Source organism: Xenopus laevis, chromosome 1L (genome assembly GCF_017654675.1).
Source record: "Xenopus laevis strain J_2021 chromosome 1L, Xenopus_laevis_v10.1, whole genome shotgun sequence".
Taxonomy (NCBI): Eukaryota; Metazoa; Chordata; class Amphibia; order Anura; family Pipidae; genus Xenopus; species Xenopus laevis.
This window is the reverse complement of record NC_054371.1, coordinates 30,118,579-30,262,757: the sequence shown is the minus strand read 5'-3', so window position 1 is coordinate 30,262,757 and position 144,179 is coordinate 30,118,579. Positions and strand designations below refer to the sequence as shown.

Genomic DNA, 144,179 nt, shown 5'->3' with positions numbered 1-144,179 from the left:
CGGTAAAAAAAACATAGTACCATACAACACCATTGTACTTGTGATATCAATCACATCCCTCCCCCCTCCAAGCAGAACTTTAGCAGAAAAATGGGAAGGTAACTATGTTAGATATGAGAATAGCACTCAATAGTAAAAATCCCATTACAACTCCTTCAGTTACATGGAGTTGGAAAAAAAATAGCTGATCTGAAAGCAGTTCCATCCTAAAGTGCTGGCTCTTTCTGAAAGCACATGGCCAGGCAAAATGACCTGAGATGCACCTACACACCAATATTACAGTTACCAAAATACACTTATTGGTTCAGGAATTAAATTTTACATGGTAGAGTAAATTATTTGCAGTGTAAATAATGTAATTTAGAAATAAAAACTACACCATAAAAATCATGACAGAATCCCATTAAAATTAATTTTTAGTATGACCCAGAGAGTGATATTGTAAGACAATTTGAAATTGGTCTTCATTTTTTATTGTATGTTTTTTTTTAATTACAGTACTTAGCATTTTGTTCAACTCTCCAGTTTGGAATTTCAGCACTGATCTGATTGCTAGGGTCTGAATTCCCTTAACAACCAGGTATTGGTGTGAGTCAGAAGAAGGCAAATCATTTAAAAATTATACAAAATAAAAGACCAATTGAAACATTGCTAAGAATTTGTCCGTTACGAGGGCTTGCTCATCATACCACCACGGGTTTTGTCACTTCTGCAACTAGCAGCATGCCCGAATAGAGCAGCCCTCGTTATACAGCCATAATTTCAGCTTTTAACATCATCTCTATCCCTCCGAGCCAGAGAGTGTAATAACATATTTCAGTATAAAAACAAATGTGTTAGAGCTAGGGCAGGCGCATTTAGAGTGGTTAGAATTATCCCAGATCCATGTAAAACTACAACTTCCATTGTTCTGTTAGGAGCTGGATTGAGATAAGAACTCTGGGTGATGTAGTTCAGAAACATCTGGAGGCCAAAGGGTATCAAGTGCAAATCACTCGGCACTATCAGCTAAGGGATCTGGATTTTTACAATTGATATATGATCCAGCAACCAGTGACAGCTCCTAAACACAAACCAGAGCTCAAAGCAAACCCCTCCCCTATGCCAGTGCCGGGGGAAGCACAGACACTTGTACGGAGTAAATAGAATACAAATTGTTACATTATATCCGTGTCCCCTTGCACAGTGCAGAAAGGCTCAGTTTGCTGTTCCTCGCTCCCCTCCACTGTCGCCATCTTCCAGCTGCTGAGAACTGAGTGTAAGGCAAGAAAATATACGAGAGGCCAGCCCCCATCAATAAGCCCACACTTAAAGGGCAAAAAATAAAATCCAATTTTTTACTTTCTTTAATGAAAAAGAAACCTATCTCCAATATAATTTAATTAAAAAATGTGTACCGTTTTTATAAGAAACCTGACTGTATGCAGTGAAATTCTCCCTTCATTTACTGCTGTGGATAGGAATTGTCTCTTCTTACATCACCAATCGTTCCTTCAGTGTCTCCTACAATGGAGTATCATCTTCTCCCTACCTCTTTCTGTTGGAGTTCCTCAAGGCTCTGTCCTGGGACCATTACTATTCTCCCTCTATACTTCCTCCCTTGGCAAATTAATAAATTCATATGGTTTCCACTACCACCTCTATGCTGACGATACTCAGATCTATCTCTCATCTCCTGATCTCAACCCAGAACTCCTAACTCGCGTCTCCTCCTGCCTGTCCGCTATCTCTACCTGGATGTCGCAACGCTACCTTAAATTAAACCTCTCTAAAACTGAAATGGTTCTCTTTCCTCCAATTAACACCAGTAGCATCCCCACTATCACCCCCTCTCCCCAGGCCCGGTGCCTTGGAGTTATCCTAGATTCTGCCCTGTCATTCACTCCTCATATCCAGTCACTTATTAAATCATGTCACTTCCACCTAAGGAACATATCCAAAATACAATCATTTATCACCCAAGACGCTGCCAAAATTCTTATCCACTCTCTCATCATATCGCGTCTAGACTACTGCAACTCTCTTTTAATTGGCCTCCCCCTCCAGAGACTGTCACCTCTCCAGTCCATAATGAACACTGCTGCGAGGCTCATACACCTCAGCAACCGCTCCTCCTCTGCCTCGCCATTCTGTCAATCCCTGCACTGGCTTCCGTTACCTTTCAGAATCAAATTCAAATTAATGACACTGACTTTCAAAGCACTTCACAACTCTGCTCCACCCTACATCTCTGAACTCATCTCTATATACTCACCCACTCGCTTACTACGCTCCTCTACCGACCTACTACTCAACTCTTCTCTCATTACCTCCTCACATGCTCGCATTCAAGACTTTGGAAGGGCTGCACCCCTCCTCTGGAACGCTCTCCCACGGTCTGTCCGACTTTCTCCCAACCTTTCTGCTTTCAAAAAATCTCTGAAAACGCACTTCTTTCGAGAAGCCTACCCTCACTCTGCTTAACTACCAAACGCAACACCACATACAATACCACATTTCTCACTCACTTAATTCGATCTTGCCCACTCCCACACCTTGTGTATTACTCCCTTCCCTTTAGACTGTATGCCTATGCATAGGGCCTTCCTCCCCTCTTTGTACCTGTATTGATTGTGATGTTTGTTACTCCATATATTCTATATATGTAATTTATGTGATGTAGTTGTATAACCACATTTACTTTACAGTGCTACGCAATATGTTGGCGCTATATAAATACATGTTAATAATAAATTGTCAGACGGTCCCTAACTGCTGAGCAGGGAAACAGTCATACTTATGAACAGCAGCGGCAGCTTTGTTTATGACGATCCCTAAGCAGCCCAGACCACACTGAGCATGTGCACAGTCTTAGTCTTGCAAAGATGTTTATCAAAGTTACAAGATGGTGACCCCCTGTAGCCAACTTTGAAAGCATAAATTATTTGATTTATTAGGCTTGTGGTGCAGTAAGTTCATGTTTATATTTAGGCCAAGGTACTGGCAGCAGGCAGCTAACTTGGTGGAAGCAAGTTGACGGACATGGTCAGTGGGAGGAGGTAGGCCCACTGCCAATACCGATAGAATTCTGATTTTATTGAGGCCCACACCACGTGCATATGTGTTTCCACAGACCTCACTGTACAAAATAAATTATTTATTGAGCCATCGCAAGTCACAAATTAAATAAAGCAAGGGACGAGGGGCCCACCAAGGCTGGGGCCCACCGGGTTTTTTCCCGGCACCCCAGCATGCCAGTCCGACCCTGTCCGACGCGCTGCGCAGCAAATGTATATCCAAAGTGGGAAGGAGCACACCAGAATAAGCAGGCAATGCCTTAGGTCATTTGCAGATTTATTGAGTACACAAGCTTTCGGGGACACAACCCCTTCCTCAGGTGCAATCATGCAGGCATCAAGTCAGATACTACGGAAATAAGGTAAGCAACAGGAATGTCGGATGGTGTAGCAGCGTTCATCCGACACGAGACAACTGTCGGATGCAGAGGATGACCGCTGCGACTTCATCAGACATTTCCATCTCTTACCTTATTTCCATTGCATCCGACTTGAAGCCTGCGTTTTTGCACATGGCGTTGGATCGCGCTGAAATCGCCAGTGGAGTTCCTCCCTGAGATGCCGAATTTTCAGATTCATCTTTTTGCAGCATACTTACTTTAGTGAAAACTCCCAGCATACTTACTTGAGTGAATGAATGAGTGCATGAAGTACTGGGACAGTGATGGAAGTTTTAGTTTGATCATAAGAAGAACTAAAAGGAATTCTTTTTTTTACCAGTAAATTCTATCAGTGCAGGACGAGGTTAAGCTGCTCCTCATTGAAGGCGGAATATTCTCAAGATGAACTTCAGCAGACTCCAAAATCTCTAGCCTGTGTCTCCCCACCCTCCTCCATTGGTTTTGTAGCAAAGCCTGCTAGACAGAAAAATCAACCATAATTAGCCTAATCGAACTGCAGCTGCTGTAGCAACCCAGCCCCCAACACCCAAAAGAGCAGGATGTTCCCCTGAAAGTACTGACCTATGAGAAAATAAATATATAAATAATAAAATATCATTTTCTATGTATGTTGCCCTACCAGTCAGTGCAGGACTACTTGTGATGTGCAACAACTATTCAAAAAATAAAGCGCAGAACAAAAAAATTAAGATCTGAAAATAAAAAAATCTGAACGACTGAAGCTTCAGTTGACTTGCACTGTCAGGTAAAAGCCATTGACAGAAAAGCTACCTAGCACCGCTTTATGTCAAGTTCTGAAAGGAATTGATATGTGATACTAAAACACCTGCTGATCTCAAACCTCGAGCTGACACTTAGGTTCTATTCCTTGGTGCTTCTTTGGTACTCCTCTTGTGTGTGGGTCTTGAATAACACAGCCGCCCGGTTCTAGGAAACAACTGCATATCTATGGGGAAAAAATAGAAATTGCTCAGATTTTAGCTTACAAATTGTAATTTAAATTAATGATCCATATTTCCCAAAAAGCTTCCTGGTTATTAGCTCTGCATTATTAGTGAGCACTAAATACACATTAGCAGCCTTTATACTAGGATACGTTGTGCTCACACTAGCTAATACAAGACCCTATCAGTTATTCGGTGGTGTAAGTGGGTGTCAGATAGTCATTGATAGATCCAATATCTCTTATAGGGGAGCTCCTTTTGTCTGTATTAGATATCACTCAAAAACTTGATTCCAGAACAAACAAAATCTAACATATGAACTGTCTTTTGCACAAATTCTGCATGTAGAGAGACATGATGTCTGGTGATGTAAAAGAGTGAGCTCTAAAACATCTTCTAGGCAAAATGAGCCCCCCCCTATAAGATATATTGGATCTAACTGTCAATGAATATCTGACACCCAACTGCTGCATGAAGGGAGAATGAAAAGAAGCAGATGCTGAAAGTGGGATAGTGAAGATAAATTTGATTATTTCAGAAATGGTACCAAATTTTTAATTGATTGTATACAGAAAGTTTCTTATTTCAGTATGCAGAAGCTTATATTGAATTTTAATTTTTGCGATATTTCCCCTTTAAACTATTACCTTTTTCCTCTGTAATAATAAAGCAGCAGATTGTTCTTGATCCCAACTAAGATACAATAAATTCTTATTGGAGGCAAAACAATCCTATTGGGTTTATTTGAAGTTTAAATGATTGTTTAATATATGTAACAAATGGAGATACAAGTTATAGAAAGACCCGTTATCCGGAAAACCCCAGGTCCCCAGCATTCAGGATAAAAGGGAATTGTTTTTTTTCTCTGTTATAAACACATTGTACAACAAGGAAACGTGAATAGTAGAGAACCAATGTAACAAGTACAACTATAAGCAATATATTTAGCACCTTCATGTCTGTACCAGTACTAATCGGCTCATGATTAGCAGCTTGTTCTGTGGGGTCTTCTCTTTTTAATGGAGAACCAGTGCCTGTGCCCCCCCTGCAATGAAAGAGAAAATGGCTTTTATTATATGTGTTTCTTGAATTATTTAGCTCTTTATTCAACAGCGCTCCAGTCTGCAATTACAGCAATCTGGTTGCTAGGGTCCAAATTACCCTAGCAACCATGTACTGATTTGAGACTGGGATATGAATAGGAGAGGACTGAATAGAAGGATGAGTAATAAAAATCAATAACAATACATCTGTAGCCTTACAGAGAATTTGTTTTTTCGATGGGGTCAGTGACACCCATTTGAAAGCTGGAAAGAGTCAGAAAAAAAAAAACTACAAAAACAAATAATGATCAAATGAAAAGTTGCTTGAATTAAGACATTTTATAGCATACTAAAAGTTAACTTAAAGGTGAACCACCCCTTTAATTCCTTCTGTAAAGGATTCCTTCTTTCATAAAATGCATGTAACTTAAAGGGCACCTTTTGAATAGAAATTTTATCCCCAACCAAAGGTAATGGGTAATGGGTAATGCCCCCACCAGCACCGGGAGGGAGCGCCCGCTGCGAGCAGCCATGTCCGGTCACTCACATACACGTAACACGCATGTGACATCACGTGCATAATGAGCAATTCGGGGCAGCTTTTCATTATGCGCATGCGAGTGACCAGACATGGCTGATCGCAGTGGGGGCATTATTTAAAAAAAAAAAAAAACTACTGTTATCCCCAACCGGAATGCTTGCTCTAGTAGCCCGCACCTTTGGTTGGGCATAACATTTTTACCCAACAGGTGCCCTTTAAGGAGCCTATAAGAGAATGGACCTGTATGTGTAAAGTCCACAATGATGAAAATAAAATCATTTACAATTTACAAGTGGCATCAATGTCCTTGATAACTTGTACCTACTGGTCAGTGTAAAAGTTTGCAGCATCTAAAACTAGTGTTTTTGCCACTTCCAGAGAAGGAATCATCTAAATGTAAATAGAAAGAAGAGCTCAACAGAAAGGTCCAGCCACCACAAGAGATGGTCCAGATACTATACAAAGAGCAGTAATAATGAAAACTTACAATAGAATAGAGTCAGACAGTTCTGTGAGATAAAAATACATAGTATTAAAAATAAATGGGAGACATTGCACAAGCAGCTGTGACATGGTAAAACAGCCTGACCCTAGTACCTGTGCTCTCTGATTCAATAGGCAACCAGATCAACCCTTTATCAGTTATAAAAATAAAATCTTCCTGCAGAATAGCCATGGTGTGATGGAACACCTACCAATGGCATAGGTGTTCCAAGCCAAAGAAATTATCTGGACGGCCTATCAAATAAGTGCTTACAGTGGATCCAGTGCCCCCCGTTAAAGGCATAACTTGGGTGACCAATCAAACAGACTCAGGGGGAGCAATGTCGCAGGTTCACGGGATGATCTGGGCACTTACAGATGCCGCAGTGTGGCCAAATATAAGGGGTAGTCTGGGAAGATTATCAATTTACAATTTTAAATATTTTGCAATTGACCTCTGCACTGTCCATTACATTTAGAAGTGAATACCACCACCACCACCATCATTCCCACAGAATTCTTGTCCCCCCAAAATAACCTTGATGTTAGTAAGCTACCTGACTGGGCCAATGGGATACCACGAAAGAAACCCAGTGGGTCCAGGCCCTCAGGCAACAACTTGTAAACAAAACATATGTGCAATAGGATGCTACATGTTACAAGAGACCTAATGACATATCCAGATTATCTCTAAGGAGTGTCATTCCAGACCCCTGTGTAAAATCCAGAACATCACATTTGAAACTCTTTATATTATTTCCCAGCCTCATCCAGCAACAGACTAGAAAACTCCTATTATTATGCAACTGATTTGGTTCTGTACAATTTAAGGTGCTGCTGCTGATTTGCTTACAACTCCTTGTTAAAGTATTACTGACTTGTAAACAATCCTACAATACAACTTTGTTTATATTGCTTAATGGCAAAATACATTGTTATAAAACAAATGAACAAAACTAAACTAAGTATTCCATCCCTGCACTCCTAATAGCGGCGTTTGCAGCTAAAAAAAAGTGAGTTTTGGGACGCAGAGTCAATATTAACAGTCAGCAATGTTTTGATGCTACTGCTTCATATATCAAATGCTACCACTAGAGGCCAGCAAAGCATTGGGATCCAGTGAGATAGTAAGATCGTTTCCAGTTTGGAAGGCAATGGTGTGAAGTGCAAGTAATAAAAGCAAATGCAGCTTGCCTTGCACACTAGTTGGATTTAATTTAATATCTGTGTTCTGTTTTCTAATACAGGGTCCTGTGCCCCCCCCCCATACACTGCTGTCTGCATGTTTATAAGAGGCAGCTGTAGAGAGACACATAGGTTTTCCCCTTACTGCTACCTAAAATGATGGAGTGTCAGCAGTCACAACATCCACTGTACTTGTATAAAGATCTCTCTCTCTTGTGGGGATTGCGGAACTACAGATTCCCAGCAGGATGGCTCTGGACATTCTGCCAAATACAAGAGGTGCAGTTAAAAGCTGCCACAGTCCAGTGCTTTAAAATGACCTGTGTGGGCACCTTTGAACCAGAAACTCCATGACCAATTTTGGATCTCAGTGTGGACATGGTTTGCTACCTAGCTTCCTAAGCACCCCCATTTGCTGATTATAGAGCCCTTAAAGAAATTGAACTTGAGTACTATGATATCATTCTTATACTGTGGGAAAAAGTGATTTTCCTCAAGGATAAAAATAGGTGTTACGGCATATGTGCTGGCAGGCAGGGGCTTTAAATGCAAAGGGCCTACTACAGTTTGTATGTCCTTGCAGAAATCAGGGCTGTACTCTGCATCGGCGGCTTTAGCCCCCCAGCCTCTGGGCAACGAGGCTGGGGGGCTGTCATGTCGGTCCTACAAAAGGATTGTCGCAGGGCCAACTTAATAGAAGCAGAAGCAGCAGCAAATCGGCAGCGGAGAAAATTCTTTTACACTGTTTTTATTTGGAGACTGCACATGCCATCTGCTTTACTATATCTATGCATATTGGGCATCGAACTGTTCAGTAGACCCTTGGTGTCAATATTTTGGGTGTTCTACAATTGTATGTAAGAAATTGGGGGGAGATAAATGTGGCCAATTGCAATATTTTAAGGCGATTTTAAGAAACAGCTGCCTTACCCAATATGGATTTGGGGGAATGTGTACTTTCCTAAATTATATGGTTTTCTGGGGTGAACGTACCTTTTTCAACCTTTGCTCCCTCCCAAAAAACTATGTAACTGTATTGATTTTGCAGTACCTGAAATGACAGACCATATGGGGGGGGGTCTTCATTGTGGGGCCCCTATATGCCACGTGCTTGGGTACACCTATATATAATTGGGGATAAAACTGTTCATATTTGGGGTGATTTATCTTGATACCTAATAGTATGTGGAAAATAAGATGCTTCAGGGAGGAAGTTTTGGGGTGATTTTTGGAAATGTCACCAAAATCACCAAATTTAGGAATGGTTTGTCAGCTGGATACTTTGGAGTACAAAGACATGCTTACCCAATTTGGATTTGGGGGATTGTGTACTTTCCGCAAATATTTGGTTTTCTGGGTTGAACGTACTTTTTTCTACATTTGCCCCCCCCCCAAACTATGTAAATGTGTTGATTTTGCAGTACCAGAAATTACAGGCCATATGGGGGGGGGTCTTCATTTTGGGGCCCCTATATGCCACCGGCTTGGGTACACCTATACATATTGGATAGCCTATTATATGAGCACTTACAGTAACAGTAATATCCCAAGTTAAAGGAATAATCTGGGTAGTCTATGATATTAGCACTTACAGTAGCAGCAGTGTTCAAAGTTAAAGGCATGATCTGGGCCACCTGCCACAAAGGAACAGCATTGCCCCCCAGGTTGATCTGGGCAGCCTATCATTTGGGCTTTTACAGAGACAGTAGTGTGCAATAAAAGGGGTCATCTGGGCAGCCAATCAGGGCATATTTCAGAATCTTTTTCCCTTCAAGGTCTAGCTCTTGAACAACAGCATCTTTCCTGGACCACACAATACCACTGTCTGGTTTGCAAACACCACTATTCCCATGTCCCTTTGTCAGACATTAGGGGGGGGAACAGTAGGTTTAACATTTTGGAACATATTTATTAACATTAGAGACAGACATCACCGGAGATGTTGACCATAGCAACCAATCAGCAATTAGATTTGGAAAGTCACCTACCCTTAGAAAACTAAAGAAAATATCTGATTGGTTGCTATGGGCAAAATCACCAGTGATGCTTGTCTCCAATGTTAATAAATATGCCCCTCAATGCGAGTGCCTTACAGATGCCCTTTAAAGGGCATGTAAAGGCAAAAAAATAAAATCCAATTTTTACTTTCTTTAATGAAAAAGAAACCTATCTCCAATATACTTTAATTTAAAAAATATGTACCATTTTTATAAGAAACCTGATTGTATGCAATTAAACTCTCCCTTCATTTACTGCTGTGGATAGGAATTGTCAGATGGTCCCTAACTGGTGAGCAGGAAAACAATCATACTTATGAACAGCAGGGGGGAGCCCCTGCCTTACTTCCCAGCCGTGCAGAACTCAAGCAACTTTGTTTATGACGATCCCTAAGCAGCCCAGACCACACTGAGCATGTGTCTTAGTCTTGCAAAGATGTTTAACAAAGTTACAAGATGGTGACCCCCTGTAGCCAACTTTGAAAGCATAAATTATGTTTGATTAGGCTTGTGTCATGGCCGGCACCCAATACCAGAACAGGTGCCAAGTACCCTGGTCTCGGCTCGGCTTCACCAGTAGTGTGACCACCGTTGGGCTTCGGGAGGAGCCCTCAGCTTACTTGGGTGCCACCTGGACTTAACGAGAGGTACAAGGCAAGATGTTCTGGCTAGCAAAGGGGCACGGCAGGTAGATAGTCTTTTGGGCCGAAGGTCACGGTACAAATGGAGCAGGCAAGAGAATCGTCAGACAGGCTGGGTCGAGGCAGGCAGATATCAAGAATTGTCAGGCAGGCAAGGGTCAAACCGGGTTGTCAATCAAAGGGTTAATCAAAAGAGGTACCGTATATACTCGTGTATAAGCCGACCCGCGTATAAGCCGAGGTACCTAATTTTACCCATGAAAACCAGAAAAACTTATTGACTCGCGTATAAGCCTAGCAGCCAGAATGGAAGGGAGGGCAGAGGGTGGTACACATCTGTTCTGACATGGTCCCCTGTAGCTGTTCTGACAGACAGAAGAGCAGAAAGCTATTACTTTGCATCTAACGTGGCTGCTATAACATGGATGAAAGGCAGGACACCTGCCCCACAGCCAAAAGTTTATGTCCCTCTACATAAAAAGTGCCAGGCACAGCAAAGAAGCCAGAGTGGCACAATGACTTCATATTGTGCCCAACTACAACTCCAAACTGGACCAGTGCCCATCAGTGATACCCACAGATATCCAGAAGCACCAGGGGCCATTAGAGCTGCGCCAGAAACCCTTATCAAAGCAATGAATGCAGCCATGACACATCGAGGCAACCCAGAGCCCAACAGAGTAGAAATTGTACAAAGTGGCATCACAGCAAATAGATGAGCAGTCCCATTACGGCCCCCAGACCCCAACAGTTATATGGGCTGAAGCTGACCCCCCTACCTGGGAAAATAATTACCGCTGATGGTCCTGCTCTGGCACGTCCACACTGCCCGTTAACACCATGGCACGACTGCTCTGCGGTCACTGCGCAATAAATACTACATCTCCCAGCAGCAGCGCGCGTCATTTCCGCTCAGGGAGAGACAAAAGAACAGAGAGAGGCAGCGAGTGAAAGTGGCGCCATGTCGGCCTGGGAGTATCTCATCCGGGCCTTAAACTACATTTCCCAGCAGCGCCCGGACTTTCCCGTCATGCCCCGCGCAGTTTCCGGTGTGGCTGCCGGATGTCGGGCCTGACAGACTCGGGATGTGTGCGTTTCGAGAGCGGTGAGAGGGCGGAGCGGCGATGCAGGAGGAAGATGAGGAGAACATGGAGCAGGATCCCAACCACAACCACTGGCCCGAGCTGCCCAGTCCCCCGGCCGCTTCCTCCGGATACGGAACCTGCACCAAGCGCTGTGACAGCGGCCCCGGGAAAGCCCTGCTCGGTCTGAGGACGTATGACCCGCGTATAAGCCGAGGTAGGATTTTCAAGCACATTTTGGATGCTGAAAATCTCGGCTTATACGCGAGTATATACGGTTGTTGGTAATCAGGCAAGGGTCAGGATCCAGAAGTCAGAATAGTCAAAAGCCAGACAGGGGTCACAACAAGAATCACAAACAGGTTCCGAAAATAGCTTAAGCTCGGTAGCACCAGGAACAAATCCTATCACGGGCAATTTACAAGCAGCAACCCTGGGCTTTAAATACTATTTGAATTTCGCGCCTTAGCACGCTGATGTATGACGTCAGCGTGCCTGCGCCTTTAAATCCCCAGGAGGCGCGCCGAGCGCACCCTAGAGAGAAGCCGGCGCCAGCGAAGACACGCTGGCGTGGCTAGAGAGGAGAACGGTGCGGCGGACAACCCCGCCACACAGGTACCCTGACAGCTTGTGGTGCAGTAAGTTCATGTTTGTATTTAGTATACAAAATACAGCATTTCTAGCCTTATTCTATTTTAGACTTTACATGCCCTTTAAGCAATTCAGCTCGATATCAGGAAATGTTTCTGTTAAATAAAAAACTTGAATCAGAAACCTACTGAAATATAAAGATTATCTATGGGAACAGTGGTGAAAAAAATCAGCCCATCAGAGCTGAATTTTTTCATCACCTCAATTTCCCACACACATTTTCTTACAATATTTCCTATTCTGGCCTCATAGCAAATACTACAATAAAACGTAGTTTTCTGTGAAACAGACATCACTCGTTGAACGAAGCCATTTGCATAAGTATTTAAACCCCACACTCTTTAGTGCCAAGTTTTTTAAGATAAAAATTTGAATATTGGGATATAAATGAAATATTATATATAACAGGCAACTAGTGATGGGCGAATTTGTCCCGAAAATTTCTCGAAATGCATTGAAGTCAATAGGCATCAAAATAATTTTGATGCGCTTTAATTTTGACGCCCGCGACAAATTTTTTTTTACGCTTAAAGTCAATGGCTGTCCGAATAACTTTGACGTGCAGCAATTTGACTATTCTGGTACGCGCCAATTTTTTTTTTGATGTATCGGATTTGCACCAGCCGAATTTATTTGCCCATCAGTAGTTAGAAAGTGTTTGCCGCACTGCTTCAGGAGACATTCCATTTACCAAATGCTACCACTAGAGGCCAGCAAAGAATGGATTAAGGATTATTTAACCATATTTAGCTTTTTATCCATCAAATCTCTAGGTTGCAATTTCAGCAATCTGGTTGCTAGGGTCCAAATTACCCTAGCAACTGGGCGGCAGCAAGTTTGGAATTATAAAGATATTGGAAGCGACTGAGGGGTTGAGTAACAACATAGTAGCAAAATGGCTGCAGGCTGAGTTATACAAGGACCTCTGGGTATCAATCATGTATTACAAGGGATCATGTGCCTCCTACTGAAAATTAAAAGGATATTAGAAGTCACTGAGGTGTTCTGTGACCACATAAAGGCACAAGGCTGCAGGCTGAGTCACACAGGAAACTCGGAGTATCATTCACATATTATAAGGGATAATATACCCACTATTCTAAATTATAAGGAAATTAGAAGTCACAAAGGGGTTCTTTAACCACACAGAGGCAAAAAGGCTTTAAGTTGATTTATACATGGAAATCGTAGCATCACTCATGTATTTTAAGGGTATAATGTACCCCCTACTGTAAATTATAAGAATATTCAAAGTCACTGCGGTGTTCTTTAAACACGCATGAGGCAAATAGGCTGAAGGCTGAAAAAATTCAGGGAAATCTGGGTATGACTCACTCATGTATTATAATGGATAATGTACCCGCTGCAGTAAATTATAAGTATATTGGAAGTCACTGAGGAGTTTTGTGACCATATAAAGGCACAAGGTTGCAGGTTGATGTATACAGGGAACTTGTAGTATCACTCATGTATCAAAATGGATAATGTGCCCCCTACTGTAAACTATAAGGATATTGCTGAGGAGTTTTGTGATCATATCAAGAGTTATACAGGGAACTCGGGATATCACCCATGTATTTTAAGGGATACTATTATAAGGATATTGGCAGTCACTGAGGGGTTATTTAACCATGGAGAGTTAATAAGGCTGCAGGCTGAGTCATACAGGGAACTCGTAGTATCACTCATACATTAAAAGGCATAATGTGCTCAGTACTGGAAATTAATAAGGAATATAAGGATATTAGAAGTAACTGACTGGTTCTTAATCAACAGACAAGCAAAAAGGCTGCAGGCTGAGAAATTCAGAGAACTCAGGGTATCACACACTCGTGCATTATAAGGGATAATATACCCACTTATGTAAATTATGAGGATATTAGAAGCCACTAAGGGGTTCATTAACCAAACAAAGGCAAAAAAAAACTGAAGGCTGAGTTATACAAGGATCTCGAAGTATCAATCATGTATTATTAAGGGATAATGTATCCACTACGGTAAATTATAAGGATATTACAAGAAACTAAAGGTTGCTCTAACCACACAGAGAAAAAAAGGCTGCAGGCTGAGGTATACAGGGAATTCGTTGTATCATTCATGTATTTTAAGGTATAATGTGCCCCCTACTGAAAATTAGAAGGATATTAGAAGTCACTGAGGAGTACAAAAAGGCTTTAGGCTGTTATTCTGGGTACTTGGGGTATCACTTACTCATGTATTATATGGTTTAGTGTACCCACTACTGTAAATTATAAGAATGTTAGGAATCACTGAGGGATTCTTTAACCACACAGATGCAAAATGGCTGCAGGTTGAGTTATACAAGGACCTCGTAGCATCACTCATTTTATATTGTAAAGTACTGTATAAGGATATTAGAAGTCACTGAGGAGTATTGTGACCATATAAAAGAACAAAGCTGCTGGGTGAATTCTACGGGGAATTTGGGGAATCGCTATATGGGAGAATATACCCACTACTATAAATTTTAAGGATATTGGAAGTCATTGAGGGATTCTTTAACCACATAATGGCAAAAAGGCTGCAGGCTGAGTTATTCAGGCAACTCAGGGTATCACTCCCTCATATATGATAAGGGATAATGTACCCACTATTGTAAATGTTAAGGATATTAGAAGTCACTGAGGAGTTCTTTTATATGACCATATAAAGAGACAAGACTGCAGGCTAAGTTATACAGAGAACACACTCATGTATTATAAGGGATAAAGTACCCACTACTGTAAATTATAATGGTAACATAGTTTTAACTGAGGAGTTCTTTAACCACATGGTGGCAAACAAGCTACAGGGTGTGTTATACACGGAACTCACAATATCACTCATGCATTCTGAGGATAATGTACCCCTTGCTGTAAAGGCACAAGGCTACAGAGTTATAGAGGTCAAGGGACTAGTATAAAAGGAGATTTTGTTACTTACCGTTAAATCTTTTTCTCTTCAGTCACTTGGGGGACACAGGGACCATGGGTATAGCTAGTACCACTAGGAGGCAGGACACAACCCTAAAACAGAACTGACTCCTCCTTCACTGGCTATACCCCCAGTAGGCGGAGCTTAAGTCAGTTTGTACCAAAGTTAACAGGAGTAATAAAACTAAGAGTAAGAAACAACCATAACACTTAATAACCATAAAATGTCTGACAGAAGTGAAGGCCTCAGTCCAGGGAGGGAAGCCCTGTGTCCCCCAAGTGACTGAAGAGAAAAAGATTTAACGGTAAGTAACAAAATCTCCTTTTCTCATAGTCAGCTTGGGGGACACAGGGACCATGGGACGTACCAAAGCTGTCCCCAGAGCCGGGTGGGACAAGAGGCCTAGGAAGACACCACCGCAGCCTGCAGCACCCGTCTGCCGAAGCGAGTGTCAGATGCCGCAAAGGTATCAAAGTGGTAAAATTTGGAAAATGAATGGACTGAAGTCCATGTAGCTGCCTTGCACAGCTGTTCAGCCGAAACCTGGTTACGGAACGCCCAGGAAGTACTCACACCCCTGGTGGAATGAGCCGTGACTCTGTGTGGGGGATCCTTCCCCTTCGCTGTATAAGCTCTTTGGATAGCTTGTTTGATCCACCTGGAAATGTTCTGCTTGGTAGCCGGAGTACCCTGGCGAGGACCCGACGGAATCACCAACAGCGCATCACACTTGCGGAAGTCCTGAACCCTATGCAGATAAAACTTCAGGGCTCTCACAGGATCAAGGGAGTGCAAGGCTTGTTCCTTAGGGTTTGCAGGAGCAGGACAAAATGATGGCACAACAATTTCCTGGTTAAGGTGAAATTCCGAGACGACCTTCGGTAGGAAGGAAGGAATAGTGCGAAGAACAGCCCTGTCGTGATGGAAGATGAGGTAAGGAGCTCGACAGGAGAGTGCACTGAGTTCAGAGACACGTCTCGCAGAGGCGATAGCTAGCAGAAAAACGATCTTCCAGGTGAGCCACTGGAGAGGCACAGAAGCTAGTGGTTCGAATGGAGGCAGTTGAAGAGCATGTAAAACCAAGGTAAGATCCCACACAGGAACTGGTGTGCGAACTGGCGGAGCTACATGCGCCACTCCCTGCATGAACGTCTTGACGTCTGGAAGTAGAGCGAGCCGTTTCTGGAAGAGAACCGAAAGGGCAGAGATCTGGGACTTCAGAGACCCCAAGGACAGGCCCATGGAGAGACCGTCTTGCAGGAACTCCAGGATGTGCGGTATGGATAAGGTCCGGAACGTCACCTTGGATTTAGAGCACCACTGGCGGTAGGTGGACCAAACTCTATAGTACGCCTTGGCTGATGTCGGTTTCCGTGCTGCACACATAGTGCGTGCAACCGCTGTAGAAAAACCCTTTTGGGTTAGGATCTTGGTCTCAAGAGCCATGCCGTTAAGGAGAGGTTGCTTAGGTTTGGGTGTCGGATCGGTCCCTGGGTGAGAAGGTCGGGAATTGACGGTAAGGTCCATGGTTCTGCCACGGATAGGTTGAGGAGATCTGAGAACCAAGCCCGTCTGGGCCACCGTGGAGCAATCAGAATGAGGGTGGTCCTTTCTCTTTGAAGCCTTCTGATGGTTCTGGGAATGAGTGGCAGAGGTGGAAAGGCGTACGCCAGCCGAAAGGGCCAGGGAGCCGTTATGGCATCGACGTCGTGAGCGAGGGGATCTCTGTAGCGAGCCAGGAACTGTGGAACCTTCCTGTTGTGCCTGGTTGCCATGAGGTCTACTTCTGGGACGCCCCACTTTAGCGTTAACTCCTGGAAGATGTCGTCGTTTAGGGACCACTCGCCCGGGTCCAGGGACTGCCGGCTGAGAAAATCCGCTTCCCAATTCAGCAACCCCGGGATGTAGATGGCCGACAAGTGAACTTGTTGAGCTTCGGCCCACCGAAAGATAAGCTTTATCTCGTTGAGCGCTCCCCTGCTTCTTGTACCGCCTTGGTGGTTGAGGTAGGCCACCGCCGTGGAGTTGTCGGACTGAACCTTCACCGCTTGTCCCTTGAGGACGTGTTGCCAGTGGAGGAGACCCAGCCGTATGGCCCGAATCTCGAGCAGGTTGATCTGCAACCGGCGTTCGGATTGCAACCACTGTCCCTGGGCAGACTGGCCCTCGAGAACAGCTCCCCAGCCAAAGAGACTCGCATCCGTTGTCAGAATTCGCCAGCACGGGTCCCCTAGACGTTTCCCCTTGGTGAGATGTGGGGTCTGTAACCACCAGAGGAGAGAGGATCTCGTCAGCTGAGAAAGTTGAATCTCCTGTAGAAGGGATTTTCGTTTCCAGGAGGAGAGAATGTTCCACTGAAGTTCCCTGAGGTGGAATTGAGCAAATGGCACTGCTTCGATCGAGGATACCATGACTCCCAGAACCTTCATGCAGAATCTCGCTGTGTGACGTGGCTTTTGAAGTAGTGTCGTCACCAACTGCTGCAGGCAGACTACTTTCTCCATTGGAAGAGATATCGTTTGTGATTGAGTGTCGAACGTCATACCCAGAAAAATCATGGAGTGGCTGGGTACTAGAGAAGACTTGGTGAGGTTTAGAACCCAGCCCAGGTCCTGTAGCTTGATGATGGAGGTCCGAAGAGATTGTTGAGCCTCTTGAAGGGAAGGTGCCTTGATCAGCAGGTCATCCAGGTAGGGAGTGATGTTTATCCCAGCGCTGCGAAGCTCTGCCGTGGCTGCCGCCATAATTTTGGTGAAGACTCGGGGAGCCGAGGTGAGGCCGAAGGGCAGACTCGTGAATTGGAAGTGACGATTTTTGAAGGCAAACCGCAAGAATTTCTGATGCGGAGGGAAAATGGGGACGTGTAGGTAAGCGTCCTTTATGTCGAGAGACATGAGGAATTGGCCTGGTGACATCGCTGCGATGACAGATCGCAGGGATTCCATCTTGAACTTGCGAGGGCGGATAAATTTGTTGAGCTCCTTTAAGTCTAGGATAGGCCGAACGGATCCGTCCTTTTTGGGGACAACAAAGAGATTGGAGTAGTATCCCATGAATCGCTCCGCAGGAGGTACAGGAATAATAACTTCTGCGAGAAGAAGACTGGTAATCACATTCTGGAAGGCTGATCTTTTGTTTGGCTCCTGCGGGAGTCGTGACATGAAAAACCGTGGAGGGGGAGGAGACGAAAATTCTAAGTGGTAACCTCTGGTGACGACCTCTTGAATCCATGAATCTTGAGTGATTGCAGACCATGTTTCTGAAAAAAGTCGTAACCTCCCCCCACTGCCGTTGTACTTAGGGAGATGGCGTCATGCTGAGGTAGACTTGTCAGTAGACTTAGAGGTGTGCTTCCGGTTCTGCCAGGAAGGTCTTTGCTTGTTCCCAAACCGACCTCTATTTGTGAATGATGTTCGTGGAGGAGAAGATCTCGATCCCTTGGATTGGGGGACACGAAAAAACTTTCCTCTACGAAAGGTGGGACGAGCCTTTGGTTGTGGCAGCAGAGTGCTCTTACCTCCGGTAGCTTGGCTAATGATCTTATCGAGGTCAGGTCCGAAGAGAAGCTTGCCCTTGAAGGGGATGGAGGTAAGAGACTTTTTGGAGGAAAGGTCGGCGGACCATAATTTCATCCAAAGGGATCTGCGAGCTGCAACAGCAAGAGCTGATGACCTGCTGATGACTTGCGTTGCGTCCAGTGAAGCTTCGCATAAGTAGTCGTTCGCTTCTTTGATCTGTGAGGCTAATTGAGACAGCTCGTGACGTGGGGCTCCGTCTGCTATAGAGGTAATGAGAGTATCGGACCAGGATTGTATGGCCCTGCTGACCCACGCCATGGCAATGACTGGCCGAAGGGCTGAGCCAGAAGCAGAGAAAACGGAACGTAGTAAGCTCTCTAATTTCTTGTCCATGGAGTCCTTGAAGGATGAAGCGTCAGGGACTGGCAGTGCTGTATTTTTGGAAAGTCGAGACACGGGGGCATCAACTGATGGCGGAGATGACCACTTGTCAGTGATATCAGCCGGAAAAGGATATTGTTTAAGGAAACGCCGGTTTGCCTGGAAGCGTCTCTCGGGTTTGTCCCATTCGTGTTGAATAAGCTGGTCAAGCTGAGAATGAGAAGGAAAAACAGGTGATGTTTTACTGTGTCGTTTAAAAAGAGCCTTTGAGGATTCGGCTGTAGCCTCCGTTTCTTGGAGATTAAGAGTTTCCAATACAGCGGAAATCAAGGAATCCACGGATTCTGATGAAAATTTGTGTGATTCCTCCGCATCATGGCCGGAACCAACCGAAAGTTCCCCATCAGAGCGGTCTTCATCCTCAGAGTCTGGAGGAAAAGGAGACTGGTGTCTGGGAGGAGAATCGCTCTCTTCATCAGATGGAGAAGGAGCTCTGCGTTTGGAAGGTCTATGTCTAGGGTTATCTAGACGGGAAAGTAGCCTGTCCAGTGACTGAGCCAATTTTGGAATTCCTGTGGCCAATTGGGAGGCCCATTCTGGAGTAGTATGCCCTCTGATTGGGGAAGCATGTCTGCTGGAAGCTGGAGAGTCTCCTTGCTGAGACTGATTCCCCTGAGGTGGAGTAGGTACTGAGGGTTCAGTAACCTGAGGCTTGCATTTAGAACATAAGGGGTCTTTGTGCCCCCGTGGCAAACGTTTGCAGCATTTGGCACAGGCCAAATAAGTAATAGAAGCAGTGGGTGCTGCCCTGGTAAAAAGGCCCTCACTTGGCCCCTCAGACATTATGATGGCTAGGAAGTGGTAGAGGAAGTTTAGACTCAGGAAAAACTTACTCACCCCCAATGTCTGTGAGCTACACGCTAACCTGCGAGATATAGGCAGGGAAGGAGGAGTAGCCTGGTCGGGTAGTGCAGAGAGTACTGAAGGTCCCCGTGCCCCTGCGTGCAGCCCTTGCTGTAGCCTCCGTTGTCACAGAGAAGAAGCGCGCGAATCCCACAGTGCGCTCCTGTGCTGCAAGATGGCGGCACGCACCGAGGGGAGTGGACGCGTATGACGTCAGTGGCCGAGTTGCGCATGCGCGCGTGTGCGCAGCGCAAGGAAAAAACCCCGCCAGAAGAAAAGGGGAAAAAACGCCGCTCCGCACCAAGTATTAATGGCGGCGCTACAGTACAATGGCGTACCCGCTGAGGGAATGTGCAGAAGTGTAGCGCCAATAGTGCGCACTGCCTGAGCGCCCCCTGGCCCTAAGGGAATAAATCCCAATCCAAGTAGGCTTGAGGGGGAATGAAGGGAAGAGCCAGGCGCCAAGCCTGGTAAAGGAGGGATAGGGGCTGAGGATTCAGACTTACCTCCAGCCCAAGGCATCCAGCACTCTCTTTGTCTGCCGGCCAGCTTGCTCCTCCTGCAAGGAAAGGGAGACATCAGTAGAGCTGGGTGGTCTGTGCCAGAGCACAATGTGACCCCGGAGACAGGCTCCCACGTTGGGGGATGACATTAGAGCCTTTACTCAGTGTAAAGGGTCCGCATTGCCCCTGGTGTCAGCTTAGCCGACTGAGAAATATTAGCAGAAAATAAAAAACGTCCTAACCTCCTGAGGACACAACTCAAACTGACTTAAGCTCCGCCTACTGGGGGTATAGCCAGTGAAGGAGGAGTCAGTTCTGTTTTAGGGTTGTGTCCTGCCTCCTAGTGGTACTAGCTATACCCATGGTCCCTGTGTCCCCCAAGCTGACTATGAGAAATCATGTATTATAAGGCATAATGCATCTCTACTATAAATTATAAGGATTTAGGAACACATTGAAGAGTTCTGTGACCATATAAAATGAACAAGGTGCAGTGTTATGCAGGTTAAGGAACTCTATCACTTGTATATTACGAGGGATATTGCACCCCCTACTGTAAATAAGAAGGATATTAGAATGTGATATGAAGACACAAGGCCCTGCACAATGGAATTGTGAGACTACTGTACATTTTTCTCATATCAAGTAACAGCTAATGGCAGGGTTTTGTACTCAGACCTCCATCACAAAGAACGATCACACATTGTGTAAATACGTAGCGTTTGTGTAACTTTCTACGTTCTAGGACAAAATTGCATCCCCTACTGCTGGATATATATCCGGCTTAACCAAGAGCAGTGTACAATAATGTGTACAATAATGCTGTTCACATCATTTTGACTATACAGCAAGGATATAAAGCAGCTACTAGAAAACTGGCACTATATACAGCAAAGTATGTAAGTGCCGCCTTAGTACTCGTATATCCCTAGCTGAGGGATAATGTACCCACTACTGTAAATTATAAACATATTGGAAGTCACTGAGAAGTTTTGTGACCATATAAAGGGAAAGGGCTACATAGTTATACTATGAGTATCACTAATGTATTATAAGGGATAATGTACCCCCTACTGTAAATTGCAAGAATATTAGAAGGGACTGATGGCTCCTTTATAAAGAGGACTCAGAGAATCACTCATGTATTATAAGGGATAATGTATACACTAATGTAAATTATAAGGATATTAGAAGTCACTGAGGGGTTCTGTGACCATATAAAGGGACAAGGCTGCAGGCTGAGTCACACAGGGAACTAGGAGTATCACTCATGTATTATAATGGATAATGTACCTCTTAGTAAAAATTATCAGAAGTGACGAGGGGTTATTTATCCATTTAGTGGAAAAAAGGCTGCAGTCATATTTATACAGTGTATAAATTATAAGGATATTAGAAGTCACTGAAGGGTTCTGTGACTAAATAAAGGGACAAGGCTGCAGGCCGAGTTATACAGGGAACTAGGACTATGATTCATGTTTTATAAGGAATAATTTACCCCCTAGAGTAAATTATAAGGTTATTAGAAGTGAGCGAGTGGTTCTTTATCAAAGTAGTAGTTTGCAGGCTGATTTATACAGTGAAGTCGGAATATTACTAATGTACCCCCTACTGTAAACTATAAGGATATTAGAAGTATATAAGGATATTAGAAGTCACTAAGAAGTTTTATGACCATATAAGGAACAATGCCATGCTTAAACAGTGAACTCATAGTATCACTCATGTATTATAAGGGATAATATACCCACTACTGTAAATTATAAGGATTTTGGAAGCCAGTAAGGGATTATTTTACTACATAGTGGTAAAAAGTAGGGCTGCACCGAATCCACTATTTTGGATTCAGCCGAACCCCGAATTCTTTGCGAAAGATTCGGCCAAATACCGAATCCAAAATCCTAATCCTAATTAGGTCTAGGAAGGGGAAAACATTGTTTACTTCCTTGTTTTGTGACAAAAAGTCACGAGATTTCGCTCCCCGCCCCTAATTTACACATGCAAATTAGGATTCGTATTCGGTTCGGCCAGACAGAAGGATTCGGCCGAACTGAAACCTGCTGAAAAAGGACGAATCCTGGATTCGGTCCATCCCTAGTAAAAAGGCTGCATGTGGTGTAATTCAGGGAACGCAGGGTATCATTCATGTAATATATGGGATAATGTACCCCCTACTGTAAATTATAAGGATATTAGAAGTCACTGAGGAGTTTTGTGACCATATAAAGGGACAAGACTGCAGGCCAGTTATACAGGGAACTCAGGGTATCATTTATATATTGTAATGGATACTATACCCCCCCACTGTAGATTTAAGGATACTGGATGTCACTGAGGGGTTATTTAACCACACAGAGACAACCAAGCTGCCCACCACCCACTACTGTAAATTAAAAGGATGTAACAAGCAAATGGGGTTTTGTTATCCCACACTGGCAAAAGGGCTGCAGACTGAGTTTAATTAGGATTACCACTCATGTATTATAAGGGATAATGTACCCTCTACTGTAAATTATAATAAGAATATTAGAAGTCACTGAGGGGTTCTTTAACCACACAGAGGCAAAACGTCTGCAAGCTGGGTTATAAAGGAAACATATATTATAAGGGACAATACACCCCTATTGAAATTATAAATATATTAGAGATCACTGAGGAGTTTAGAGACCATATAAAGGAACAAGGCTGCAGGCTGACATATACAGGGATCTCAGAGTATAAAGAGATTAGAAGTCACTGAAGGGTTCCGTGACAATATAAAGGGACCAGGCTGCAGGCTGAGTTATACAGGGAACTCGGAAGTATGACTCTTGTTTTATAAGGGATAATGTACTTCCTACTGTAAATTATAAGGATATTAGAAGTGACTGAAGGGTTCTTTACCCACATAGTGGCAAAAAGGCTGCAGGGTGATTTATACAGTGAACTTGGAATATTACTCATGTATTTTAAATGATAATGTACCTATTGTCTAACAAAAGTGACGCTGTAATGCCACAATATTCCTGCAAATTAAAAAAGGAACACACTTTCTTACTTCCTATTTTTTGAGAAATAATAATATTGTACTTGGCTATTATTCCCAGCATATTGCTCCATACTGAAGGGAACCGATTCCTTCTTGACTTCAGAGAGATCTTTGCGTTCGATGTCAAGGTTGGTTCTGTCCCATGCAGGAGCGATCTAAAGAGATGCTTGTAGACCTGAAAGGAAACAGAGTATTAACATAGTCAGTTGCCAGATGCTACACAAGGTTAGCTGATAAATATAACCACACATTCACATAGCTGAAGTAAATTACCTAACTTATCCACAGGAAAAGTCATTTATCGGTGCAGATATTGCAGCTCTCAGCATTCCATAGGGGCACTGTAAGAGTTATAGTTCTGCCACATCTGAAGAGCCATGCAGTTGGTCCCACTTTATTAGGCCCACTAACTAACTACTGTGGTTTGTACTTTGCTCACTAGTCCAGCAGACACCAGAGCAAATATATACAAATATCAGGGATATGGTCAATCTCACGGCACTGCTGATGGATAAAGCTGTGTGGCAGCTCCAATCCTAGGAAGGATATTCCTGAAGTCCCTAGAGAAGTGAAGCTACAGCCATTATAGAGCTCAGGAAAGTACAGGCCTTGAGGGATAGAGAAGCCTAGTCACATGTCATTCAATTTTTTTTTTAAAATAATAAGTGATGAAGAGTTAATATCCTGACACCTATTGGCAGGAAGTTGAATAGCCCTCTCTCTATGCAGCGACATCAGCAGGGCAGTGATCTTTCTCTGTATCATCTCAAGAATGCAGGTTAAGCACAGGGAATCTATGTTTTTCCATTCCCCTCCGTTTACATTTTTTATTTGAGACAATATATGTGAGCTGTGGCAGGGAGGCACCATATTTATACAGGGCGAGGAACTCAGTGTCCAAGTACCGCACTTGTGGCATGTGCAGGCCCGGGCCAAGTCGGCCGGCCACTTTTGGGGAGCATGCCTGGAAGAGCACGCCGGAGAGTGCCAGTGGGGGAACAAGGGTCTGGATCAGGGGTAGGTGAAAGAAGAGGAACGTACTTGGTACCCCCACTTCGTGCAGCCAGTTTTACCGATAAACCACTAGGAATCTAAAGTCTAGTATTTTATATTGCTAGAGGATAGTGATGGGCGAATAAATTCGGCTGGCACAACGCTGCCGACGAATAAATTCCCCGGTGAAAATTCACCCGCGTGAATTTCCAATTTTCATTATTTTTCCGTGAAAACTTTCGAATTGCTCAATTTTTTTTAATGAAACCGTTCGAATTGCACGATTTTTTCGTGAATTTTTCCGGTTTCACGATTGTTCGCAAATTTTTTGCTGTTTCTTCTTTTTCTTTTGCGTTAATGTTTGTAACCATTTAGTCCTCTAGTAGTGATGGGCGAATTTCTCCCGTTTCGCTTTGCCGAAAAATGTGTTAATTTCCCGCAAAATTCATTTTTCTGCGAAACGGGAGGAATTCGCCCATCATTACTAGAGGACTAAATGGTTAGAAACATCAACGCAAAATAAAAAAGAAGTAGAGGCAGGGCCAGAACTAGGAGTAGGCAGTGCCTAGGGCACAAAGCTTGGGGGTACCTTCTCTGCCTCCTACCCCTAGTCCGGTCCCCTCTCTCCACTTGCCTCACTCTCAGTCGTGCCCGGCTGTTCCCTCATAGTGAGCATTTGCTCACACGTGCACACGCTTCTTCATGTGCATGCTCATGCTCCTTCACACGTGTCAGGGGGTTGGAGGCTGCAAGACAGCAAGGGATAATGTACTTCCTACTGTAAATTATAAGGATATTAGAAGTGACTGAAGGGTTCTTTACCCACATAGTGGCAAAAAGGCTGCAGGTGATTTATACAGTGAACTCGGAATATTACTCATGTATTTTAAATGATAATGTACCTATTGTCTAACAAAAGTTATGCTGTAATGCCACAATATTCCTGCAAATTTAAAAAGGAACACACTTTCTTACTTCCTATTTTTTGACAAATAATAATATTGTACTTGGCTATTATTCCCAGCATATTGCTCCATACTGAAGGGAACCGATTCCTTCTTGACTTCAGAGAGATCTTTGCGTTCGATGTCAAGGTTGGTGCTGTCCCATGCAGGAGCGATCTAAAGAGATGCTTGTAGACCTGAAAGGAAACAGAGTATTAACATAGTCAGTTGCCAGATGCTACACAAGGTTAGCTGATAAAAATAACCACACATTCACATAGCTGAAGTAAATGACCTAACTTATCCACAGGAAAAGTCATTTATCGGTGCAGATATTGCAGCTCTCAGCATTCCATAGGGGCACTGTAAGAGTTATAGTTCTGCCACATCTGAAGAGCCATGCAGGCCCACTAACTACTATGGTTGCATAGGGAGCCTAGCCAGTCTGGCCCGGAGCCGAGTACAGGTATGGAACATGTTATTCAGAATGCTTGGGACCTCGGATTTCCTGGATAAGGGGACTTTCCCTAATTTGGATCGCAATCCTTTAAGTCTACTAAAAAATCGTTTAAACCTTACACAAACCCCAGAGAATTATTTTTCCTCCTATATATAGAAATTATTTGCCAGTTAGGATCAAGTACTTTGTACTTTTTTATTATTACAGGCATCTTTCTATGGTGCTTGTCAGCACAGGTAATCCAATGTGGGGAGAACAATTTGGCAGGAAAATGTTAATGGGAAATGTGACAACTTAGAAAACACAAGTGCACCGCAGCATGTTCCTGTCAAACAAAGGGAAACTTGAAATCAGTTTCATATGAAATAACGAAATTAAACAAAAACATACTTTTTTTTATATATTGTAACTTTTATCGTTATAAACAAAGCCGGCATACGTTACTATATAGAAAAGACCACAATCAGCAAATGTATGTCCCGATTCTTCCTCCACTCGGAGCACTGCTCTACCCATAGTCCCATTCTATCAGGTCTGCTGACTTCACCATTAAATTTGCCCTAAAATATGCTGTCTTTGTGCTGAGGTGGTAGTGACAAGGTACCCGAATCGTAAAACCTGTTTATAGCATCTCTGAGCAGCGGATTGCCTGAATCCACCAAATATGTGTCTTAGATTTGACTATGAGAAGCAGTGATAGTTGGACAGGGGCAATTTAACTCCCCCAGTTTTCCCAGCAAATTCCAAATGTTCCTACTATAGGCCTAAAGCTGACGAGAGTTATTCCAGTTTCATATTGTTCTGTATGTTCGCTGAAACTCTATTGGCATATATAGCTATTTAAAAGGTTAAAAAAGAAATGTAGAAACCAGGCAAAAAATAAAAAAAAACTACATTCAGAGCCATCTCCCGGAAATATATTGTATGTCCCTGAATCCGAAAGGACAATCGGACCAGTCCCAAGATCAAGTTTGTATTTTTTCACTTGCTTAAAAGGCAGCCACCCTTCCTTGAAACTGATTGTTATACAGGTGCTATGCCATTTTCATATTGGCTAAATATAAACCTTTTTTTGATAGATCAGCTGCTGTGGCTGTTCTGGGCTCTCTGCCAAAAGCCAGTTAACTTTTTCTGGCTGTTCAGTGCAGAGAAAAACGGGACTTTCCAGTACAAATGAGGGACTGTGGGTTGGGCTGTCAAAAGAGGGACTGTCCCTCTAAAAATGGGACAATTGGGAGGTATGAAGCATCAAGGACAAGTATCTGCCATAGCACTAACTAAAGTCCTGCGTAGAACCAATTTGTTAGACATGACCTGCAACCTTTCAATGGTTTGAAATGTGAGGGGCCTATGAATGCATAGGAATCACCTTCTCCAGGGTACAATTTATATATATGCAGGCTAGAAAAATGGGCTGCCTGCCTCGGATGTTACCATGTATATGTATATGTATTATTGGTGGCAACCAAGGGGACTGAGTGCAAATTAATATACAGGTATGGCATCCGTTATCCAGAAACCCATTATCCAGAAAACTCCACATTACCTAATGGCTGTCTTGCATAGACTCTATTGTACTGAAATAATCCAATTTTTTAATAATATTTTCCTTTTTCTCTGTAATAAAACAATACCTTGTACTAAGATATCATTAATCCTTATTGGAAGCAACACCAGTCTGTTTGGTTTATTAGTCTAGTAGACTTAAGGTATGACGATCCAAATTATGGAAAGATCCATTATCTGAAAAACCCCAGGTCCCGAGCATTTTGGATAACAGGTCCCATACCTGAATACGCATACAAACGTTCAAACTCTCTTTAGCGAGATGTGTTGTACTTTTAGGCATCTTTCCCTCAAATGTCAATTCCCAGTACAGGTATATTTAGCTTCATGTTGCTCTGTATATAGTGAAAAAGTACCCAAACGTTGGCAAATGTAGCTCTGTGTCTCTTTAGTCTCCCTTAGGATGGGAGAAGCAATTCCAATAAGAGCAATAGAACTCTATAGGTACAACCGGTGTCTCAATTGCTGTGGGACTGTATCAGCTCGGCTGGCTTGGCCAATCCTTGTTGCTAATGCTTTGCCAACAGTGCTCACCATGCTCCCTCTCATACATAGTAGCTGAGGTTGAAAAATGACACACATTCATCAAGCCACTACACAAATGATTCCAATATAACTTCTAGTACAATCACAGGAAGAGAATACAGATGTTTTAACCCTTTCAATGCCAGCTGACTGACTGATTTGGTACTTTTATTGCCAGAATATTTTCAAAACATTTTGCTCTCTTTTACTTTAGGCGCCCTAGGCCTCCTCCTTCACATGGTGATGTCACATACGCATCCGCTCAGTTGTGCAGTGACATCACTCGGGCGCAGATTCAAATTTCAATGTGGGGAAGAGGGCCCAGACTAGGGGTAAGTAGGGGAGAGAAATGAAGAAGATAATGGCAGAATGGGAGAATGGAAAGGTGAAAAAAATACAACTGCACATAGGAGACTGAGAAAGAGATTGTGAATATCATCTAGTTATGGGGACACATGGGAAACAAAAGTGAGAATGGCACATGAAGAGGTAAAAATGGAGAAGATAATGACCAGGGAGGGGGGATGGGAGAAAGGAAAAAACATATAGCAGAAAGGTAGAGAGAGGAGACAATTCTATATAGACAAAATTGTAGACAATGGTCTATCGTGAATGTGAGAGTGCAAGCCTGCAAAGAGAGTGGTTAGCAGGGAATACGTAAGGGCAGAGAAAACAGAATGTAGAAAAAGATGTAAAAGAGAAAGGAGGGACTGCTGCTGTAATCTAACTGATCAGGCAGGGCCCTAATCTGACAGCCAGAGGGCAGCATCCATATGGCAGCGTAACCAAGTCCAAAGCACAATTTGCACATCACACTATACAAGTAACATTAGAAGGCATTTACCCTTAAAAGATGACTTTTGAACAATTTATAAAACATGATTTATTACTTTGTTCCCAAAAAAAGCCTATTTCCCCTTTAAAACAGAAAAAAGCAGTCATCCCTGCAGATATTGCAGCTCTCAGCATCCCACAATGGCACTGTAAGAGACTGAGTTATAGTTCTGCCACATCCAGGGTCAGACTGGGCCAGCGGGACACCAGGGAAACACAAGGCGGGACCCAGTCTTCATGGGCCCCACCAGCGCAGACCCGATCCCAGCACCATGACCCTGCCACTGCTTCTGATCTCCCTACCTGGCCCCCCGCCATGGCCAAAAGAAGAAATAGGTACATGCAGGGAGTTGTGGCTCGGAAAGGGAGCCAGAGGGGGCCATTGCAGCTGTGGCAGGGGGTGCAGTGGCCCTGATGAAGCTTTCCCGGTGGACCTCAGGGCCCCCCCAGTCTGACATTAGTTGGTCCCACTTAATTAGCCCCACTAACCAACTACTGTGGTTTGCCCTTTGCTCACTAGTCTAGCAGACAGCAGAACAAATAGAAATATCAGGCATATGGTTTATCTCACGGCACTGCTGATGGATAAAGCTCTGTGGCAGCTCCATTCCTGGGAAGGAGATTCCTGAAGATTCCTAGAGAAGTGAAGCTGCAGCCATGTGCATTATACAGCAAAGCACAGGCCCAGATGGATAAAGAAGCCCAGTCACATGTCACTCAATTTTTTTTTTTATAAAGTAATAAGATAAGCAGGTTGAATAGCCCTCTCTCTATGCAGCAACATCAGCAGGGCGAGGTTCTTTCTCTGTATCATTTCAATCATCCACCCCTTCTCACTCACTATACCAAAGTGTGACAGGAAGTGGTCACAAACCCTCTTGGCCACTAACTGGGATATGTAAATTACAACTAGATACATGAGCATCTGCCCAGCAACTAGGGAGATCAGGAAGTATAGGGATTTAAAGCGATAGGGGCACATTAACCCTATAGGGCCCTACACTCATAACTAATGACATCACAAAGCATCTATTTAAAAGGATATATACTGTATTTTGCAGGCTATGTGTGGCTCTTTTGTATCATATACACCGTAAGGGGCACTTTGTGCTGAATTAAAGAATCCGATGCAGAGTCAGCAGGCACAGGGCAGGTGGTAAGGGAATGCAGGCAGCGCCCTGTTTATTAGGGTAGCCAGGGCCAGATTTCAGCGGTGGGCGGACCTAGGCCGTACGGCTCTAGTGAGAGCAGGCGCACCCGAGCACTGGCACCGGAGCACTGGGGAGCTGCACATCGTCAGTGCTCCTCAGAGAGCAGCTGGGCAGCATGCCACCCCTACCAACTTGCCGCCCTAGGCCCGGGCCTTTGTGGCCTCAACACAAATCGGGCCTGAGGGTAGCCAATGGTTTGCTTTAAAAAAGAGAGCAGAGACCAGGGGCAATTCTTTATACAAGGAAGGCAGTCTGCAATAAAGTGAAATTACACCCTTTTTTGCATTTTGCATTCTGCCTTCCAGGAATAAACAATTGCCTTATAAGCCGAAAAGGATCTGGACATCAGCATCTCATCCTCAAGGGCATTAATATGAAGTTGGTCCTCCATTTGCTCCTATAACAAATTCTACTTTTCTGGGAGTTCTTTACACTGTTGTTGGGATTTCCTTCCATGCTGTACCAGAGGCTGCGCACTGATGTTGGGATCAGGCCTGGTTTTATCCAGTTCATTCTACCTGTATTAAATTATGGAAAGATCCATTATCTGGAAAACCCCAGGTCCCGAGCATTTTGGATAACAGGTCCCATACCTGAATACGCATACAAACGTTCAAACTCTCTTTAGCGAGATGTGTTGTAGTTTTAGGCATCTTTCCCTCAAATGTCAATTCCCAGTACAGGTATATTTAGCTTCATGTTGCTCTGTATATAGTGAAAAAGTACCAAAACTTTGGCAAATGTAGCCCTGTGTCTTTTTAGTCTCCCTTAGGATGGGAGAAGCAATTCCAATAAGAGCAATAGAACTCTATAGGTACAACAGGTGTCTCAATTGCTGTGGGACTGTATCAGCTCCGCTGGCTTGGCCAATCCTTGTTGCTAATGCTTTGCCAACAGTGCTCAACATGCTCCCTCTCATACATAGTAGCTGAGGTTGAAAAATGACACACATTCATCAAGCCACTACACAAATGATTCCTATATAACTTCTAGTACAATCACAGGAAGAGAATACAGATGTTTTAACCCTTTCACTGCCAGCTGACTGACTGATTTGGTACTTTTATTGCCAGAATATTTTCAGTTGCACAGACTTTTTTACGCCACTCCAGCCAGCACATATTACATACAGTATGGAAAAGGGAGATGTTTTGGATTGTGTAGTTACATCTGGAGAGTTACCATTGTCACTGCTAAATAATGTTCATATCTGTGGCAACTTTCAACATATATTCTGTAGTGAAGCAGTTACTGGAGGACTGCGGGTTGAAATTTCCCCTAATAAACATAAGAGGCTATAACTTTTTTTGCTGTTTTACTATAACTCTCATCAGCCCATGTTGTGTTTGTAGAGTTGCAGTGTCAGCATAGTCCCCTGGTTGTAATTATTGCAAAGGAAATATTATTTCCTGTAACACTTGTATAATTACTCTTTTTCCTCTTCTGAGTAAAATGAAGACAACTTCAGATGTAGATTGCTTTAAATTAACCTCTGGATCAACTAGGTATCACTAGAAACTAGTCATTCACACTGATCACACATCTGTCAAGCTTTATACATTAAAGGAAAACCTTTGTAGATTTCCTAGCTGGATAGAAGGACTTGCAACAAATAAATATCCCGGGGATCTTTTATGAAGGGTACACTTAATAACAGAATAATCCAAATAGTGTCAAATGTTGGCTCACAGGTAGTGATGGGCGAATTTGCGCTGTTTCGCTTCGCCAAAAAATTCGCGAAACAGCGTCGGTTCCCGTTTTTTTCGATGCCGGCGCCTGTTTTTTTCGACGCCGGTGCCCGTTTTTTCGGAATTTTTTTTTTTGACGCCGGCGAATTTTTGCCGCAAATTTACGCGGGCGTTTCGCAAATTTATTCGCTGGCTGGCGAAACGCGCAAATTCGCCACGAATTCGCGCCTGGCGAATAAATTCGCCCATCACTACTCACAGGGAGGGAGGGATAATCTTACACAGTGTAAAACAGAGGTGTCTAAACCTTCACTTTGCAACGAGGGCAAGATTTGGTGAGGTAAAAATGTGTTGGGGCCGACCATTCAGCCTGACATTCTTTGAACCATTAACATCATTTAACTCATTTAAACAAGGAATAGCGTAGCCGTAATATTTTGGCACATTACTGAAATTATCTGCCACTTGGTCTATACTGCTGTCTGTGTGCTGAGGGTGTTAGCAACAGACACGTACTGGTGCGTAGTGACGCACCGATCTTGCATACGTCTTTAGTTTACTGTACCGGCACGTCAGTACATAAAGAAGTATGCGAGAACGGCGCATCACTACGTGCCAATACTTGTCTATTACTAACACCAAATATTACTGCTACGACTACACGGTTCCTGATCACACTATGCTGGCAGGCCACATTATTATTAATTTCATGATGGAGGCTGAGGGCCGGTGTAAATTTGAAAACAGGCGGCAATTGGCCCCCGGGCCTGACTTTGGACATGCCTGATATAGAGAGTGATATTCTTGGACAATTTGCAAATGGTTTTAATTTTTTATTAGTTTTTTTTTTTTTAAGTTATTAAGCTTTTAATTCAGCAGCTCCCAAGTTTGTAATTCTAGCAATTTGGTTGTTAAGGTCCAAATTAATTTAGCAACCATGCATTGATTTGAACAAGAGACTTGGAAATGAATAGAAGAGGCCTAAATAGAAAGAGGAGTAATATAACGTAGCAATAACTGTAAAATTCAAGCACAGGTGCTTGTCAGGCTAAAACCACTGCAGTATTTTACTTCAGAAAAATCTAAATATATGTACGCTCATTTGGTGCTCAAACAGATGTTTTTCTTCCTCTAATGCAAATTAAAGAAAATAAATTATTTTTTCCAGTCTTGCTTTACACAAAAAAAAATAAGAATATATATATATATATATATATATATATATATATATATATATATATAGAAATAATGAAGATCGCACTCGCAGGTCTTAGTGCAGCAAAAGAAGTTTTATTCTGGACAGGTGCTGACGTTTCGGCTGATACAACAGCCTTTTTCAAAGTGAAAACATCTCACAGAAACGGAAATATATACACGGTGTGGCGGGAACCAAAGAATAATTGAAACAAGTAACACTGGATGCAGATGAAATGACGTGTAAAAGTTCAAACAGGTGTAAAAAAACATAAATCTCAAAGAAAACACAAAATACAAACGAACAATACAAGTGAAATAAAATCAAAAGTCAAGCTTAATAACAGTAAGCGAGCGTTAAGTTGAAAAAATACATGTATAGACATCCATAGAATACACGATCAACGAAACACCAATCAGCAATCATACGAGTAACCTAGACTGACCCAGTATAGCAACGTGTCCGGAAAGAATGGATACTGTGTCGAAAGTAGTTACTTCGGCGGATAAAGTATCTTTAAACTAAGGCGACTATGTAGCGAACAGGATAAACAGCTCGGTCCCGACTAGGAACAAAGTATGTATGAGAAAAAACCGGAAAGAGAAGAATAAAGATGTGAGGACATATACAAGGAAAGCACAGAAAGAATAAGGGTGTAAAGGCACGTAGTTCATGAAGACCAAACTAGTTAAAAAAGTGTAGGAAGAGAATAAAACGTAAATGTAGGGAGAGAAAATATATCAAAAATCAGATATCAAAGCCAGTGTGAAAAATATATATACGCTCACCCCTGTGTTACTTTAGGAGTGGGCGAAAACGGAAGTCATAAATCAGATGGTGGAGGTGCTGCCGTATTTTAGTGGACGGAGTTCTTGAAAGGGGTCCGTGAATCAAGGGTATCAGATCAGTGGTGTAGTAGCTGATCCTCTTTCATTATAGAGTCGGTGGATCGTGGGTGCCAGATCGGTCGTAAGGCAGCCGATCGGTGATCAATTGTCCAAAGTCCGGATAGATATCCCTTCAGTCTCAAGATGATCGATTAAGCAACGTGCTCAACCCGTGATCTGCCAAGTGGCTACAGTGCCCTGAAGAATCCACGACAACTCGGACAAACTCCGATACCAGGAGAATTGTAGATTCTTCGACATAAGCAGTCACCAATGGCGTCGCCTAGCTCAGGCGTGGGCGAACTCATCAATCAGAAGGTGAGGATGCTGTCGTATCAGAAGGTGAGGATGCTGCCGTATCGAAGTAGAAGGGGTTCTTACAAAGGTCCGTGGATCGTTGGTGTCAGATCAGTCGTGTGGCAGCCGATCCTGTTTCCTTATAGAGTCAAGGGATCGTAAGTACCAAATCAGTAGTGTGGCAGTCCGTGGATCGTTGGTGTCAGATCAGTCGTGTGGCAGCCGATCCTGTTTCCTTATAGAGTCAAGGGATCGTAAGTACCAAATCAGTAGTGTGGCAACCGATCGGAAATCAGTTGCCAGAGTATGAATGGACCTCCCTTCAGATCCAGGGTTATCGATAATGCAGAGTGCTTTTTCCGCGATATGACATGTTTGTCACCAGTGCATTAGGAAGCCGACATCCACTCAAGTGTATTCCGAACCCAGGAGAATCGCAGGAACTTCAACATAAGCAGTCACCGGTTGCAGCGCCTTGTAGTAGGGTGGTACGGAACTAACCGTACACCGTGGACTCCCGTCAGTCCGACCCATAGTTCATCAGTCGGCTAGAGGCCGTAGTTTTGTGAACGTGGATTCATCGACTTCTATTGCGTTAACAAGCAGAGGCTTGCCAAAGTTCCACATGTCTGGAAACAAAATTCATTAAGATCCACAGGGGGGTGGTAAAAGACCAAAAGACCGTATCACAAAAACTAGAAACAAGGGTCACACTGGCACAATCAATAGATAAATGTACAATATACCAAAAGGAAACGAAAAAAGAAAAGATAAATGTGAAAAGCAAAAGATGTAAAAGAAAATATATATGTATATAAAAAAGGGAACATACATAGAGAGCCAATGAACCACACAGAAGACAGACCCCCAACGGTAACGTAATCAAGGTCACTGAAATGAAAGGTAAAGACAGGTTACATGCAGGCGATAGAAAGGGTAAGGAATCACCAGGAACGAAGCAGAGATAGTGTAAACCAAATAAGATACCTACTAGTCAAGGACCAGCTGTTATGAAAGAACCATATGTTGCAAGTGCAACTTCAGAGAAGTCAAAAGAATTCCTTTACATCAGCATATATCATAAATCCCTTGGTAAAAAATCTCTGAGGAGCCAATCAATACGATAATATAGAAAAATATAGAAAAATATAGAGAAGGAAGCGGGGGAATAATTAGTCACTGGCTCACCACATTTGGGGCGTAAACCGCTAGTGTATGAACGGAGTGTAGGAAATTAGTTCATTAAGTCCATGTGGGCTGATGGTATTGAGTTTGTGAATCCATCGCAGTTCTCGTTGGAGCAGCATCTTCTCACGGTTGCCCCCCCGAATAGGTTGGGGTACGTGGTCAATAAGCATACAGCGTAAACTTGCCAATGTGTGTTTATGATGCAGGAAGTGAGCTGCAACAGGAGTGTCCGCCTTCCCTGAAGACAGTGCTGTTCTGATCGCGGAACGATGGTTGGCCATCCGTTCACGAAATGTGGTGATAGTCTTTCCAACATAGAACAGTCCGCAGGGGCATTTAATAAAATAAATGAGGAACTTAGATGTACATGTCAATTTGTAATTGATCACGATAGGTTTACCCGAGTGAGGATGATTGAATACAGAACCCGTGATGAGATGATTGCAGGTGATACAGGATGGACATCGAAAGCAGCCCTTCTTTTCAGTATTGAGCCATGTTGTGGTAGTGCCTTGTTGGTAGCAATGGTGAGGATCAGTCTTCACGAGAATGTCCCTGAGGTTCCTCCCTCTTCGAAACGCTATTCTTGGTCTGGTCCGAAAGATGGGCGGGAGTGTTGTATCCCTTTCAAGTACAGTCCAGTGTTCCTGTACAGCTCGTGTGAGAGATTTAACCTCGGGAGTATACGTAGTCAGAAAGACCAGAGGTTCTTTACCATTTACTTTCGGTGTACTTGTCGATCTCTGGAGTAAGTCCTGTTGGGTATGCAGTAAGGCCCTTTCTTTGCAGGCGAGAAGCTCATGTGGTGGGTATCCTCTCTGGGTTAATCTCAGTATTAAATCATCAAGTTGTACATGCAGTTGTGCTGGATCGGAATTGTTCCTAACCATGCGCACCATTTGTGAGTAGGGGACACTCTTCTTGATGTGAGGTGGATGACAAGAGGTGTGGTGTAGCAAGGTGTTACGGCCCGTCGATTTCCTATACGTGGTGGTGTTGAAACCATTGTCACTCAGGGTCACAGACAAGTCCAAAAAAGCAATTTGTTTATTATCGATCGTGGCCGTAAAACGTATAGTTGTTGGTAAGGCGTTCAGTTCATTGACCATGGTGGTAAATTGCTCAGTGGAGCCAGTCCATAAAAGGAACAAATCGTCAATGAACCGATACAGTTTGTGGATACAGGAACCATATTTGGGTAGAATGAATGTTTCCTCAAAATTAGCTATATACAAGTTCGCAAATGATGGCGCGACATTTGACCCCATACTGGTCCCGCTTGTCTGTAAGAAATAAGACAACTCAAATTTAAAGTAATTGCAGGTAAGGCAGAGTCGAAGCAATTGCAATAGGAATTCAATCGGAGGTCTCATACGGTCCGGATGTCTTAGTAAAAAATCCTTGACATTGCATATGCCCTCGTCTGTAGGTATCACCGTGTACAGGGATGACACGTCCATAGTGGCCAACTTCGTTCCAACTGGAACTGGTGATGCCGAGTGCAATTTGATAAGAAAGTCACTTGAGTCTTGAATGTATGTGGATGTTGTCCTCACAATGGGTTGCAGAAAATGATCAACATAGATGGCTAACGGCTGCAGGAGTGATTCCCTAGCACTCACGATGGGCCGACCAGGGGGGGTTGACAAACCCTTGTGTATCTTGGGGAGAGTATATAGGATTGGGCAGATGGGAAATTCTTGTGTCAAGAAATCTCGAGTGTCTTCTGTCAGGATACCACTGGAGTACCCTGCTTGTATTATCGCATCTACTTGGCGTTTAAAATTGGAGGTCGGGTCGCTGGGTAGTTGTTGATAGACATCAGTGTCCGATAGTTGACGAATGATTTCAATACGATAATCTTTGTAATCTTGTATGACCACAGCTCCCCCTTTATCCGCTGGTCTTATAATGATGTTGGGGTTCTTTGATAAATTGACAAGTGCTTCTTTTTCACCTTTAGTTAGGTTAGAGTATATATGTCGTGTTGGCTTCAATTTGTACGTTTCGTCGATCAAAAGTCTTGTATAGGCTTCAATGGCCTTCGGTGTGTTGATGGGCTCAAACCGGCTTGGTTTTTTAAACACAGGTGGTTGTCCACTCGAGTTTCTAAAATACTCTTTGAGTTTTAGAGATCTTTGAAATCGATGTATATCAGTCATGATCTCCAAAGACTGTGTATGGTTGGTAGGGACAAAAGATAAGCCCTTGGAAAGTAGGCACATTTCGGCCAGTGACAACGGATGAGTGCTAAGGTTAAAAACTACTTCCTCGGGGGTCTGTATTGTTTTGTGGAACGGGTGCTGCCTGCCACCCCTTCTTTTGTGCGGGCGTCCCGATCCCTGGGTTGGGGGCCTGAGCCTAAAAAAGGAGAGGAGCTTGAGAGCGGGGTGGTGTTTGAAGTCTGCCCGTCAATGTTAGAAAACTGGCCCCCCGCGACCTCTGTTGTAACCACGTCCGCGTGTAGGAGTAGGAGTATTAATATCTGACGAATTGCTGGTATAAGGTGAAGAATCAACCTGAGTAGCAAAAAAGTGACCCCTCTGTCTCGATGTTCTGTTGTAATTCACATCACCACCTGTCAACCACCTGTAGACCTTCCTGTTTTGATAATCAGCGTTCACGACGGTGACCTTATGTTGTTTAAATTTATGTAGCTCCGCCGTGTATCGTGTGAGCTGTTGCTGTAGCTTATCAAGCCAGTTAGTGTCGCTATCCAGCCTTAGAGTGGAGAGATGTGCACCTTCAAAAGCAGCTATCTCGTTGCGTGTAGCTGTTAGATTCTTAGTAACCTCCTCAATGACTAATAGCATCAAGTCCATACAGCACTTGTTGAGAATTTGACACCAACGTTTGCAGAAATCAATGTTATTACGTCCGATGGTGGGAATATTCCGGACACGAAATCCCCTAGGGATATGTTGTTTTTTATAAAAATCGGACATATAGATCCCATGTAATTTCAGGTCTGTTTCTCGTTCGCGTAATCTTAATAGTTCATGAAAAAGATCTGTATGAGATGCTGTAGGCGTGACGGTATCAGCTGTTTCGGTGAATAATATGTCGGCTGCTTCAGCGTCTGAAAACTGATAACCAGTGAGCGGGATGTCGATTATGTCTCTGCCGTCGGCGCTAGCCATACCGGTAATTCATCCGTAGGTAACAGAAGTCAGAGAGAATAGTAGAACGCACGGGTGCCAGGTTAATGTGGAGTAATGTAGAGCAGGAAACCGGCACTCACGAGATAGAGGTCAAGCGTGCCTGGGTGCAGTCTTAGATCGATGACATCAATGTAGAAATAATGAAGATCGCACTCGCAGGTCTTAGTGCAGCAAAAGAAGTTTTATTCTGGACAGGTGCTGACGTTTCGGCTGATACAACAGCCTTTTTCAAAGTGAAAACATCTCACAGAAACGGAAATATATACACGGTGTGGCGGGAACCAAAGAATAATTGAAACAAGTAACACCGGAGGCAGAGGAAATGACGTGTAAAAGTTCAAACAGGTGTAAAAAAACATAAAGTCAAGCTTAATAACAGTAAGCGAAGTAACTACTTTCGACACAGTATCCATTCTTTCCGGACACGTTGCTATACTGGGTCAGTCTAGGTTACTCGTATGATTGCTGATTGGTGTTTCGTTGATCGTGTATTCTATGGATGTCTATACATGTATTTTTTCAACTTAACGCTCGCTTACTGTTATTAAGCTTGACTTTTGATCTTATTTCACTTGTATTGTTCGTTTGTATTTTGTGTTTTCTTTGAGATTTATGTTTTTTTACACCTGTTTGAACTTTTACACGTCATTTCCTCTGCCTCCGGTGTTACTTGTTTCAATTATTCTTTGGTTCCCGCCACACCGTGTATATATTTCCGTTTCTGTGAGATGTTTTCACTTTGAAAAAGGCTGTTGTATCAGCCGAAACGTCAGCACCTGTCCAGAATAAAACTTCTTTTGCTGCACTAAGACCTGCGAGTGCGATCTTCATTATTTCTACATTGATGTCATCGATCTAAGACTGCACCCAGGCACGCTTGACCTCTATCTCGTGAGTGCCGGTTTCCTGCTCTATATATATATATATATATATCTTATTGTAGTGGACAGCACTCCGTTCCAAGTCCTTTGCCTGGGTGCTCGGTAAGACCAGTATATAAAAATAAAAAAAGACCAGCAACACCAGGTTTTTGTAAGTAGAAAAGTGTTATTGCATATGTAACCGACGTTACGTTTCGGTCCCCTTTGGGACCTTTCTCAAGGTGAGAAAAGGTCCCAAAGGGGACCGAAACGTAACGTCGGTTACATATGCAATAACACTTTTCTACTTACAAAAACCTGGTGTTGCTGGTCTTTTTTTATTTATATATATATATATATATATATATATATATATATATATATATACACACACACACATATATATATATATATATATATATATATATATATATATATATATACACACACACAAAAATACAGGTATGGGATCAGTTATTCGTTAAACCGTTATCCAGAAAGCTCAGAATTACAGAATGGCCATCTCCCATAGACTCCATTATATCCAAATAATCCGCATTTTTTAAAAATGATTTTCTTTTTCTCTGTATTAATAAAACCCATAGCTTGTACTTGACCCCAACTAAGATATAATTAATCCTTACTGGAAGCAAAACCAGTCTAGTGGGTTTATTTAATGTTTACATTAGTAGTAGTAGTAGACTTAAGGGAGGAAGGTCTAAATTACAGAAAGATCCGTTATCTGGAAAACCCCAGGTCATGAGCCAATTAAGTTCTGTCTTTTGCGTCGACACTTCTTCCTGTTACAGTTAGAGCTGCAGTATTTCTGGTCAGGTGATCGCTGAGGCAGCACACAGACTATCACAAAATGGTGGTTCAAGGCAAGAGATGTAAAATTCCAATATTTACTTAAATATATAGAGCAGTTTGGTTAGATTCTCTGTTGTTTAAATATTCATTTTGGGGGTAAAGTTTTCCTTTAAAAGGTTGAACTTTTATGGAAGTGTCTTTTTTCAACCTACCTTACTATGTAGCCATGATTGATACAGGTCGTGGAATTCTGATACCCTCATAATTAATGGCATCACAAAGCACTATTTAAAAGGATATATACTGTATACTGTATTTTGCAGGGTATTTATGGCTCCTGTGTATTATAATGCATACCCGTATTCAGTTGGATTATAAAGTTGGTTATAAATTTAAATAAACTTTTAGTGCGATTTTTGATATTTGAAGACAATTTGCAATTGGTTGTCATTTTTTATTATTTGTGGTTGTTGAGTTATGTAGCTTTTTAATCAGCAGCTTTCCAGTTTGCAATTTCCGAAATTTGTTTGCTGCTATGCTCAAAATTACCCTAGCAACCATACATTGTTATAAATAAGAGACTGGAATATAGTTACATAGTTAAATAGGGTTGAAAAAAGACAAAAGTCCATCAAGTTCAACCCCTCCAAATGAAAACCCAGCATCCATACACACACCCCTCGCTACTTTCACATAAATTATAAAGGCATTAACAGAATCAGCCATCACAATATCACCCGGCAGTGCATTCCATAACCTCACTATCCTCACTGTGAAGAACCCCCTACGTTGCTTCAAATGAAAGTTCTTTTCTTCTAGTCTAAAGGGGTGGCCTCTGGTACGGTCATCCACTTTATGGGTAAAAAGGTCCCCTGCTATTTGTCTATAATGTCCTCTAATGTACTTGTAAAGTGTAATCATGTCCCCTCGCAAGCGCCTTTTTTCCAGAGAAAACAACCCCAACCTTGACAGTCTACCCTCTTCCATCCCTCTAACCAATTTAGTTGCACTTAGTCTCTGCACTCTCTCGAGCTCATTTATATCCCTCTTAAGGACTGGAGTCCAAAACTGCACTGCATACTCCAGATGAAGCTTTACCAGGGACCTATAGAGGCAGAATTATGTTTTCATCCCTTGCGTTAATGCCCTTTTTTATGCAAGACAGAACTTTATTTGCTTGATATCACCCCCTCCCTTCCCCCCCCCCCAGCAGCCAAACAAAAGAACAATGGGAAGGTAACCAGATAGCAGCTCCCTAACACAAGATAACAGCTGCCTGGTAGCTCTAAGAACAACACTCAATAGTAAAAACCCATGTCTCACTGAGACACATTCAGTTACATTGAGAAGGAAAAACAGCAGCCTGCCAGAAAGCATTTCTCTCCTAAAGTGCAGGCACAAGTCACATGACTTGGGGCAGCTGGGAAATTGACAAAATGTCTAGCCCCATGTCAGATTTCAAAATTGAATATAAAAAAATCTGTTTGCTCTTTTGAGAAATGAATTTCAGTGCAGAATTCTGCTGAAGTAGCACTATTAACTGATGCGTTTTGAAAAAAACATGTTTTCCGATGACAGGATCCCTTTAACTTAAAGGTGATCCACCCCTTTAAATGGGAAAGCCTTCCTCTATTTCAAGAAACATGGGATTTTTAGTAATGTTCTTTTATACTACAATAAAAACATTTGCTTTCACTGGAACCAGGGGGCCCTTGCATAACCATGGAAACAGACCCAGACCTTTATTCCTACTCCACCCTAATTTAGCATTGAGGTAAGTGATGCAGTTAATGAATATAGTCACCCTCCAACCCCAAACCCATCAGTCAGACTGGCAGAGTTTAAATGCAAATCAATCACTCCAGAAGACTTCTACTACTGCTCCAATGGCAGAGACCTTTTACACCACTCCAGCCAGCACATATTCCATATGATATGGAAAAGGAAGATTTTGTGGATTGTGCAGTTACACCTGGAGAACTGCCATTGCCACTGCTAAATATTGCTCACATCTGTGGCAACTTTCATTATATCTTCTGTAGTGTAGCACTTACTGGAGCACTGCGGGTTGAAGTTTCAGCCAATTATCATAGGATGCTGGAATAATATTTTTTTGCTGTTTTACTACAACTCCCATCAGTCCATGCTGAATGTTGTATTTGCAGAGTTGCAGGGGCAACTTAGTCACCCCTCATTGTAATAGTTGCAAAGGTATTATTTCCTGTAATATCCATATAATATACTTTTTTCTCACGGCAAAGAGGCACAGCAGTAACTGCAGTATCTGATGGTTATGTATGTCCTTTTGAAAAAGCATTAAATGCATTTTCAAAGCTTTTGTGGTGCACACAAGTTCTTATATCAATTACAGCATAAGGCCGTACTGTTTCATGACAATAATCTTGGGGCCCACAGACATTCAGCCCCTACAAATGTATTTTTAGCACTTTTTCCCCCACTTCTGAGCCAAAATAAAGACAGATTCAGATTTTTTTTTTTTTTTAAATCACCCTCTGTATCAACTTGATATTGCTAGAAACGAGTCACTCTCACATCAATTAAAACTTTATCCATTAAAGGAAAACCTTTGTATCTGTTCCATCTGGATAAAAGATGAAGGACCTGCAAGAAATAAATATCCCAGGATATTTTACCAAAAGGTGCATTAAAATAACTGAATAATGTCAAGTGTTGGCTCGCAGGTGGCAGGGACGTGTCAATTTAACACAGCCCAGAGGAAGCAAATAGGGCAAAAAATGCAGCTTGAAGAAATGAGGAAGTGTGACAAGTCAAAAAAAAAAAAAAAAAAAAAAAGGTAATCCAATGTGTGAAGTACAATTCAGCAGGAATATGCAAATATGCAGGAAAATGGCCTGCTGCAACATTGAAAACACAGGAAAACTTTGCAGGTGCACGTCAAACAAAGGTAAACTTGAAATACACCAGTTTGATATGAAATAAAATTACTTGTATAAAAAAAAAAAAGTTGTTTTTTATTTAATTCAGTTATTATATACAAAGCCAGCATACTTTTCAACATAGAAATGAACCATAATCAGCAAATGTATGTCCCGATTGTTCTCTCTACTCCGGCATAAGCATTGCTCTACCCTGTAAGTCCATATCTATCAGGTCTGCTTCATAGGGGCAGGGATATTGGCTGAAGCTTGTTCCAGGTAAGCCAGCGGCCCCTGCGGCATCTCACTGGTCTTTTTATGTTGCCCATTTATTTCTTCTAATACCTGTTGCCAGCTCCGGAGTTTTGTCAGATGTTTCTGTATTAAGGCTTCCTTTCGTTGCAGCTCATTTCTAAGCTCAGAAACATCCTGCAGTAAAAAAAAAGTTATTAGCATAAACTTCAACCAAGAGTAGGACATTTTATAATAGACAAAGTTAACTTATAGGTCCCTGGTGAGGCCTCATCTGGAGTATGCAGTGCAGTTTTGGACTCCAGTCCTTAAGAGGGATATAAATGAGCTGGAGAGAGTGCAGAGACTAAGTGCAACTAAATTGGTTAGAGGGACGGAAGAGGGTAGACTGTCAAGGTTGGGGTTGTTTTCTCTGGAAAAAAGGCGCTTGCGAGGGGACATGATTACACTTTACAAGTATATTAGAGGACATTATAGACAAATAGCAGGGGACCTTTTTACCCATAAAGAGGATCACCGTACCAGAGGCCTCCCCTTCAGACTAGAAGAAAAGAACTTTCATTTGAAGCAACGTAGGGGGTTCTTCACAGTCAGGACAGTGAGGTTGTGGAATGCACTGCCGGGTGATGTTGTGATGCTGATTCAGTTAATGCCTTTAAGAATGGCTTGGATGATTTTTTGGACAGACAAAATATCAAAGGCTATTGTGATACTAAGCTCTATAGTTAGTATAGGTATGGGTATATAGAATTTAATTAAAAGTAGGGAGGGGTGTGTGTATGGATGCTGGGTTTACATTTGGAGGGGAAACCTGATGGAATTTGTCTTTTTTTCAACCCAATTTAACTATGTAACTCATACCTCCCAACATTTTGGAAGTAAAAAGAGGGACAAAAATTTGCGCAGCGAATTTTTTTTGACCACGCCCTTTCTCTGGCCACCCCCTAATTACCATGTTAATTATACAAAATTTGGCAGGTTATGAAAGTTTGAAAATATTTCTCCTAACTGGTTTTTTGTGTCTCAAAATTATTACAAAGTATCTTATTTGCACCTGTTAGGTGTTCTCTGCTCTCTGCTAAAAGCCAATTAAGTTAGAAACAGTTTCTTTTTCTGGCTGTTCAGTGCAGAGAAAAGAGGGACTTTCCAATACAAATGAGGGACAGCGGGTTGAGCTGTCAAAAGAGGGACTGTCCCTCCGAAAAAGGGACAGTTGGGAGGTATGTGTAACTATGTAACTAGCCCATTAATGAAGCAGTGTGTAGGACAGATGTGTAAACTGCATGTGCCGTGTGAAAGTGGGTACAAACCTCCCAGGCCCTATACACTAGTTCCTTACTGTCATTTTTCCTACATACAATAGAAAACTACATCCCCCTGAGACTGTCTCAGTTACCATTTATTCATAGGATTCATTGAAAGTCGCTGAACACAATTTTTACATGGTCTGAACATATCAAGTCTTTGCTATCATTAAACCCATTTGTAGAAAGTGTCATTGCTCTGCATTTAATCTTAGATTCCAGTATCCTGAGAACAGTCTTAGTCACTTACCTCTTTAATAACCTGCTCAGGTTTCTGAACAGAAAGCTGTAACCTCTTCTGCAGGAAGAAACATTCCGTTTGTCTAGCGACATCTAGAAACTTCTGGATACACTGCTCAACCCCTGAGACGAGAAACCAGGGCATTACAAATTGGGCATTATTTAAGTATAAAAAATAACAAATGAATACAAATATTTGCTGAACATATTAACCCAATTCAAAATTCATTTGGTTCCCTCTATCACATTACCCTGACTTAGGGCCCTATTCTTAGTTGCAAGGAGCCTGTGCCCAAGGGGATGATTAATGTTGATGCACTGTGCAGACCTTCGATTTAAAGGAGAACTAAACCCCCCGCGATGTTAAGTCCCCACTCCCTGCACCGTCTTACCCCTCAATTCTGTGAGTGAATGCAGCGTAGCTCACGGGCGCCATCTTTTTCTCTTGTGTAGTCTTCGTGTCGTCTTCCGGCGCTTCGGCAATTTCCGTCTCTTTTGTTGCGTATTGGCGCATGCGCAGTTGGAGCAATCTTCCGGTTCACAACAACTGAACCAAAAAGAAACGGAAATTGCCAAAGCACCGGAAGAAGACACGAAGATTACCGAAGAGTAAAAGATGGCGCCCATGAGCTCCGCTGCGCTCATTTTGCATGTGCGGTCACTATTTCAAGAGGGGACATAATGTACTAGCTGGAGCCACGTCGTCTCGTCTCACTGTGTATTCGTATACTGCTGAGATGACAATAAAGTTCACTTTGACTTTGGAGTTTGACTTGATGGGTAACACTGTGCAGGGAGTGGGGCCAGTGGGGACTTAAAGGGGTGGTTCACCTTTAAGGTGATTTTTAGTATATTATAGAATGGCCAGTTCTAAACGATTTTTTAATTGTTTTTTTTTTTTTATAGTTTTATAGTTATTTGTCTTTTTCTTCGGATTCTTTGCAGCTTGCAAATGGGCGTCGCTGACCCCCTTCTAAAAAACAAATGCTCTGTAAGGCTACAAATGTATTGTTACTTTCTATTCAGTCCCTCTCCTATTCATATTCTAGTGAATTCTTCAAATCAATGCATGGTTGCTAGGGGAATTTGTACCCTAGCAACCAGGTTGCTTAAAATGCAAATTAAAGAGATGTTAAATAAAAAGCTAAATAACTCAAAAACCTTAAATAATAAAAAACAAAAACCAATTGCAAATTGTCTCAGAACCTCACTCTCTACATCATACTAAAAGTTATCTCAAAGGTGAACCACCCCTTTGACATTGTGGGGGGTTTAGTTCTCCTTTAAATCTAAATGTGAATTTAATGCTAGAAAAATGTGCATTCTGTGCAGAAAGACAACAGATTCATCTGTTCAAAGAAGGTTAAAGGGGATGGTTCACCTGTAAGTTAACTTTTAGTATGTTATAGAATGGCTAATTCTAAGCAACTTTTCAATTGGCCTTCAATTTTTTTTTTGTTGTTTTTGAATTGTTTGCCTTCTTCTTCTGACGCGTTTCAGCTTTCAAATGGGGGTCACTGACCCCATCTAAAAAAGAAATGTTCTTTAAGGCTACACATTTATTGCGACTGTTACTTTTAATTACTTGTCTTTCTATTCAGGCCTCTCCTATTCATTTTCCAGTCCCTTGTTCAAATCAATGCATGGTTGCTAGGGTAGTTTTGAGCCTAGCAACCAGAATGCTGAAATTGCAAACTGGAGAGCTGCTGAAAAAAAAGCTTAATAACTAAAAAAAAACACATAATAAAAAATGAAAACCAACTGCAAATGGACTCAGAATATCCCTCTCTACTTCGTACTAACAGTTAATTTAAAGGTGAACAACCCCTTTAAAGAACAATAGATTCCATATTTATTTCTCAAGGTGATCAATGCACATTGTTTTGAAGCATTTACTTTATGTATATGAAGGGCCTGTGTATGACATTTGCTCCTGTACATAAGCGCCCTTAGAATGATTCTATAATATGTGTTAATGTTACATGATTTTGTTATGAGCAAACCCAGTTTCTGGCTACTTCATTTTGTTACAGAACAGTAACCAAAGTGCTTTATTATATTTCTATTATATTCCACACTTGTGCAGCCACAGACACTTGCTCTAATCCTGGGCTGTTCCATTCCTCATGAACCACAAGTATTTGTCACATTGGCTTCCTCTTACCCGTTCTAATTTCCTCTTGGTCTGTCCCATTGACATAATCCTGGCTGACAAGAGACGCAAAACTTGCCTTGAGGGGGAAAATTAAAGTATTTATTATTATTATCATAAGAAATACAGCTGAACATATATAAGTCGCATTGATTGTTACACTGTGCCAGGAGACATTTGTAGCCGCACTAATTTAGTTCATATGGAGTTACTCCTATCCCTATTCCCTGCGGATGCGCGCCCCCGTCTCACCTCAAAGGAAGACTCTAAATCATCCACTAAAGTGCCGCTAGGGTTCTTGGCCCCGGGCGGAGTGGACATGAGTCCAGCCGGTGCTCCTGGCTGGATGGGAGGCGGAGGACCCGGCTGCTGAGCTGAGAACATTCCACTGAGAGAAGACGCCATGACAGCTCTATACAAAGACCGGGAAACTAGAAGCTGTGAGGGCGGAAACTCATAAACGCCATCTTGAGCGAGGGAAAAGTAACGCGCATTGTAACAGCGGAAATGACTTAAAAAAACAGGGTACCGGCCATCTTTGATATTGGAAATACGGCTGACTGCTATTCTCGCGAGCTCTTAAACTGTGGGACTGCCCACTCACTCACAGATGAGCGCACAACACTGGCTACGGGATAGGGGACAGGGCTGGATTAGTGATTGTGTGACAAGTAGTACCTCACATACAGGGCAGGATTAGTGATTGTGTGACAAGTAGTAGCTCACATACAGGGCAGGATTAGTGATTGTGTGACAAGTAGTACCTCACATACAGGGCTGGATTAGTGATTGTGTGACAAGTAGTACCTCACATACAGGGCTGGATTAGTGATTGTGTGACAAGTAGTAGCTCACATACAGGGCAGGATTAGTGATTGTGTGACAAGTAGTAGCTCACATACAGGGCAGGATTAGTGATTTTGTGACAAGTAGTAGCTCACATACATGCAGGATTAGTGATTGTGTGACAAGTAGTACCTCACATATAGGGCTGCTGCCAGGTTGCCGTGGTTCCAGACAAATTGGGCTACTAATTTAAAGCCCAGGTGGGTTTTGAAAGCACAAACTGGCCAAGGTACGGATTTGGGCTACTTTCTGAGCCTTTGGCTGATTTGTACTTTGGAAACCAACCAAAGTTGTTTGTTGCCCTAATATGCCAAGCCTGTGTCTCCCAATGCATGTTGGGTAATGTAGTTTTTGTTTAACAATTTGCCGATTGCCAAGTTTAATGTAAGACTACAATACCCAGCATGCAATGGGACTGACTTGTGGGAGTCACCAGATTTTGGGCTCTTTGCCCCAGTCACCTGTCACTCTTAAACATTCTTGTGTTTTCTGGTGACTTTTCTCAATTTCAGACACTTTTGGCGCAAAGATCTGCTGGCCACCAAAACGTCTAGAGGTTGAGTTGTTTTACCAATATTTATTGAAATTGTATATGTATTAGGCCCTTATGGGGCCTCTATACCTCCTGAGCCCCCCTCTGTACTTACGCCCCTAGTGACTGGCAAATCTGGGCCAATTTACTTCATAGAAAAATTTGCAAATTAGTGAAAAAATTTTATTTATTTTTTATTTATTTATTTTTTTTAGATTTTTTTTCACTGCACATATTGTGCTATTTTTGGGCTACTTTAGAAGTGCCTCTTGGCTAGTTTTGGGCTGGTTTTATAGCTGATTTTGGCTGGCTTTGAAAATTAGACCTGGCAACCCGACTCACATACAAATTTGAGGGCATGCGCGAGAAGGAACGCCGTTGCGCTTGCGTGCCGAGCGGCTCCATGAAGGATTCAAGCTGAGCCAACGCGTCACAGTAGGGGAGGTGGAGCCTGGGCAGCAGTCCCGGTGGGCCCCAGGCCCCCCAGTCCGACCCTGGCTAGTGTAGTGGATTGCAGAGGAAAGCAGGTATGCTTTTATGCACTCACTCATGTAGCTCCATTGACAGGTCCAATATCACCTGTGTGCAGCTACACAGAGCAGATATCAGTGCACAAATGCATACTTTCACATTTCCATGCTCATACCTGCTCCATATAGCTCCACACAGGCAATACCGGACCTGTCCATGGAGCTACAGGAGAGTGACTTTCTGCACATTTGTCTTTGTTTTAAGTCCTATAAGCAAGTAAACAAAACAGAAAACTAGTATGCATGACACATATGAATTTTGTTGCATGGAGTTAGGAATTTATTTCTGCTTTAATGCAAAGGCTATGAAAGGTTTGTTTTTCCCTATGGAAAAGTTATGTAGCTGCCATTTTACTAAAAAAAAGTTTTTCAGTAACCGAGAATCCCTGTTTTGCATTGCCAGGAATTCTGGTTATAACCTGAAGATAAACAACCTCATAAACCACATAGCAGAACCATTGTAAAATATAAGGATATTGTAAGGCACTGAGGAATTCCATGACCATATTAAAGCATGAGGTCGAAGACACATCCATCAGCATCAACTTTCTCTAAAAAAAAAATCTCTCCAGTTCAGTTAAATTTGATGGCTGCTGAGCATGGACAGCCTGCTTCAAATCATCCCATAGATTTTGAATGATATTCAAGTCGGGGAATGTGACAGCCATTCCAGAATATTTTACTTCTCCCTCTGCATACCGTATATACTCGAGTATAAGCCGACCCAAGTATAAGCCGAGGTACCTAATTTTACCTACGAAAACTGGGAAAACTTATTGACTCTAGTATAAGCCTACACACAACTACAGCCCTGTCTCCCAGCAGCGCACATTCTGCCAAAGCGACCCCCCCAGCGATCAACCGGACTTCTTTGCAAAGTTGATGGTGACAGAGAATTGCCAAACGGATTACTGTGTGCATTGTCCCACTGTCCCACTACCATGTGCAGAGGGTGCTGTTTGATATTGCCATCACTGTTAATCTTACGTATAACCAACAGAGGGCGCTGTGTGATATTGCAGTCACTGTTAATCTTTCATATAACCAACAGAGGGCGCTGTGATATTGCAGTCACTGTTATTCTTTCATACAACCAACAGATGGCGCTGTGTGATATTGCAGTCACTGTTAATCTTTCATATAACCAACAGAGGGCGCTGTGATATTGCAGTCACTGTTATTCTTTCATGCAACCAACAGATGGCGCTGTGTGATATTGCAGTCACTTATTCTTTCATACAACCAACAGAGGGCGATGTGTGATATTGCAGTCACTGTTATTCTTTCATACAACCAACACAGGGAGCTGTGTGATATTGCAGTCACTGTTATTCTTTCATACAACCAACAGATGGTGCTGTGTGATATTGCAGTCACTGTTATTCTTTCATACAACCAACAGATGGCGCTGTGATATTGCAGTCACTGTTATTCTTTCATGCAACCAACAGATGGCGCTGTGTGATATTGCAGTCACTTATTCTTTCATACAACCAACAGATGGCGCTGTGTGATATTGCAGTCACGGTTATTCTTTCATACAACCAACAGATGGTGCTGTGTGATATTGCAGTCACTGTTATTCTTTCATACAACCAACAGATGGCGCTGTGTGATATTGCAGTCACTTATTCTTTCATACAACCAACAGATGGCGCTGTGTGATATTGCAGTCACGGTTATTCTTTCATACAACCAACAGATGGTGCTGTGTGATATTGCAGTCACTGTTAATCTTTCATATAACCAACAGAGGGCGCTGTGATATTGCAGTCACTGTTATTCTTTCATACAACCAACAGAGGGCGCTGTGTGATATTGCAGTCACTGTTATTCTTTCATATAACCAACAGAGGGTGCACTGTTATTCTTTCATATGACCAACAGAGGGCATTGTGGGATATTGCAGTCTCTCCCCAAGTGCACTGTTGGTATAGGAATGATTAAAAGTGACTGCAATTTCAGCTACTCGGGTCGGGTACCGCTGACCCGAGTATAAGCCGAGGTAGACTTTTTCAGCACATTTTGGATGCTGAAAAACTCGGCTTATACACTGGTATATACGGTAAATGCCTTTGTAGATTTTGAAGTGTGTTTAGGGTCATTGTCTTGTTGGAATATCAAACCCCTGCGTAACTTCAACTTTGTGACTGATGCTTGATCATTTATCGTGAAGAATTTGTTGATATTGGGTTGAATTCATCCGACCCTCGACTTTAACAAGGGCCCCAGTCCCTGAACTAGCCACCAAATTTGACAGTAGGTAGCAGGTGTTTTTATTGGAATGCAGTGTTCTTCCACCATGCAAAGAAGAAGCCGGAAGAGGATCGCTCTGTGGTGCTCACTGGTATAACCCTGGGATAGTGCAGTTTTCTGCTGATAAGAGCACCGGCCCTGGGTTTCAGGAAAGTCATTACAGTCACTTGGGGTGCCTAACATAACACCCTGTTTAACATTGGCCACTTGTCAGTTTCTGTGTACTAAATACAGGGGTTCCTTTATCTACAGTATCAGCTGCTTGAATGGTGACATAGTGGCGGGGTCAGTATCTGTATGTCCAGGTGTTGGAAAGTGTCATAATGGGACAGGGATTGGGTGTTTTAGTCACAGTTCAGAACTCTGTGACAAAACAGCTATGCCCATAGGCAAAGGGTTGATTTTGTGTTTGGGGAGACTAACTAAAAAAAATTCTAGAAGGATGACAGTATTCGTCTTGAATTCTTTTTACATTTTTCTAACTATCACCTCAAAGAAAAAGCATAGCCAACATGATACACATTTCCCCCCAAAACAGGGGAGAATACAACTATATAAACCCCCAAGAGCATGTTAGAGGAAATGCAGTGTCAGTTTCACATATTAACTGCCAGAACATGTGGCAAGGTCCTTCCATGGTAGCAGTGAATATTTTAAGTATTATAGAGTTTGAACTGGGACAGGGACTGAACTGTATGTGAACTGCACTGAATGTGCTTGAAGAGCCCACTATTTGACCATTGTGATACAGCTAAACTGCCGGTCTTGTTCAATTTGATAAGAAGTTCATTTGATTTGAAGCAACCTCTGGACTGCTGTTATTTCCAAGTGGGTTGATCTGTTTAACGGTATGGGATCAGTTATCCAGAAACCCATCATCCAGAAAGCTCAGAATTACGGAAAGGCCATCTCCCATAGACTCCATTTTATCCAAATAATCCAAAGTTTTAAAAACAATTTCCTTTTTCTCTTCAATGATAAAACAGTAGCTTGTACTTGATCCCAACTAAGATATAATTAATCTTTATTGGAAGCAACCCCAGCCTATTAGGTTTATTTAATGTTTACATGATGTTCTAGTAGACTTAAGGTATGAAAATCCAAATTATGGAAAGATCCGTTATCCAGAATACCCCAGGTCCCGAGCATTCTGAATAACATGTCCCATGCCTGTACCAGAAGACAAGCCAGTATCCACCTGAGGGTAAGGTGCTGAAACGGCGTAGGGAGTTGCTCATAAACTAAGGGTGCCTGGGGTACACTAGCAGCAAATCACACTATTCAACACGTGTGCTTTATACTAATTTGAAAAATTTTGCCCCAGGCATCCTTTCTGAAAACCTGGCTTTCCAATCAAAACTGGACAGGTGGCGACCCTAAGGTTAGCAAGGTTAGTGGGGAGAGACCGGGAATCTGTCAGTAACATAAAACCATGACCCCTTCCTTTGCTTTTACTCTTCCTTCCCCTGCCCGCTTAAACTAAATCATTTTGGTTGTCTGACCTCTTGTTTCCTTTAAATAGCAATTTTCTTCCTGATCACTTAGGTATTTTCTCTTGAATGGTTTTAAGATCTTCAACACGTGTACAAATTGAATACTTAGTTGGACTGAAATCTAGGATTCCAGACAATATGCAGTAATGGGAAGAAATAGTCACTTTTAGGTGCATTTGGTAATTATTTTTTTTATTACAACCAACATAGTAGATGTGCACACAACTGACACAAAACAGCAATATACTTATAGATATTATTCTAATTTTATTCTTTTTTCACCAGTATCCTTGTACAAGAGGATCGGCCTTCAAGATATACAATATAATAGAATGAAATTCATACCCACCACTTGAAAGGTATACAGGCACTTTTCTGCATATAAAGTCCTTGTTTTCCCCAGAACCATTGTTGTCTTTTAAGAATTGGCTTTTTTCCCCTATATGCTTTAGCTGCTTGAAATGTTTCAAGGCATAGAGGAGTGGCAGACAATATTTGATTGACAGCTGAGATTTTTAAATGAGCTTAAATGAACACTTTAATAAAAAACAGAAATTGGATTTCATGTTTAATTTGAAAAGGACTTTTATTATACAGATTTTTGTGTCTGGGTGACAGGTCCACTTTAAGGGATGCAAATGGCAAGTTACCCATAAAAGTGTCAGTATACCTTAAAATTGTGGAAACCCACAACAGATTAATATAATATCAGAAATGTAAGACTAACATTAAAACAAAACCACAAAACTAACTTTAATAAGATCTACACAGTTGTGATAAAATATAATTGCTTTCAATTTCTTTTCTGGCCATCTCTTCATGGATGCAAGAATCTCCATAGCCATTAGGGTTCATCATAGTTTGCTGACATCTGTTTCAAAAAGAAATTTAGAGGAAAAACATTAATCAGGCTCAGCCCATCCAAAAATCTCTAGGTCAGGGGTTCCCAACCTATTTTGTAAGCCACAAATTTAAAAAGAATTGAGGAGGAACACAACCATGATAAAAGTCTAGGTGATGGCTTTACCTAAAAATGCCTTATAATAATGCACTCATTTCATGAACGACAAACAATTGTGGGCACATTTTGGAATCCTGTAACACTTGTTGCTTTCCTTTAAAGGTGAAGTATTTCTTCTTATAATATTTCCCCAAGCAGATACAGTATGTTATAGAGAGAGCTATTACATGATTAAAAAGAGCAGTCTGGCATTCCAATTACACTGCAAAATAGTATTGACAGCTTTATCACTTTCAGCATCTAGTTTTATCGGTATTATTTGGAAGGAAATTGATTATATTGGGTGAAAAACAATTAAGAAAAAAATAGCTTGAAATAGAATAATGCTTGAACTCAATTGCAGAGCCCTATTTTAGCCAGTGGGAGGGTTGGACTGGGCCGGCGGGCATCGGGATAAAACCCGGTGGGCCCTGGCTCTTTTGGACCCCACCATTCCAGACCCGCTCCCTGCATTACCGTTCTTCTTACCTCCCTCCCTGTCCCCTGATCGCTGCCCCGATCTCCTCTGGCCAGAAGTCCCAACATCCCTCAATAGCCTTTGTGTGATGTGTATACTAAAGGTATGTGACCTGTTATCCAGAATTCTCGGGACCTCAGGTTTTCAGGATGGGCCTTTCCATAATTTTGATCTTCATACTTTAAGGGGGTGATTTATCAATGGTAATATTTGAATTTTTGCCACAATTTATATTTTTTTTTACAAAAACTCACAAATTCAAATTATATTCAAATGTTTGGTATTTATTAAGCACAAAAAACTTGAATGTAAAATTTAGGAATCTAAAAGCTTGCAAGTTCATTTAAAAAAGCAATGGGAGTTGTACTATACAAAATTCAAGCCATATTTTGAACTCAAGACTTTCTTTTTTTCACATTTTTTGAGCTTGTATATTCTGTTTCTTGAGCTTGTAAACTTACAAATTCAAGGTATTTGAGGTTTGAGCAAAAAATGTGTGCGCCAATTCGAATCGTTTGACTTTTTCGGATTTTCGTGCAACAAACCTGATTTTATCTTGTGTGACACCCAAAACGCTCAAATTCTTGGATTATCATACCAAACCCAGTGAAGACCACTTTATCTTCAAATTGTAAAAGGGACATCTGCCATTGACTTATACATGAACTCAGCAGGTTTGAGATGGAGTATTTTTGTATTCTGGCTTTTAGCAGCCTCAGGGTATAATCTAAAAAAAAAAAATAGTTTTCCCCTTTAAAAACCTGACCAAAATTTGAGTTTTCATAAACAACCCCCAGAGAGTTCATTCAAAGTAGAAAAAATCCTCACTAATTCAATTAATTCAATTCTTGATAAATAAGATCATAAATCTGCTAAAATAAACATTATTTAAACCCAATAGGATTGTTTTGCTTCCAATAGGAATTAATATATATTAGCTGAGATCAAGTACAAGGTTCTGTTTTATTATTACATAGAAACAGGAAATCATTTTTTTTTTTAATTTGATTAAAATGGAGTTTATTGGAATGGCCTTTATGTAATTAGGAACTTTCTGGATAACGGGATTATGCATAACAGATCCCATACCTGTACTACATAACTTTTTCATTTTGGATGTTTCTCCTGCCCTGATGGGTTCCCTGGTGGTGGAGTGCAAACGACCCTCCTGCCCTACCCTAAGACTTGTCTGTCATAACTGAAAGCTGAAACCATACCATTTCAATTGAAGCGTCAAGAATGTTTATGTGCCTGCGATTGTCTTTAAGTTTGGTAATCAGTTTCATTTTGTGCGTAAGCCGCTGCCACATCTTAGAAGATCCTTTAGGTGTCAAAAGTTTTCCATTAAGGCTTCTGAATCTATAAAAAGTTAAATAAGGTACAACTGGACTGTTTAAATTGTGTATATTGGTACATACAACAAGGCTCATTCAGGTGCATTACAAAGAGTTACAAATGAAGGACAGGCACCTAAGTAAATGCTGGTTTAAAGCATAACAGAAAAAAATCAGGGCTCAATTAGCAGTACTTGTGTGGACTGGGTTAATCCATATATTAAGGGGCAGATTTATCAAAATGTGAGTCTAGATTTTCATAAATAAAAACACCCACGTTCTGTTAATTTCTATGAGATTTATATTTATCAATCGGTGAAAGTTAGAACTCACCGTTTGATAAATACACTTCCAAAATTCCATAAGAATGAATAGAACGTGGGTGAGTTTTTATTCATTAACACATTTTGATAAATCTTCATTTATTTTATTCATTCTATATGCACTTTATCAAGTGGTACACATGGCTGAACAGTAGTAGATAGACAGCAGAGTGCCTAGACACCTTACATGGTAACTCTCTCCCCAAAACTGATCCACAACCTTCTTAAATGCTAAAGTACTGTATCCGCATTTTACCACAATAAGATAGATATTGATATAGATAAGATTAAAGATAGCAACTATTAACACACATTCCTTACTACCACATACATTCTCCATTCCAAATTTGGAATATAAAGTCAAATTTTATTAAAGGGATATATTCAATATTAAAAATGCACTTTTAATGGGCTATATGAAACTTGCTGGTTGCGATTGTGCACTACACGTGGAATACATGTGCTTTAGAAAAATGCAAACACGTCAGGTAACGGGGCCACACATTTAGAACTAGCAATAGCTCAATGCAATAGCTTGTGATACAAAAAGATAATTATGTTTCATTGAAACTGTGTTCACAATGATGGGCATTGCAAGCAAGAAGTGAACGAAGTATCAATGTATTGGGTTTTAACTAAATGTGGTGGAACACTCCAGAATCAGGTCATCATCCCACCAAACTGGATGGAATTTGCACCTAAAAAAGGATAGCATCCTGCTCCACTTCTAGCAATGACTTTAATGCTTTAAGTTCTACATCTGAATTTCGGAGTTTTAGTGCAAAAAATAGTTTTGTGGTAATAACTTTTCTAACCTGCCTGCCCTGCCTCGCCTCATGCCCCTTACCTACCATCCTCACTCACTGCTGCTTCTGAACTGTCTGCCACAGTGTCACGACCGGCACCCAATACCAGAACAAGTGGCAAGTACCCTGGTCTCGGCTTCACCAGTAGTGTGACCACCGTTGGGCTTCGGGAGGAGCCCTCAGCTTACTTGGGTGCCACCTGGACTTAACGAGAGGTCCAAGGCGAGATGTTCTGGCTGGCAAAGGGGCACGGTTGTTAGCAGAGTCTTTTGGGCCAAAGGTCACGGTACAAATGGAGCAGGCAACAGAATCGTCAGACAGGCCAGGTCGAGGCAGGCAGATAACAAGAATCGTCAGGCAGGCAAGGGTCAAACCGGGTTGTCAATCAAGGGGTTAAGCAGGAAGAGTTGTCGTAGGCAGGCAAGGGTCAGGATACAGAATGCAGAATAGTCAGGAACAGGCTGGGTCAAACACGGGTAATCAAACAGACTAGATACAGAACAGAACGCATGCACAAGGCTCAGGAACCACTTAGAAACAAGTTCTATCACGTGCAAATACCAACAGACAGACTGGGCTTTAAATATCATTTGAATTTGGCGCCTTTGCGTGCTGACGTCATACGTCAGTGCGCCTGCGCCTTTTAATACCACAGAGGCGCGCCCTAGAGATTCGGCGCCTGCAGCCTAACGTGCGCCCACGCAATCCGGCACCTGTGGCCTAACAGAACCCGCACGACGCCGAGGGGGGACAGGCGTCCCTGCCGTCCCCCCACTAGACCACCAGGTATGTCTCTTACACACAGTTCTATGCAAAGGAAATTATATAACCGCAAATGGTTACCTGTTACCAGCAAATAAGTTAGTGTGTTTTATCTGTGTGATATTTTACAACTCTTCTTTGTTTTCTTACCTCATCTTGTGCAGAGCAAATAACTTGTCCAAAAAAGAAATCTTTATATCCATTATACATTTTTCAATATTTACTTCAGTCTAGATAGGAAACAAAATCACATAAACATGTATTAGAAAAGCTTCATTCAGTATTTTAGCTAAATGACACAGCTGCTTTCCATTGGAATGACTAAATCCAGGGCCATCTTTGAGTTGACATGTGTTGGGGTCCAAGCCCCATAAGTTATATAATGAACTGTACAACCTGCAGTCTCTTGGCCACACAAATATTAAAAGGAAAGGACAACTTAAAGTACAAGGGAAACCAAATCAAGTTGGGGTTGTTGTCTCTAGAGAAAAGGTGCTTGGAGGGGATACATCCACAGTACACTATAAAAAATAGAAAAGGGGAGGTTATTTTTTTACATAAAATAAAACAAGGGACAAAGGCCACCCCCTAAGACTTGAGGAACTGAAGTTTTATTTGGTAGCAGCAAAAAGGTGTGAGGCTATGGTATTCCCTGCCATTTTGGAGTGCCCAACTACTCAACAGATGATTAGAACTAAAATCCGAGGCACAACCAAATTTTAAACAATCCATTAATAAAATATACTTTGGACATATGGGGTCAAACATATTTTTCTAGCAACATCTACAAGCTACATATTCTGTAATAATTCATTGCATTTAAGGAGTACTTTATTTATTTTAACTATAAATCCCACCTAGAGAACACTAAAGAAGTCAACAACTGATACATACACAAGTAAGCAAAGACTCTCCTGCCCTGATACTTCCTATTTACTATATATACTATACCTCTATGTAAAATATAGGCTGTTTGACAAGCTCAGTGTGCATTTGTTCTCTTGTTTTCCTTTTGGGAATGAGATTTAAAAGGACTGGTAATAAAGATTTTTTTAAAGTTTGTATCTGTTCATCCAGAAAATAAACTATTTTATATGAGAAAGGTTTGAATGACATTTGAATTCCTGTGTAAGAACTACTGTAAGCTTATAACATGTGCCTTTTTTGCCCTATTCAGTTTAAATGGCTACCCTAATGGCTTCAAAGCAGCAACACTATAGTAATGTTTCTGAAGCAAGTACATTTTGCGTTTGCAGATTAACAGTGTGTTATATTTAAATGCTTAAAAAAGCTTTGGGTGATGTTTCCAGTAACCAATTATAGTGATGGATTCTCTGTTATAACCATTCCATTTTCAGCTTAAGGCTAAGGCCACACTAGGCGATAGCGCCTAGCGAGGCAATTTCGAGCGACAGTAGAGAAAAGATCGCCGCGTGTGTTTTTACGCTGGCGATTTTTCGCGATTCCCCATAGACGCCAGCGCAAAAGTTTCCCCAGCGATTGCGGCATAAAAGTCGTGGCGAAAAGTCGCCGCGAGTCAAATCGCGGCGCTATCGCCTAGTGTGGCCTTAGCCTAAAGCCCTGCTTGTAAACTAATAGGTATATCACCCCCCCCATTCATATCCTCATCCCTTCCATTATGGAGAAATTACACAATATTCAATACTATACAAACTTTAATATTTTCTATATAATGTTAATACACTAAATTACAGGCATAGGATTTTTACCCAAAATGTTCAGGGCCTGGGGTTTTCACCATCACCTTACCATAAGTCTGATAAAAGTCACAAGTTAAATGTAACTTACCTTCTGCTTTGCGATTGCCAGAGAACTCTCTTGTTTGAAATTTGGCTTAAGTATGGTTTTTTTTAAGTTTTCATTTTGACTTTTGTCAAAACATTTTTTCATTGTTTTCTCATTAAAGGGTCGCTGTATGTTTCCCAAATACCTAAAAAAAATAATTATTCAAGGATACTTACAGTAAAAAAAAAAATCATATTTCTAAGTGTAGTTTCAGGAGTCTCCTTGTAGCCTGACATGCTATAGAGCTGCAGAGTTGTGCAGCAGAGTTCAAAGGCACTATGTTTTGTCTGCTTCTGATCCCCTTCCTGACAGTGGTGACATGTGTCTTGGAGGAGCATACGCAGTTTAACCTATGTCCTAAATCAGCTTCTACAGTGCATGCTCCTGCAAGATTCCGCAACAACAGAAGAGGATTAGAGGACTGACAGAGGATGGCACCTTTGAATCTGCGCAACACTGCAGATTTATAACAGGTCAGGCTACAGGGAAACTTGTGACAAAGAACATGCTGGTGGTGGGAGCTTGGAGGGGGGCAATGAAAGGAGCGGCATGAGGCAGTGGAGGGGGCATGGGGTTAGTTCTCCTTTAATGGTATTATCATTAAATCAATATAGCAATAGAACGAAAAAGAAGAAAATGAAAATGTTTTAGTTATATTACACATACTTCCACATATACATTTTTTTTAAAATTCAAATAAAAAAAGGCAAGCACTCATTTGCTGCATAGTATCTACCTACCATGCTAATGCACCATCCAGCTCATTTCCAATGGCATTTTGGACAAATTCCAAAGTGAAGGGATCATATTTTTCTACTAGCAGTTTATTTAGGTCTTCCATCAACTGTTGCAGTGTTTTATCCTGAAAAAAAAATATGTCAACAAAGCAGTTTTACTGTTCAGGTATTGGGCCTGGCCCAAACGCACCCCCTGCTCCCCCGGTAGTTACGCCACTGGTTCAAGCCAGCAAATATAAAAAGCTATAAACAGCAGAAGTGACAGCACTCACAAGTCATTCTTTTAATAAATGTTGAGAAACACAATTTTATTTTCAGAGTGTTTGTCACGTAGCGAGACCTACATTCAGAAACGATGCACCTACCACACTGAAAGGTACAGTATATATCACACCAATGCATACAGAATTGTCACTAGATAATAAAGCAATAAGAAAGTAATAGTGAAACAAACCAGAGCAGAGTAAATACAACATATACACAATTAACCCTTTAAGTGCCAGCAGAATTTCACATTTTGGTTACGCGAAATGCCAGCCGTTTTTGAAACATTTTGTGCTCTCTCACTTTAGGGGCATTTTCTGAGGGGAAACCTATAGTTTACCTAGGAAAACTATACATTGTTTTTTTCGGTAGAAACTGAGCTTTCTAAATCTGCCGGAGTTTTCATGTATTTCCACCTGTGCAAAAAAATTTATAGTGCTAAATACCAAAAAAAAATGAAAAATTACCATTTTTCATCGTATATCAATTTATACCAGAAAAATATTTCATTTTAGGGATGATAATCCAACTGATTTGGAAAGCCTTATGTCTCTCGAACGTGCCAATACCAGATATGTATAGTTTTAGGGAGATTTAGGATTTCTGTACAGCAAAAACTCCCGGCAGTATATTACCGAATTTTGAAAGCACTAAGGCAGAAAACGGCATGCTTTAGATTCCAAGGCAAAAAATCCTGAAACCGTAGGTTTACCCCAGAAAACCATACATTTTTGAAAAGTACACATTCTGCCGATTACAAAATGGGTAACTATGTCTCTCTACTCCCAACTACCAAACATAAAAGCTTGTCTGAAAATAGCGGTTTTTCAAAAAAAAATTCAAAATTCTGAAAAATCATTTCAAAGGTTTTATTTTGCTGCTCCGCATATCCCAAACTATATTAGGTACCAAGAAAAAGCACCTGAAATATGATTGCCAGGGGTCCACTGAACAGTTTGATACCCATTATGCATAGGTTTACCAAAGTATCTGGCATTTAGAGACACCAATATGAAGTTAGCACATCCAAATTGATCAGGACTTTACTTCAGCTACTGAGAAATCAACACATTGACTGCATTTTTTGTGGGGTAAAAACACAGAAATATATGTTTACCCCCCAAACCCATATATTTTTGGAAAGTACACATTCTACTGAATCTAAAATGGGTACCCATGCCTTTCTGCTCCAAACTACTGAGTCGCAAGGCTTTCCCAAAATTGTCGGTTTTGGTGAAATATCTGAAAATTGCCTCAAACCTTCAACTTCCCAGCACCATATCGCCCATGTATCATTACGTACTAAGAAAAAGCACCCTAAATATGATTGCCAGGGTTCCTCTGAACATTTTGGTGGTCATTGTTCATAAGTTTACCAAAGTATCTGGCATTTAGAGGCCCCAAAATGAAGTTAGCGCATACAAACAGTCCCGTGGGTAACTTCAGCTAATGAAAGATCAACACATTGACTGCATTTTTGTGGGGTAAAAACACAGAAATATATGTTTACCCCCCAAAACCCATATATTTTTGGAAAGTACACATTCTAACCGAATCTAAAATGGGTACCCATGCCTTTCTGCTCCAAACTACTGAGTCGCAAGGCTTTCCCAAAATTGTCGGTTTTGGTGAAATATCTGAAAATTGCCTCAAAGCTTCAACTTCCCAGCACCATATCACCCATGTATCGTTACGCACCAAGAAAAAGCACCCTAAATATGATTGCCAGGGTTCCTCCAAACAATTTGGTGGCCATTGTTCATAGGTTTACCAAAGTATCTGGCATTTAGAGGCCTCAAAATGAAGTTAGCGTATACAAATAGTCCTGTGGGTAACTTCATCTAATGAAAAATCAACACATTGACTGCATTTTTGTGGGGTAAAAACACAGAAATATATGTTTACCCCCCAAACCCATATATTTTTGGAAAGTACACATTCTACTGAATCTAAAATGGGTACCCATGCCTTTCTGCTCCAAACTACTGAGTCGCAAGGCTTTCCCAAAGTTGTCGGTTTTGGTGAAATATCTGAAAATTGCCTCAAAGCTTCAACTTCCCAGCACCATATCACCCATGTGTCATTACGTACTAAGAAAAAGCACCCTAAATATGATTGCCAGGGTTCCTCTGAACATTTTGATGGCCATTGTTCATAAGTTTACCAAAGTATCTGGCATTTAGAGGCCCCAAAATGAAGTTAGCGCATACAAACAGTCCCGTGGGTAACTTCATCTAATGAAAAATCAACACATTGACTGCATTTTTGTGGGGTAAAAACACAGAAATATATGTTTACCCCCCAAACCCATATATTTTTGGAAAGTACACATTCTACTGAATCTAAAATGGGTACCCATGCCTTTCTGCTCCAAACTGCTGAGTCGCAAGGCTTTCCCAAAGTTGTCGGTTTTGGTGAAATATCTGAAAATTGCCTCAAAGCTTCAACTTCCCAGCACCATATCACCCATGTGTCATTACGTACTAAGAAAAGCACCCTAAATATGATTGCCAGGGTTCCTCTGAACATTTTGGTGGCCATTGTTCATAAGTTTACCAAAGTATCTGGCATTTAGAGGCCCCAAAATGAAGTTAGCGCATACAAACAGTCCCGTGGGTAACTTCAGCTAATGAAAAATCAACACATTGACTGCATTTTTGTGGGGTAAAAACACAGAAATATATGTTTACCCCCCAAACCCATACATTTTTGGAAAGTACACATTCTACAGAATCTAAAATGGGTACCCATGCCTTTCTGCTCCAAACTACTGAGTCGCAAGGCTTTCCCACATTTGTCGGTTTTGGTGAAATATATGAAAATTGCCTCAAAGCTTCAACTTCCCAGCACCATATCACCCATGTATCGTTATGCACCAAGAAAAAGCACCCTAAATATGATTGCCAGGGTTCCTCCGAACAGTTTGGTGGCCATTGTTCATAGGTTTACCAAAGTATCTGGCATTTAGAGGCCCCAAAATGAAGTTAGCGCATACAAATAGTCCTGTGGGTAACTTCAGCTAATGAAAGATCAACACATTGACTGCATTTTTGTGGGGTAAAAACACAGAAATATATGTTTACCCCCCAAACCCATACATTTTTGGAAAGTACACATTCTACAGAATCTAAAATGGGTACCCATGCCTTATTGCTCCAAACTACCGAGTCGCAAGGCTTTCCCAAAGTTGCCGGTTTTGGTGAAATATCTGAAAATTGCCTCAAAGCTTCAACTTCCCAGCACCATATCACCCATGTGTCATTACGTACTAAGAAAAAGCACCCTAAATATGATTGCCAGGGTTCCTCTGAACATTTTGGTGGCCATTGTTCATAAGTTTACCAAAGTATCTGGCATTTAGAGGCCCCAAAATGAAGTTAGCGCATACAAACAGTCCCGTGGGTAACTTCAGCTAATGAAAAATCAACACATTGACTGCATTTTTGCGGGGTAAAAACACAGAAATATATGTTTACCCCCCAAACCCATATATTTTTGGAAAGTACACATTCTACGGAATCTAAAATGGGTACCCATGCCTTTCTGCTCCAAACTACTGAGTCGCAAGGCTTTGCCAAATTTGGCGGTTTTGGTGAAATATCTGGAAATTGCCTCAAAGCTTCAACTTTCCAGCATCGTATTGTCCATGTATCATTACCAGCATAAAGCATCCTAAATATAAACATAGGGGTCTACTAAACAGTTTGATGCCCAATATGCATAGATATACCAAACTATGTGGCGCACAGAGACCCCCAAATGACAATATGTATAGACATTTTCACGGCTGACGCGCTGGCTGCTGCAATATAACCACTCGGTGTGTGTATTATGCGACATTAGACCACCTAACAGTACAGAGACCCCAGAAAACCATATATTTTCAGAAAGTACAGATTCTGACGAATCTAATATGGGTAAATAAGTGTTTCTACTGCAAACTGCCAAACTGAAAAGCAATGCTGAACATAACGGTTTTTATCAAATTTCTGAAAATCGTCACAAAGCTTGAATTTTACCCCATTATATGCCCCACATTTCGTAACTTATCAGCATAAAACATCCTAAATATGAACGCCAGGGGTCTACTAAACACTTTGATGCCCAATATGCATAGATATACCAAACTATGTGGCGCACAGAGACCACCAAATGACAATAGTGTATATACATTTTCACGGCTGACGCGCGCTGGCTGCTGCAATATGAGCACCTGGTGTGTGTAATATGCGACATTAGACCCCCCTAACAGTACAGAGACCCCAGAAAACCATATATTTTCAGAAAGTACACATTCTGACGAATCCAATATGGGTAAATATGTGTTCCTACTGCAAACTGCCAAACTGCAAAGCAATGCTGAACGTAACGGTTTTTATCAAATTTCTGAAAATCGTCACAAAGCTTGAATTTTACCCCATTATATGCCCCACATTTCGTAACTTATCAGCATAAAACATCCCAAATATGAACGCCAGGGGTCTACTGAACACTTTGATGCCCAGTATGCATAGATATACCAAACTATGTGGCGCACAGAGACCCCCAAATGACAATAGTGTATATACATTTTCACGGCTGACGCACTGGCAGCTGCAATATAAGCACCTGGTGTGTGTATTATGCGACATTAGACCCCCCTAACAGTACAGAGACCCCAGAAAACCATATATTTTCAGAAAGTACACATTCTGACGAATCCAATATGGGTAAATAAGTGTTTCTACTGCAAACTGCCAAACTGCAAAGCAATGCTGAACATAACGGTTTTTATCAAATTTCTGAAAATTGTCAGAAAGCTTGAATTTTACCCCATTATATGCCACACATTTCGTAACGTATCAGCATAAAACATCCTAAATATGAACGCCAGGGGTCTACTGAACACTTTGATGCCCAATTTGCATAGATATACTAAACTATGTGGCGCACAGAGACCCCCAAATGACAATAGTGTATATACATTTTCACGGCTGACGCGCTGGCTGCTGCAATATGAGCACCTGGTGTGTGTATTATGCGAGATTAGACCCCCCTAAAAGTACAGAGACCCCAGAAAACCATATATTTTCAGAAAGTACACATTCTGACGAATCCAATATGGGTAAATAAGTGTTTCTACTGCAAACTGCCAGACTGCAAATCAATGCTGAACGTAACCGTTTTTATCAAATTTCTGAAAATCGTCACAAAGCTTGAATTTTACCCCATTATATGCCCCACATTTCGTAACTTATCAGCATAAAACATCCTAAATATGAACGCCAGGGGTCTACTGAACACTTTGATGCCCAATATGCATAGATATACCAAACTATGTGGCGCACAGAGACCCCCAAATGACAATAGTGTATATACATTTTCACAGCTGACGCGCTGGCTGCTGCAATATAAGCACCTGGTGTGTGTATTATGCGACATTAGACCCCCCTAACAGTACAAAGACCCCAGAAAACCATATATTTTCAGAAAGTACACATTCTGACGAATCCAATATGGGTAAATAAGTGTTTCTACTGCAAACTGCCAAACTGCAAAGCAATGCTGAACATAACGGTTTTTATCAAATTTCTGAAAATTGTCAGAAAGCTTGAATTTTACCCCATTATATGCCACACATTTCGTAACGTATCAGCATAAAACATCCTAAATATGAACGCCAGGGGTCTACTGAACACTTTGATGCCCAATTTGCATAGATATACTAAACTATGTGGCGCACAGAGACCCCCAAATGACAATAGTGTATATACATTTTCACGGCTGACGCGCTGGCTGCTGCAATATGAGCACCTGGTGTGTGTATTATGCGACATTAGACCCCCCTAAAAGTACAGAGACCCCAGAAAACCATATATTTTCAGAAAGTACACATTCTGACGAATCCAATATGGGTAAATAAGTGTTTCTACTGCAAACTGCCAGACTGCAAATCAATGCTGAACGTAACCGTTTTTATCAAATTTCTGAAAATCGTCACAAAGCTTGAATTTTACCCCATTATATGCCCCACATTTCGTAACTTATCAGCATAAAACATCCTAAATATGAACGCCAGGGGTCTACTGAACACTTTGATGCCCAATATGCATAGATATACCAAACTATGTGGCGCACAGAGACCCCCAAATGACAATAGTGTATATACATTTTCACAGCTGACGCGCTGGCTGCTGCAATATAAGCACCTGGTGTGTGTATTATGCGACATTAGACCCCCCTAACAGTACAAAGACCCCAGAAAACCATATATTTTCAGAAAGTACACATTCTGACGAATCCAATATGGGTAAATAAGTGTTTCTACTGCAAACTGCCAAACTGCAAAGCAATGCTGAACATAACGGTTTTTATCAAATTTCTGAAAATTGTCAGAAAGCTTGAATTTTACCCCATTATATGCCCCACATTTTGTAACGTATCAGCATAAAACATCCTAAATATGAACGCCAGAGGTCTACTGAACACTTTGATGCCCAAAATGCATAGATATACCAAACTATGTGGCGCACAGAGACCCCCAAATGGATATATAGTAGATAAAATTTACAAGGCAAAACAAAATAAGGCAGTAAAGGGTGAAATGCAAAAAAATCCAATAAAACCACAAAAATCAATGTTTTTTTTCCAGACTAGTGTTATCAGCTGTCAGAATCACAGTTTGAATATTTTAGATGGGCCAAACAGGTTATACGGCTAGAAAAAAGTGAACACAATATATGCAGAGCTGAAAATGCAATAAAATGGCTAAAAATTCAATAAAATGGCTAAAAATGCACCAAAATACCCAAAATTGCAATATAATCACCGAAATAACATACAAAAGGTATTGCACAGTACGGTTAGCGAATACGCTATGCGTAATGGCAATAAAACATTTTTTTCAGCCAAAAAAAGAAACGATGCGATAAGAAAAAAAAAAAAAAGGCCACAATGCCATGTATGTGCGTGTGCGTGTGTACAAATGGTAAATTACATGTTATGTGCGCGTGTGTGCGTGTGCACATGTGTGTAAGTGCAGTGAGTGTAAGTGACCCCCCCAATCCCCAAAAATGTATGTGTAAGTGTGTGTAAGTGTGAATCTAAGTGTGTATTACTGTAATAAGTGTGTGTTGGTGTGTTTGTGTGTGTAATTGTTGCACTAACCTGAAAAAATCGCTGGAGACTGTTGCAGGCGATCAGGAAGAGCCCCTGGAAGACATCTGCCTCGTGGTTCCTGTCTGTGTGCTGTGGGGGCGGAGATCGACGATCCGGTGCAGGCTGCAGCAGCAGGACACGTAAGTAACACGTGCCTGCTGCTGTTTTTGGGCCCCTGGGCGATCGCGCCCCAGGGGCCACTCGATCCCCTGCTCTGCTCGTTGCCTAGGGGCAGGGGATCGAGCAGGAACGGAGCGAGCGGCTCTAACAGCCGCTCCTCCGCTCCTGAAACAGGAAATGCTGCAGAACGTAGAATCTACGTTCTGTGGCATTTCAAGTACCTTTGCCACAGAACGTAGATTCTACGATCTGTGGCATTTAAAAGGTTAAAGCATATGTATTTGAAACATGAACTAGTTACACTTTTATTTCCTTTTATGTAGGGATGCACCGAATCCACTATTTGGGATTCGGTCGAATCCCCGAATCCTTAGTGAAAGATTCGGCCGAATACTGATCCGAACCCTAATTTGCATATGTAAATTAGGGGTAGGAAAGGAAAAAGTGGAAAAAATTCTTCTTTTGTGATGAAAAGTCATGTGATTTCCCTACCTGCCCCTAATTTACATATGCAAATTAGGATTCGGTTCAGCCAGGCACAAGGATTCGGCCGAATCCTGCTGAAAAAGGCCGAATCCCGAACCGATTCCTGTATTCGGTGCATCCCTACTTTTATGTATATCGCCTTCTACCTCAAAGGTGGTCCTCCAGCCACAAGCATTTTGGGGTATATTTATTAACATTGGAAACAAACACCCCCAGTGATGTTGCCCATAGCTACCAATCAGCAATTAGATTTGAACGGTCACCTACAAGTTAGAAAACAAATACAAAGGTCTGATTGATTGCTCTGGGCAATATCACCAGTGATGTTTGTCTCAAGTGTTAATAAATATGCACCTTGATGTTATCTAAACCTGCTATTAGTTCATTGCACCTAATGATTGTCTTTGCTTTATCAGGATCACATTATAACTTTCATAATTGTGGTATATAGTTTCAAGAACAAAGGATAAGAGACCCTGTCCTTTAGATACGAGGAACAGAATATAAAGCAAGAAACTGCACCACAATTAGATGCTCAATGGGACTTACGCCGTTTATTGTTTGAATAAAACTACAGGATTAACATTTCTCCAGTTATCAGGGTAATCTTACCTCTTTTCCAATTAAACTGGTTAGATCATGCATGCAACATGAGGAATACCAAACCCAAATATCCTGTCTCGGCTCACACTTCCACCTATTACCACCGCCATTTGCTTAGGGAGGAGCCCTGTGCTACTCGGATGGCGACAGGTCTTATAGTGAGAGGAATAACGGAGAACAATAACAGGAATAACGGAGAACAAGGAGCGTGGTCAATGGACAGGCCGAGTAGACAACAATCAGGCAGTGCAGTACAAATTCAGAATACAAGAGCGTAATCAAGGTCACAGGCCGGGTCAAAACCAATAGTATCATGGTATAGAAAAGGATCCGAGAGAATGGTCAGTAAATGGGCAAAAGTCAGGACAGGCAGCAGAATAGGAATGATCAGGACAGGCAAGGTCACGAACAGCTTGAATAACACCCAGGAGCTATGAAAATTGACCTAAAGGATGGTGGTCAGTGAGTTATTGCCTGCAGTCCCTTTAAATATTTGAATTTTGTGGCAAACTAGATGACGTCAGACACATCGCTCGCATCAAACCTGGGAGTGGTGCAAGCATACGTCATTTGTAGGAATGGTGCAGAAGGAATTGGCGTCCCCACCACACCATTCTCAATCTCACAATGCAGTTAAGGCCACTGGCAAAGTCTATTGCTTTTCATTAAATGCCTTCAGATGGTTTATACAAATACTAATTGAATCAGTCTTTATTTGTAATATAGCTACTGTATTCACTAGACACATACCTTGCATTGTTTGAGCAAGGGCTCTATTCTGGATTTAATTTCATTGAAAATGTTAACTTTTTTGTCCTCCAAGCCATCAAAGAAAAGATTGAATAGCTTCACCTGTAAAACATAATTGTTTTTATTCATGTTTTATTTGTAGGGGATCCTTAAATAACATTATAAATTAAATATTAGCCTTTATTTAGTAACATAGGTAAACATTTTAGTAACCTGAATCAAAGATTTTTTTTTGATAAATGTATCTGAATTATACTGATCAAAATGTATTATTGATAAACAGTTTGTTAATAAGGAAGTTACTATTATGCAGTAAAAATCTGTAACTGGCACCTATCCACTACAATGAGTATGCTTGCAATTACTTTTTTCTCCATAAGTCCTGTGTGTGCTAGCTTCTTTTGAGCCATTGTAAATACTAATACATAGCTCTGCACCGAGGCACCTTATACCAGTATACATGCTGTGCCGTCATTTCTTGTTTTATATATATATATATAGAAAGAAGATCAGCACTCACTGTAGTTTTGGTGAAATTGTGTTGATTTATTAATCAAAAATCACATCTTATCCGACGTTTCGGTCCCACATGGGGAACTTTCTCAAGGATACAATGTACATAGAGTGTAGAGAATAAATACCCACCCCCATCAGTGAATTTGGGCGCCAAAAATGACGTCATAAGTCCATATAAGGAACATAGAGTCCAGAGATTTCTTCTGTTTCTTTCACATATCATTTTCAACCACTAGGTGTCAGTGTCTGACCAACTGTGTCTGTATAAGTGTCCATTTGAAACTGTAACATTTCATGTATCAAAAAAAGGAAAAAAGAAAGAAAAAAGAAACTGTATCCTTGGTGTGAATACGTGTCTGCAGGCCCCCATTATGCTTGTAAACCTGTACATCCAAAAAACTTATTTGTTGTGAGTTGTAGTTCAACGCAAGTTTAACAGGTGAATCTAGTGCATTGAGGGTGTTTACATATAACTCCAATTGATCTGGTGTGCCCGTCCAAAGAAAAAACAGATCATCAATGTAGCGCCTGTAAAAGCTGCCAAACTGCTTAAATAGAAACACATTGTTACATTACACTAGTCATCATCCTAGGCACTTACTTAATTCACTCCCTAAATCACAAATGATGAGGGTTGTTCGAATAGACAGTGATCGTGAGCAGATGAAATTGGATTTAGATACCATGGGACAAAAGTTCCTAGATAGGGGCTATCCACAAGCGCTCATCAGTGAAACCATAGATATGGTTAGTGCCATGGATCGAGCACAGCTTCTAAAGAAAAAGGCAAAACAGCTAAGAGACAATGACAGTAACAACATGTATTACGTCAGTTAATATAACCCTCATAGCAAGGACACTAGGGGTGCAGTGTTGAACTACTGGGAAATAGTGGTTAATGATGACATCATGGGCAATAGAATACCACGCAAACCAAGGTTCAGTTATTCCAGGAACACCAGCCTCAAGGAACACTTAAGCCCATCAGACCCTGCAGGGAAGTATACACAGTCCCCATCACAGCATTTTCTAAGCCCACGTCCAGGAGTACATAAATGCACAGGTTGTGTTATTTGTAATACTTTGATACTGGGAACTGAGTTTAGACACCCGAGAACGGGAAAAGTGTACAAAATTGGGCACAAAACGACATGCACTACGACAATGGTAGTGTATATTATCAAATGTCCATGTGGGCTAATCTACTGCGGGAAAACTGTTCGTCAGCTTAAAGAGAGAATTAACATGCACAGGGCAAGTATAAGGGCAGCACTTGACACAAACAGGCAAATAGATCCTGGTAAACAAGACATTGCCCAGCAGCCAGTGGCTAAGCACTGGCGTGAAGCTAAACATGACCCTTCACAATTTAAATGCATGCCCATTGACCATATAAAAAAAACCCTTAGGGGAGGGGATATGGAAAAGCTGTTGCTGCAAAGAGAGGTCTTCTGGATTTATGAATTGGATTGTGTTACCCCCAAAGGGCTGAATGGACAACTGCAACTGAATTGTTTCCTTGCCTAATATGGTTTTCATTACGTTAACAGGTTCTGTTTCCTCCTCTCCATGAAAAGTTATATATAAGATCTATACAACTAAGAAATGAACTCTCAAACAAAGTATGTGAGTAACAAATGTTTCTTTATTGTCTGTATGTAGAAAGATACAGTTTCTTTTTTCTTTCTTTTTTCCTTTTTTTGATACATGAAATGTTACAGTTTCAAATGGACACTTATACAGACACAGTTGGTCAGACACTGACACCTAGTGGTTGAAAAAAAGCGGTGCACTTGATATGTGAAAGAAACAGAAGAAATCTCTGGACTCTATGTTCCTTTTATGGACTTATGACGTCTACACTCTATGTACATTGTATCCTTGAGAAAGGTCCCCATGTGGGACCGAAACGTCGGATAAGATGTGATTTTTGATTAATAATCAACACAATTTCACCAAAACTACAGTGAGTGCTGATCTTCTTTCCATATATGAATTACATTTGGATCGTGCACCTCTGGCTTCATCCTTTGGTTTGAGTGCAGGCACTGTGGGACTCATATATATATATATATATATTCTGTATTCCTAACAATTTCTTATTGCAGCTTCTAGCCAGCCTTCCCCTGCATTACACCTGTTTTTTTGCACTTTTCATAGTAAATGACCAACACACTCCAGAAGAAAAAAAGTATTGCAGTCATATGTTGCCATTTTATTTACCTTTACTAGGTATCCACAGTGCAGGCTTAGTAAAGTAGAGTAAAATCTGAAACTTTTGCCCTCTAAAGGTGGCCATACACGGGCCGATAAAAGCTGCCGACAGACTGTGTCGGCAGCTTATTGGCCCGTGTATGGGGCCCCCCCGACGGGCTTCACCGATCGAGATCTGGCCGAAAGTCGGACAGATCTCGATAGGATGGGACGAAAAATGCGATCCCGCGATCCGACCCCCGTTTCCCATGCGTTAGGATCCGATCGTTGGGCCCTAGGGCCCACAATCGGATCAGCCCGATATTGCTCAAGGTGGGCATATCGGGGAGAGATCCGCTCATTTGGCGACATCGACAAACAAGCGGATCTCTCAGTGTATGGCCACCTTAATGCGCAGTCAAAGTCTGCTGAGGATGCCTTTGAAAAGTAAGAGGCGCCTAACATATTGGCACTCCCAAGAGAATAAGGCTTCCCTTGAACTTTAAAGAAAAGGTGTTTTACTGACTGATAAATGAATGTATCACAATCACTTGTGTCCTCAGTTCTGAATTTGTGGCAGAGAGTTTTCAAATGATTTTGTGGCTGAATTGCAAAACATGATATTACCTTGTACACAGGATTCTTGCCATAAAAGTAAGGATTGTACACCGCAAATGACTTTATTTTGTCTTTATTATTTGTCCAATTTATTTTAGCTTCTTCAGCAGTTTCCTTTAATATTGCATCCACCTGCACACAAAAGCATATGAGTGATCTTAAGAATTCACAGTTTACTAAAACGTTATTTTTTTAAATTCTCTGGTTGGGTTTTTAGGGACAAAAACTCGAAATTTTCATAGAAAAAAGCCCTGTCAAGGTGATGTATAAGTCCATGGCAGATGTCTCTATCTCAATTTGAAGATATTGTGGTTTGCACTGGGCTTAGCCCAATAATACCAACAATTTGTGGCAAAAACCCCATAAAATTGATTGATTCTGGAAAAAAGTCAGAAAAAAACATACGATTCAGATTTCGATCGATTGTATTGTGTTTTTTCCCGATCCGATTTATTTGAGTTATTTTATTGATAAATAAGGCAAAATAGTGGATGGGAGTTTGGTTGAGCTTTTTTTATTTAAAAAACGAGATCAACTTTTAGTAAATAACCCGCTAACAGTTAAACATAAAAGTTTAATGAAAATTTGGGAAATTTTGTGTCTCCTTCATATGTCACCTCTCAAAATTTTTCTGTCAATAAAAAAAAAATCCTCTATATATAATATTGCTAATATATTCTGCAATGAGTTAAATAAATTATACACCATTTACATTATATACTTAAACAGAGTCTAACAATTACCTGCTGGATATCTTTTCTCACCATACCGATTGTTGCTTATATACTGTCTATTCATGCACGCTAATACTGTTAATTAAAAATTACAGAAAAAATTCAAACAAAATGCAATTCTGTTACCATTTCAAATTTCAATACCAACCTTAGTATCTACAACTTCAGCAAGCATCTGTTTCAGGCTCTTATCAAACAATATCAAAATATTCTCATTATTTTTAGTAATGGTAGGTTCCAGAGTGCCTTTGTACCTGAAACAGTCAAATAAAAACATTTAAAATGTTGCCTTATGTATTTCCTCCAGTCCTTTTATTAGCAAAACCCTGCAAGCAACTGGGTGCCTCTTTCTCCCAACCTATGTTAAAGGGGTGGTTCGCCTTTAAGTTAACTATTAGTATGTTATAGAATGGCTACTAATTCTAAACAACTTTTTAAATTGGTTTTAATTTTTTTTTTTAGTTTTTTTATTTGTTGCCTTCTTCTTACTCTTTCCAACTTTCAAATTGGGGGACACTGACTGCATCTAAAAACACATGCCCTGGAAGGCTACAAAATTATAATTATTGCTACTTTTTATAACTCATCTTTCGCTCCTATTCATATTCCAGTCTCTTATTCAAATCAAGGCATGGTTGCTAGAGTAATTTGGACCATGGCAACCAGATTGCTAAAATTGCAAACTGAAGAGCTGCTGAATAAATAACCCAAAAACCACAAAAAATACTAAATTAAAACCAATTGCAAATTGTCTCAGAATATCACTCTCTACATCATACTAATAGTTAATTTAAAGGTGAACAACCCCTTAATGCACATTTCTCGATCCCTGATGTGTATTTTGCTAATTTCTCCAGAACATTCGTTTTCTTTCTAATTCTTACCTGGATGTAAGGTTAAGTTTTCATTGCTTTTATTAGTGTCACTTGAAAAAGCATGATGCATAGCTTTGTTGCAGCATTGTGTAATAAGCAATATTTATTATAAGGATAAGTTGTTAACCCTTCCTAGATACTTTCTTTCTCTCTCACTTCCACATATCCCACAACAAATGGTTTTTAACCCTCTGCTATAAGCTTCTCTTGTTATTCTATCTATATGATCACCCAACCTCAAATTGATATTGTCGCCTGGCGATAGAGTGCGAATGATCGCTAGCGTCTATCTCTTTCGCTATCGAAGTGATGCCTGTGCCCATTAGTAAATTGGCGATGTCCCTGCAGGCGGTAATGCTAGTGAATTGATGCTAGCGTCAGCCACTTCGCCCTCGATTAAATCTGCCCCTATGTGCGGCTGAACATTAGAACCTCTTAGAGCAGCTGTTCTCTCTGTAACTCTCCTGTTTCCAGTGTAACATAGGAATCCTTTAAGCACATTAACCCCTTCTTAACATATGGCTACCTCCAATCTTGCCTTCTTGATACTTACTCTCTGTTGTTTAACACATTTAGTACAGACTTTGCTGCTGCTGTAATGTTTCCTAAATGTTTCTCTTTATGAAAATGTGAAAGTTCTGCTTTTACCTAGAAGATAAAAACGATGCTTTAGTATTGATAAAAGGCAGTTCTGCACAATCTAATATTTAAGGCCTCTTACACAAGGCTATGGGGAGGCTGTCGCTTGTGTGTTATACAGTAAAACATTGCCATTGCAGCAGATTAAGATAACATTAGAAATAAAACACTGCACTAAGTTTTCCCTTTTAATGGGTGGAGGTTGGTCACAGCTTTATTTAAACCATTAACAAAGACCGTTAACCATCCTTGCCCATGTTATACCACAATATGGGGGGGTTTGTGGATGCACACCTAAGGCCAATTTCAAAAAGTATAATTTCAAAAAGTATAAAGCCCTGTCTAAGTAATTCAAGTAAATATGCCAGTGCATTTAATTTTGAAACAGGGTTTTTTTGTTACAAAGTTATGATCATAATATTGATAAGCCACCATACCACGTCAAGGTAAAACCCCACATGGTGGTCCCTAACTTATTTATCTTTAGTCATAGTAAACAAGGTACATTACCTCTCTGTAGTAGCAATTCTTTGTATAAACATCTCCTGTGCCTTGGTTTCAACTCTGTGCTAGATCCTCCCCCGCCAACTTGCTGAGCGGCTTTTAAGAGGGAGAGACTGCCTTAACCAACGCCCATTTTAGAAAAGTAGAAATCAGGTGTTGTAATTAAAATCAAGGTAGAGTGATATGTGCAGTTGCACAATAGTGTGTATACATGTATACATGTTATACCACACATACAGTAGGTTACCCTAGATGCCAGCCACCACAGTAGCGGTTGGTATGTAAAGAGGACCCTCTCAAACCCAAATGGCAAGGACCAAAAACAATCACATACCTCACAACTGTCCCGTTTTCAGTGGGACAGTCCTGCATTTGAGAGCTCAACCCGGTGGAAAAAGAGACAAAGTTTCTAACTTAATTGGCTTTTGGCAGAGAGACCAGAACAGGCAACAGGTGCAGCTAAGATTCTTTTGTAACAATTCTGAGATAAGTATATAAGTTATTGTAACAATTTAGATAAGGAGGTCCGTTGGGAATAGTTAAGACTCACAGCTTAAAGGGCAATTCACTGTAATAACTAGAAAAAAAACATAGAAATATGTTCAAAATTTCCTAACCTGCCATATTTTGTAAAATGAACATGGTAATTAGGGGGTGTGATCACAAAAATGAGCGTGGTCAAAAAAAATCGCGGCACGCCAACTTTTTTTTGTCCCTCTTTTTATTTCCAAAATGTTGGAAGGTACAATATGCAATTAGCTGCCAGCAGCTGTGATAAAACACTTCTTATAGTATTACAGATAACATCATTTTGACAAATGGAAACAAGTCCCTTGAAACTTGACAAAATACAGTGTACTATAACAGTGCAATGGGTGGGGGGTAGGATGATCGTTCACCATTATGGGAGATCGGACACGCTACCAAGCCTAGTGTGACGTTGCAACATGAGAAGGGTAAGCGACTTCCCCTTTAATACCAGCCCACCTTTAGTGCCCTTATCCATTCTTTCCCCCCATTTCCAGCACCTCCACACAGTCCTGGGCACCCTTCATTGATGCCACTTTGGTGCCATATAGGACATTTCTTTTTGCATACCCTTGGGTGGATCTTCCATGTATTCCACCAAAGGGCAACCCAGGAAGAAACATAGCCCTTTCTTTTAAATAACTTTGTACTCACTGAGGAGCAGGCAAGTGGAACTTAAGTGAGTATTAAGTGAATTGAAAGAAAGGACTGCATTTTTTCCCCTAGAGTGAAATGCATAAAAAAATTCAACACAGAGGGAATTAAAGAAGAAACATCCATGTGTAAAAGGCCATAGACTCCCAAATCATGCTCGAAAAAAAGGCAAAATATAACTATTGTTTGGTTTTTTAAAATAATTTCTTAACTGAGCTCATTTACTTTAATATGCTTCAATGAGTAGTAGGAACAAAATGCATGCAAATATGTTGCATTGAAATGTCACACAAAAAGAGTTTGTTTTCTTAGGTCTAATACCAGTGTAACAGTTTCATATAGTGCTGTGACTGAAGAATTATACACAAAGTTACAAGGGGCTTTATTATTTCAGCATACTTCTTTTGTATCTGTAAACTCTTGTAAGGTTAAACCCATGCCTTGCTCATGACAGCCACAATAACAGAAATACAACTAGCACCGCTTTTACAAATAGTGGCGAGAGTTGTACCTGTTATCTAGTATACTGTAGATTGCACCTGGTGGCGGACACAATATTTTGTAATATAATTGCAATATTTTAATAAAATTAACCACGTTACAGATGTGAAAAATTATCCCATTTATATAAAAAAAAGTATATTTAGCTTTCCTTGCTTTTTTGTTGATTACCTTCTCAGTGGTTGTTTTTTGCCTTGATGCTACAAATCCATCAATTGCATTTATAAGTTTGTTAATTCCTGTGTTTTTTAAAAACTGTTCATAATCCTGAAATATCCTATATTCTTCTCCCTGTTGAACAAACCAAAACTACATTGAAAATAAAACGTTTTATCAGCCAATGTATTAACATAGATACAAACTTTAGATTAGAGATACGTTGAATCTAGCATTTGGATTAGGATTTCGCTGAATTTCAGCAGTTATAGTATTTAGATTCAGCTTAATCAATACTGCTTAACCCCCAAAAAAATCCAAACCTCTAAAATCATGTAACTTTTTAAAGCACCGGACAATTGATTTTTCAAATGTAAATATGCAAATTAAGGACTGGGTTTACTTCAGTGTATTTCTGATTAATATATCTTTTTAGAGTATTTTCAGACAAAAAACTTTGGAAATTATTTAAAGAATGACCACTAACAGTAAAATTAAACAAAAAAAAAAAATATATATATATATTCATTTTTTAATGTGTACTGCTACATAAGCGTTTAAGTATGTAAATGGGCTGTAAAAAAAAACCAGTGTATGTTCATGCTAAAAAAAAGAGTATGTTATAGTCAGGGCCATTTTAATGAATCAGAAAAAGGGACAATTGCAAAGGGCCCACCAGCAGAGTTTTTATATGGTATAACTTTTGTCAAAAGTAATCCGTAGAGATAATAAATCCCTCATTGTAATCACCTGGAGGAAATCTATGGCATGGTTATTTACAATTCTTATGTATCTGATGTTGATCCAGGTTGGCACATCTTGGGACTGTATCTGCTTCACTGACCATTTCCTCACTGCCTGACGTATTATATTGAAGCTCATGTGCTTGAGGGCTGTTCTATCCCAAATAACTTGTGGCAGCATAGGGCTACCAATAAAATATTTGCCCAGGGCTGGCTGGTACCTTAAAGGTTGAACTGGTTAAAGTTATACCATTTCGTGTTAACCAACCCTTTTCACCATCTTTGAAAGTGTCTGTGACACTCACATGATCAGTGGGCTCTGAGCAGCTGTTTAGAAGCTAAGCTTAGGGGTTGTCACTAATTATCCAGCAGAAAATGAGGTTGGTCTGTAATATAAGCTGATGCTACAGGGCTGATTATTAAATTCTGATGCTAATTGCACTGGTTTCTGTGCTGCCATGTAGTAATTATCTGTATTAATTACTAATCAGCCTTATATTGTGACATTTCTATTCTATGTGTAATGTATATTGTGAGTGGGTCCCTAAGCTCAGTAAGTGACAGTAGCACAGAGCATGTGCAGTGAATCAGCAGAAAAGAAGATGGGGAGCTACTGGGGCATCTTTGGAGACACAGATCTTTACTGCTAAAGGGCTGTGGTTGCCCTGGGCTGGGACAGAAGTCCAAAACATAATGGGGCAAATTCATCAAGGGTCGAATATCGAGGGTTAATTAACCCTCGATATTCGACTGGGAATTAAAATTTCTTTTTTTTTTTGCGCAAATAGTACGATCGAACGTTCGAAGGAATAATTGCTCGATCGAATGATTAAATCCTTTGAATCAAACGATTCGAAGGATTTTAATCCAGCAATCGAAGGATTATCCTTCGACCAAAAAACCTTGTAAAGCCTATGGGGACCTTCCCCATAGGCTAACATTGGGTTCGGTAGCTTTTAGGTGGCGAACGAGAGGGTCGAAGTTTTTTCTTAAAGAAACAGTACTTCGACTATCGAATAGTCGAACGATTTTTAGTTCGAATCCTTCGATTCGAAGTCGTAGTCGAAGGTCGAAGTAGCCCAAAAAACACTTCGAAATTTGAAGTTTTTTTACTTTGAACCTTCACTCGAGGTTGGTGAATGGGCCCCAATGTATAACATTTCTTGCCTACTTCTTTCATTAAGCTTTAGATCTCCTTTAAGTAGTAGCCTCCTGTCTTTTGTGAGGCCCTTAGTACCCGCCTACATCTCACCTCCCTTTGGATTCAAGGCTAATGGTTCTAAGGTATTTTTTCATTCTCATTCATTCAGGTTTTCAATCAAGATACAAGATTATTACCTGAATGTTTAATGTTCTTGTTTCTTTGTTGTAACTAACCTCAATTGCCTATTTTTCTGTGATAGTTGCTCCTCACATGGGAGCTCAATAAAGTAACCCTGTACTGCTTCATGATTTGTCCCTCTCAACCCATCTAGTCTATATCATACTGCACAGATATTCTAGCAATGCTCCACAAAATAAATGTAAAGATGTGTTTTTGTAAAGCAGCACAAATCTGGCATCAATATACTGTAAATTCTAATACAAGTGAGTTTAGCTCAGTAGGCCCATTATTTTCTAAACAGTGAAAACTTATATATATTACAGAAATATCTATATATAATTAAACACATACTGTAGATAGGTAAAAGGTGAAACTATGAAGTGTTCAAAATATTTTTTTTATGAACTGTAACTTAAGTAGTTAAAAAAACATTTTTAAGAGGTAAATTTAAAAAGTAGGGTAACAAATAATAATATGTTTCCTATAAGAACAGAGTTTAAAAAGCAGGGAGCAAACACAATCTTAAATTGCTTGTAATGTGATTATGAAACTTGTTACTCATACCCCAATTTCTGTACTATTAGTGTTGCATTTGTGAATGCAGTTGTGTTTCTACTTTAGGGTCAATGGACAAAAATAAGCAAGAATTAGCTATTATAGGCAGAATAAATTGTTACCTGTTGTGCAAGAATTGAAGTATGCAATACAGGTAATATGCATGCTGTAATGATGCTCTTCTCCAAGTCTTCAGGTAAAGGGTTCTATAACAGAACAAAGGTAAGTTTTACCCATGGTTGTGTTAAATGGGATACAGACTTAAGATCCAGATTTAAGATTCAGTCATTTATAACACCTTGTATATAAAATCAGGCACCTGCTTGGTGCCACTAAATAAGTTTGGTGGCAAAATATATTGAGTACATTCATAATTGTGCTTTTTTCACTAATCATGGAAAAATGCAATATCAATCTTGATTAATCTGACCCTGAGTTAAAAGTCAACCTCTCCCTTCAATTCTATGGGATTTTCAGTGGCAAATTGAAAGCTAACTTTTATCCATTGATATATTTGCCTCTTATAATCAGATAGAAATAAATAGAAAGAGATAGAATTTTACTTTACCGAGTTCTAATTTCACACTTTTCTATATCTGGCCCAAAGGGCCGATTTACATACATTCATATTCTTTTCTTTTCCCTGAATCGTATTTGTTAACGCTAATAACCATGGATTATACTAATTACACTAAAGCAATTTATTAAACTTCAGCATTTCAAAGCTGTTAAGGTCATATAGATGTCAGTGGTCATATTAGTATTTGGATAAGATCCACATTTTTATTCATTCATGCTTTTTATATTAGGCTGTTTTAATACGGTATATTACTTGGCATTCGTCGTTTTAGAGCAAATTCGTTTTTATTGTGGTTTCTAAAACCACTAAAATCGAATAAATTGATAAATGTGCCTCCCTGTGTGGTAGAGGAGTAATTTGCTGTTTCAGCTGAAACAAATTCAGGCTATATATTCCTTTACTTGCTGCCTCAAATGGAGTTTGACAGAAACTTAATCATATATATGTTCCAAAATAGTTGCTCTCTATTTTAAGTAAATTTACGAATGAAAAAAAATCCAATTTCGAGCTATTTTTTGTGTACCTCGACTAGGGAATAGTCCAAATTTGATTTGAATTTGAAAAAAATTTGAATATCGAAATTTATCATGTACTGTCACTTTAAAAATTTGACTTCGACCATTCTCCATCTAAAACCTGCCGAATTGCTGTTTTAGCCTACGGGGGACCTCCTAGAACCTATCTGGAGTCAATTGGTGGACTTTGAAAAATCTAATTTTTTTTTATTTTTAAATACTTTGAATTGAATTTGATCGAATACGATGACCATTACTTCGAAATTTGATGCTTGATAAATCTGCCCCTAAGTATTATACAGTGCAATTAAAACATATGTATCTATTGCACAATATTACCATCTTCAATAGGTCGCTGACTGAATTCAATTCTTTTTCTCTTTTTTTGACTTCATGTTGTTCTAGAGATTCAATTTCTTTTGTGTCATCTTTTCCAAATTGCCATTCTTGGTCCTTGAAAAATTGTAAATACATATATTTCAGAATACTATAAAGTAATTTAATCCACTCTGACAACCTAAGGATACTACAACTACTGTTGTAAGAAAATAGTAATTGTAGTAGTCAAAATTTGCATTTGTGGTTGTGCGGTAAACAACTGGCATCAGGCTTGATAGTGACCTTCTTGATGCCACTCACACAAGAGCTAGAGCACTAACGTGTGCAAAGTCATGTATCTTAGTGCTCATTTACCCAGTAAATTCATCATCACACGGCCATACCTTTTCTGAATATGCAAGGAGTATGAGTTTATAATTGTTGGGGTTTTTTTTCCAGAATTTTCCAAAACCACTGTTAAACAGCATATCTTTCACTTCAGTTTCAGTGATAGTAAAAGCAAATTCACTTATAACAATGACTGCATCCACCTAAAAAAAAAAATAATTAAAAAAACTGATTGTGCAGATTATAATACCACATCATCTTCATATTTTGATCATTTAATTCTAAAATTGTTACCCCTTTAAAAACAAAGTTTTACGGAAAATTTTATATAGAATCTATAGAGTTTTTCTTTTACATACAAGACATAAAGCACTCTGAAATACACTCCTAAATGCATGTCTTCAATTTTCATCTCTATTATTATTAACATGTATTTATATAACACCAACATATTGCGTAGCACTGTAAAGTAAATGTGATTATACAACTAAATCACATGAATTATATACATAGAACATATGGAGTTACAAACATCACAATCAATACCGGTACAAAAGGTGAGGAAGGCCCTATGCAAAAGAGCTTACACTCTAAAGGGAAGGGAGTAATACACAAGGTGAGGGAGTGGGCAAAATCGAATTAAGTGGGTGAGAAATGTGGTACTGTATGTGGTGTTGCGTTTGATAGTTAAGCAGAGTGAGCATAGGTTTCTCGAAAGAAGTGTGTTTTAAGAGATTTCTTGAAAGCAGAAAGGTTGGGAGAAAGGCGGACAGACCGTGGGAGAGCGGAGAAGGGGTGCAGCCCTTGCAAAGTCTTGAATGAGAGCATGTGAGGAGGTAATGAGAGAAGAGTTGAGTAGCAGGTCAGTAGAGGAGCGTTGTAAGCGGTTGGGTGAGTATATAGAGATGAGTTCAGAGATGTAGGGTGCAGCAGAGTAATTGGTTGAGTAGTCCTATAACTCATATTTGTTTAATTATATATTATTTTAGGTAAAATACAGTGAAGTTATCAGGCTCATGAAGGCTTGCATAGTGAAAGAAAATATAATGCTAAACAATTTTCTGATATACATGAATTACACATTTTCAGTGTTTTTAAATAAATGCAATTGGTGTTAGAATATATCTGGCCACGCTGTTTTCTGCACTTCTGGCTATTACAACAGAAACAGTGTAATATGGCTGATTAAAAGACCTAGAGGAGACCTATCAAAAACCCATTAGTAGATTACATCAGTGGCCAAAATGACCTGAAGTGAATTTTTTACATTGCATGATAAAAGAAACATATTTGGTATATTAAAATTGTACTGTTAACCTTCCAGTTCAGTGGCCTGTCAAGCTGCAGTGGGGCCGGGCCCAGGTGCATGATCCAAACTCATAGCCATGCTCCAGCTGCTAAAAAATATGGCTGCCCTGCCATCTGTTTTATATAGGAAAATTACACACCGCAACTTACCAAAATGGATGCTCTTTTGGTTCACAAATTGCAGTGGATGCATAGTAGCAGGCAGACACACAAATGAATTAAGTAAAAAAGCTAATCAATTTGAATCTAAACTTTGTACTCTGCACAATGCACTGCATTCTTAAATGATCCCTAGAGAACGGGCTTGATATGGCTACGGTAAGCCTTCATATTTCTACTTTAAAAAGAAACAGCTAAATTAATTTTAAACACTTTTTTAAGTATGCAAACTTGGGTAAATATCTGGTTGAGGTTAAGACCTCTTTATGTGATCCACACACGCGTCTACAAACACGACTATTCATGTCACAGCTGCGTAAAGTTTTTGCTGGTTAGAAGGTTAATTTTAAAGGCAATTTGTGTAAAGCAGACTGAGAAAATAATTGTGTAAACTAAAAAACATACAAAAAAACTGAAAAAACAATCTTTCTAATTTGAAGTCGATTTATTTCATTAAATAGTAAATGAAAAACCATATACTGAAAAAGTGATTTCAACATTCTGTATTTTAACTCACCTCATTCAAAGCAGTTTCTATAAAATTCATTGCCATTGGGTCAGAATCATCTGTTCCTGGCATTTCCAGAATTTCTTTGCCACCATACAATATCTTGCTGGGCAAGTAAATCACAATTTGCTTGACAGCAGCAATTTTCTTTCTGGAATCTTTAACTGTATCCTCTTTTTTCCTTTGGTTAGTTGTTAATTGCCTTAGAATACTCTGTCAATAATATAACATGCCAAATTAAATAACTGCTATCATTATACAGGTTTTCAGATGTTCATTGAAAAGCGGAAGTTAAGGTTAGCATGTTCTTCTAGTGCACTGTGCCCATACACATCTTGAGACAGTTTGTAGCTGTATTTTTACTTCTAGTCATTCTGCCTCTATCTGACCTAAAATTTTAAATCCTGTTTGATTGCAGAGTTCAGTGATACTACTAGAAAGAGGATAAATTCAGAAACGTCATTATTTTTATTTAGACCCTAACTACATAAAACACTGCCCACTCTGTAGACATAAAAAACCCAAAATAATAACGATTTACTTGGACGTGCCAAAAGTTAGGCACCCCCTAATGATTGTATATACTCACTTGAAACCCAGGGCCAGTGCTCCTATCAGCAGAAAACTGCACCGCCCGGGGGTTATTCCAGCGAGCACCATGGAGCAATTGGCTTCCTTAATTCTTCATATTTCCTGGGGCAGACGCATATGCAGTAGAACAAAATAGCTTAGTTAGAGTTTGGCTTTTCGCGATACTGTCCATGCGCACCTGCTTGAAGAAAGAAGAAGCCGATCGCTCTGTGATGTTCGCTGGAAGAACCCCGGGACTGGTGCAGCTTTCTGCTGATAGATTCACAGGCCTGGGGTTTCAGGTAAGTTCAGGGATCCGTTATCCGGAAACCCGTTATCCAGAAAGCTCAGAATAACAGAAAGGCTATCTCCCATAGACCCTATTTTATTCAAATAATTCAGATGTTTAAAAATTATTTCCTTTTTTTCTGTAATAATAAAACAGTATCTTATACTAGATCCAAACTAAGATATAATTAATCCTTAATTGGAAGCAAAACCAGTCCATTGGGTTTTTTAATGTTTACATGATTTTCCAGTAGTCGTAAGATATGAAGATCCAAATTACGGAAAGATTCCTTATCCAGAAAGCCCCAGATCCCAAGGATTCTAGATAACAGGTCCCATACCTGTATATACAATCACTTGAGGGTGCCTAACTTTTGGCACCCCCAAGTGAATACAGTGTAACGCTCTCGTTAACAGGAACCTTGCACAGTGATGGGTTCCTTCAAATGCACAGGCGGACCCTGTGGGTTCCGGTTCACCGACGTCCTTTTGGGGCTCCGGGCTTTCTGCAGCAGAAACCGACAAGGAAGTGCGTAGCTAGAAACAAGTCCATAAGCGAGGTACCGGCAGGGATATGGAGAAGACATGGACAGAATCAGGCAAAGGGTTCGAGGCACGCGGCAGGAATTGTAGTCAAGTTACAGGCAGGAGTGAAAAACCAGAATAACGAAGTCAGAAGTAACTCTTGAGCAGGAACAGATAAACTAAAGCCAACAAAATGGTGGACTGGGCTTATAAAGAAGAATTGGCATCAAGATTCAAATTTGGCGCTCAATAGTGACGTCATGACACTCAGCATCATGACCCAGCGTCAAGACACTTGGCGTCAAATGAAAGTGTCGCGAAGCCCTAACCCGGAAGCTCACGCCTTCGCACAGAAGCCGGCTGAGAGGTAAGGGATTTTTCTGTAATGTGGAATGCCTTACCTTAAGTCTGACAAAAAATAATTTAAACATTAAATAAACCTAATAGGATTAATGCAATTTAATGTTTTTTTAGTACTGAGGAAAGGGGCACATGTACATCAAGTACAACCTTTTATGTCTACATATAACCTGCCTAACTGCTAGTTGATCCAGACAACAGAAAAACAACCAGCGTTAGCCACTTTGCCCTTAAATTCCCCCCCTAGTGCTATGATAGTGTTTTTACGTATAAGTCATTTTATTTGGGTTGCGTTATGGTGACCTGCTGTATTAATGGATATAGTCCCCCTATAAGTCTGTTTGAGACATTTCTCCAGGAGAGGGCGAAGCCACAATTTTTAATTTCACTAATAGGCGAGTCCATGGAGACTGTTTTTACCATATTAAGGACAGTTGTATGGCAAGGTGGCTGAAAGAGACTGTATTCATCAGGTCACTGTCAGGGTTTGTCCTAAAGAAGGTCTAGTTGCATGCCTGGTATTGAAGTATTTTATTTGTATCTGTGTCTATTTCTCAGTCCTCCTCTTTCAGGTTACATTAAGTCTATTAACCAGCAAAGTATCTTTAGACTTTTGGTGTTTGTTGTAAAGCATTTGTTTGCTTTTCTGTACTACATATGGATAGCTCTGAATATTCAATGCTTGTTATTCAGCCTGACCCATGTTATCACTTCTGACAGGAATACTTGCCAGATTATAAAAATGTGGTTAGGTACAGGGTGGGTGGTACAGTTCTAGGTAAGTTTTTTTGTTCATACCGCAGCCTCAGGTACTTGTGATCAAAGTAGAGCACCACAGTAGAATAAAGATCAGGTTTTCTGCTCTGTGTCTGGAATTTGTTTTGGGTCTGTTAGTTTGTCCAGTTCTGGTTATGGGGTTTTTCAGGATGCAGGACTTGTTGCCCTGCTTTTGCATCCAAGATAGGTAGTTGGTTTTAGACTTTATGATAAACGCATCTGGTGAGTAATTACACTTGCTACCTCTTATCAGTCAGTGCCCTCAGGAGCCTCCAGCAGTAAGGAGTGTGTGCTTCCTTTACAGTTGCATCCCTGTGTGTTTCTACCAGTTAGATCACCTCTTACTTAGTCACTTGGAGTATTATATTCCTCACTTTACTTTGAAGGTATATGTGCTAGTGTAGGGTAGTGCTATCCACTACTAAAAAGCCTGAGGGTTTAATTTTCAAACGGAGATAATTTTTAGGTTATTTATACTACAATTTGTCACGCTCTGAGGTTTTCATGTTTTCATTGAGGATTGACAACTTGTTCCATATACTGTGGGCATGTCTGATTTATCCTGACGAATCGGCATGTTTACTAACATTAGAGATAATATCTGGAAACACTTCAAATTTGATCAGCAATTAGATTTAAATAGCCACCTATAAGTTAGAAAATAAAAGCAAAGATCTGATCCAGATATTTATCTCCAATGTTAGTAAACATGCCCCTAAGCATGTTGTGTACATTGTGTTGTGAGATGTGTTGTGAAAATAAACCAGGTGAATTGAGGTGAACTTTGTTGAAGTTAGATGAAGAGAAAGTTCTCACTTTTAGTAAATGTGCCCCTATGTATCTGTGTCTTTCACTGTGCTTTTTGCAATATTGTAAATTGTTCAGATTAGGTTTTTTACTCCTCCTAAGTGTTTCTTCTTGCAATCAGACTGAATCTAGACATACTGTACATGTAATGGATATCCTGGTGATTAGGGGAGTAAATATTTTGCAAATCTTTTCATGTTGTCATATGTGCCTTTGATGTTGCCATGGGTGTCTTGATAGCTCATAGTAATTTAAATTCGCCAATTGAAAAAAACCTATTGTGTAAATATTTTCTCTGCCACTGAAGTAGTCACATAACTCAAAAGTAGAATATGCGCATAAATATTCAGAATTTGCATTTATGCCATATTTAAAAAAAAAGCTCTTAAAGGAAAACTATACCCCCCAAACAATGAAGGTCTCTATTAAAAGATACTGAGTAAAACAGCTCATGTGTAAAACCCTGCTTCATGTAAATGAACTATAATCATAATAATATACTTTTTAGTAGTATGTGCCTTTGGGTAATCATAAATAGAAAATTGCCATTTTAAAAAATAAGGGCCGCCCCCTGAGATCGTAAGATTCACTGTGTACACATACAAACCACATGTAAGGTCACATGAGCCAATTAACAGACAGAGTTGTGTCTTTTGCTTCCTCACCTCTTCCTGTTACAGTTAGTGTTGTAGTATTTCTGGTCAGGTGATCTCTGAGGCAGCACAGATAGAGTCAGGAAATGGTGGTTCAAGGCAAGAGATGTAAAAGGGCAATATTTATGTAAATATATATTCCAGTTTGGTAAGATTCTTTAATATGTCATTCAATTTGATATAAACTATCTGTTGCTTAAGTACTCATTTTGGGGGTATAGTTTTCCTTTAAGGACATTTGCAATGCAAATAAAAAAATGTAATTCTGTTTGCGCATTAATTACATTAATCTTATTCAGCTTTATAAATAGAAACATGCTCAAGGCAAATATCTTCACTGTGCAGATCATGCAGTGCTACACAAAGTTTAGTCAGAAGTCTGATTGACATTTAGGTCTTACACAGCCTTTCAGGGGTGTTTCTTGTGCCTAGAAGATGTATTAGAGCTTACTCGTTAAAAATCACCAAAACCCTGTCTTTCAAGATGCATGATTTGTTCCAAAGTTATTTTTTTGTGCTGGAATCAGTTAGGAAAGATAAACTTGGCCATTTCAAAAATGGCACAGGATTTTGAATTGATTATTAGTTTCTTATTCAGTATGGTAAAGCTTATATTACATTTTCATTTTGCAATAGTTCCCCATTAAGGTTGGCAGGTGAAGATGCATCTGAGCAATTGCGGCAACTTGCACTTCAATGCAAAGTGTTGCAGTTGCTCTGGAATCTTAGTTGTCGGAAATGTTGTCATCTCCCACATTCGGCATCAAAATATCTGCACGCATTTCATTAAATCCATTGTGCTGCATTTATTGATGCAGACCACTGTGGTAACCCTGGAGCTACCTCCACATTCAGAGATGGCACTAGCTCCAGGATTCACCTGTGTCAATAGGTACTCTTGAGTTCAATTCCAAACAGTCAGTGAGATGGCCAAGAGGTACCAAGAGCCAGGGCCGGATTTACATAGCGGACGCCCCTAGGCCCACTGCCATTTGTCGCCCCTGTCCCCTCCCCTTTATTCGTGCAAATTTTCATGGAGATTGTATCTCCTGTGCATCCCCAGTGTTTTTGAACCAATGTGGGTGTGGTTGGGCAGCATGCCGCCCCCCTAAAATTCTGCCACCCTAGGCCCGGGCCTAGGTGGCCTTCCCACAAATCCGGGTCTGCCAAGAGCAACTATATAGCTGCAAAGAGCAGCTTTTGACACCAATACAGCTGACTCAAAGCATTTCTCAACTTCCTCCATTGATTTTTTTTCTCCAACTATGATAGTTCAAGAATTATTTTATCCTATGGGCAAATAACTCAACTGTGGAAAAAATTTTAAACGTCAAGTGTATGAGAAAATACCGCAACGTTGTAAAAGTTGTTGGTGTTTTTTTATTTCTGCCCCATAATGTAGGACAGTTAATAAACATAAGAGGAATATGTAAGTGAAAAAATATATTACCTGCATAGCAAGTCGGTCATGTTGGACCTCTTTCCCATTTCCAATATACAATTCTGTTTTTCCTGCCAACTGTTGAACTTCTTTAGAAAGAACAATATCTTTGGGACACTTAATTTCCTAAAAAGGTTTATCAAAAGTCATCCAGAACATATTGCAACCTCTAATATGTTTACATTTGCACTTCATTTAATGTAAAAAATGTACCTGTGAATTACTGAAAAAGCCGTGGTCAGTTAGGATTTCAAACCTAACTTTTAAGCATTCCTGGGCTCTCTTTTTTATATTTTCATTTGTTTCATTTATCAGGCTTGAAGAGTCTAAAACAAGAGTATTATAATTTTAAGAAAGTCAGTATTGGAGAAAGCACCACAAGGGCATAAACAGAGTAGGGACCCATTCATTTAATAAATGACTTGGCTGAGGTGGAAGTTCAAAAGAGATTAGAACATGTGAATGTAAACAAATGTCATTATTCAAAAAATCCCATTCCCAGTCTAAGAACGATTGGTCTGCTAATTTAAAAAGGTGGTAGGAAAGCTTTTGGAGGGGTTCTAACTGAACATAAATTGGAGTGCATTTCAGTTCACAATAGTGCAGTCGTTCCACAAAGTTTGCAGCAAGAAAATTACATTAATGGTACATGGTCTTTGCATGCAGGTGCCCTTGTCCCACTGCCTTCATCACACTTTCTGTTCCAAATTTGCACAAATCCATCAACTGATTCAGGGGAATCTTAGAGTTGCTGCCACCTTTGTCAGGTGCACCTGTCTGCTGCTTTCTTGTGGAAAATAATCCTAACCACACGTCAACATCTTTGTTAACCCATGAAATATGTTAACTGCAAATTTTTGTCTGAACCTTTCTTCATATACAGTAAGTCCCATCCTATGCCACCAAACCTTTATATGTTGACATGTTTAAAGAGTTATAGAGCCAGACATGGTTGGCTTTCACAAATCACCCTGGTTAGTATGCACAATAACTAAAGGCAATTATTAGAGTTTTTCCCTCAGCCTTTATGAAGTGCTTAAATAATGAATACAGTAAGTGACAATATGTACACATATTTGCCTTGCCATATTTTATTTTTGAGGCAAAAAGTAGATTCCCAGAGGTGTGTTTTGACATGGCACTACATCTTTAATACAGCATTCTGCTACTCCTGTGCTTGAAGATGCAGCAAGAGTAGGCTCATGATAATGTTTAGCATTTGAGAACAGTGGTTAGTAGTGGTTAGAGCATACATTAGATATATAGTATTACCTAAAGTCTATAGCAGGTCAGCTTGATGCACGCCTGGATTGCCACTTGCATCCTGAAGAGCTGCCTGAGAAGTTGAAAGGGAACTCTTTGCTCCTTGGGTGGATGAACTTTGGGTCTGGTGCATCTGATCTGATCAGATTAAAATAAAATTGACACGAGTGGGAGAAGTGAGAGCTGAGACATACTGTCTAATTACATGTCTCTTGTGAGTACCCAGGCACACTGTATATATTGGGAATAATAAAGTGGTGACCCTGAAGTATTTACTCTGGACACCCTTTTGTCCCTCAAAATAATTTTTAAAATGTTTTGCATTTTTGTGTGCACTTCCCCTAGGTTTTTACAGTTGCTCAGAATATGTTTAGTCTAAAGGAAGACCATGCCTATATGAATACATGTTGCAATGAGAGAATGATTCTGGCCCATTTGATGATTTAATGATTTAATGATCCAGTTCAGTCACAATATGGAGCTGGCATACAATATCAGATTTCCCGATTTTAACCCTTGGTCTGATTTTTGACTTTACACGTTTCCTGCCTGCCCTGACCTCTAAATCAAGTCATCTACCCAGATATTTGTCTGTTATATTGCCCATGTGCTTGCTGCACTGGTTTGTTTTTTTGTTATGGAATGCAATGTGCAGTATCCATTATGACTTCTACCAAATACTTTGCAACCCCTGATGTTAAACTAACAGACCTATAGTTTTCAGGCTGAGAATGGGATTCCTTTTTGAATAGCGGTACCACATTAGCATTTCACCAATCTCTGTGTACCAAGCCAGACCTCAAAGTATTAATAAAAAGTAATTAAAAGTAAACAGCACTTTGCTTGTCCTTTAAAAAAAAGATACGTTGTATACAGGTTTTTAATTACACAAATTGTTCATATTTAGACAGTTGTCTAAAGTTAAACATCCCATTTAAAGTTTAATTACCTTCTCCATTCAATGTGACCAATTCAAACAGTTGTTGTTGAAGTTCTTCCTCTGTAAAGTAATTCACGCTCATTTGGTAAACTGTTCCATATCTCAAGTTAATGATACATTTTGTGGTAGATTCATAGCTTCCCTTTCTCTTCTTCCTACAATTTATTTATATAACAATATAATGTAACAACAAACTTTGGAGAACAAGGGTAAAGAATGAAATACGAAAATAAAAATAAGAACATATGCCTTAAAAACATCATTATCATCACCATCATCAAGTGCCAAGTCCTGGTTGACTATATTTTTTCCCCACAATGTTCTGTGTTGTGTTTTGGTCTTAAGGCTTTTCAGTGGCATGTTCATGGCTCATCTGTCCATCATGTGCTGCCCATCCTTTTCCTCCTTCACTTTGATTTTTTTACAGCTTCAATCTTGTCATTTTGTCTTTAAATGGTAGGCCAGCTTTGACATCTTCAAAGGAGAAGTAAACCCCTTATTAAAAAAAATCCTACCCTACATAGAACCTCTCCCTACTCCTCCCAGCCTAGCTGCCACCCCGGGTAAATGCCCCTAACTTTTTACTTACCCCTCTGTGCAGAGTCAGGCATCGGATTAACAGCAGCCATCTTCTTCTTCTTCGGTAATCTTTGGGTCTTCTTGCGGCGCTTCAGCAATTTCGGCACATGCAAAGTTGTAAAAAATCCGAAGACTGCTCAAACTGCGCATGCGCCGGTACGGCACTTACTTCCCGAAGCTTACCGAAGAGAAGAAGATGGCTGCCGTGAACTCCGATGCCTGAATCTGCATCGAGGGATAAGTACAAAGTTAGGGGCATTTGCCCTGGGTAGCAGCTAGGCTAGGGGGAGTAGGGAGGGGGATCTATGTAGGGTGGGGGGGTACAGTTTTTTTTAAATAAGGGGTTTACTTCTCCTTTAACACCCACCAGAAATACTGTAGCTAGGGCAATTCTGATCTTTGTTTTCATGTACAAGTATGGGATACATTATACGGAAAGCGTTGAATTATGGGATGGCCATCTCCCATAGACTACATTTTAATCAAACAATTAAATTTTTATGATTTCCTTTTTCTCTGTAATAATGCAACAGTACATTCTACTTGATACCAACTAAGATATAAGAATAAAAAAACAGTATGCGCTTCCTATATTAAATAAACTCCCACCAACAAAGTACTTTTCCTCACAACAGTTCGACTTTTGAAAAAAACAGTTCCGTAAAGATCTTTAAATACAGGCAGATGGAAGACAGGTACGTGATGATTAATTCTCCTGTTTGGCACACAGTATCCCCTTCGTGCTTCACCTCAAATAAAAAATAGAAAAAGACAGAGGCCAATGTGCGCTTCCATATACTAAAACACCGGATCCCTGCTAGATTTATACTTACAGGATCGCCGGTGTTAAGCTCGCATGTAGTTAAGATGGCTTTGAAGTAGATAACGGTCCCGTCTCTCAAACGTTTACAGCGAAGCTTGTCTTTAGTCTTGTCAGAGTCCTCGTGTTCCACTCACCCACACGCTCCTGTTATCGCCTCCTCACACTGTAGGCTGCAGCCGAACGTATAGAGCAGTGATCCCCAACCAGTAGCTCGTGAGCAACATGTTGCTCTCCAGCCCCTTGGATGTTGCTCCCAGTGGCCTCAAAGCAGGAGCTTATTTTTGAATTTCTGGCTTGGGAGCAAGTTTTGGTTGTATAAAAACCAGGTGCACTGCCAAACAGAGCCTCAATGTAGGTTGACAATCCACATAGGGGCTACTAAATGGCCAATTACAGCCCTTATTTGGCACTCCGGGAAAATTTTTCATGCTAGTGTTGCTCCCCAACTCCTTTTAATTCTGAATGTTGCTCACGGGTTCAAAAGGTTGGGGATCCCTGGTATAGAGACTGGCGCTGCTGGCTTGATCTTATCAGCGTCCTGGTGTTCCACTCGCTCACACGTTCCTATTATCACCTCCTCACACTGCAGACTGCAGTTGATCGAATGGAGACTGGCGCTGCTGGCTGGGAAGTCAGTTGAACAGCAAGACAAATGCTCAATTGATAGGATTTTTATTAATATAATTCAATAGTATACACTCACATTTAAAATACTTAGTCCACGGCCCAACGTGTTTCGTGATCCAGAATCACTGGTACTGCCTCTGATGAAGTGATTCTGGATCACGAAACGCGTTGGGCCGTGGACTAAGTATTTTAAATGTGAGTGTATACTATTGAATTATATTAATAAAAATCCTATCAATTGAGCATTTGTCTTGCTGTTCAACTGACTTCCCAGCCAGCAGCGCCAGTCTCCATTCGATCAACTGCAGTCTGCAGTGTGAGGAGGTGATAATAGGAACGTGTGAGCGAGTGGAACACCAGGACGCTGATAAGATCAAGCCAGCAGCGCCAGTCTCTATACGTTCGGCTGCAGCCTACAGTGTGAGGAGGCGATAACAGGAGCGTGTGGGTGAGTGGAACACGAGGACTCTGACAAGACTAAAGACAAGCTTCTCTGTAAACGTTTGAGAGACGGGACCGTTATCTACTTCAAAGCCATCTTAACTACATGCGAGCTTAACACCGGCGATCCTGTAAGTATAAATCTAGCAGGGATCCGGTGTTTTAGTATATGGAAGCGCACATTGGCCTCTGTCTTTTTCTATTTTTTATTTGAGGTGGAGCACGAAGGGGATACTGTGTGCCAAACAGGAGAATTAATCATCACGTACCTGTCTTCCATCTGCCTGTATTTAAAGACCTTACGGAACTGTTTTTTTCAAAAGTCGAACTGTTGTGAGGAAAAGTACTTTGTTGGTGGGAGTTTATTTAATATAGGAAGCGCATACTGTTTTTTATTCTTAATTTTTTTGGGGCAGAATCCCCATTTTGTTTTGCGAATCCACTGGTTGCATCTGCGCAAAGTTGAATTTAATTTTTATTACCAACTAAGATATAACTAATGCTTATTGGAGGCAAAATAATCCTATTGGGCTTAATTAATGCTTAAATTATTTTTTAGTAGATTTAAAGGAAAACTATACCCCCAAACAATGTCTCTATAAAAAGATATTGCATAAAACAGCTCATCTGTAAAACCCTGCTTCATGTAAATGAACCATTATCATAATATTATACTTTTTTAGTAATATGTGCCATTGGGTAATCATAAATAGAAAATTGCCATTTTAAAAAATAAGGGCTGTCCCCTGGGATCGTACCATTCACTGTGTACACCAACATACCAACAAACCATTCTTGTTAGGTCACATGAGCCAATTAACAAGTTGTGTCTTTTGCTTCCACACTTCTTTCTGTTACAGTTAGAGCTGCAGTATTTCTGGTCAGGTGATCTGGCTCAAGGCAAGAGCTGTAAAAGGGCAATATTTACTTAAATATATAGACCAGTTTGGTAAGATTCTTTAATATGCACTTAATATGATATAAACTATCTGTTGCTTAAGTGTTCATTTGGGGGTATAGTTTTCCTTTAAGGCACGTAGATCCAAATTACAGAAAGACCCCTTATCTGGAAAAGTTTCCTTTTTTGGATGTGAATAAAAAATGAACCTGTTCTAGTATGCCAGTACTTTTCCAGTCTGTGAACAATTGTAATGCCATTTACTATCATTGCTCTGCTTTTTGGCTGTAATCCCAGAGTCAATCCTACTTCATCTGTGTCTCTTCAGCACTATTAGGTTATTCTGTGTATATAGTTGACAGACAACTCAAAACAACTCAACCAAACATTTTCTTAAATAAAAATAAGCAGACTTACTGAGAAAGGATATAGGGCTCTATATTTAATCTGCTATTTTCAGAAAAATATTTTGCCACATTTGAAAGTGAATTGTTTGAGCGTTGGACTACCTGCAAAAAATGAGATCGAAATAAGACAGGGAAGTAAATCATAATTTTGTAACACTGCCCTAATGCTAACAGTTCTGGAAATATACCATAGCTACACAGTGGGGCCCATTCACTAAGTTTGAGTGAAGGAATAGAGGAAAAATATTTCGATTTTCAAATGGTTTTTTTGGCTACTTCGACCATCGAATTGGCTACTTCGACCTTCGAATCGAATGATTCAAACTAAAAATCGTTCGACTATTCGACCATTCGATAGTCGAAGTACTGTTTCTTTAAGAAAAAACTTTGACCCCCTAGTTCGCCACCTAAAAGCTACAGAAATCAATGTTAGCCTATGGGGAAGGTCCCCATAGGCTTTCCAAGTTTTTTCTGATCGAAGGATAATCGTTCGATCGATGGATTAAAATCCTTCGAATCGTTCGATTCGAAGGATTTTATCGTTCGATCGAACGATTATTCCTTAGATCGTTCGATCGAACAAATTGCGCAAAATCCTTCGACTTCGATATTTGAAGTCAAAGGATTTTAATTTGCCAGTCGAATATCGAGGGTTAATTAACCCTCGATATTCGACCCTTAATACATCTGCCCCAGTGTGTTGGAGGTTTCCTTAATTGAGAAGGATTTGGTTTTTTTTGTACATAACAAGTTGTCTAATACCAGGCAGTGTCATTCTGTGGCTACTAAAGCAAACTTTAGTAGTTTTGGGGTCTGCTTCCTCTATAGTAACGCCCCTGTTGCCATGATTACACTTTACAAGTACATTAGAGGACATTATAGACAAATAGCTAGGAAAAATGTTCCTATAAAGAGGATCACCGCACAAGAGGCCACCCCTTTAGACTAGAGGAACAGAAGTTTTATTTACAGCCGAGAAGGTGGTTCTTGATGGACTTTGGCCTTTTTTCAACCCAACTTAATTACAGTATGTAACTATATAACATATGCACGTATGCTAGTACATGGTCATGTTTTTATAATAATTACCAAACCTTTTATTCAGCCGGCTGTTATCGCAGCCTTAAACTTTTCAAAATGTTATTGATATTATTATATTTCCGGAATTTGATGTTTTCTTTTAAAAAGAAATACCCATTTGCCCATACCCATGATGGCTGTAGTTGAAAGTAACAATACATAGGCTTACCCTTACCTCTGGGAGCTCACAGCACAAAGGTTCTATTACAGTTCTGGCACATTCTTTTTTCTTTGTTTCAGATGCTGTTTTTATAAAATCTTTTACCTAAATCATGACAACACATATTATCCTGGTTATGCAAACTGTTTACTTTTTGTTTTATAAAACGATTGAAGAAAATATTTAATTGTATTCATGTTCATTATTTAACTGGACTGCAAAATAAATGAATTACTGAATTTTATATATTCTTATTTATGATTATGAACAGTTGGTTTGTGATTTGTCTTTATTTTACAAGTGTACACTATTCTGAACTCTCCAATCTGCTCATTTGCCTGCCTGATTATTCTACGCTCTCCAATCCTGATTCTGGCCTGTCTGACTATTCTTAACTCTGCTTGTGCTGGCTCAGCCTGTCCATCCACGCTGCAGTGTCTGGTCTGTCTTCCAAGCTGTATTATCTTCCATTCAGTATCCTTGGTGAAATGATCGTGCCCCTTTGCTCATCCAGAACCTTTAGCTTTGCTCCTCTCTTAGTAAGACCTGGTGGCATCCAATTAGCCGAGGGCTCCTCCCAAGGTGAAAGGCGACTGTTAAAGGCAGAAACAAGAGCCGACACCAGGGAGCCTAGCACTGGTTCTGGAGTTAGGGTGCCGAACGTGACATATTTGCAGCAACATATAACATAAAGAAGTCCATACAGCTTTAAATTTCCCGCCAAATGCAAAGAGTGCAAGATCTCTAGCAAATTTTTGCTAGGCAGAAATGAACGCTAGCATATCTTTGCTTTGAAATGCTTGCATTACCGAAGTACCGCTAGCGAAAAGTCGCCAGCGTTCGGTGCCCAGAAACTCCGCATGTTAGTGAATTGGCGTTGTCTGAGCGAATTTAGTCTGGCAAAGTGTTGCGCTGGGTGCGAAGTGGTCGTAGGACGAATTTTCTCCAGTTAGTAAATCTGCCCCTTAAAATGCAAAGACACACACACTTGGTGCAATGGGACTGATAATATTTTTTACAGAAGTTTTGTGGAACTGAGTGTTCATTTTGTTTAGAGTGTAACTTTACACATCACTGCTTCTGTTATACATTTCTGGGAAAAAATGCTTGCTAAAGTTTACAGAATTAATTTTTTAATATAATGATATCCTTTTATACACAGTCTTGATTTTTTTTTCCCCATTCACTAAAAATGTGTGTTCTGTATATTTTCACCAGTGTATATGGCCACAATCATTTATTTACTCTGAGAGACTGTCATTCTATGTACTGGGGATATTTTTAAATACAGAATGTATTTTTGCTGACAACGTGTAGTTGGGACAAATGGTACCTCATGGGGCATATTTATCAAAAAGTGAAATTAGAGATCACCACAGTCCTCTAGAGTGAAATTTCGCCACTCTCCATTCATTTCTATGGGATTTTTGAAAGGCGTATTTATCAATGGATGAATTTTCACTTTCACTCATTGATAAATATTTATTATTTAAAAATCCCAAAGAAATGAATGGAGATCACTGATCTCTAACTGTACTTTTTGATAAATATACCCCATAGCTGTTGAACTCTAAGACACCATCGACTCTAATGAATGTGTTCATTCTTTAAACACTTTCCCAAAAAAACTTTTCATACAGTCAGAAGAGTGTTTGGTAAATGTGCTTAAATTTCAGGATTATAGATGAGAAAATGGACATTAGAAAAATATTTCATTTTAGAAAATATATTTTCTAAATATAAATTAATATATCCCTGACAATATATAGCAGTAATTCTGACAATTCAATCTCAATGTACAAATCTGTCCCATTTCACGTCTCTGAAAAAATAGCTTAAAAATTTGCAAAACTGTGAAATATTCACAAAACGTATTAAAGTCAATAGGCGAAGAAATTTTTATGCTGAACAATTTTTTACACTTGCAACCTTTTTTTCTCACTACAAATGCACTCAAGTCATTTCTCACTCCAAATGCATTAAATTAAATAGGCATATTTGCCTGCTGAAACTTTTTTGTTTTGGGGACTTTTTGTAGTGTGATATTTGCAGTGAAAGCAATGCTGTATTTCACTTAATTTCATGGTAAACCTATATATTTTTTAAAACTTGTGTTACCACATCTGGTAGATAAACATCTTCTTCAATCTCTTCCAGTTTTGCTTTTTCGTCAATATCCTAGAGTTAAAACAAAAATAGACAATCAGACAACTATAAAATTAGAGCTAAATGTTTTTGTGAGATTAATGTACCTGTACTATATAAATACAGCATAAAATGTTGTACAATGCACAGTATTGTGCAATAATCCTAAATTAGCTCACACTACTAAACTAGTAAATGAGTTTCAGCCACTGCCACTGATTCATACACGACCTTTAAAAAAGCCTCAATGATTCGACTGGCCCTTTTAAGTCAGGTCTGGTCTAGAACTTAGATTATCTCACTATGGGCCTGATTCAATTCAATCAGTGAGAAAAAGGTTTATCACGAGAAAAGTCATGGACGAGATTCAATTTGAGATGCAATTCAATTAAAAATAACTTATCACTTGCAAACTCTATTGAAGTCTATTGGTCTAAACTGGAAGCGAATAAAGAGAAGCTTTTTCTACTCAAATTGGATTTCACCCAGAGTTTTCCTCTTTTTTTTTGTCCTACCCATTTTGAAGAAGATTAGTTTAGCTCTTATTCTGTAGTTATCTGATGATAACTCAGATTCTTTGACAGCCATGTAATATTTAAACTGGCCTTTCCCGAGCCTTTTCCAACACTAAACTCCGAATGCAATAATCATATTTTTTTTTTTATAAAATCTGACGTTTAAAAATCACAATTTTTTTGGAATTTATTAAACCCTGGGCATCTCAGACATGTCGAGGTTGCATATAAGTCAATGGGAGAAGTCCCAATGCTTTTTTGATGTGCCCTGGGTTTTTGGCAATACCCCACAGTTTTCAGGCAAAATTCTGAGTTTTCGGGTGAAAAGTCTGAAAAAATCCTGAAAATCAGATGAATAATCTAAAAAAAATCATGAAAATCTGATTTTTTCACGATTTTTTCAGATTTTTCAAAAATTTCGGGAAAGTGTATTAATAAACAAGCCCAAAAAACCTGTGCGGATTTGGTCAGAGTTTTTTCAGAAAATATTGAGATATATTTGGACTTTGATAAACAACCCCCTTTGTGTTTATTGTATAATGAGAACCAGACACCCTTCAGGAGCTCTGGGTGTTCTGCAGAGAAATTCCCTGACGCTTGTATTCCCTGAAGTAGTGACTTCTCTGAGCAGTGAGGGATGTGCAACTTGCAAAGCTAAGGGGTGGGCACTGAGCTCAAGGGCAGATTCCAGCCTAGTTGGGGTTCAACTACCCAGACCTATAAGCCAGAGTAACTTTGTAGAAATAGAAGTTAATTTAATGTCCATTTTCTCAGGATTAAACACCCCAGTTTCCTTAATATGTTTTAATTAGTTTGTGCAGGTATTTAAAAGTTGTGTATATGTTGATGAGTCTGAGAGAGTCAGATAAATATTACACAAATATTGTAGAAAATTAGCCTTTCTAAAACAAACCTTTGGCAGTTTTAAATACCGATTATTTTCCATATATTCTTCTTCATTATCTGCTGTGAGGCTCAGCAGCAGGTTAAGGATGAAACTTTTCCCTTTTCCTAAAATTTCAAATAGAACATTAGTATGAAATATTAAAAACCAGGAAAATGTTGCAATTGATAACCCTTACATAGTTAAGTTGGGTTGAAAAAAAGGCCAAAATCCATCAAGTTTAACCCCTCCAAATGAAACCCAGAGTATATACATACACATTCACACTGACCCCTCTATGCACAGATTTAAGTATCACAATATGATATTATGTCTGTCCAAAAAATCATCCAAGCCATTCTTAAAGGCATTAACTGAATCAGCATCACAACATCGCCCGGCAGTGCATTCCACAACCTCACTGTCCTGACTGTGAAGACCCCCCTACGTTGCTTCAAATGAAAGTTCTTTTCTTCTAGTCTAAAGGGGAGGCCTCTGATGTTACATTTTATGGCAAAAAAGAATCTCCTGCTATTTGTCTATAATGTCCTCGAATGTACTTATAAAGAGAAATCATGTCCCCTCGCAGTTGCCTTTTTTTCCAGAGAAAACAACCCCAACCTTGACAGTCTACCCTCATAATTGAAATCTTCCATCTCACTAACAAGTTTAGTTGCACTTAGTCTCTGCACTCTCTCCAGCTCATTAATATCCTTCTCAAGGACTGGAGTCCAAAACTGCACTGCAGGTAACACCTTACCAGGGACCTATAAAGAGGCAAAATTATGTTTTCATCCCTTGAGTAAATGCCCTTTTTATGACAGAAAATTATTTGCTTTAGTAGCCACAGAATGACACTTCCTAGAATTAGACAACTTGTTTTCTACAAAAAAAAACAGATCCTTCTCAATTAAGGATACTTCCTACACACTGCTATTTATATGTATATAACTCACATTTATATTATTTATTTCTGCCAAAGTGCATGACCTTGCATTTATCAATGCATACTTGTTCAATTAGAAAAGCAAAAAGATAATGGCGGTAAGGGGTAGAGGTGTGAAGTGTCCTTTCTAGTGACTTACCCTATTGCCTCATGGGGCTCCCCTTTGGTACTTGTTACCTAAAAGTCCTGTTTCTATCTGACCAATGAGAATCACTAGTTTCCAGTGATTTGAAGGCTGCTTAGATTTGTTATGGGGTTTTTCCCTATAGAGCTATTGAGTATTACAAAAGAATTACTTTTATTGTTAAAAATTGAAGTACACAAATGTAGTGAAGTTTACAAATGTGTATATTTCTGTCAGACTTACCATTTTGAGAAAGCACTGCAAACTTTGTATATTGTCCTTTCAAATCATCTAAATAAGATTTGATGGTTTCAGAAGCTACAAATATATCAGCTTCTTTGTCAGAATCTTCTGGGTGCAAGTATTCAGAGCACAATTCAAGCTTGTGGAGTTCAAAACTGGTTTCTATAAGGTAAAAAAATATGTTTCCAAACAGCATAATTGCCCTACAAAGCATGAAATTACTTAAAGAACTTCAGTAAAACAATAGCAAAGAAGGTTAGTGAAACACAGAGAACATAAGTGTGCTGCTCCACTGTCCACATGGGGCCCATTTAAGATTGCTTGTGCTTTTTGGCTCAAGCAATCCTCAAGGAAACCCAGTGTTTCCTAACTCACCCTGGGTTTGCAGTTGAAAACCCTCTGCAGTTTCAGTCATTTTACCCAAACAGACTCTTGAAACAAAGAAAACCTTCTGCAGTTTTAAGGTGCCAAAGATTTTCTTCCTTCAAAAGCCTTTTCACATAAAATTACAGAAATTGCCGAGGTTCTTCAGCCCTAAACCCAGAGTGAGTTAGGAAACTCACATGGGATTTACTTGAAGATTGCTCGAGCAGAGAAGCACAAACAATCTTAAATAGGCCCCATAGTGTTTTATAATGTATTTCTTTAAATTGCTAGCTTATTGTTTGTTTTAACTAATATTTATTCATTATGGCTTGCCATCATTGAATACATCCCTTTACTACAAATTGTACACGTACGTCAAAACTCAACTGGGTGTCATTATATTACTAGTCAGTGACATGTGTTAAGCATTAGGGATGAAGAAATTCTGTTTTCATCTGGAAGAAACATATTCAGGAATAACATTTTTGGATCACTTCTACTACTGCTACTAAAGGGAAAACATGGCAAAAACATTTTCACTTTCACACACAACAAAAATAAAATAAAATATGCAAATAAGGATTCGGTTAGGCCAGGCATGAGTATTCAGCCGAATCTAAATTCTGCTAAAAAAGGGTGCATCCTGAACCGAATCCTGGATTCAGTGCATCCCTAATAGTCGGTAGTATAAAAATTGCATCCTCTTCATTTTCTCTTGGTTACAATAATTTTAAATCACTGTCACCACTCGCCACTCTGATTTTTAGCTGAAATCAGATAATAAAATTACAAGGATCTAATTATTTATTTAGAGCTAATAATCAACAAATGCAATCTGCATCTCAAGCAGAGAAAGGTTGTAGTACCAAATCTTTTGAGAGTTGCTTTGAGGATCCCATGCTGTCACTCTTCAGAGGAGAGTCAAACAAAAGCACAACTTGCAATTGGTCACCTCAAATACCTTTTCTCATGATTGGACACACCTGCTTATGAAGTTCAAGGTTTAACAAGATAATCCAACCAATTTGGTGTTGACAGTTATCAGTATCAGTTTTACCAGTACAGGGCGATACTGAATTATATTTTTATTACTTTAAAACACATTTGTTGATGTTACTGTTCTTTTAAAAAATGTGAATGGATCCAAACCTGTATAAAAGTATATTTCCACGCACAATTATCATGGAAAGTATGCTGGCCCCACAGTCTGTCTGTACAAAATGGCAAAGAATCAGCCTCCCTCTTTATTTTCCTCACCACTTACCCACACATTTTTTATTATTAATTGACTGAATTATTTAAATATCTTCCCCACTCCTGCAACATATTTATATAAGCAACCTCTTCTTCAGTTCTCATAACCTACCCCTTTCTCTTCTTTACATACCACCACACCAATTGTTTTACTAATTTTACTCCTCAAGTAAAATTCCTTTACACTACTCTTAGATGAGTTATATACTAAACCTTAAATTTATCTGGCCTGGCTTTTTGGGGCAAAAACTAACATTTTTCGTGGGGAAATAAAAAGTAAAAATTTTTGAGAATTACTATACCCCGTTGCTGCAAAATGCCCGAATCCGAAAATCTGCCATCTCAGACCTGTCGAGGTCTTGTATAAGTCAATGGGAGAGGCACCAACCTCAATTTGAAGTTATTGTGGTTTGCGCTGGGTTTAGCCTAGCCTGAAAATTTTGGGGAAAAAGTTTTAAAAAATCGGATGATTCAGGTTTTTGCTCTATTTTATCAGTTTTTTCCCCCGATCCTATTAATTTGAGTTTTTTAATTAATAAATAAAGTCAAATCTGTTGAAAAACAATAGACAGAATTGTTCCAGTGCATGTTACTTAATGCAGGGAGGGCCTATTGATGCTTGGCAATGTGATATCATGTTTGACCTGTAACCCTGTGTGTTTTTTCTTCTTCCTGTGTATGCTTTCTATGAAAAGTTCCTGTTGCAGACATGTTATACTGAAGTGTTTATACTGAGTTCTAGAAAGAAACCAAGTCACACAGAAGTTGCTGTGTCTGTCCTCACTTACAGAGAAGCTGCACATGCAGTTTAGATCAGCTCTCTGCTAACAGGTTGTCAACCTACATTGAGGCTCTTTTTGGCAGTGCACCTGGTTTTTATGCAGCCAAAAATTGCCTCCAAGCCTGGAATTCAAAAATAAGCACCTGCTTTGAGGCCACTGGGAGCAACATCCAAGGGGTTGGAGAGTAACATGTTGCTCACGAGCTACTGTTTGGGGATCACTGCTATAGAGGAATAAAACACCAAGAGTAGCAGCAGTAATTTTTAAAATGTCAGCAGCAGCATTTCCACATACACACTGTAGTTGGCCAGGTATTAGCAGCACATTAAGCTTCTCTTCATTTACATGTGGATTAAGTTTTTCCAGGGATTAATATACATGATTGAGCCTATTATGTTGTAAAATGTACAGTATAATTTTAAATATCAATTACAGAAAATTGTTGGACTTCGGGTATAGATGGGTATTGAACCCAGTACCTTTGGCAGCAAAATCAAACACCTGTTCAAGACTTTACTTTATCTGTGATGTAATTCACACATTAAAAAAAATAATAATAATCAGGGCATAGTAATGGGGAAAATTAAGCTCAGGGGTGGATGGAAGAGGCATTGGGATTTACTTTTGATTATTTATTTATATATTTTTTAATTCTTTTTTAATTTATTAAATTTTTTTTTTTACTTCCTCAGCACTTATACTCTGCAGATCTTCTTTCCTAGTAATGTGCACATAATCACACTTCTATTCAAATGATTTTTATTCTGTTTGTGAGCACCTGAAGAGCCCCCTTTCTGTAGCTCACATTGAGAGCATTCCACGATCGTTCTGCACTGTGACTCACTGAAGCCAGTCGGCAGCTAAAGAAATACCTTGCGCTTGGCGCCCTCTAGTGGCCATAGCTGGAACTGCATGCAGGTAACTGCGATAAATGCGACGGGACAATTTAAGATATCGCACTTGCTGGCAATTAACTAACGTTACATCGCGCCAGATGTACAATCCGTTCTGGCTTCATCTGTAATTGCTGATTGTTGCTATGGGCAACATTACCTGTAATATTTCTTTCAACTTTTTACACAGCATGATAAATAGATCCTTAAATGTTATGAAATAACAATTAACCTCCAAAGTTCTAGCCCAGGGTAACAGTTATGTGAATATAATCATTGGGGTGTGCCTTACATTCAACATCCCCTACTGATTTAACTTTTCCTTCTCCTTTACTGTAATAAAATACACAGTAAAGATGTTTGCTATTAAACAAGTGACCAGCAAACACTACCTGCTGATTGGATGCTAAAGGAGATTTGAACTGTAGCAAACTTTTCACCTTTTATTACATAACCCCCAAAAGTGTTCTATTCATAAACTAGAAATTAAACACAACTAAACTTATATCCATATTTTTTAACTTTATCTCATAAGTTGACAATGGCAAACCATTCCAAAAATGGTTAGGCAGGATAAAGACTCTGCTTTGATTATTTGTATGTGTGATTAACTTGTGCGCATGCCACCGGATATAATTTGTCCTATCATAAAATCAACAGCTTCAGTGCAGGGCCAGAACTAGGGGTAGGCAGAAGAGGTACCGCACTGGGCAGATCAGGGCCTCAGGTGGCAGCGAGCAGCCAGTTACAAGGGGTGGGAAAAAAACGTCTCTTGTAACTTTAAGAGCCGAAGCTTCCGGGTTTTAACCCAGAAATTCGGCTCCACTAGTGCCGTTGCTAACAATGCAGTAGCAATGCTGCCCCCCTTTGACCCACTCCAATGCTGATTTTTCAGCACGGAACGGGAGTGGGGGCCAGCAGCCCCAGAATCAGCGCTGGGGCAGATACCTCCTAAAGGGTCTTCTGCCTACTCCTAGTCCATGATCGCTCCCCTCTGTCGCTCTCCCCTCTGTATGCACGCACATGGAATGTAGTGGCCAGCCGGGCTGCCTAGGGTGCCTGTTCAGCTTGACCAGGCCCTGCTTCAGTGTGTGTCTTTTACAATCTTCAAAGGCCATTTACTGGAGAAATTTTTATATAAAATGAGAAGAATTTGACTTGGCCTTAACAAATACTTTATGGTGCCCACTTAATGAAAACAGCAACAGAGATAATGAAAGCAATATCTTTATTTCAAGTATAGAGCATCCAAGTCATTAAACCAAGATACATTTGACTGAAGGATTCAGGAATAAGAAAAGTTAAAAAATATAGTACAGTACGAAATCAGTAAACAGTTTTCCAGCCTTTAATAACAGATATTTGCTGTTGTTTATAATAAGGAAGCATTCGGTATTGCCATAGCAACTGGCAGTACATAGCAATTACTGAATTACATGCACACGTGTTTTGCCATTTGATTTGTGTGGTGTTACCTTCATTTTAAAGCTGTTATACACAATGCATGGCAAATACAGTAACTCTTTCTCAAATATAGAAACTATACCTGCAATACCCCCTTTTAAAATTGCACCTGCATGACTTCTTTCATTTATTTTAATTTAAAAGTCAATCGTAGCTGACATTTTTTCCCATTCCACTATGCTTCATTTAAATTACACATCCTTTAGGGCAGTCCTATCCAACTTCTAACGTACAGAGGGCCGGAATTTTTCCAATCTACATGGTGAAGGGGCGATAATGGAAGCCAGTGTTAGCCACTCCCTGTTTATAGACCACACCCACTTTAAACCACACCCATGTTACCGCAAGACCATGTCCACATTAATAGCACACCAAAAAACCAAATGGTTGGTGCTCACTGCAGGGACCAGGGCCGGAACTAGGGGTAGGCAGAGTAGGCGGTGTCTAGGGCGCCATCATTGAGGGGTGCACTTTTAAGGGGATTTTTTTTCGTTTTTTTCAAGAGTTTATTTAATAATTTGTTTCAGTAATCATGGTCACCCAGTTGAGTGGAATCCATCTCCTTCCCATTCTCCCTCTTGCCAGCAAGTAATAGCTCCTTCTGTGCGGTGCACCGAGACATGCGTATACGCGTCAATGACGTCACTGATGTGTTGGGTGACAGAGACAGGCAGAGAGCTGGGGGGCTGCTTGGTGTGGCTCTCACTGCTCTCAGCCTTGCACAGTTGCACTGAACTGAAGACTTTCTTTCTATTACTGTAAAGTGTGAAGCTTCCTGCTGGCACAGCCACGTACAGATTTGGGGCCCATATGTTTGCTGTTGCTGCTGGGCTGGGCGCTGGCACAGGTATATAAATACTTGGGGGCAATATGATGTGATCAGATTTATTTTTGGCTGCTGCTGACACAGGTAAAGATTGGGGGCAATATGATGGCTGCAGGAGGGCTGTATGATGGATGGCTGCTGAGCTTGCTTGTACAGGTACAGGGAGCAGTAATATAAATGAAAAAGTGTTGTAGATTTTCTTGCTTTCTTTATTTTAAAACCATCATGATAAGGAGGGAAATGGTAATGCAGGACAGGGGGGCACTGAGTGAAGCTCTTGACTAGGGTGCCAAACTACCTTGTGTCTGCCCTGGCAAGGATGTCACTCATATGTGAAAACAGCTAAGTCATATTAAGACATACCCATGAATCCATATGCCTCCTCCTCCCCTGTGTATAATACAGCACCCCAGCATATGATTAAACACCTTAGCGGCCACTAACAATAATTTTCAAATGCTAACAAACCCCCAGAACAAATACCAAAGTATGACACACACAGGAGCATAGGGAAGGCAGAAGAGAGCAGGAGACAGGAATCAGGACCAGTCTAATATGTACTACATACAGTGACACAGTGCTGGTTGCACATTAGCATTTTATATAAAGTGTGAACAGGTGAACAATGTGGGCAGTTTCAGTCTGGGTCTCAGGTGGAACAGTACAGGCTTTTGGATGTGAACAATAGAGGTGTCACGAGTGTGAACAATACAGGGGATTACAGTATGAATTTCAGGTTTAAACAATGCAGGGACCAGTCAATCTCTGTAGTTATACCTTTTAAATCTTACATATGGTAAAAAGACACAGCAGGCAGACTTTGATGTGAATGGCCACATAAGGGGGGCATGCGGCCCGCTGGCCGCCAGTTGGACAGCCCTGCTTTAGGTCGTTTTTTTCACACAGATCTTATTTATTGAATAACCCTCACCCAATTATCCAGATTCATGTTACAGTTTACCCAAATAATCCACAATAAGGGTAATTTAACTGCAAAATGCAAGTGCAGTGAAAAAATGCACATTGACATGGTTTTCTTTCAGTCTGTAAAACTCTGTACAATTATGGTAAAATTAAAAAAGGAGTGATGCTGTCAAACTACACTCTTTATGCAGTGAAATAATAATATTAGAACACCAGAGGTTCTTAGCCATTGAACTAGGTTTACTGAATACACAGAGAATGGACCCATGTACTACAATGATGCAATAAAGATAGGTGTGTTGCAGCAATATTAATTTACAGAGCAGATAAACACTGGTACCACTGTGGAGATGGATTTGGTAGATTTTAAAATCACCTTGTGAAGATACACTTTAATGGTCCAGATCCCTTACCGCAGAAACCTCAATAAGAAACTACTAGCCTGACTCTCTTTCCAAACTGTGGTCCCTTCATATTTAGGTAATGTAGGGATGTGAAATTTAGACACCCTCACATATTATTGACAGGTACATCCCTAGTAATATGGATGCCTAAGTGGGTCCTAATGGGGACCTTGTGCTTATGTAACCCTAGTAGTTTTCATAGTTTACACTAGATGTACACTAGATGAGTATAAAGGTCTTGGGAACCATGTGGTCTGGGTTCATTACTTTAGCCCAATCAAGCAGGCTGGAAGGGAATAGGTAGTGAATCCTAGGAGCAGTGGCCCTAGTAAAGAGATAGCATACTCTTTTATAGATCACTCTAGGAGTGATAGACAAGTTATGTAGTTGAGCAGCTCAAGGCTCCGACGAGGATATTAGAGGGATTAAGATCCCTGGGTATTAATAACCCAGAGCAGGGACAAAGTTTTGAGACTAGAGATGATAGGAATTCCCCTAGATGTCAAGGTGATCCTGAAAACTGGGCAATGCCTCCTCACAAGCTGCATAACCCTCTGCTGATGTGTCCCTGGCCTGTAGGGATTCAGCCTATATTGGTACGGTGAGTATATGCTGCCTTTATGCTATCTGTGCTTTATGCTCCATTGTGGATATGTGCTACTGTAAATAAATACTGTTCTTGGTTAAGCATGAAAGAACCTCTGGCACCCAGTTCTTGTGCATTGGCACATGGTTACAGTTACACTACACCCTGCCTCCCCCCGCTGCGAGGGCTTACCCCTGAGTAAAGAGGGTCTCATTTGTGGTTCCACACCACATGGAAAGTAGCTAAAATCGACCACTGTACTGTCAATTTACTATAGCGCTACAGTATTATATTCAGGAGTATTATCTGGGAGAGCTTCCTCCAATCTATCAATCCTATGTTGGAGTTCAGTGTTGCTCTAACTAGTTTGCCTGACCAGAATGTGCTATTACAGTTGCTTCTCTATCGCTTTCTAATTAACTTGTTCATGGAGTTCCTGTCAATGTCACTAAAGAGCACTTTTCTTTACTGGGGACATGTGCTCCAGGTCATCATTAGCAGCTTACCTGTATAGTCGCTGCAGGCCTACATATAAATATAATCAGTTACATAGTTATGCCCGTGATTTCATCCAAATTAAGTTATGTCTTTTGGGTAAACTATATAATTGATAGTAACTAAGCTGCATATATCCATATTGATAGCAAACAATCCTATTTGATTTGTTTAATTTTTTAGATTTTAGATATGGTGATCCTAATTACAGAACGGTCCCATAATCCACAGGCCCCAAGCATTCCATACACTAGATCCCATAATTGTTAAATAAAACTGCCAGCCTAACATACTAGATTTAGGAACAATGCTAAAAAGTGACAAGTGCTAAAGTACATCCAACATTTGTGATAGATTTAGCAATATCATAGAAGCAATCTAGTTAGAAAGAGCACCACTGAATGTATTACTGGCCTGGCAGACTCAGGCCAGACTTGTTCCCTAAAATTGCTGCTGAAGGGGATCTGGACCACTAGCTGGAATTCCATAGACAGTGGGACTCATTTATCAACATTGGGCAAATTTGGCCATGGGCAGTTACCTATAGCAACCAATCAGTGATTAGCTTTTTGAAGTCTGCTGCAAGTAGAACAATGAATGCAGCAATTGAATTGGTTGCCATGGGTTACTGCCCATGGCCAAATTTGCCCAGTTGATAAATGACCCCCAGTGTATCTAAAGCCTACCAGACATCTCCACTGTGATGACAGGTATCAAGCTTTGTAAATGATTATTGCTGCAATCCCTAGTGCAGTAGCACTGAATTTGGAACAGGAGGCAGTGGTGGCAAGTACAACTATATGGAAGTGCAAGGACCACATGTTGGTGCAAGAACGTTTAAATTAACTTTTAGTGTGACGTAGAGAGTGATATTATGAGACGATTTGCAATTGGTTTTCATTTTATATTATTTTTAGTTTTTGAGCTATTTTGCTTTTTATCCAACAGCTTTCCATTTTGCATTTTCAGCAATCTGGTTGCCAGGGTGCAAATTATCCTAGCAACCATGCATTGATTGGATTAAGAGACTTGAAAATGAATAGGAGATGGCTTGAACAGAAAGACAAGTAATAAAAAGTAGCAATAACGGAGCATTTGTTTTAAGATGTGGCCAGTGACCCCCATTTGAAAGCTGGAAAGAATCAGAAGAAAAAGACAAATAATTAAAAAATGATAAAAAAAAAAATAATCAAAGAGAACCAATTGAAAAGTTGCTTAGAATGGACCATTCTATAACATACTAAAAGTTAACAGAAAGGTGAGCCACCCCTTTAAGTAATGGGGTTTTATGCTAAAATTATTGTGGTCATTGCACAAATACACTTGCAGTTGTTTTTACTGGTGTCCTACTACAGCAGGAGCATGATCTTTAATTTATATAGAAAATGAAAGCATATTATTCCCAGAACAAAGATTTTCTTTCACAAAATGTGTTTATTTTTCTTTAGATACTGGAAGCTCTGATGGTGGCTCCCTTTGGTAAAATGAAAGTCAGGAAGTAGTACAGTCAAGTACTGGATTGGAGTCAGTGTCGGACTGGGCTGGCGGGACACCGGGCCCAGCCGACCCAGATCCATGATTTTCACGCTGCATCCTCCTGCACCGCCTGTAAAACAAAGTGTGCATGCGCACATACTCGGCAGTGTGGCAGGGGGGGTAGTGTGCACACATACAGTGGCGTGCACATGATCACGGCGCACCAGAGGGGTCCGACACACGCAGGCAGATTATGGCACACGCAGACAGAGCAGGGCACACACAGGCACAGCAGGGCACATACAGGCACAGCAGGGCACACACAGGCAGAGCAGGGCACACACAGGCAGATTATGGCACATGCCAGCAGAGTATGGCACATGTGTAAGGGGGGTTAAGGGTTAATGCCCCGCCGTCACCATGGCAACCAACCTTCACTGGAATGATGAATATCCACACGATGGTAAAATCACAAAAATGAGAACTTTTCTTGGTAATGCTTTCCAGTATGCATTAACTTTGTACAGTCCATACACAGTCCCATGGGTTTCACTTACTCCCTTCCTTGCAGAGCAATAACTTCCTTTTACGAACCCCTCACACAAAATCACTGGAGACACAGGAACACCCCTTTCCAAGGCGACTTACCACCTTCCTACTTCAGTCGGGCTGACACCACAGCAGTGCACCGCTGACCTTTTAGGATAGGAATTTTCCACCTTCTGGTCCTACCAGTCCAGCATACGTCCTATGCCCCTCTGGCCTACTCCAGATAGGAATTTTCTTGCGCCCCTCCTTCAGGATGTTCGTGTTCCCCCTAACACTCCAGCCCTCACTGGCAAAGCCTTGGCTCCTAAGCCACTTACTCCTCGTTGGGGTCTTGGCTACCCATTCTAGTGGTCCACTCACTATCTATAGTACCTAGTACTTTACTGTAGCCCTATCACTATCTTCTTTTCTTCAGAAGCATCCACTGAACACCCATTACTGTGTTTCATCCCTTTAAATACTATCCCTAATTAACCATCCCCTTAACATTCACTGTACATGTGCTTTTAACATTTCCCTATCATGTACTGTCCTCACTGCAGTGCATGTGCCTTTCCTTAATTCACCACATGAAATCTTTAACATTCACCTGCATGACACCACTGCCACCCTGTGGTGATTTCTACACATTACAGTCTCAACATTTTAACACTTCCAATCACTTCAACATTTAACACTTTCAATCATTTCAATATTACTTTACAACACTCACATTCACTTTAAACATACAATACACATTTTCATGCACACAAACCAATCACCTTCTTACACTCGACACTTTTTAAATCAAGCACGTCCTCGTGCACCCAACCAATCACACATGAAAATGACACAAAAGTTTGCATTTGCTTAAATAACTTAATTTTTAGTAACAAAACCTTATTACCTTCATAAGGTTAGTAAAATTTTTCAATATAAAACTGTAGAACAAGGTACACTTGTATAACTGAACAATAAGTCCACGGTTAACCCCGACTGGGTAACCATCTTGACCAACTGGTGATACACCTTTCCATGGCATTGGGGAACTCAAAAAAAAAAGTTAACTGATTACCCCGACTGGGTAATCCTTTGCAATGTTCAAAACTAAATAACAGTCTCTGTAAACTTTGCACTCACCAACAGTTCTGTGCAATCAACAAACAGTGTCTGTTCTCAAATCATCCTAATGAACCAATTCTTGGTATTGACAAACGAGATGTAGTACCTTGGGTGAGGTTTTTCAACAGTACCCCCACCCTCCAAGGGTACATCGACACTGAGGTGCCGCTCAGGGTCCCGTTTGGTCACACTGCGCACATGGTGTCGCATCACTGTACGCCCCTGCCACCACAAGGGTACAGCATTCTCTAGCTTCTGTTTAGCATCCTGCCTGGTGGTGCTGTCTGGGTGCACCAGGCTATATTCGTCCAGCTTAAGAGAGGCCAAAATGTCCTGCCGGACCCACTTTTCTAGGTTCTTTTCCACCTCGGTATACACATACTCGGGCGTGTAGGGCATGTAGAAACCCCACCGCTTACTAACCTAGAGGTTGATCTTCTTTTGTACACGCGAAACCGCGAGGAACTCCTGCTGTAGGGCCTTCCCGGGCAACACCCAGAATGTACTCTCATCATTCACCATTAAGGTTTGGGGCGAATGATAGATACTCTCCCAAGAGCTGGCACTGAAAGTCAGCACGCTGACCGGAGGTGAGCGACACCTCCCTGGTTCCGGCACCACTTGTGTGGACTCCACTACTGGGGGCACAACAGCAACAGCCGCACTGGGTTCCCGCTCTGACTCTTCATAGTCCGCCTCCCAGTCCTCCTCCCATGGGGCCCCTTCCGACACCCCTGCACTGTGAGGGCCTAGCCAGGAATCCACACGGGCAATAGAGTCCTGCACAACTGGGGATATGGGGACACTGGGTAGTGGACTGCCGCTGCTTGTACGCCATGGCTTGTGGTCTGTGCGCAATGCCTTGTAAGTCTTACCTTCTGACATGGTTGGTCGCGGAGCACTTGCTTCCACACCGCCATCCTTCACGATATAGGGCGGTGGAGCCTCGTGGCTTGAATCGGAGCTCAGCGGTCCAGTCACCGCCATCTTGCCTGCGATCCGTGCAGCTTCACCTTCCGGAACACCCATTACTGTGTTTCATCCCTTTAAATACTATACCTAATTAACCATCCCCTAAACATTCACTGTACATGTGCTTTTTACATTTCCCTATCATGTACTGTCCTCACTGCAGTGCATGTGCCTTTCCTTAATTCACCACATGAAATCTTTAACATTCACCTGCATGACACCACTGCCACCCTGTGGTGATTTCTACACATTACAGTCTCAACATTTTAACACTTCCAATCACTTCAACATTTAACACTTTCAATCATTTCAACATTACTTTACAACACTCACATTCACTTTAAACATACAATACACATTTTCATGCACACAAACCAATCACCTTCTTACACATGCAGGCAGAGCAGGGCACACAGCACACTCAGGCAGAGTATGGTCACACATGGAGCATATGGAGAACAGAGCAGGAGACGGTTTCCACTGATCAGGACCAGTCTAAAGGTGGCCATACACGGGCCGATAAAAGCTGCCGACAGACTATCTCGGCAGCTTATTGGCCCGTGTATGGGGGCCCCCGACGGGCTTCCCCGATCGAGATCTGGCCGAAAGTCGGCCAGATCTCGATCGGATGGGACAGAAAATCCCATCGGATCGCGGCCGCATCTGTTCGTTGATGCGGTCCCGCGATCCGACCGCCGGTTTACTGAATGCTGGGATCCGATTGTTGGGCCCTAGGGCCCACGATCGGATCTGCCCGATATTGCCCACCTCAAGGTGGGCATATCGGAGGGAGATCCGCTCGTTTGGCGACATCGCCAAACGAGCGGATCTATCCATGTATGGCCACCTTTAGATGTACTACATACAGTGACACAGTACTGCTGCCCCATTAGCATTTTGTCTAAAGTGTGAACAATGTGGACAGTTTTAGTCTGGGCCTTAGGGCTTTAGGGGAGTGAACAATAGAGGTGTCACAGTGTGAACAATGCAAGGGGATCACACGTGTGAACAATACAGGGGATTAGTCTGAATTTGAGGTTTAGGGTAGGACTTCACGGACGATTTATGCGCGATCCGACGTGCTGCGCAAAGACACAGGCATCACATCGGATGCAACAGAAATAAGGTAAGTAATAGAGATGTCGGATGAATTTGCATCTGCACACTGCGTCTGCATCCGACATTTGTGTAGCGTTGGATCAACGCTGCGACACCATCCGACAATGCATTCACATACCTTATTTCCGTTGCATCCAATTTCATGCCTATGTCTTTGCGCAGCGAGTCGGGTCGCGCGGAAATCGTCCGTGAAGTCCTACTCTTAAACTATGCAGGGGCCACTTAATCTCTGTAGTGATACCATTTAAAGTTTACACATGATAAGCAAACACAGCAGGTAGGTGGGGGCCGGACAAGGGGGGATCGGTTAGACAGCTTCTGATATTGTACAAAATATATAGTTGAAATAATATTATCAATCGTTAAACTATGATCAAAAACACAAAACTAACAGAAGTATAAACTGTTTTTATAAAAATGTTTTCTGACTGTTCTTCTTGAATGTGAGAATCTCCATAATCATGAGGATTCACTGAAGTTTGTTGACATCTGTTCTGAAGGTAATTTAAAAGAAAAGCATTAGGTTGAGCACTTTCAAAACTCTGGTAAATCTAAACTGGGTCGGATTGGGAGGGCAACCGGGAAAAGAAACGGTAGGCCCAGGCTCTTTTGTGCCCTTCAGCCTAGATCTGCTCCTGCACTCGCTCTCCGTACCTCGCTTCCTTGACACCGGTAGCCCTGGAAAAATATATGCGCACTCACACGCGGGGGGGTGAGAGGAGCGAGGTGATGGCGGCACAGAGTTGTTTGTGGCTGGTCGGCCCTGGGGATGGTGTGGGGAGCCCCTAAGGCTGCAGACCTGGTGGGCCCCAGTCCAACCCTGAATCTAAATCATCTCTGGTACAAAATGCATTATAAGAAGAGGATATTCATTTAATACAGTGCAACAATTCTGTGCACATTTTGTATAAAAAATATAATATAATATTATAATACTTATACTGGGGATAATTTCCGAAGATCCTGGACAGATGTCTAAGTGGTTGGTGCTAATGCAGAGAGCACTTCTTCCCAGTGCCTGGCTGCACTCCACACCTGGTGCTGGATAAAAATCAAATGCAAGGTGCAAAACATGGCATCTATGGGCACAGGCCAGCCCTGTCCTTATCATCTGTCAATGGGCAGGTGGTTAGCATAGGGCACCATTGTGGCCACCACTACAGAACATGCACGTCAGATTAACATTCAAGCTAGGGAACAGGTAAGGGCCGGGAACTAGGACTCTTATATTTGTCCCCCTCTTACTGATTACTACAGTGTTGATGAAAGCAGTAAATGCTATATTCATGTGGTAAAGTCCTGTCTCTGTTCTCTGAAACAGAACAGAGAGAGCTGCAGCAATTTATTTATGAAGAAAGGCAGGTTGCAAAGTGCAAAAAATATCATATTGTGCACTTTTTCTTGTGTTTTGCCCCAACCTTTCAATTTGTACATGAGCCAGATGTCTAAAAAGACAGGGCAATGTAATACAAGTCAGAAGACAGCACTGTTAAGGAATATATATTTTAAAAGCCTTTATCGGCTTCTCATGGCTTTGATCTAAAAAGATGCAAAGTTTCAGGTCAATATTCGGCGCTTAATCAAGCTAATGATTCACAGATGTTCAAACATCTTTATACATTTCCACATAGTGTCACCTAGTGGCTCATTACATAATGAATCCATAATGTATCAATAAAATAAAATACAGATGAGGCATTCATCAATCATATCTACATATTATTGGTGAAGCACATCCATCCATATGTAAGGCATTATGTCCATATCCCATTATCTGTAAAAATAATACCCCAATTAAAACACAATACTACAAGACTGAATGCAAATCATATTCCCAATTAAGATGTGACGAATCCACATCACCTGTCTTTTTAATCCTATCCCCTCGTGGATGAAAATGTAATACACTGTCAATAACTTGGAACTTAAGTTGCTGAACCCAATGGCCATTTTTGGTAAAATGACATGAGACAGTCTGATCTAACTTCTTTAATTTAATAGCAGATTTATGCTCACAAATTCTCATGCGAGTTGTCTGCCCAGCATAATAGTTGCCCGCAGGGGCACTTAATACTATATACCATATAAGAGACTGTACATGTATAGTATCCCTGATCTTAATGGGATTGCCCCTGTGTGGATGGTATATGACATCTCCTTTTTGACAATTACCAATATATAAACTAACTATAGAGTTTAGTATCACAATAGCCTATGATTTTATACTTGTACAAGAAAACATCCAAGTCACTTATTAACTGAATCAGCATCACAACATCACCCGGCAGTGCATTCCACAACCTCACTGTCCTGACTGTGAAGAACCCCCTACGTTGCTTCAAATGAAAGTTCTTTTCTTCTAGTCTAAAGGGGAGACCTCTGGTACGGTGATCCACTTTATGGGTAAAAAGGTCCCCTGCTATTTGTCTATAATGTCCTCTAATGTACTTGTAAAGTGTAATTGTGTCCTCTCACAAGCTTCTCTTCTACAGAGAAAACAAGGACAAGTAAACCCCAGAAACAAAAATGGAATATTACTAGGCAGCTTCCTACCTACACAGAGCTGTGTATCTGTCTGCTGAAGTGTGAAGCATTCTCCAACAGCAGGTCCATACGGTGTACGAAATCTCTGCTCACCATTAGTCCCCCCTTTTTGGCCCTTGTATGGGACCCTCAGACGGGCTTCCCCAATTGATATCCCATTAGATCATGGACTGTTCATTGATGCAGTCCAGCGACCTGACTGCCCGTACTCCTGCATTCCGATCCGACCATTGGGCCCTAGGTCCCAAAATCGGATAAGTCCAATATTACTCACCTTAAAGTGGACATATCAGGGAGAGATCCACTCATTTGCAAACATTGCCAAACGAGCGGATCTCTCTGTGTATGGCTACGTTTAGCCTTTTGTGTTTTACTGCTGTTCAGAAATGGGCTTTACTCAGACAGGTTGCCGTGGCAACGCACTTACTATATACAGTATCTCTATACAAGGAGTATGCAGTTATTAGAAGGGCATGTGAAGCTTGAATAAGGGCTGTGGGACCTTTTTTTACATAGATTCTCTAGTGATTAGTGTTGGCACATTAAGGTTTTCACAATTTGTATGTAACATACACTGTATTTCATTCACTGATGATGTCACACAAGGGATTTATTGGCAATTTTATTCCATTCTATGAATTAATCACTGTATTTAAGGAATTAAATAACCTTAGATGAAATATAATTGCATCTTTAACTATAATTTTTAACAGTTATATCTATTAATTTAATTTGTAAATAATTATTTTGTAAATGATGATTCTGATTATACATGTGGGATTACATGTATAGGCGAGTGGGATTATATGTATAGGCGAGTGGGATTATAAATGTATAGGCGAGTGGGATTATATGTATAGGCGAGTGGGATTATAAATGTATAGGCGAGTGGGATTATGCGTGTGAGTGGGATTATACATGTAAATGGGATTATACATGTATGAGTGAGTGGAATTATGCATGTGAGTGGGATTACATGTATAGGTGAGTGGGATTAAACATGTATGAGTGTGTGTTATTACATGTGTGATTGGGATTATACATGTATATGCAATTGGGGTTATACATGTATAGGTGATTGGGATTTCATGTATGAGTGTATTTGTTGGACTGGGTGTACATGTAAATGGGATTATATATTTGTGAATAGATATGTGTAATAACTATTTGTGTTTTTTGCACCAATAATATCAATAGAAGAAATGTCAAAAAAAAGAGAAAAAATATAATTTTGTGATTTTATTTTATTTTGTTTATCCATCCACACATCATAAATCAACAGATTCAAATAACAGAGTACAAACAGAAAGAAACAAAGGTGCAGGTAATATTTAATGCAGTTTACAACGTAAGAGAATGTATGTCAATTATGAAATTTGCTAATAAAGTTACATTATAAAAAAAAATATGAGAAAGGTCATCAGGCGTGGCTGAATATGCAAATGTAAATGATTATGTAGCCGATAGAAAATGGCCGCCTGGTTAAAGCAGATTTTGCATTCAGGAAAACACAACAGTGCAGGCTAATGGAGGGGAAAAATACAGAGACAATGATGTAGTTGGTGTGAGGAATATTTGCCCAACCTAATGACATGGTACGGGTTTATAGGGTTTGCATGTCCTTTAACAGTCAAGCCACATAATGTAAATCTTCCATCCCTCTAACCAGTTTAGTTTCACATCCCTACATTCTCTCCAGCTCATTTATATCCCTCTTAAGTAGTGATGGGCGAATAAATTTGAGAGACAGGAATTCGCAGTGAATTTCTGCATTTCACCACCGCCGAATGAATTCGCGAAACAGGAGGGAAAATTTGCCTGCATAAAATCTGCCATGTCAAAAAACATTTTGGGTGCGTGTCAGAATAGTCCGCGAATAAAAATTGTCGTGCATCAAAATTATTCTGATGCCCATTGACTTTCATGCATTTGGACAAAATAGGCACGCGTATAAAATACTTTTGGACTTACATGAGCCCTGTTTTGCCTTGTGGGAAAAAAACATATTTTCAGGAGAAAAAACAACTGGCGAGACCATTTATACGCAGCCAAATACGGTAGCACTGCAACTAATGAAGGATATGCAAGAGATCAGAAAGATAAAATTATAAATTATACCCCAATAAACAGAGCAGTGTGATTTTGCTTGATTTATACAACTCAGCCTGCAGCCCTGTGCCTTTATATGGTCACATAATTTGTCATTAACATCTAATTTCCTTATAGTAAACCTTTATAATACTTGAGTGATACCTTCTCTGACCCCTGTACAATAGATTATGTGATGATGACCTGTATAATTCAGTGTGGAACTTGTCAGTAAGGGGCTTCATTCTCCATTATAATAGATGAGTGATATTCATGTTTCCTGTATAACTCAGGCTTCAGCCTTGTCCCTTGATATGGTCACAAAATCAGAAAACTGATTTCTAATATCTTTATAATTTACAGTAGTGAGTAAATTATCCCTTATAATAAAAGAGTTCCCTGTATAATTCAGCCTTGTCCCTTTATATGATCGCAAAACTCCTCAGTAACTTCCAATATCCTTATAAATTACAGTAGTGGGTACAGCATTGCTAATAACACATGAGTGATACTCAAAGTCATAGAACTTCAAAGAGACCTACAGAGACCTAGTAGCTGTAGGTCAAAGTCAAATACCCCTCATGTCCTACCCTAAGACAGGCCTTAGGTCTTAGATCAAGCTTTTGTCTGAAAACCCTGAAAAAGTCTGATTTTCGGGCTAAACCCAGTGCAGATCTCAATAAATTCAATTTGGGTTAGGTGCCTCTCCTTTTGACTTATACAGGACCTCAACAGGTCTGAGATGCCAGATTTTCAGATTCTGGCCTTTTTCAGCATCAGGGTATAATAAATCTCGAAAAAATGTATTTTTTTTCCCACAAAAAAATTTAAGTTTTTGCCCCAAAAACCTAGATCAGAAAAATTTGAGGTTTAGTAAGTAACCCCCTTAGTGTGGATCAAGTACAAGTTATTGTTTTATTATTACATAGAAAAAAAGAAATCATTCTTAAAAATTAGAATTATTTGCTCAAATTGGGTTTTATGGGAGATGGCATTCCTGTAATTCAGAGCTTTCAGGATAATGGACTTTTGGATAACATATCCCATACCTGTATGAACACAAAAACTCATTTTATAATGTTTTATTTGTCACTGTCTTTAATAAAGGGGAAAAGAATAACAAACAATGGGGACTGCAAATATTAGGCACCCCCCAGAGCGATCTCCTTCTATTTCTTCTATCTTCAATCTTCAATGTGTCTTAACCCTGGGTTTTTTTGCATTTTACATCTTGCCCCATGGTATGTAAATGACCCCGTGACCCCGTTAATCCAAAAAAATGCAAAGCTACAGAGATTTGCTCTTGCAACTCAGCAAAACTTGTACAAAACAGATAGCTTTTGTAAAAAAATGATTATTTATATCAACTATACATATTTCGATATTTGCTTCAATCTAGAAAGGAAAAATGCACACAATGTGCATTAGGAATAAGTGTTTTAAATAGTATTCTAGCTTAATGGCTCAGCCAATTTCTACGAATAGTACTTAATCTTTAGCAGAATGGATCCCATGATAAAACTGTTGCTGTTCACTGCCATCTTTAGCTGTAGGGCCTGGGACATAACAGACTTCTCAAAGCCCTATAAAGAAGAACTATGGATACTGGTAGAGAAAAAATGCACAGCTTTAGTGCACTGTCTTAATTACCTGTCCCAGGATCATCTAGCACGGGCCAAAATTTTACTCGTCAGAATACTCTAAATCACTATGGGATCTAACATAATCAAACCATGGGATCCATAGTTTTTAATACTGTGCATAAGTGTCATAAGTGCCAAATTTTACTTAATCTAATTCATTTGTGGCAAGTTCACTTATTAGGAACAGCTTGTAGACTGTTTTAATGGATCCTTTTGATCATATAAATGTAGACCTTAGACCAGAGATCCCCAACCTTTTTTTACAAATGTAAAAAGATTTAGCAACACAAGCAGGAAAAAAAGCTCACAGTGTATGCCAAATAAAGGCACCAATTGGCTATGTGGTAGCATCATGTGGATTGGCAGCCTACAGAAGGCTCTGTTTGGTATTGCACCTGGTTTTGTGCCTTAAAAACTTTCTTGAAAGCCAGGGATTCAAACATGAGCATCTGATTTGAGGAGCAAGATCAAATGCTTCGGTGAGCAACATGTTGCTCAAGAGCAACTGGTTGGGGATCACTGTCATAGACCAAAAACCTCTGGCTTCCCACAACAAGTAAAGGAGAGAGTTCCCCTTTCCATAATTTTTAAAACATAGTTGGGGAGCACTTATTCAGTGTAGATGGCATCATATTATATGATGTCCAGTTATACAGTTATGTTTCCAGTAATCACTTTAGGACATGGGAGCTTGGGTTGTTGCATTTAAAAACTCTTTATACATTTTCTAAATAATACCAATGTTCACAGGGCAATCCAAAATATTTTTAAATATGTAAAATATAAAAAAATAAAACAATTTTAACCAGAGGTTGTAGAATTATTTGGAAAGTGAGTCAGGAACATTGCTTAATAGAAAAAGTGAGAGCAGAGGTTCCGGCTTTATTTTCTTCTCTACATCAATGAGAAATGAGTCTATGAATGTTGTCTTTTTATACTGTAGGTAAGATTAAGTATGAGTGGCTGGTTGACTCAGGAAGAAAAATAAAAGGGACTAAATACTTTTTTTCTTTGGTCACAAACAGTCAAAGGTCTATTCCATAGCTGAAATGTTTCGTCCAAACATCAATTAATTATAAAATAAAAGACTATAAAAAAAACAGAAGTCCACGATCTTGTGGTATTTACTCTCAGGTACTATAGGATACTTGTTCTGTGGTTACCAGGCCACTTTACACTTCTTAAATATCTGATTTGGTACCAAGAGATTGGCAAATTGCTCATGTGGTGCTATTATTTAAAATGCAATCCCATTCTCATTCAGGTAAATACAGATTTGTTAGTTTGACATCTTACTGTAAGTTGCATTTTTACTAGTGCTTCACAAGTTATTATGTATGCCATTTAACATGCATCTGTGTTGGAATTGGATCACTAATAATGCATACAATTTACTTGGCGCAATTGTTGATGCAACCCCTTGTACCAACGAGTACAGTTGCACTTAATCCAATCAAGTAGGCTGAAGGGGTGCATCAATGCTAGTTACAAGTTCCAAAGGCCAAGTCCTTTCCTGAACAGCACCGATGTGCACTTCAATTGCAAATCTATTCTGTATCCCCAAATACATAAACAAAAAATATTAAAATAATACATTTAACTAGATCACATCCCAGCAGTAAAATGTTTAAATAACAAATATGGACTGGCAATTATGGGTAGGACTATATATCAACGTTGTAATTCTACAAGCAGAACACAGGTATTTGTACTTTTCCATATTGATGAAAATAGCATTCCATACTGATATTAGGGACTATTTCCTATGATAATCTTTGTACCTGTTTGATAACCTACATTACTAGTATCATTAAAGTGAGATGGTTAAGGAAGATTTGAATTTCTTTTAAGGATAAAAGGTTAATTTAAACCCCAACCATCTCTTTAAGAAGTCTCTACAGTACTTAGCTGGGGTTAGATTAATAATTGGGCAGACACAAAATCCTACAATTATACTTGATACACAGGGCCTATTATACCCCAGTCCGATTGCACAAAATTAAGCCAGATCTCTCCCCTATTTGTCTGAGATGTAATGATTGTGTGGGCACCCTGATACATATGCTTTGGTCATGAAAGGAAATGCAACCCTAATGGAATGCAATATTGGGTATATTAACAGAGGTTAGAGGGACATCAATAGCACCAGATCCAATCATTTGCCTCATGGACATCTACTCAGGACTTCAAACAGCCCCTTACCACAAAGCCTTTTTAAATAAAGCCATGTTCTAGGCTAGGAGACATAACTCGGAATTGGAGATCCAACAGACCACCCTCCCCAGACATGTGGACCACTACTATGTCCAATCTGGGCACACTGGAATACTTAATCCACAAAAAGAAAGGGCAAACAGCAAAGTTCTACTGGATCTGGACCCCCTCGCTAAAACAATTTCCCCTCCCCTATATACAATCCCCAGAGAACCTTCCGGTAATCCAATTAGGTATAATAAAGAAGCGAAGCACACAAATAGATTTTATTAAAAAAAAATTTTTATTGCAAATGTTATTACTGTTGTACTAAATGCTGCACATTTTTTGTACCTGTGAATGAGCTTGAAATGCAGTCGTCTTTAACAGTTAAACTTACCTGAGCAAAAAAAAAAAAGTGGCAGAAGTGGACTAACAATACCTGACATCTCTTCCCAATGAGGCCCAGCATATCTCCTAAATTACCCTAATTTAACAGCAAGAAATTATCTCCAAAAGCCTAGCTAGTCTATAAACATTTCAAACAGTGAGATCTGAAAGAAACATTTCTAATCAAACCCACAATCTTAAGATTTGTTGGCCTTCACTGGACACTCTCTCTCTAATTCAATACTATCAGGTTTGGGCACTGTATGGAATAATATAGGTGGGGCCTTACCAGTGAAGTGGAAGAATGACCCCTCCTCCCACAAATCTATGCATAGGCTTAAAATGTTTTCATTGCAGCTGCTTACTGGCATTGCTTGCTACTAGCATGTGATCTACAAGAACCACAAAGTCTTTCTCCATTATATATTTAGCTAACACAGTCCCGATAAGGATGTAAGTGGCTTGCGTAATTTTACATCCCTTACATTTATCAACACGGAATCTCATTCTGCCGCAAGGATGACACATCCTGGATTAAATTAATCGGCTACATAGTTTTGTATCATCTATGAACTCTAATACATTACTTAGAATGCCCTCCCCTAAGTCATTAATGAGCAAATTAAAGAAGAGTGGGCCCTATACAGAACCCTGTGTGATTCCACTAAGAACCAAAACCAAAACAGACCTTAGGGAGCCCCTAATTGAGCACTGTATTAAAAGCTTTCTTAAAAAGCAATTAATTTTGCCTGACACAACCTATCCTTCATAAAGCCATGCTGATTACTACTTATAATGCCATTCACCGGAACATAATCTTGATACAACTTTCCAATAACTTGCCCACCACTGATACAGATGAAGCCAGACTGGATTGTACTTCTGTCGCGCTGTAACAGATCAGGATAAACGCGCTTGTCGCGTTAAGTGCAGGGAAACATGCTGTCCGGACGTTTAAAATGTATCAGAGTTGAAAAAAAATTAGGCGCGATTCCATTAATGACCACCAGGTGGCGCCTGAACTACCGTTCCCTCTTTAGCCGTCTTCTGCCCAGATCCACCTGGGACAGAAAGTAGCTCAGTTGCTGCTGTAGAAATGGATGCAGATCTACATCCCAATTTTGTCTTGGCTGTGTTTATTTTTTGTTAAAACACATAATAATTATACTGAGCATGGCAGTGGGAATTATGTTGGATTGATTGTAAAATACTTTGGATGTAGCAGCCATATGATATGTAGCATAAGTTAACGTTTTAGTCAGCTTTTAGCAACAGCAGTATCAATAGCCTTGTGGTCTAGGTGCTGGACTTGGGTACAGAAGGTTGTGGGTTTGATTCTAGTCATTGCCAGTTTTTCACCACTTTTCCTATTAATCATTTAAAAGTGCTTATTCAATATAATATGTAATAAATTACGTTTTGAAGAGCTGATTTCAACCTTAACAACATTTTAAAATGTATATTGCATGGTATGTAATAGAAAATGTCTCCATAAAATATACTGTTTTGTGCATTACAATCTTCGCTTGGCTCTGTTCCCAGATAAAAAAAAAATACTACGTATGTTTGTCATTTTTTTTTTTAAAATAAAAATAGCTTTAACTTGGCAGTTCATTTTCAAGTGACAGTGGTTCAATATTAACATTATACAAAAGCTACCGAACTTCATGGTAGTTTGTCACAGCTAGGGATGGGCAAATTTGACCCGTTTTGTTTCGGCAAAAATTCGCCTGAGGCGAAATGTTGCCGACACCCATAAAAAATGGGCATCAAAAATGTTTTGACGCGTGTTTTTTTTTTTTTATGACGCACGACGCCATACTGCAACTGCCATTTCCGCTGCGAAATATGGGGAAAAATTTGCCCATCCCTGGCCACAGCATTTTACAGTATATACCTACTATGTGGTAACCAGGTAAGTTAGAACATTAGTAATAGTACAGTGGATATGTGTTATCCACATACAGTATGTGCACATCTGTAGTTATACACAAGTGGCAAAGTGAGCAGTGGCACTTATAGAAGCAGGTTAATTTGGATTGGAAACACTATGGGAAACAGACCCAATGGCTCACAAAGGCCTTTGGGGATTTGCAGTAAATACTCGAGTAATGGATTTGCAGCTTCAAAGGTCCTAGTGTAGTTGGTTGTAGTGTGTTAATAGGGAGATGTACGGTACATTGTTAGAAGGACTTCTGTGGCAGTTGCAGTCTGGCCTATAACAGGTCCTGTTAAGCTGGTGAAAAGTCATCCTGCCATTTTAGCATCTCTAAATTAGAAAGAATTGCTTCACTCCTGCACAGTCTCCATTAACAAACAGTACCGCAACTAATTACATCTGAGCAATTGTACAGTTATATGGGGCGGTTATACTTTAGTGTCTCACCAGCAGTCAGGGAATGGTAACGGTTATAGCAGTATAGTGCATGGTGCCAAGTGCCAATCCCTCACATGAGTCATTATTAGTGGGTGCATTCAGAGACTATATCCTATCCTATCCTGATCCCCATTGGAAGCAGCAGTCCTGCCCTGCTTGTGAGACAGTTCACATGAGCAAGCTCTTGTGCTTTCAAATGCAAATTAGCCAAAGTGCACAGCAATACACATTTAAGGTGATTAAGGTACAGACAACAAAGGGTAGGGGTGGGGGTTGTCTGCTGTTGTATTACATGTGCTTAGTAAGAGGTTGTGGGAGATGGTGATGTGAGATTTTGTGTAGGGAGAGAAACCCCCATCTATACTTAAAGGACCAGTAATATGGAAGCGCCGCTGCTTCCATGTGCAGCGGCGCTTCCAGCATGAACGATGCAGCTGCTCTCTGCGCTGCTTTGCTTTCCGCTACTTCTCCTCTCTCCCTACTTCCTGGCCCCCTCCATCATCCACACCCTCTGCCACATTCATGGCTCTGAGTTCGGGGCCGGGGCTGTATCTGGGAGGCGCTCACTGTGCTGCAGTGGGCACAAATGGCATTGGGCCTAGGGGCTCCCGATATATATATATAAATAAAAATGCTCATAGACTCAATATACAGTAAAAAAACATGTTTATTTAATATGTTGTAACATGTACATTATGCTTTTAAATATCAATGGATTATAGATAAATTGAAAAAAAAACTTGTCAGTCAGTAACATAAAGAACCCCAGCCCAAAATCCTAACCATTTGAGGGTCAAACATATTCACAGTGCATTGCAGTACCCAGGCATGGCAGCATGTGGAATGTTTGAAGGACAAAAGGAATGGATACATTGAAATTGGAAACACTTCTGTATTGAATATTGTATTTTGACTGTATTAATATTCACAATATCCTTTGCTTTCAAATTAGAAATAAGTGGTGCCAGCGAGGTGTTAAAAACCCTTCCCCCAACTAAAGTCTTACGCGTGAGTTCTTGAACACAAAAATTTAAATGTAAATGAGCTGGGGGGAAGCTTGGCAACAAAGCTACTTGTACTTAAAGTAGTTCATTGTTTAACCCTTTCACTGCCAGATGATTTAGTCACTTGTGGTACATTTAATTCCAGTTTGGTGCTATTTCAGTTCAGGGGACTTTTAAATTAGGGACAGCTTTCCTATACAAACACCACAGATCACTATCAAGCGCTGACCAAGAACTTCAGGAATCCAACACAGTTACCATCAAACTTCGGCTTTTATTCGCACATAAAAAGGATTACAGTGGAGGGTGTACAATTCTAACGCGTTTCATGCCCCATAGCTGGGCACTTGATGGGGCATGAAACGCGTTAGAATTGTACACCCTCCACTGTAATCCTTTTTATGTGCGAATAAAAGCCGAAGTTTGATGGTAACTGTGTTGGATTCCTGAAGTTCTTGGTCAGCGCTTGATAGCGATCTGTGGTATTTGGATTTGAAGTATCAGCCGGTGAGGAGTGACCGGCTTATCGCGAGAGCTGCGATCAAGCAGGAAGACACGTTGATCCGGGTGAGCTCCGCCATTGACGCTCCGTGAGTAAAACTTTGACAGCTTTCCTATAGTTTGTGAATTTTGTTACATGTCAAAAAATCCCCTCATAGCTTCCACTTTTCAGCATCTCCCACATACTATTGGCTGTTTAATCACAGCTTCCACGTGCTTTTAGCCACACGGAGTAGAAATAAAGATCAGCCCAAAGGTAAATAATATGCCCTGTAGTTGCCACCTTTTTTGGCAAAAAAATACTGGCCTTCCTATATATTTATCTTTTTCCCGGCCAGGAGCAAACCCTATCTGTAGTACATACAGTAAGGTGTGAACTAGGTCTGGACTGGGAGTCAAAATAGGCTCTGGCATTTCAAGTACACAGGCTCCCAAACATCTCTCCACCAGCACAGCAATTAGTGACTGTCTATTGCAACTTACAGCAGCCCCTCTAGCATTTGCCAGAACCCATAGATTGCCAGTCCAGGCCTGTTGAACAGTTAAACAATGTGGGAATTTACTGTACAATCGGAGTGTAAGGTTTGAGTAACAATAGACGGCTTTTACAGCCTGAATATGAGATGTAAACTATGCAGAAGCCAGCTAATCGCAGTACTGATTCCTTTAAGGGCAAAACTCCACGGGCGATAAGACACATTTACTGCTATTATTTACCTTAGATTCGGTGCATCCAAAGTGATGCATGCGAATCATCGAATTGCATTAGATCGCGTTGAAGACGTCTGTGGAGTTTCGGCCTTAAGGCTTATACATGGTAATAAGTCACAGCAGCCTGACTTCGTGGGGGGCAGGGGATACACAGGATAGACCTGCTAAGACCTGCGGCTCTAATTCCTTGAAAATATTGTACTTTTTTTGGGATTTAAAATGTGGGACAATTTACATTGGAACAAGTAAAAATGCTTTCTAAACTTACTTTCCAGTGTTTATGTACAGATATATACAGACAACTTTAGAGGTTAGCAGCCCAGTCAACAGAATCAATACTTTGGTTCCTTTGGAGATTCAGATGGTTAGATTGTAGATTTACCAAATGCACAATTAAAGTTCCCAAAGAATTTACTTTGGTGAATGACCGATTTTAGCGAAATCGACCAATCTGTCAAATTATCATGAAGTTAGTGGGATTCGAATGAACGTGCATCTTACGATTTTTCGCCCGACATCTGTCAGGAAATTGATCGGCCAGTAGTGATGGGCGAATTTATTCGCCAGGCGTGAATTCGCGGGGAACTAGCGCGAATAAATTCACGAAACGCCCGCGAAAATTTGCGGCAAAAATTCGCGTAAAAAAGGGCGCCGGCGTCAAAAACGAGACGCAGACGGCGTTTCGCGAATTTTTCGGCGTTTTGCGAATTTCGCTAATTTTTCGGCGAAACAGCGCAAATTCGCCCATCACTATCGGCCAGGTTAAAAAATCTTGGTCGGTCCCAGTGCAATCTCTCTATGTTTGTAGGGCCAAGCAGGCAGCTCCCCTTTGTTTTCCTGGGAATAACGCCTGAAATGGTCTTTTTAGTTGATGGACACATCGTACATTTTGAGATAATTGTGGTCTTACGATAATGAAAAGATCTTTTAAAGATCTTTACATCTATGGCCAGCTTTATGCTTGTTCTGGTCCTTACACTAATGACAAATTTATTACCAAAATGATGATATACAGTATTAAGATATTTAGGTGCAATTCTCTTTGGATTGGAAATAATCTTGAAAAATCAATGGCATTATAGAGAAGTGACAAGAAATAGTTAAAAATAATAAATAGTTAAAAACAAAAAATAAAACTGGGGGAAAAAAATTATGCAAAAAACTTCTAGGAATTGAACTCATGACCTTCTGCTTCATAAACCTGTACTATGCCCACAAGGCTCTTCAGCCTGAGCTGTAGATGGTTGTACACAATACATGTTATAAATAATTATTATTTTTTTGTTCAACTATATTGCAATTTAATATTTAAAAAAAACTGCAGCATTGTTAAAAAAAACATAAGGGCAGATCATGGATTTGTTTTACAGTTCTGAGTTCAGATCCCCTATCATAGCCCAATGCAAAGTCATCCACAGATACAATTTATAATTAATGTTCCTCTCCATCAGAAACATGTCTCCACACTTTTATTTATACTGCCTTAATCTTCTATCAGAATACAAATAGATCGTTTGTCCAGCTCTTAAGTTTTTAAGGAGATTGTGGCTGGAACGATCTGTCTCCTCTCAAAAGAAAAGTGTACAAATGTACAAAAGAAAGTGGCCGCATCTGTATTACATGTAACGGCTTATAATTGTCAGGCTGAAATCATAATAACGTTTTAAATGCAGGTATCCCTTATCTGAAAACAGGTTTCCAAAAAGCTCTGTATTACTCCTCTAGATTCTATTTATGGCAAATAATTGTAATTTTTAAAAATGATTTCCATTTTCTCTGTATAAATAATACAGTATATAGCACTTGATCCTAACTAAGCTCATGAAACCATATTGAAAAGTGAAATATTTCTCATCTGGAAAACCCCAGATACCAACCATTCCAGATAATATACCTGTATTGGAAGTACATTAGCTTTCCTCCAATCCATAAGTACAATACCAACTAACCAACTAAAAGAGAAAACCAAACTAATCTGTCGAGATGCAACTTTGCATTTTAGTGAATTAGCGCATGCACTGCAAATTTACAGCTGACAAAGTGGCGCAGAGTGTTGCGGAGCCTTTGCAGGCGAAAATTGCCCCAAAACATGTGTAACAGTTAAATAGGATGTGATATCTGGCTGGGTGGGGACAAATGTTTACTTGACACTTCATGCTAGATGGTACATGTATGCTAGACTGTATTTGTATCTAACAATGTTAATTGCAAGCAGACTGTTACATAGAGTGCTACAATTAGTGATATTTTGCATTATCAATAGAGTTATATCCCCCTCTATAATTTAGACCAGTGGTTCCCAAATTTGGTTTCAATCAAGGCCTCACCTACTTGCCTGGTCCATAGCTATAGAAAACTTTGCAGAAATTGAAGTTATAATATATTCAGATCAATCGAATTTACTTTTATTATTTGTATTGCACTACTGCAGACTATTTGTTATGCTTTTAACAATAAATAACTTATGTTTTGATGTTATTTTATTTACTTTAGTTATGCCAACTGTATCCTAATAATGCTATTAATGCTTTGGCAATAGTGCATATCTGTATTCATTTATATTCACGTTGTCCTCAGCTTTATTATATTTACATTTTTGATAATCAATCTGCTTTATGGTACTAAAAGTCATAAATGTTTTATACATTAAGGGGCAGATTTATCAAAGGTCAAATTCCAAAAATTCTAATTTTGAGCTATTTTTGTGTACTTTGGCTATGGAAAAGTCCAAATTTGATTAGAATTTGAAAAAAATTTGAATATAGAAATGTATCACGTACGGTCTCTTTTAAAATTCAAATTAGACCATTCGCCATCTAAAACATGCCAAATTGCAGTTTTAGCCTATGGGGGGAATTCCTAGAACCTATTTGGAGTTAATTGTTGGACTTTTAAAAATCTAATTTTTTTTTGGAAAAACTTTGAATGTAATTCGATCAAATGCGATGTTACTTTGATTCGTACGAATTGGATTGGATCGAAAACTGACCTATTCCCTCCAAAAAAACTTTTATTTTTTGGTAAATTTTGATTGGTCTATGTTTGTGAAAGTTCTCATTCATCCAGGTCATGGTATATCTATAGAAATAAGTCAAATCAACTGGACTTGCTCTGTTTTTCTTGACGACGTTTCACCAGTCATCCAACTGGCTTTTCTCAATTCTGAATGATTTTGATCGGTAATTTTTTTTTTTAAAAGGTTTTTATTTTGCGTTTTAAACAAACAATAAAAAACAAACAACAACAAGATACGCATGGTTGAGGTAATGTGTAATTGGTATCGCAGGACCACAGCTTTTTTAGTTAGGGTTTACATTGGGAGTGTAAGAAACACAGCATCATATATCCATGTGGGCAAAACAGATTGCAGTTGGTCTTGTAGGACTCGAAACACACTGAAACTGCACATCGTTCACTAGAGGGGATATAGACATATTACATACATTACCTCATTCATTTGTATTTATTGGGTCACCAGGTCTGCTTCTGGGCAGGCCTCTAGCCAGGGTTCCCATATTTTCCCAGGCATTGTTTAGCTAGGTATGTTAGCTTTATCATCGGGAGATTGCTATTGACCAGCAATCTCCCGATGAGATTTGCAGCAGGCATCTCGTTTTGATCAGGGGTGCCAGCTCATCCACCAGCCCCAATAAGTATACCTCTGGCATGAGTATTCTGAGTCAATTGGTCATTTTGAATTTCAAAGTTTTGGGAGTTCAAAAAAGCTCCCATTACTTCAAAATTTGACCCTTGATAAATCTGCCCCTTACCTTCACTTTAAAAGTTTGACTTCGACCATTCGCAATCTAAAATGTGCTGAATTGCTATTTTAGCCTATGGGGGACCTCCTAGAACCTATTTGGAGTCAATTGGTGGACTTTGAAAAATCGAAAGGGTTTTTTTGGAAAAACTTTGAATAGAATTTGATCAAATGCGATGTTACTTCGATTCATACGATTCTAATTCAACCGAAGACAGACCTATTCCTTAAAAAAAAACATAGATTTTTTGATAAATTTCGATTGGTTGTTTTTAATTCAAATTTTGAAGTTATGGTAGTTCAAAAAACTCCCATTTCTTCTAAATTTGACCCTTAATAAATCTGCCATTAAAACTATATTAGAATATATTAGGTTTTAGACTGAACTTGATGTACTGAAGGCCACCACTAATATACAGTATGTACTCTTCTAGTTGGAATAAGAATACCACCTAAACAGCACCTTCATACCAACACCTACCATTGGCCAATTCATGCAAGGGCCTCAAGTAAAATTTCACCCACCACTTCATAAAGAAATATCAACACCATAGAAAAAAAAGGAGTTCAATGATAGACCATTTAAAGGAAAACTATACCCTTGAACCATGTTGGTCTGCATAAAAATATATTGAATAAAAATGTAAAACCTTGCTTCATGTAAATAAACCATCTTCATAATAATATACTTTTTTAGTAGTATGTGCCATTGGGTAATCATAAATATAAAATTGCAATTTCAAAAAATAAGGGCCACCCCCTGGGATCCTAGGATTCATGGTGCACACAAACAAACCATACATGTTAGGTCACATGAGCCAATCAACAGACAGAGTTGTGTCTTTTGCTTCCACACTTCTTCCTGTTAGTTAGAGCTGCAGTATTTCTGGTCAGGTGATCTCTGAGGCAGCACACAGACCATCACAAAATGGTGGTTCAAGGCAAGAGATGTAAAAGGACAATATTTCCTTAAATGTATACACCAGTTTGGTAAGATTTGTTAATATGCCACTTAATTTGATATAAACGGTGTCTTAAGTATTCATATTGGGGGTATAGTTTTCCTTTAACAGGGACTTTTTTCCAAAAACTGTTTATCATCAAGTGCATCCACTCATTCAGGGTGCATATTGTTCAAAATCAAAAAGATCCACCCTTAGAATAAAGTTAGTCCATTAATTCATGAGCATATATTATTAGTTTTACTAATATACATTAATTAGCATAAATGAATGATTACATAGTTAACTAACCCGCAAGACATGACTCCACCGCACTAAAACTTCAGACTGTCTATGTTTATTCACCTCAAATTTTATCTTGAAGATCACAAGCATTTCACGCATTTCATCTGAACTTTTGCATTAAATTTTGTCAGTGCAGATTTCCCCTAACCAATCTATAAATAACTACTCACTGAAAAATCATTGTTCAGTTTTTATAAAAAAAATATCCATCTGGCCTTTTTCTGTAATAACCTCTAGAACCAATTTGGCTATTTGGATATGGATATCTAAGATATCTGTACTCTCCCAGAGGCTCGCATAGATGGGAGCACAAGAGGCCCCCATTGTGGTCCCTCTCACTTGAAGGCAGTGTCTATCATCACATACACATGAGTTATTCATAAATGTCAGTGTTTCAAGTACAAATTCTGTGTGCTTTCTATATTTCCCCTCTAAGCGTCTACATAGAAACTAGAGGCTTTCCACTTCATGGGATATTGAGAAATACAAACCCTCTATATCCAAAGATCCCAATAGGGTACCATTATTCACTATAATCCCATCTCCTACATAAGCAATCTCTTACATTAGCCTTAGATGTGGGCTTTTTAAATTTAAATTGGATACTGGAGTATTGAGCTGGATACTAATTAAGGGGGCATATCACAATTTGCAATATAATACATTTTGTTGAACTTGAACAATGCACATCCTGATTTAGGGGCAGATTCATTAAGGTTCGAGTTACATAGTTACATAGTTAAATCAGGTTGAAAAAAGACAAAGTCCATCAAGTTCAACCCCTCCAAATGAAAACCCAGCATCCATACACAAATTCCTCCCTACTTTCACACAAATTCTATATACCCATACCTATACTAACTATAGAGCTTAGTATCACAATAGCCTTTGATATTATGTCTGTCCAAAAAACCATCCCAGCCATTCTTAAAGGCATTAACTGAATCAGCATCACAACATCACCCGGCAGTGCATTCCACAACCTCACTGTCCTGACTGTGAAGAACCCTCTACGTTGCTTCAAATGAAAGTTCTTTTCTTCTAGTCTAAAGGGGTGGCCTCTGGTACGGTGATCCACTTTATGGGTAAAAAGGTCCCCTGCTATTTGTCTATAATGTCCTCTAATGTACTTGTAAAGTGTAATCATGTCCCCTCGCAAGCGCCTTTTTTCCAGAGAAAACAACCCCAACCTTTACAGTCTACCCTCATAATTTAAGTCTTCCATCCCTCTAACCAATTTAGTTGCACTTAGTCTCTGCACTCTCTCCAGCTTTTCATGAAAAATTCGAGTTTTCGAAGTCAGACTTTAGCCTCTACAGCATTTTGCTCAGTTTCCACAACTTGAGTATTTTGTTTTATTTTTTAAATTTGTCAATTTGCATAGTTTGTAGATTATTTAATTTACTGTACAAGTAACTACCACCATTCATGCAGAGGCCTCAAGTAAAATTCCATCTATAATTTCATAAATATATACTAACACCATAGGTTAAAAAGCAGTTCAAATTAACAGGGACTTGTTTCCAACAACTGTTTATCATCAAATGCATCACTTACATTTAGAGGGTTAAATATCAAAGGTCACATATTTTTTATACCTCCAATGAACTAGGCAAATGTAATAAATTTTATTACATAACCAAACCCTTTACCACACTTTGGTAATTTACTTATTTTTCCTAGCATGGTGAAAAATACCATGGCAAACTTTTTGAGTACTAGACATAGCATGGTGCATGAAAAATGACTTTTTAGCCATATTCAATTTCAACCAGCTAAATTGACCTTTCTATAGACACTGTGTATAACAGATCATTGGAAATATCACCCACTATTTCTGTGGATATGGACGCTGGTTAATAATTTATTTTTTATAGTTTTATAATTATTTGCCTTTTTCTTCTGACTTCCAGCTTTGAAATGGGCGTTGCAGACCCATTTAAAAAACAAATGCTCTGTAAGGCTACAAATATATTGTTATTGCTATTTTTATTTCTTGTCTTTCTAGTAAGTTCCTCTCCTATTCATATTCCAGTCTCTTATTCAAAGTGATGTATGGTTGCTAGGGTAATTTGGACCCTAGCAACCAGACTGCTGAAATTGCAAACTGACAAGCTGTTGAATAAAAAGCTAAATAACTCAAAACCTTAAATACTAAAACATGAAAACCAATTTCAAATGGTCTCAGAATATCACTCTCTACCACACACTAAAAATTAACTCAAAGGTGAACAACCCCTTTAAAAGAATTTTCCTAGATACCAAATTTATTCAAGTAAAATGTTTATAATTTGTGGGCAATGGCTAGCCTCACATTGAATTTCAAACAGCATGATTTTGAATACCCTGTCCAGGTGAAAACTGTCTGTCTGAATTTCCAAATTAAGAAATAAGGACTTTGAAGTAAATCACCCAATCGCTGATTGCCACTCCATACCCTGCCCCTGATGGCATAAATTGATCCCTGAAACATCACTTGCCCCACCCCCGATGTACTCCACCTCGCCCCTGACTTCATCCAACTGCTCCCTGCCTGCACCACATTTTCTCCCAACTACCTGTAGAAGTTAAAAGAATCTAGTTGATTTAAAAATAAATAAAATGGCTACTATATACTCATGCACAGAGAGCAGTGCAAATCAGGCTGTGAGTAAATGGTCAAGTGGTCAAGTTCCAGTCAAGTGAAACTGCTACTGACAATATAAGGTCTGTCTCACTCTAAAGGATAAGTGGCACTTTATGGAGAAAATGTCACTCTTCTTTTTAACACTTTATCGACATGGAGTTATTTTTATTAATGGATATTTTATAACCCTACCCATCGCTTCAAATATGATGATTTATTAAAAAAGCCTACTCTCTGCCACTAGGTGGAGCATGTAATGAAAATCAGCAGAAAATGACATTTCTCTAAATCTCTAGATATCATTTTGCTACTCCTCTCTAGATACTCTATCATAGGTTGGTGCAGGCTGACTCTTAAGGTTGGAATTAAACCTAAATGAGTCAATGGCAGGTAAATTTAGAAGAGTTAGAATTTAGTAGCTGTTTTTATGAACATCAGGCTATACCATTGCCATGGCCATCTGCCTAAAACAAGAGAAATGCAGCTGTTTAATCCGACTATTGGGGGTAATTTTTATGTATGTATTTTTATGGTGAATGAGGGCTGAAACTTTCAGCACATGAATTAAGTGAAATTTGACCTTGTTTGGGTCCTTCGATCGCACATGTATCTCCTATGGAAATATATATGACGATATCCTAATAAATGCATGTTGGTTTACAGGTTGCCTAAAAACCTTGCCAGATACATGGTCTGTGCCTGTGTTCTTATTACCCGACCGGAATGCACATTCTGCGGACAAATAAATTGTTCTATTTGTATTCGAAGCAACGTAGCTGGGTTTTCATTTGGAGGGGTTGAACTTGATGGAAATACTCTAGCTAAAACCTGTAGAGGTCATGTAGAAGTCAATGGCAGATGTCCCTTTTACAATTTGAAGATATAGTGATCTGTGCTTGGTCCAAACTTTTTGGAGTTTTCATCCAAAAACTCGGATAAAAATCGTGTGATTCGGAAAAGAACCTGAAAAAAATCTAGTCATTCGGGTTTCGCTAAATTTTATTGAGTTTTTTCACAATCCAATTAAATCGAGTTTTTTTTAATTAATAAATAAGCTAAAATCGGGTATGGGAGTTTGGTCAAACTTTTTTATTAATATAATGAGATACATTTGGATTTAGTAAATAACACCCTAAGTCTGTGCTCCTGAAATAGAATATGTACAGTACATGTAATGGGCTTTCACATAGAACTATGCAGCTCCCCTATTTCTGCTAAACTGGATTAGCTGCATTGCAACAAACAACATGTGCAGATCATTGCTAAAGCCACTCCATTTCTTGCCTTTAAGTACCTCAGCCTGACTCCACCATTGCCCCATTAGCCTCGTCAAGTTACTGGCCATGCTACAGGTCTAGTGGGCTGGTCATCCCTCTCAGCCATTACTACTCTTATCCAAGCAGAGCCAAAAAGGAAGAAGGAGAATAGATTCAGGGGCAGCCATTCAAGTTGAAAAATAAGAAAAGAATGGTACAATGGTATTCTACAGAATTCATCTGTTATCTGCTAAGTAACGTGTACCTCTAATGGCTGCCCCCATGGCTATAAAGCAGCTTGTTTTATAAATTTTTATAGGTGTCTCAAACAAACAGGGTTGTACTGGGAACCAGCTAAAAAAAACAATTTTAAAAAATATTGATGTTACTGAACCTTTAAAGATACTGGACATCCATTTTTTATGATGACATGGGATGCTACAGTTCCTGCTTTAGCCAAGGAGGCTCAAAACTGGCACTGTTTATTTGCATGGCATATACTGAAGAGTCAGCCTCTAGAACATTGTAATATAAAACATTTTCAGCAACAACCACATTCTACCAGGGACGTGATGGAAAGAGTTGGAGGCAATGAATGCAGAGTCATGCCTTGGCCCTCCAAAAAGGAGCAGTAGCTGGAGGCCCCCATCAAGCTGAATCCAACAGGTTTCCCTGCCAGGCCCAGCGAATTCCATGTTTTCCTGACCAATTCAGAAAAACATCAAAATAATTTCTAAAAAAGACCTTCTTTGCCTGTGTTGGTACTAAATCCTAAGCGGAACCGACTACACACACACACACATATAAGTGTGTGTTCAATGGACAACATTTTGCACTTGTCCCTTGTGAAATCACCACAGTTGTTTTATACCTGGTTTGTAATTTGTAAATTCTAGTTAAAAACACAGGCAATTTCTTCCAAAGCTTATTAGATAATAATTAGTTGTGATTCTAAAAAGGTGCATAAATCAATTCATTAGAAATCCATCAACTGGCTTGATAAAAATCAATCAATCTCAAGTGCAGTGCAATAAATAGTAGTAAGATTTTCTTCCCAAGTTAACTATAATAAATGCATAGAAAAAAAGTCAATAACCATCAATAAGTTAGGATAAATGAATCAATCAATTTGCTCAAATTCATGAAATAGTAGAGAGAAAATGAAATAGAAGATTTCTATCCCTGGGACACCACTAAAAAATTGCAGATGGTGAAATGTGGAATTGCACCGCTAATCCGTGGCTAGCAAAAAAATTTGCTCATCACTTCATTTGAATTATAGACCTATTAATACTTAAGCCCGAACTATAAAGAGGGAGTAAAAGTAAAATAAAAGTAAGATGGTCACAGTTAGACTGTGATATACACACTGTGATGGTACAATTGAGAAAGTCATAATCATGGGATACTGATCTAGTGAAACTAAAATTATGAGCATGAATATCTGGTAGCCTTAGGACAAAGGCCATCATTTTGGAGGGGAAATAGGACACTGCAAATAAATCTACTCTGCACTGCTGGGTGATGTTGTGATGCTGATTCTGTTAATGCCTTTAAGAATGGCTTGGATGATTTTTTTGGACATTGTGATACTAAACTCTACAGTTAGTATAGATATGGGTATATATCATTTATGTGAAAGTAGGGAGGGGTAAGTGTATGGATGCTGGGTTTTTATTTGAAGGGGTTGAACTTTATGTAACTATCAATCAGGGGTGTATTTAACATAAAGGCACTACATGGCATGTGCATTGGAAGACAGTTTTAATGGGGTTGCCCTGGATGCCTATATGGTAAAAAAAAAAAACCTACTTCCCCTGCTGCAGGATGCTTCCCTACTAAATTCAGCAGCAGAGGAGGTGGGTAGGGGGGTCCATTCATTGTCATGCAGCGGAAGGGATGCCACGCACATTTTTGATGTGCTGTAACATCACGCGGGGGCAGCACCATCACTTGAGGGCAGCACAGGACCTAAATACGCTCTTGCTATCAATTAAAAGTAGTTAACACAAGATGGCAGTGCAGGAAGGTTGCCTAAACAATCAACAAATATGGGATCGAGCATGCCTTAGTTTCAAGTGGTGTTGTAAAATTGTTTTCTGTGAGAAGGATTAACATAAATGCTTGGGACAGGTGTACAAGGTGGGGAAGGCTATAGTGAGTGACACATAAGTTTCTGCCCCTTTCCTGCTGACTTTTAGGTGTCCTCCATAACAGAAACTCAATAGAAATAATTGTACCTGGCTAAATTTTCCTTTGGGTTCCTGAATATCAATGTATGTGAATATGTGTGTGGCCGTACATAATTTTTATCAGTGCACATTTCCTGGACCAGGTTTACTAGTAATACTTACTGCACAAGTACACACAGTTTCATGATGGGTAGTGATGGGCAAATTTCTCCCGTTTCACTTCGCTGAAAAATTCTTGAATTTCCCGCAAAATATGCGAAATGGTGAAAAATCATGAAATCGGAAAGACCAGTATCCCACGATTATGACTTTCACTGTGAGTCTATCACAGTCTAACTGCAATCATCTTCCTTTTATTTTACTTTCACTCCCTCTTTATAGCTTGGACTTAAGGGGCAGATTTATCAAGGGTCGACGTGAATAAGAGGGAATTTTTGAAGTAAAAAAATTAGTAATTTTTTCGATACTTCAACCATCGATTAGGATACTACAACTTTGAATTTACTTCGATTCAAAGTAAAAATCGTTCAAATATTCGACCATTCGATAAAACTTTGACTAAAATACTTCACCAAATTAAACCTGCCGAAGTGCTATGTTAGCCTATGGGGACCTTCTAGACCATTTTTCTATGTCTTCACACATCGAAATAAAATCGTTTGATCATATACTAAAATCGTTCCAAACGTTCGATTCGAACAATTTAATCGTATGATCGAACTATTTTACTTTGATTATTCGATGGCCAAATTCGGTGAAAAATACTTAGACTTCGATATTCGAAGTATTTTAATTCGATGGTCGAATTTCTAAGTATTTTACACTTTGAAATTTGACCCTTGATAAATCTGCCCCTAAGTGTTAATAGGTTTATAATTCAAATGTAGTGAGGAGCGAATTTTTCCACCAGCCACAGATTAGCGGCAAAATTCCACATTTCACCATGTGCATTTTTGAGAAAATTGTGACAAAAATTTGCAGCATAGAAATTCGATGCAAAAAAATGTAGATGAGACAAAAAAGTCGCCATAAGAAAAAATGCCTATAGAATTTAATGCATTTGGACAAAAAAAGTCACCAAAGAAAAATGCCAATTGACTTTAATGCATTTGTATAAAAAGGTCGTAGAGACAAAAAAAGTTGCGACAAGAATAAATGCCCATTGAATGCATTTGAATTGAATGCATTTGGAGTGAGAAGAATTGTTGCATGCGTAACATTGTTGTGCGTAAAAAACATTTTGACACCCATTGATTTCAATGTGTTTCAGACAGATTCGCTCATCACTATTCAAAGGAAATAATGAAAGCAGCCAATATATTGTAAGCTATTTTATTTCAATATAAAGTTATGCGATTTTAGCTTGGTAATACTTTGTACAATAAATATGGACATATTTAAAACTTAATGCCAAGATTTTTATGCATTTATTTCAGAATCATCTCAATAATTTCACCAAAATTTCTACAATGATTTAATCAAAATCATTATTTAACATTGTCAAAACTCTGTAATTTGGTTCCTTAGACCAAGGGTGTTTTGTCTGGTAAACATAGGGCCTACTTAGCATAATCTCTACCAGGTGTTACACTCCAATGGAAACTGTAACTTAACTGTGTAATACTGAAAGAACAAAACACGTCAATGCCAGTTTTCATAAGTTGTAATAAATAGGGATGTAGCGAACGTCGGAAAAAATGTTCGCGAACGTCCGGACAAAAATGCGAACGGTTCGCGAACGTTGCGAACCCCATAGACTTCAATGGGAAGGTGAATTTTAAAAGCTAGAAAAGACATTTCTGGCCAGAAAAATGATTTTAAAGTTGTTTAAAGGGTGCAACGACCTGGACAGTGGCATGCCAGAGGGGGATCAAGGGCAAATATGTTTCTAAAAAATCCATTGTTGACACAGCGCTGCGTTTTGTGCTGTAAAGGGCAGAAATCACACTACGTCACTCAGGTGGTGTTTCTGGAGACGGTATTATTATTGATATTTAGACAGAATGTGAAAAAGCTCACACAGCTAGGTGGCAGTGGTTTGAAGAACACACTGGGCAAATAATGCCTGCAAGGTCAACGTATACACTACAGCAGTGGATACGGAATATATTATTGCTGCTTGGAAACGTCACTCAGGTGGTGTTTCTGGAGACGGTATTATTATTGATATTTAGACAGAATGTGAAAAAATCTCACACAGCTAGGTGGCAGTGGTTTTGAAGAACAGATGCAGATGAGAGATCAGCAGCAGGACAGACAGCTGCCCACAGCAGCTACATACAGAGCACTGCAGTAGAAGGTAGATTACTAGCCAGCAAAGCTACCTAACCTAAAATGTCCCTCAAATCCCTGCAGAGTTCTGTCCTACAATACAGAGCAGTATCAAGTAGATTACTAGCCAGCAAAGTTACTATCAACTGTCCCTCAAATCACTAACAGCTCTCTCCCTACACTAGCTCTTCCAAGCACACACAGGCAGAATGAAAAAACGCTGCAGGGCTTCAGTTTATATATGGAAGGGGAGTGGTCCAGGGGGTGTGGGGGTGGTCCAGGAGGGAGAGCTTCCTGATTGGCTGCCATGTATCTGCTGGTCTGGGGGAGAAATGGCAAAAAAAAGCGCCAGCTAAGGCGAACCCAAATTGGCGAACGTTGCGTAACGTTCGCGAACATTCGGCGGACGCGAACGGTCGATGTTCGCGCGAACAAGTTCGCCGGCGAACAGTCCGCGACATCCCTAGTAATAAATAAGGTAAATGCTGTTTATATGTAAATAGATTTTTTTCAGTATTACCTTTTATTTTTATTTGGTTATTGCTAATTATATATTATACGTCTGATTTATCAATGGTCACATTTTCACTTTGGTTTGAATTTTTTAATGCTTAAACTCCTTCATTCAAATTAGTGTTTCCAAGACTCTAATGTTCAATATCTATTAAGCACAAACCATTTCAAAAACTTGAATTTGAAACTTTACTGTAAAAGCTTGAAAGTTCATGGGCGTTGTCCTAGCAAAATGTAAGCAATTTCTTTCAATAGCTGTTAATCATTTTTCACATGTTTTTGAGAGTTTGTAGACCCATTGAAAATGATGAGTAAACTAATGAATTTGATGCATTGAAGTTTTTTTTTCATGGTTTTATTCAATCAAGCATTTTACAGTTACATTTTCTCCTAAGCAATTATTATGTGTTACTATCAGGTATTGTAGGAAAGCCTTGGTTATTCATTTTAGTTGGTTACGGGTTTTTAATTTTTATGCATTATTTATATTATGCTGTTATTCACCTTGAAATTAATTTTTATTATCATGTAGACATTTATATTAGATGATGTAGACATTTCTATTCTAAGAATATATGCATATGGTTTTCATATTTTATGGATTTTGTATGATTTAGCTTTTTTTAGCAGCTCTCCAGTTTTAAGCAGCTACCTGGTTGCTAGTGCTAGGTTAACATAGAAACCAGGTAGTGATTTTCAAAAGAGCCTGTTAGATGAATAAGACTACTGGAATAATTAGTATGAGCACCATCAGAGCAATAGCCTTGTCTGCTTAGGTCAGTAACTCCAACTAAACAACACCTTTTATTATATGAAACAGGAACAGTTTTATCTAACACTATTCAATTAATAGTGACCTTTTGCCCAAAAAGACTTTGCTTTACTATTGTGCCCCTTTGCTCGTCCAAAACCCCTAGCTTGGCACCTCTCTTTTTAGGACCTGGCTGCATCCAATTAGCAGAGGGCTCCTCCTGAGGTGAAAGGCGGCTGTTAAAGGCAGAAGCAAGAGCAGTGAACAGGGTGCTTAGCATTGGTTCTGGATTTAGGGTGACGATCGTGACATTATAACGGCCAGTATAGACGCCGAAGGTCACCACCCACCACTGAAGCGCACCTTACCACCCTTCTGTAGCGCTTGGAGGTACAAGAGCAGAAACAAGATTATCTGGTCCAAGGTCTGCATAACCTGTCTCGCCTGATTTGACGCTTCGCAACAGATGCCAAATCCTGCAGTTCAACCTCCTGTCGCCACCCAAGAGGGTCCTTCTGCAGTGTTTGGTAATAAAACCCACAAACTTAAATGTATTTTCCCTGAGACATTTAATGGGGATAGAACAACATTTTTTGTCTTCCAGGAGGCATGCAAATTATACCTTAGCTTTTTTCCTCAATCCTTCACTACTGGTGAGGAAAAAGTGAGGTTTGTAATGACTCTGTTACAAGGTGACCCACAAATTTGGGCCCTAAGATTATCCTCCTCTGATCCTGCCCGTTTTCCCCTAGAAACCTTCTTCAACTGTATGGCGATACTTTACGATGACCTGTATTGGTTGGAACGACATGGCTTTCTGTAGCCAATTCCGGTTAGGGCTTTCTGACGCTGTAAAAGACAGCTAAGTAAACTACCCTTTATCTACTAATCTGGATGATCTAATGTCTCCTGCCATCGAAGTAGATAGAAGGGTTGAGAAGGGTACTTCCTTTTCTGCTGGGTTTACTAATGTTAAGCTGTCTAACGCCTCAGTGCCTCTGCCTCAGGAGGAACCCATGCAATCGGGTATCACTCATCTAACTCCTGAGGAAAAGGCCCGCAGGCGGTCTCAGGGTCTGTGTATTTACTGTGGAGAAAAGGGTCATTTTCTTAATCAGTGTCCTAAGAGCCCAGGAAACTTCAAAGCCTAAATGGAGAAGGGGAGCTCCATTTGGGTAGAGAAGTTTCTTCTCCCCAATTTTCCTCTAGGATTATGGTACCTCTTAATGTAACTTGGCCTACGGGCTCTGTTAAGGTTTCTGCTGTTGTGGTTTCTGATGCGGCGGGGAATTATTTAGATGCTGCTGTCGTAGTAAGGTTTAATATTCCTCTAATACTCCTTATTCCTCCTATGAGAATCTTAGTCATAAACAAAAGCCCTTTGTGGTCTGGTTTGGTAACTAAAAAGACTGTGGCTTTGTCCATGTGCACTAACAACCTGCATGTTACATCAAAAAAATCTTGAAAAAGGTTTTATTAGGCCCTCTAGTTCTCCTGCTGGTGCTGGGTTCTTTTTCATGGGCAAGAAGGACGGATGTCTTCACCCATGTATTAACTATAGGGGCCTTAATAAAATTACCATCAAAAACTGCTATCCCCTTCCGCTGATTTCTGAGTTATTCGATCAGGTCAAGAATGATACCATCTACTCTAAACTTGACCTTAGGGGTGCATATAACCTCATTCGTATCAGGGAAGGGGATGAGTGGAAAACAGCCTTTAACACCAGGGATGGCCACAACGAATATTTAGTTATTCCATTCGGTCTCTGCAACATCCCCGCAGTGTTCTAGGAATTTGTCAATGACATCTTCCGAGACCTGCTGTGGTTACCGTATATACTTGAGTATAAGCCGAGTTTTTCAGTATCCAAAATGTGCTGAAAAAGTCTACCTCAGCTTATACTCAAGTCAGTGGGCAGTAGCTGAGATTGCAGTCACTTTTAATCATTCCTATACCAACAGTTCGCTTGGGGAGAGACTGCAATATCACACAGCGCCCTCTGTTGGTTATATGAAAGAATAACAGTGCGCCCTCTGTTGGTTATATGAAAGAATAACAGTGACTGCAATATCACAAAGCACCATCTGTTGGTTATATAAAAGTATAATA

At 40.0% G+C, this 144,179-nt stretch overlaps 2 protein-coding genes across 4 annotated transcripts; both read right to left on the bottom strand.

Moving 5' to 3' along the window:
• Positions 1-42,882: 42,882 nt before the first annotated feature.
• Positions 42,883-47,241, bottom strand: med28.L (mediator complex subunit 28 L homeolog). Its single transcript, XM_018242436.2, has 4 exons — positions 47,008-47,241; positions 46,768-46,834; positions 44,614-44,726; positions 42,883-43,236 (listed from the first exon to the last, which is right to left on the bottom strand). The coding sequence occupies exons 1-4, from the start codon at positions 47,158-47,160 to the stop codon at positions 43,039-43,041; spliced, it is 531 nt and encodes a 176-aa protein (XP_018097925.1). The 5' UTR covers positions 47,161-47,241; the 3' UTR covers positions 42,883-43,038.
• A 5,753-nt stretch (positions 47,242-52,994) lies between these two features.
• Positions 52,995-111,191, bottom strand: XB5964984.L (uncharacterized XB5964984 L homeolog). 3 transcript variants are annotated; one of them, XM_041588133.1, is made up of 23 exons: positions 110,692-111,191; positions 100,790-100,951; positions 99,507-99,604; positions 98,052-98,111; positions 95,949-96,038; positions 94,704-94,795; positions 90,928-91,073; positions 88,929-89,041; positions 88,725-88,841; positions 83,304-83,507; positions 81,376-81,522; positions 80,993-81,106; positions 79,681-79,764; positions 76,952-77,071; positions 74,508-74,602; positions 73,228-73,333; positions 72,355-72,477; positions 69,019-69,120; positions 59,662-59,783; positions 58,925-59,066; positions 57,266-57,345; positions 55,108-55,249; positions 53,163-53,283 (listed from the first exon to the last, which is right to left on the bottom strand). In XM_041588133.1, exons 3-23 carry the CDS (start codon positions 99,537-99,539, stop codon positions 53,257-53,259), a joined length of 2,259 nt encoding a protein of 752 aa, XP_041444067.1. In that variant the 5' UTR covers positions 99,540-99,604; positions 100,790-100,951; positions 110,692-111,191; the 3' UTR covers positions 53,163-53,256. The 3 variants fall into 3 exon arrangements, with proteins under 3 accessions (XP_041444068.1, XP_041444067.1, XP_041444073.1); XM_041588134.1 differs by lacking the exon at positions 55,108-55,249 and having other exon boundaries at positions 52,995-53,283; XM_041588139.1 differs by lacking the exon at positions 69,019-69,120.
• Positions 111,192-144,179: the final 32,988 nt, after the last annotated feature.

Excerpts from the sequence above, each read along its gene's own strand:
- med28.L (XM_018242436.2), bottom strand. The coding sequence starts at position 47,160 with ATGGCGTCTTCTCTCAGTGGAATGTTCTCAGCTCAGCAGCCGGGTCCT. Across the intron at positions 44,727-46,767 it reads CCAAGAGGAAATTAGAACGG|GGGTTGAGCAGTGTATCCAG; the intron begins GTAAGAGGAAGC and ends TTCTCGTCTCAG. Across the intron at positions 43,237-44,613 it reads CTGAGCAGGTTATTAAAGAG|GATGTTTCTGAGCTTAGAAA; the intron begins GTAAGTGACTAA and ends TTTTTACTGCAG.
- XB5964984.L (XM_041588133.1), bottom strand. The coding sequence starts at position 99,539 with ATGGAAAATAATCGGTATTTAAAACTGCCAAAG. Across the intron at positions 96,039-98,051 it reads ATGTTTATCTACCAGATGTG|GTAAAAGATTTTATAAAAAC; the intron begins GTAACACAAGTT and ends GTCATGATTTAG. Across the intron at positions 88,842-88,928 it reads GCTTTTTCAGTAATTCACAG|GAAATTAAGTGTCCCAAAGA; the intron begins GTACATTTTTTA and ends AAACCTTTTTAG.